Here is a 144,179-nt window from a genome sequence, read left to right as displayed (position 1 = left end):
ATAATTGCCTTTGTTTTTGAATATTCCATCTTGCTGCATCTGTTGCAGAAGGAATTCATTAAAAAGGAACATGAAATTTAAAGAAGACTTTTGCTCACAGATAGCCTGAAGAATGCCACATTAACATTCAACAGTCTTTGTCAATTTATTCTTCCTCCCTTGTAATAAGCATGCAAACACTGTGTAAACAGGGGCTCTATCAGAATGAATGATGCAAAGCTTAACGTTTCCTTCCTCACATGCAACAGACACATTCTCACTCCATAAATTGTTCCATTTGTAAATTATCCAGTAGGTTAATAGATTTTAGAGCCTGAAGGGACTTCTGGCATCATCTAGCCTCTGTTACTTCTTGTATAACCACTGCACATGTAAGCTGGACAATTTTATCCAGTGATTCCTGGCAAAGAAGAAAATATTCTCCCTAACATTGTGCTGGAAGATCTTTGAGGGGATCACTATAAATGAAATCAAGACTCTTTTGCCCTTAAAATTACTTTTAAAGGGAGTTTTTATAAGTATATAATTCACTAGTTGTTGAAGACAGATTACATTTATAATAAATGATAGATGTTATCAAAGTGATTTCAGGCTTCACTCCACAAAGGCACTTAGGAGTGAATTGCCTTAAACTTGTGAATTGTCTGATAGGTTTCCATGGGACCACTCCGGGGCTTCCAACGGAGCTTGTGTGTAAGAACTTTGCTAGCTTAACCATTGCAAAAGCTCACTGAATACATTTATAAAACAGCATCAGATGAACTTCAGTGTGAACTAAGGCTGTAGACCAGTGATAGCTGCACTGCAGCAAAATGGCTTCAAGGCAGGTCTGGAAACATTGCAGTGTCTATAGGTAACACCAACCTCATTTCAACTTGCCTGTGAGTATGGTGATCACTCTCTTTAAAAAAAACCCCACCTTCGTACATGACACTCACACTTGAAAATCTTCAATGTTGCTATCACTAACCACAAAATAACACTAATTTCTTAAGCATAGGACAAGAAATAGTTGGTGTCAGTGGTACACATTAAGCAAAGACTGATTTTTAGGTGGTGACTACAGCAGCTGTAGATGTTTGCTTAGCTGAAGCCACCTTCATTTATCTTCCCTTGAAGCTGACAGCATTGTCATAACAGCTGTGTCATGTCATAAACTCAACTCCAAAACAACATTAATTGGAATCCATGGAAAACACCTGATACTTTCAGGAAAACACAAAATTATGTCAAAGCACATCAAAGAAAAGTAAGTTACACAACAAGAAAATGACAAAATAATATCAATATAGACAAGAAGATGAAAAATGAAAAGCAATAAATGATATTGCCAGCTTTTGGAAGTAACTGCAGAGTATCCAAGTGACTGCAAAATTAATTGGGACACTGGGAAAAGAACAAATTAGCCCATTGGCAAGTTAGGTATGAGCTAGGAACCTAATTAAAAATAGCAAGACTGAATGATATGGCTTCAAGGTGAAATCTGTAAACTTTATATAGCCTATAGAACAGTTAGTTGATTTCAGTATATCTTCAGGTAGATGATTATCTAGCCTCAACTTTGAAGAATAGACTTCATTTTCTTGATTTGTTCCATGGGCTTGTTCCTATCCCTGATGCTAAAGATTCATTTATCACAAGGTCTGAATCTATTAATCAAGCCTCTGAAGAGCACCAATAAGATTCTGATTAATCTTCCTCTCAGTGCAGAGTTAAGCCTGAAAAAAACGCAGTACTTTAGCAGTACTAGTGACAAAGCTCCTACCAAAAAGTAGTGATATTTTTATTTCCTCCTCTCCTAAGGTGGTAGTGAATGGGATACATGCAGTAAAAATTGTGGATAAGACTTCTCAGTTAAGACTTTGTCAATTAAGGTATTTCCCTAAACCTCTGGTTTCGCAGTTGTAACTTGAAAGGAAATTATATTCCAGACTTCTAGGAAGGTTTGTTACTGGCTGTGCAGGTGATAAAGTGATGCTTACATGTGGCATAATGAGGAGCAAAAGGAATGGATTTGTACAGCCAAACACCTACGTTCAACCTACGCACCGCACTACAGGCATCCCGTGAGCAGCAGTGGTGCATTCGAAGGGAGACCAATCTGTGCACTCCAAGACCAATTTCTGATGGGATTCAAAGCATGCTAAGGGGACAATTGCTCCCAAAGCAAACTCCTGCTCTGAACTAAAGCACCACTGGTACGTTGCCTGCAGGCACCAGTCTGCTCTGCTGGGTTCAGAAACAGAGCAGCAAGTTAGTGCTTCTGGCAGGACTTTAAAACAGGGTCACTAGCACTCTTAGGGATCTGTACTATAAGTTCAACACCTTGTTACCAGAGGGAAAGATCAGACCTTCAGATGTTTCCCTATGGCGAGCTGCTGTTGTGTTCTGAGTGACAAGGTAGTCACAGAAGACTTCAGCGCCATGTAATGGAACTGGAAAGAGAAATCAATCCCCCTCAAGCTTCGTACAGAGTCTGAAAGTTTAATCATCTGAGGTGAAAAGTTGCAAAAAACTGGGATGGAGACTAGAGTTCAAGATGATTGAAGATAATGGGCATACCCAAAAAATCAGGAAAACTGAGAAAATCACTGCAAGCGCTCACTTGCTCACTGTACTACTTGTTCTTAGCATTCAGCAAAACATAGAAGACTGAAATCTTTGGCTGAAGAATGGAAACTCAGTGATGGCTGAAGCAGGGAACAGCTGAGTGACCTCTGACATTTGAATCCCAAAAAAGAGATCAGCAATACAGAATACGCTTCTCCAGTAACAGTAGGCCCTATTTACAGGAGACTCCATTCTCCCCTGTCCACATCTGTTTCCTGTTCTCCTGCTGTAAGTTTCTACTTTGGCACTAAAACATGTCCACTGCCCAAGCAATTGTTTAGTGCATCCACAGTCTAGACACAAAAAGGGCTTTAAACTTTTGGGTTTTATCATATGGTTGCTTCTACAGAAGTTTTTGCTGGGCGTAGTAAAGACTAATCCATGGCCAAACTGAATGTGTGTAGACTAAAAAAGACAGAGCAAATTAGTTAAACATATGCTGTGCTCAGTGCAGACTAGTGACTCCAGACAGACCAGTATCCCAGCAGTCACATATCACTCACCTCACTCAGAATTTACAGCCAGAAATTCTCCATTCCTTCCAGTTATCTGAGGTGCTGCTCCCACAGTCCTCTTGCAGTGAGTGGTGGAGGGAGCTGAGCAGCAGGGATGGCCCCAGAGCCCGTGGGGTTTATTGCTCCCTCATTCCCGCTCCTTCCCGGGGGTTGGCCATTCCCACCTTCCTGAGCACAGGAAAGCTGTGTTCAGCTGCTGCCTTGCACAGCCTGCCCTGAAACGGCTTATGTCCCCCTTGTCTGTATTGTCCCTAGTTCCCTGTACCAGAACAGACACCACACACGCTCCCCATGTAGCTCATTAAAGGGGGATCCAAACAGTAAATTCATAAAATGAGTTTCTAGCTGCAGTTGTCTGAGAAATTGTGTTTTCAGGGCATGTTTTTGGATACATATATCACTCTCCTACCCTGGCTGTTGGCAACCTTGAATGTATCTTAGCAACACAACCAAAAATGAGAAGCCTGGGGCACACAGACAAGTTACCCTGGGGTGACAAGTTGCTGTGTGTCAGCTACTTTGCAATCACTGTCTGCACCGATGTTGTTAAATGTCTGCAATGAAGAGCTTGTGAATCGGTGATTTGCTTTTGCCACAGACTATGCACACAACCACTGTGCATCAGCTGGTAGGAGGTCATTTCTTTTCCACTTTCATCCTGCCTGGTACTGTAGTATTTTGCTGGTTGATTTGACAGGCCCTGTGCAGACACAGCCTGTGGATGGCTGGAAGCTTGTTTCTATAATTTCTCGCTTCCCCCTGTCTGAAGGACAGCCCGGCAGTGTGGATGCAGATGGGGGACTGGCAGGCGCTGGCTGGCAGAGGGCCCAGGGAAGCACCCATGGAGTGGGAAGGAAATATTGGCTGGGATTTGGTGGTGAGGAGAAGTGGGAAAGATGGGGTTACAGGGAGAAAAAACATGCAGATCTTCTCAGTGCAGTGGGGACAAGGAGAGTTGACAGAGGCTGGAAGATAATAGCTGATGGTGTGATTGCAGTTCTGAGAGCACCGACTCAACACAAGGGAAGAAGATGTTAAGTCAAACAGGACTCTCAGCTCACTCCCAATAAAAGCATAAAGATACTGGGGAGGGAGAGGTAAAAAAACCCTTTTCATTTTTTGTTTTATTTTTTTTCTATTTTTTTTTTTAATTCTCTCAAGGCTGGTACAGTAAAAGAAATTTAGAAGCACACTAAAAAGAAATTTCAATAAAGTGTCTTCACTGAGAACAAACTGTGAATTAACTTCAAGACTAAAGTTCAAAATTATTTTACAGCTACACCTCTTTCTACATCAAAGGCTTTCTACAACTGCTCAGTGTTTCAAATCAGCTTATTTCAAAGCTTACAGTATTACGTAGATACAGTTCCCATATATTCAGAGTCCGTGCACCATATATATCTAGTTAATGCTTCTAGTAATATGGAAATAAATTGTTTCAGCAAGAAAATAACTATTGCAGATATTTGCTCGCATTATGAGTAGAAACAGAGAAATCCAAATAAAAACAAAGGCATAAACAGAAATATGCGTTACATCTGTCTTTATCCTAGTAATCAGTATGAGAGTTGAACAAATCTGCATTGAATGGCATCCAGTTCAAGGTCTAGCATTTTGCATTTATTATTTAGCTGTTTGGATGAAAATATTGGATTTTTTTCATTGTGATGTTTGAAGTGATTTGGACATGCCTTAAACTGTCCTGCTTTCTTAAAAATGCTGGACCTTGCTGGCTGGCAAGGATTTCAACAGAAATGCCAGAACTGTCTTATTCAAGTTGAATGCATACAACAGCAGAGATTAAATCAAGCAAAGCCCCATGAGAACAATAGGTGGGGAAAGACACACACTCCAGAATTTGCTGGATTATTTATAAAATGCGATCACTTTAAATAGGCTGTTTGTGTAGCAGCTCACAGATCTTCTGTATCGCTGAGATTTAGGTTGGTTTTATTTATTTATTTATTTTTTATTTTTGTCTCCTGGTTTTGTCACAGTATAAGCTGGAGTCCTCTGTTTGTTTGCCTTCCTTACCCTAACATCAACAACATTTCTGGAATTGGCATTGTCACTATGGATGCCTAAAGAAGCAATTTTACAAATTGAGTCATGCACAACTTAACTTCTCTTGGGGTCTTAATAATCACAATATCTTTCAAACAAAAGGTACAAAGCTTCCTTTCAAAAAGAAAAGTTCAATTTTCACACGTCTGCCTTATTCTCCTGCTAAAGTGAAGGTCTTGAATTCTCAAAGCAACAAAGGCAGAGGCAGCTACTTAGTTATGTGAATTTGTATATAATCACTGTTTATTATTTATATCCCAGTGTCATTGCATTATACACTGTGCAATATAGATGAAGACAGTCCTCTCTGCATCATATAGCTTACAGTATAACTATAGTTAATAAGAAAAAGGAAGGCGAGGATGGTCTTGATCTCTGCCTCAGTTCATCACCTTTAAAATAATGCTATTTGAGCTCAGAATCCTTGGTCGTGTATCTGTCTCTCACGGAAAATAGTGTTAATTAGAGATGTTTAGAGACTTCACCAGAGATGTACTTTCAGCTTCACTGCTATATGTGGAAGCCCGAGCAAGTAAGTTACAAACATGGACTGCATGTTCCTGTGAATCTTAATGGATCAAAGACGGAGGGCAAATAAGACAATCCAAATTTGTTACTGAATAAAACAAACAAAATCCGACCTTGTATCATGCAGGCTGTTCTCATGAGTTTTAGGCGTGTAAGTCGTGGTTTCAGACATTTGGGGATGCAGACTTTGCCCCTGCATTTTGCTAGTTCTGCCTCTGAGTGGGGCAGCAGTCGCATCACTGGCAGCCTTCTTTATGTTATTCTGCAACGAGTCAAGAACTGCATCGCTAAAAGCTGTACATTTAGAAGTATGAATCGGCAAAATTCTCACCACTTTCTTTTACTGTTAGAGAATGGCTAAACAAACTACCAATGTAACCTGAAAAAATAGATGATAAACACTCAAGGAACATTTAACTGGTTGATTTCTGGTTTACAGGCTCCTGCATTGGGCTCCCACCAGCAGGAGGACCAGATATGCCAAGCATCTTTAAAAATGTTATTTGCAAATATAATCCAGAGTTCGTTTATTGTGGGAATTCTTTGCTTCTTAGCCCTCAGTAATTTTCACTTGGTTGGCTCTTTTTAGAAGAACATTTCTTCATTTTAGGACTTGGATATAGAAAAAGGATTCTACTGTATTTTTTTTCATAATCTCCTTGTTCTGCTCACATTTGCCTTTTTACCATTTCTACTTTACACTGGCTTGTGAGCTGCTATTTAGTTAAGAGGAGACAGGTGCACTTTGCTCCAGAACACACCATTACTAGGAAAAAGCCACATAAGCACTAATTGTGGGGGAATAAACGATGGGAAAAAAAAAAGGAACTCCAACGTAGAGTCAAGCTGTGTAATAAATCTCCATTTGACATATCTATAGAATTAATAAAACATGAAAACAGAAGACTGAAATCCAACAGCTGAGTCATCAAGTAACAAAAGATGCAAGAGGCCAATAGTGAGTGAGGGTAATCTACCAGATCACCTAAACCAGAGGTTATGCCTTCACTGCCTCCTTGCTACCTAATACACCTCAATAATTCACGCAGCGAAGTCTGCCTGAAAGCTTTATTCTCCCTCCTGGCAGAACTTTCTCAGATTCTGCCCCTCATATGTGTCATAAGTCCTCCCTTACCAAGCTACTACAGCATTAAATTCCTCAAGACTGAGCTCTGTTATGTAGTCTAGCTAAGCATACCTAGGATACAGCTACATGTGACCAATTAATGAACAGATTTATAAAAACCTGCTGCACTCTCACCTCATCTCTCCTCACACACACCACCTGTTTGCTGGCTCATCTGTTCTGGGGTTCCCCTGTCACCCCATCCATCTGTTATGACCTCCACTGTCTTCACTAGTAAGCTCTGTGCTACATCTTTGTGTAGTAACTGACACAAAATGACACGTGCCAGCAGTGAGATATTAATGAAGTTAGCAGTAGGGTGATAACAGGACCCTGGCCCAGTACAATTTTCACCTGAATCAGCTGAATTCACTTACCTAAAGGAAACAAATGCTCCTACTCCAGCCTTCTACATACTCAGGATTTTTATTCACGGCACAATTAAGCATTTCTACCACTACAGACAGTGCTGAATGGTTTTATTTACAGAGCAGCACATCTTTCCTGCACTAATCAGTAAAGCGCTGACCTCTCGGTAGGTAACAACAATTGGGCTTGCTTTTGCTCTGTAGTGGTGGCAGCTCCCTTCAATGCTGTAATAAGCATGCTGTGACAACCAGCCATGACAGTAGCCAGAAGACAACCTGAAAACACTGCAGTAACGTTGAAGCAAGCAAAATATTTGACCCTGTAATGTCTATATGGAGAACACAGCATTGAACCACATCCAGCTGCTTGCCATGAGCAGGACCCCACAGAGCCGCATGGGGCTGGGCTGGGCTGGGACCGTGCCCATTTTGGATGCTCAGAACATGGCAGGAAGGGAACTGCGTGTGAAGAATGGAGCTTCTGGTTCCTTCTCAAGCAAACAGAAGAGTGTCTTTTGTTCGCATGATGGTATATCTACACAGTTATATATTTAAATATGTCCATGCAGGTATAAAGCATAAAGTAACTGGGGAACCACCTGCCTGTGCTGCACCTCTCCTAGACAAGTGTGCATCATATGGCCAAGGTGCCAAGTAAGTAAGCAGAATATTTGTAACCCTCTCCTTTTATCTAAAGGGACTCAAGTCATTAGTATTTCATTTCTTTTATAATTCATGTTACATTTTCAGAAAGGAATTTCTCCGTCCCTGTGTCTGAAAGTTTTTGATCTATGGCGGAAGTAACCATGTCTCTTAAATTTGACCTCAGTTCTAAAGCAAACTGTTTGGACAGGGGCTGAAAAAAAACATTGATGAAAACACAGTAGCTTTCTAGAACCTGTGTCCATCCAAGTGTTTCACACAGCATTGGCTGCTGGCACAGTCAAGTAAATCCCAGTTACTCCATTACAATCTCAAGAATGTATCCTACAAAAGCTGCATAATCAGGGAAACAACCACATCTGCTATGCTTAATCTCCCCATCTTGTATATGCCCATCCAAGGCACTGAATTCCAACAACCTTAAAAATAAAAAAATCCTCATTGGTTGATGGGTTTGATTTCTAGGGCAGCACTTCACAGGGGATCAGCTCAAAACAGAATAAAAAGAGGGGATGAAACAAAGTGGTTCCAGACTCCAAGGACAGGGTGAACTTTCCCTTACAGCAATGTTGTGATACTTGTTTACATTTTTCATACAGAGCTATTGGCACTTTTTGAAGTTCAGTTTACATCTTGACAGCTCCAGGTCAGTGCCACAGAACAAGAGAAACTGCATGCCTCAGGGGCCTCTCTCAAAGTTCTGGTTGGTTCAGCATTTTTTTTTGTAGCTAGTTATAAAGAAATGGGGTGCTCCCTTCATGAAATGTTGCAGTACAGGCCATTTCCTTTTGATTATTGAGGGCCTACAGCCTTTTAATACCTTCCTTCTCATTCATTCCATCCTGTTCATATCAGATTTCCACTACTTTTCTTATGAACCATGGTTCTAACTTGAGTTTTTCAGAACTTCTTTCATTCTCATCATAAAGAGAAAAGAGCAGATTGCTCCTTAACAAAACATACAAAATAAAATGCATTTTTGCGGAGTCACACAGCTTGTTCCATGGAAAAGTAGCTAATTTCTTCTGGCATTGCAATAGGTGCCTAATGGAGAACACAAATGAGAAGTAACCCACTCTACAAACTGCTGGCACAGACAAAAGTATTACCCTGTGCAGGTATCCAAAATGCAACACTATGGTCAAATCCACATTTACCTGCAGCTTTGCTAAAGGTACAACAGGAATGCTCTTGTCTCCTCTGCTTTCTTCAATTAGTGTCACATCCACTACTGAGCTGCAGAAATAGTGACATTCCAGGAAACAATGTCTGACTCCCGCTAATCACAAAAAAGCTGTAAACTTTGCGAGCAGAGATTGGGTTTAATTTGTGCCTATGGGATTCTGATACTGAAATACTGGCCTTAATACCTGCTCTGTGAACTACTGCTGCACATTAATGCTAAACTTAACAGTTGTTGAGCTGCAATAAGACAAAAAAAAGCAAGGCGTGACATAATCCTAAATGACATAGCACCAGGAATGCCACAGCATACGCAGAAGTGCAGTCACCAGTGAAGCACGCTACACCAATATTCATCCCCCACACACAGCCTGTTCCATTCACTTTGAGGAAGAACCAGCCTCAGACATCCCAGCTGTACCACAGATCCATTCCCACGTACACAAAGTTATATGGAACAGCAACACAGCCCATTACGGAGACTCATGAGGTTACTGTCAGTTTTGCCACTTCATGCTTTATTTTCCTTGGCTATGATGATTCATATGGAGACATTTGATTGAGTCATCTTCCATGCAGTCTCCTATCAAAAAAAAAAAAAAAATCAGATCAGAAAAACTAATTATTTTTTTCTGAAGCACCTCCCCTCAGCTTAACACACTTTTTAATTATGCAGCTTCCTATCTTTGTTGCAAGGTGACATGAGGTCATCACGATTCATTCAAGCTGCCCGTGTTTTACTACATTCACCTACTGCTGGAAGTGGCACTCCAGAACACAGATACCTTTGGAAGTCCTCAGTAAAGAACACAACAGACATACTGTATTTAGCAAGTCTCAAAATCCTCTTTGCTGTGGCCTCTCATACTGGGACTTTTCACAAGATGACTGTAAAATGGATTGCTTAATAATTTTTTAAGGTGCAGTAACACATTTTAAGGGCCTTTGCTTTCTTTAAAAGATTTGGTAAAATACATACCATTGCATTTCATTTTGTAAATAATCCTGTAAAAAATCTTTGCTATACCAATATGTAAAAATGGATATTTCCTTTATTCTATATCTAAAAATCTTTCTAATACCAGATTGTACCAAACACATCTTTGGTAAAATACAAAAGTACAGGCAAGTCTCAAATGGACAGAGACAGAAGCTCTCCTTTTCCCATAGGAAAAATCTTTATATTCATATAACTCCTATTATAATTCCTGAATATCTCATCATTATTAACATCCTTGTGGCAGCTTCCCAAGGCACAGTGATGCTGCTGTGTCCATTTTAGAGAGGAGGACCTGAAACATTGATAGACTGTCATTCACCTCACTGGACTTTGTCACTTTGTCTAAAACGGTAACTTGTGCTCCCTCCATCATGAAGAGAAAGAGAAGTAAGCACTTTCAAAGGGTGGTTGGTCCTTCCTAGGAGAAGTAAATTGAAATTATTTTCAGGGATTATCTAACTCTAAACTAGATAGAGAGAGAAAGTGAGAGGCTGGAGAATACAAGACACTAACTATAATATGTTGATTCCCACACATGGGGACTGACTTAGATTACAAAGTAAGTATGCAGTAAAACATGAGTTTGTCCTTATACTTACCAAAAGCTGAGCCCACATTTTAACTACCAAGTAACACAAAACAGTGGACCAGACACTAAAAAAAGCATTTGCTAAAAATCTCCTTTTATGGATTTGATATAACAAGGAAATTATGAAATGAGATTAATCTATCACTAATTCTATGACACAGTTATTACAGATGCAGCTTGTTTGAGAGTGCTTGTTAGGTACAGTGATGTATGAGAAAATTATTACATATAAAGATGGTAAAACTAGTGACAAGGCTGAATACTACAAACAACTTTTCAAAAATGCATGCAGCAATCATCAAATATTTAGATAGATCATGCAACTGGTTTTTCTTTGGAATCCACTAGAACAGAAAATGAAAAAAGTAAAAAAATAGCCTGGATTTTTGGACAAGAATGTACCAATCAATCAACATTAGATATTTAAGAAACCATCTGGTTCATTTGTTAAACGTGGTTTTACTTGTTTTCCTTTGCTTTGTTTCTATTTTCTTAAAATATTCCCCTATCAAAAATCTTTCCTAGGGCTTCTGTCTGAAGTGTGGCAGCTTTCAAGTAACACAAGGGCAGGAGAAAGTGAGCTAGTATCCAAAGAGAAAGGAGAGAATGAAGCCACGAGAACACAGTTGGGTTACAGTTGGGTTTTAAGTGTCTTACAGCCATCCTATAAAATTCCCATCAATTTGGTGAGTTACACTGTAGTTTTTCCATAACATTTCTTTTTCCAGAAGAAATGAAGTGTGATACTGTGGATTGTGTTCAAAATCAACGGTTATCACTGATTTCAGTGGAGTCATTTGGAGTGTAAAGCTAGTACAGAATTTTGGTCTGTCTTGTACAGCTAAATGAAAACAGGTGTTTAGAACAGACAGAAATGGGGTGGCCAAACCATAGGTCTACTCAAACTAGTATTAAATGTATTCCACATTTTGGAAAGTAAGTTGCAGCCAAAGTGTTTTGGGTTTGATATAGTGAGTAATTTTATTTATTTCACTTTTGCAATGGTTTGACAATATCCAAGGCAATCAGTCATGAATTCCAGATAAAGTTCTGGTTTCTTTCTGCCGGGCTTGTTTTTGTATGCTGTGGTGCAGCTGAGAAATGTGTGAGAAAGATTATTCTCTCCTCGTCTCTCTTCTCTGTTTTTCAACATTTGCATTCATTCTGAAATCAATTCAGTTAGATTCACTTCTAATGAGCCCACTCATCTATCTACTAAATTAAAGAGGAAATTATTTAAAATAATTATATTCCAAGCATTGTTTAACTCTGGCAACCATAGTTTACATACTGCAGAGGCCATGAAATGTCAAAGAATGGGAAAAAAAAGACCAAAGAAGCCAGGGTGTGGAATCAATACACAATTACACCACAGCAGCTACAGAGAGAGAAAAAAAAAAAGGTAATAATGGAGTGCTCCTATGGTTTAGACAAGTAGTTCCAGGCAGCTTGTCAATACACTAGCCGTACAATCTCTTACACTTGTTTTTGCAAGTTGGGAAACCATACAAGAGTATTTAGGTCAAATAAATAATACGTATCTCATGAATAGTACAAGTCAGTGGGTATATCCTTGGCGGTTTCTCTTTGGTGGACATTTGTTTCCTGAAAATGGATGCAAGTCTGTTTTTTATATCAAGAGTATCAATGGTTTATATCACGTTCCTGTTCTTTCAGATACATACCCAGAAGGATGCACTTAGCAAAACAAAACAACCGATCAAACAAAAACATTGGAAAAATAAAAATCAACAAAACACATTGCAGGCATAAATGAAAATATACTGAGTCAGTTGCTGTTTGTTAGATCTCTTTCTTTTGTAAGCAGTGCTCTTCCCAACACTTGTCTGTCTACTGAGTGGTCCAAAATTTTCTTCTTTCACTAGCCACAGATCCAAGTTCATCCTGAAACAAAGACTAAACTTAAGAACAGATTCATCACCTACAGAAGAATACTCAGAAAGCATGGCAAGTTAGGAATCAAAATGCAGACAGAGAGGTGGAACTGTACAGCACCCTGAGTCCAACAACTGCACATTCCAGCTCCTATTGTACATATATTTATTGCTTCTTTACATCATACCATACATGTTCCTTTTCATTATCAGCCACCTACTATCAGGGATGACCATGTCCTCTCTAGCTCACTGCGTTGCTTAATACTGCACTTACCTTCTCGTCTCACCACACTTGTCACATTTCCAAGCACCCATTTCAAGCAGCTATTTGCAGTCATAACTGGGTTGCCTTTCAGTCCAGCATACATGCCTCATGTTTGCCAGATGGTGGACCCAGAACCCCCTGTCTTGTGCGTACTCAGAAAACAGATAAAACCACAGTCTAACCATTTTTTAAAACCATTCTGGATCAACATTGCATCAGTATGTCACTGAGAACTGGCTTAGCCTACATCAAGAGAAGCTAATTCTGATCAACCTATTTTATCCCAAATTTCCCCAAAAGCTTCTCTGATTCCAAAAGACTTCAGATAAAACATTACAAAGATCATAACCCTCAAGAAATGTATTCTTCTGCAACATGCCTATCTGAGTGCTATGAGTGCAAGCAGTGGCAATAACAACTTCAAGGTCCTGACGCTAAATTCACCACTCAGGATAGACGCAGATCTAACCCATGTCTGCAGCTCAGAGCTTTCCCAGCTTCTGTATTCACAACTTGTCCTGCTTAGCACACAAAGTAATAATGGAAAAGCAGGCTGGTCTCAAGCAGACAATGAATATCCATAGAATTACTCAAAAACATCTGAGAAGGAATAATACTTAAGTTAGAAAGGCTACAGTTCGTAGCTTGGAGCATTTCTGCTACAGGAACGTTACAGTTGCAAGCACATAAGTAAAGGCACGTTTACCTTTTTCATACAATAAACACCACACAGGAATTCAGAAACTTCTCATGTTGCAATTGATCAGCATTGCACTCATTCATCTGGCCACTTGGCTATCTTCTGTCCTGTTTCACCTGCTAGAAACCATCACTCTGCCACAGAGGTTTAGAAAGGAAAAGATGGAAAGAAGAAATGTGTCAGTCATTGCACCCATAAATGAGGACAGAGGATTATTATAGCTTCTGTTCAGGCCATTTCTGTGGTGGTTATTGGCACGTATAGCATTTGTCATGAGATCAGCTGAAACCCAGTGGGTTATAGCTGCCTTTGTAGCAGGATTGTTAAAAACAGAGCTAACAAAGTGACAAAGATATCAAAAGCAAGGCTGGATTCTGCAGTGCTGTGAGTGAATGAGTTTGTTACAGAGTGTTGAGCTATTGGTATGGACTAATTTTACACAAAGGCACTGGAACAGCATTACTCTAGATTCAGAAGTGGTGCTTTCCCTAGGGAAGGCTCCCAGGAGAACCACTTCCGAATGCTTTTGTCCCACACCCCTCCTTCTCAACCCTGGGAAGCAGTGCTGTATTTCAACTCCTGCCAGAGAGAGAAAAATGAGAGAAAAATCATTCTTCCAGGCTTGAAATCCCCAAATGCTTTTAGTGGTTGTGATTTCCCCAGTGAGCAATTTTTAACAGAATGAGCAGATAAAATTACACCGCAAACTATCAGACTGAAGGATAGAGTCTTCATCACAATCAAGCATCATTCTCGCAACTGTTTCATCTCAGGAATTCCTTGAATATTCATTCCTCTTAAAGGCAAGTGACAGATCTCTGAAGGGCCCTAAATACCACAGGCAAGAACTCTGTCTATGCTTTAGTGTAATAGGGTGCCAATTTTGGCTGGGCTAGAGTTAATTTTTTCCGTAGTAGCTCCTATGGGGCTTTATTTTGGATTTGTGCTGAAAACACCCCTGATAATTCAGGGATGTTTTAATTATTGCTGAGCAGCCTTACATAGAGTCAAGGCCTTTTTTTCTCCTCACCCCACACCACCAGCAAGTGGGCTGGGTGTGCACAAGCAGTTAAGAGGGGACACAGCTGGACAACTGACTCCAACTGACCAAAGGGATATTCCATACCATGTGACATTATGCTCAGCATCTAAAGACAGGGGAAAAAGAAGCAAGGGGGACATTCAAAGTGATGGTGATTGTCTTCCCAAGTAACCATTATGCACAGTGGAGCCCCACTGTCCTGGAGATGGCTGGAGAGCTGCCTGCCCATGGGAAGCAGTGAATGAATCCCTTGTTTTGCTTTGCTTGTGTGCATGGCTTCTGCTTTCACTATTAAACTGTTTCTATCTCAAACCATGAGTCTTCTCTATTTTACTCTCCAGTTCTGTCTCTCATCCCTCCAGAGCTGTGTGGGGCTTAGTTGCTGGCTGGGGTTAAACCATGATAAATAGAAACACTGTCTGTATTTACTGGGCACCTATGTACTGTTCCATTAGGATAAACCAAGGCAGGCCAGTGTTCTCAGCTACGTGATGCACAGGTGTCCATGATACACAGCTGTACATGTATACAGCAGCTGTACAGTTGTGCTTCTTACACTGTTGCTGTATCAGCCTCAAGTTCCCTACCAGAACTGTGTGATAATTAAATACCAGTCAGGCACTGAACACAAATACATAGAAGTGGCATCAAGCAGTTATAGATTTACAGTTGTGTAAATGAAATCATGATGAACCACCAGCTCTGCTCATCACACTTTTCCTCCTGATCCTGAATCCTTCTTTCTAGTGCTAGTTTTTATTCATATGACTTGTTGTGAATAATCACTGCTCTTATAAATCTTCACAGGTTCAGATACTTAATCACACACCTCATACGTCTACGACCAGGGTAGCTGCCCTACAGACCCGACTTTTTAAGGCCAGCTTTCAATTATCAGTTCTATGGTCACATATTTTACCATTCATCTTTCCTTCACAGTTTCTAAATGTCAGATGTATAAAGCATTTGACATTTAGGGAAACACCAGGATTATAACAACTCCCCCAAGTTATCACCATGCACTAATTTTTAGACAACACATGCTAATAAGCATGTAATTTTCAAACCTTAATTTCAACCCTAATATACATCGTTTAAAATCACCAACTTAAAGCATTTTAAAATTTAAATGAGAACTGCTGCTAGTATTAAAAAAATGAATTATAAGCATGATCACTGAACCAAAAATATAAGTGAGCATATAATTAGCATGTGTGCATATAAATTACACAGTAAAAACTGACACTGGTTACAAATAATTGATTTGTGACTAGATGTCTTCTCTGTGAACTTCAGAAACCTGTAACTCAAAATCATTCCCTTTACAGAGACTGGTCATCTTAGCTGAAAATATTTCTATGGATGAATAAGCCATGAAAATTAATCACTTTTACAGCCACAGAAAGAGGTTGTTCTGGGTCAGCAGCCAGATAGTAAAATATCAGAAGCCTGTGATTTAGTTTATGATTCATCATAGGCTATAGTTAGCCCTACAAATATTAAAAATCTCTTTTTTGCTCCTCCTGAAACAGAAATTGCTCTAGAGACCTCTGCAGCTCATAGAGTTTAAATGCCAAGTCCAATAAATTTATTAATATTTGTCTGTAGATTAGAAAATTTTTGAAGAAATTGTTTATTAGTATTTGAGATGGGAATCTCAAAAGAAAATGCATCAACAAATCTAGCTCTTAAAATTTCAGTATTTCTGCAATCACAATTAAATCCATCATTATCATTATCAGTATAACTAACAGTACAATTATTCTAAAATACTTGAGCCCAGCAGTGTATTCCATGGGTTCTTCAGCAAACATCAGTGGATGTTTTGATAGTGCAGGAAGACCAAAGTTAATGTCTAAAAGAGGGAGGCAGAAATCAGCATATAAGCCAAAATCAAACCATATGACTGTTAACAAATGTGCCTGTAACTGTTTTGCTCCCAGAGACATGAAAAGAAAAATTAATGTCAAGTAATATATCCAGCCATTTTCTCATATAAATTAAAATTTCAGTCATGTTTAACACAAAAAATATGTAACTAGTCAGATAAAATTTTACTGTCTTTACTTCTAATGTACATGACACACACTAACCAAACTTCATTATGAATACATCCCGTATCATTGCATTCTTAAGCATGTGTTAAAGGTATTACTGTGAAGACTTTTTCATTATTTTAAACAAAAAATAAAGTACTTCCTTCTCAACTGCAAAAAGTTACTAGCAGCATCTTACACTTTTTTACCAGTTGTAACAATAACAAAGAATATTTTCAAGCACTAAAAAAACTTAGCATCATTCGTTTCTCTACCATGTTAAAAAGCAATATAATATTGCCCACTATAAATTCTCATTTATTTTTATAACATTTTTCCAATATTTAACTTCAGTAAAATTCCAATTCATACATTTGTTGATCAGAGGGCCAGTGGAATCTCCAGCTCTGCAGATACTCAAATCGGACATGGCCCAGGGTGACTAGGCGTTATAACTGGACCTGCTTTGAGCTGGGGTTTGGTGTAGAGACCTCCACAGGGCCATTTTTGCCAATCTGATTCTGTGACTGATCCCTAGGTTTCCAGCCTCTTAGGTTCTCTGAGAAATTATTACTATTAACAAGTCACCAAGTGCCCATGTCTTGGGCCATGAGAAATACCAGATGATGCCATTTAATTACTTTTTTATCGTAGGCTAATTTAAATCACATAACTTCTCAACTGGGTCTGAAAACAGGGATATGGGCAGTTAGTGCATCTCAGCTAGCGAACAGTAGCTTGATAAACTACTGTCACTGTGTCCTGGTTGTGTCAAGCCTGGGGCTCTCCTCTCATGGGCTGTTGAGAACAAGGACAACAGCACAAAAGAAACACCAGTTGTGAAAAAGCAAACAAACAATTTCATATGTAGTATTTTAAAAGAGAAAATAAGTTAGGGATTCAAACAGGAGGGAGTTATGGTCAGAGAATCAATGAAAAGTACATTAGTAACTTTATTCTTTCACATTTTTTATTAACAGAAAAGTGGAAATGAATGTAAGATCAGTCAATAGGAAATGCAGCTTTTCCTTATTACAGCACCTCTGCCTCTGAAAGGGAATCCTGGAAGTAGTTGAAAAGTTAAAATACCATGTGATGATGTTCAATTATTTATCACTGGGATCATGCTCCACTGTCTAATGTGTAGCACCATCAATAACAGTTTTGTCTGGGTATTAATTTGCTCTGTACTAACCAAATGGGAAGATGCTGCATAGACAGGTAGTAAAGGCAGTCAGAGGAGAGGGAGGACTCTGAAGAGGTTATTTCATGAGATTTCACATCACTTATGTGAGAAATACAGAAAAGCTTCATAAAATACCTTTGTTTTATAGAAAATAATAACACTTTCAGAAGCATAATGCAGTGAAATAAAACATAACAAGTGTATCCAGCTACTTACATAGCAGGTATGGAAAAAATAGCACTCATAGTATAAACATCAAATAAAACTCAGAAATCTTGGAGATTCACAGCATTTAGGGGCAAAAGGTACCTTTGGATCAACAAGTCTGACCTCTGTAAGACTTCATCCAATAATTCTTACATCTGAATAAATCAGTCAACAGCATTAACAGCTTATTTGAAAGGAGATAATGAGGTGTTGGCATAGACATTTTATGGGAGGTGTTTGCTGAGTGCCAAGGGGATCACAGGAGACTATATGGCTCCAGAAGTTCATCAGAGCTGATGAACACTTCTCAATACTAAATGTAATGTTTTCTGAAGGATTCTAGAAGAGAAAATGAGCCTCTCATATCTAAAGTTTGAGAAGCAAGAGTCAGTGGTGGGTTTTTAAGAGAGGATTAAAATGGTCAAGGCACCACTCTAGGAGAGTGACCTCTGCAAGCAGAATTGTGGATGGATACCAGCTGGAGAAGGCTGCTTTTGTCGAGTTTGGACAGAATCATGCTTTACTGATGAGAGCCTAGGCAAGAGCTATCACCATGCAGGTGGCCAAGAAAGGCAATATCATAATAGATTAAGTCTGAATGCAAGGAGACCAACAGGTCTTAGTTGGAGAATGATCTCTGGAAAATCAGGATGGTGACCAGTGACCAAGACAAGGAAGAAACGGGGAAAGTCATGTAAGGATGGGAGACTAACAGCATCAGTCTAGGTTAGTTTTATATCATTTCTAAATGTGCTCCCTTTGAAGTGGGCTGAAAAGCTTCTGCTCTTTTCCAGAATTATTTCCTTCACTCATGCAGTCCCTAATGAATACATACACATATATATGTATTTGCTCTTTTCAAGATGACTGGGCGAAATAAAGCACAAATCTTAAATTGTCTTTGTTGTGATGTCTTGACAGAAAACTTAAAAGCAGTTCTGCTACTGCTGCTGTATAAACATGGTTAGATATGGCACCCATTGCTGGTATCGTGGCAAAATTATTAATATTTAAGATCTGAGAGGTCTGGCTAAAAAGTTTATCCTAATTAAAACAACATTCCTTTCAAGTAAAAGCCAACAGTGATTGTTTCCAGCTCCCCACTTCCCCACATCATTAACTACAATCATAGTTAATAAAGCTTCTCTCTGACCTGTCCTAAATTGTGCTTAGGTTATTATGTATGTGGAGTCCCCAGATCTCGAACACGGGTGTTAGTAAATAAGCAATTCAGAAAGGTTCTGACATTCAGAGTGTATCTGAGAGTGTAACTGCAAACTTTTCCTTTCTAGTGGACTTGTCCTGGAATAAATTTGAGCTTTCATTTGATCACATGGATTAAAGTAGATCATAACTTTCATAGAAGTGATAATCCTGTGAAAGACTTGTTGGATCCATGAAGAATTTCTAAGATAGTTTCCTCTTTGATACAAAAGCGGAAGTTGAACTCTTCCATTCAACAGATTCTGCCACCAGTCAAGCTCACAGATAATGCCTTTACACTGAACATGAAATGCAATACAAAGCAGTCATCAGACAATAAAGCTAATGTTTCTGCATGAGGAGTGCATCTTGTTGGACAAACCTTCCATCCAACCTCCTCACACAGCTAATATTTCCCATGACATGCACTGCGATACAATTCACTTGGATAATTTTTTTAATTACATTTGCAAATTTACAAAGTCTCAGGGGTATCATGCTCAGATCATAAATATGTGTAGCTCCCATTTCTTTCTTTTGCAGTCTGATCATGATAGGGGCTACATCATTTGCTAAGACACCATGACAGCATTGCCTACAACAGTTGCCAGTTCCTACATTTAAATGTGGTAACACATCTTTAGGCATTGTTACCACAATTTCCACCAAGGTGCAAGTGTGAACATTCAAATCATCACTTATATGTCACAGCAAAACAGTCACTCGCCCTTCTGTCAGAAAAGCTGGTTGTCTCATCTATTATAACAGAACACACTTTTCAGAAATGTTCTCAGAAATACTCCCCATGCTTTTAAGGGCCATGATGCCATTATCTCATTCAAAATAACTAGAATTATCAATGTGCCTCAAATCATTTTCAACTGTGGGATATTACTTCACCAGCAAACAGAGAAACCAAATATAGCTGCAAGCCAGCCTTTCCACTTAATGATGGTCAATACAATATTTTATAGTACAAACTTTTCCCAGGATATCATACACCTTTTAGTATTTTTATTACGGTTGTCTCGTTTTCTCTTCTAAGATCCCTGAGAAGAGAGTGCACTGCTGATGTCCTCTGTGGTCTTTTGAAGAACTTCAGGTACTTTGTGGTGGCCACAAGAAGCTCAGTGCCTCTCATACTCATCTCATGCTTTATTCCCAATCAGTAAATGAAGACTGGCATGAAAGCACTTTTTGTAAATGTTATAAAAAATAGCCAAAAGCTGCACAAAAGTAAAAACAAAGTGTACTGTCCTCAGTTCCAGAATAATCCAGCCAGGATAAATCATCCAAAAAAAAAAAAAAAGAGAAAAAGAGTTCTCTAAACTACATATACAGAAATAAAAGAAGATGAGTATGTTTTGTTAAAGGAAGCAGGAAAGAGATACAGTAGCTATCAATAAAAAGCATGAGAAGTGTATGCAGGAAACACCTCCCCAGGACCCTGAATACTGAGCCATTTATCAGACAGGAAAGAAAGGAGCCCACTGGCAGAGGACAGCTCCTCAGAACAGCCTCGGCTACTGAGAATGTTTGGCACCCAAGGGAAAAGGGTTTGTTTCAAACATCTAAGACCATCAGAGTACCATGTTCTTTTACCCGAAGAGAATGAACTGCAATTATTTTCCTTGCTATAATAACCTCTGAAAAGGAAAAAATGCAATTGCTACTACTTTCGGGTAAGGTTTTTATTCTAGCTTATGCCTATGTCGAACTTGTATTTGATAAGGGCATCTTTCAAAAAAAGGTATTAAAAGGAAATGGAACCATTACTTGCCCTGGATGTGTTGTTCCAGTGCTTAATTATCTTGCTATTAAATGTTTGAGCTTAATTTTAATCTGAACTTCAGCTTCCAGACATTACACTCTTTTCTGTTAGATTCAAGAGCTGCACAAAAACATGGTGAAGGTATGCTGTTCCTCACTACGAGACATTTTCTCAGGTCTTCAATATAACTTCTGAGACTCTTTCCTGCGTTCTCTCTCATTTCTCAGTACCTTTTTAAAACAAGTTGGCCTGAAGTGCATCCAGCTTTCAAATATTGATATCATCAGTCCACTATCCAGAAGCAATATTACTTCCTTTTTCTGTTCATGATTCTCCTTGTATCACAGCAGCCCTGTTTGTTACATCTCTGCACAGGGAACTCATACAACCAACTACTTCTGCTGCACAGTCAGTGCTTGCCAGTACTCAGTGTCCCATGACATAGGTACAACTACATCATCTTTTCTTAGAAATAGTTACACATTTAGCTGCATGTATTAAAACCCAAGTTGTCTGAACAAGCTGTATGACCAAAAGCCTCCCTTCGCAGTGGGGAGGCTTTACTCTTCATTTACCATCACATCCATCCCGGCAACACACTCATTTTTTGCCAGTGGTCCTGTGGGCTGTTGAATGCTGCAAGTTTGGTACAGGTGCTGTTGGAAGCCAGTGTTTTAAGAGGTTGTAGCAAATCAGGTATGAATCCCCTTTACATGTATTTTAATAAAAACTGGTACCTGAGTCAAAATGACACATAATAAGACAAGTGCCTTTCAAAAATCTGTTGCATCTCTAGAGGAACAAAATGTATCTTTCCATTGTAATAACATCACGTCTGTGTGACAAGACTTACTTTCTGTTAAATTGATATAGATTGGCAAGTATTCTTTTATCCTCTGTTTTCTTCCTTTACTTCAGAAATAGACAAAGGACTGATTTGGGATAAGGGAATAACCAACCCCAAAGCATTCTCTATATAACTTTTACATTAGCTATGCTCCTAATTGTTTTCAGCTTACCTAGAAATTGAGAAAAAATGAATGAAGACTTCAACACTTGGTTCACCAATGGGAGAGGGAAAAAAAAAAAGGTAAAATGGGCTGTGCAGTGCCCAGGGTATTGAGCTCCAAGATTCTGAAAGGTCAGTAATAAATGCACAGTTCTGTGCATGGGCAGAGTTTGGCTCATTACATGGTCTGAGTGTCTAAATGACACTCATGTATCACTGAAGATTAAATCAACGTGAAGCTAGCTCCCTGTTAAAATTAAAAAACACTGGCAAAGGAGAAGGAATTAAAAAGAAGTGACAAACACATTTACAGAACCTCAAGTTACTTCTCACTTTGCAGGCAAGAATCCTTGAAGTAATTAAAGACAGGCCCAAGCTAGGCAGATAGAATTCATAGAGAATACAGATGCACATGTGAAAGGAAAACTTACCCATATTTTTATTACTATCTGAAATATTTAATCCTCAGAGATAGAGAAAGTATAGAGAAAAGTTCAGGAACAAGGCAACTGGGCTGTAAGTACTTTAACACTATGTATAACTGTCTCACTGTGATAAAAGAAAATATTATAATAACTTTTATACACTTGCATACAGAATTCTATCTATATGTTACTTTGCTGCTTTACTGGTCTTTGTGGAAGCAGATGTGACAGTCAGGACATTGCTGAGGCACGGACCTGGAGAAGCAGTAGCCATGTATTGCCAGTCACAGCTACTTGAAGGAAAGAAGTACCTGTGCCTGAACTCATCCAGACCTCCTGGACATGGCAGGGCAGAGACTGCCTGAAGAGTAACCTCCAAACCATGCCCGGGGGTAGGTAACAGCACCAGACTTCAAACGTCATCCTGATGCCTCAGGATATGCCGATATTATGCAAAGTTATTTTGTATTACCTGATATGTGCCAGAGTATCTTGGTATATCACCATGGCAGTCACAGCGTCAGACAGGGATCCTAGCTCAGGTCCAAAGCCAGCACAGCCTGACCTCTGCCTGCTGCTCCAGCACTAGGCTGTTCTGTGCCAGCCTGAGGGCCAGCAGACATCACCTGTATCAGCATGCTCAGGAGAAAGAGACAGAAATCTGCAGCAGCACAGTGGTAGAAGAGCTCTTTAACTATGACCCATCACTAATTTTTGCATGTTAATTTTCACGATGCCTAAAAAGAGATTTTCCTCTAAATTACAACTGTTCCGTAGTGCTACAGCATGAAATCCATGCCAATGCCATCTGCCCTAATGACCACGACAGTACACCATCTCACTAAAATGTGACAAACCGGCAATACAGGATACAAACATTAGCTTGTTCATAACGTGTTGTAATTGGAATGGAAATCTCACATATTAACTAAGTGAATAAACACAGCTCTCCAAAGTCCTAAATTAAAATATTTAATTGAAAGGCTAGTCTTCCCCACTTGTGAAACAAATGTTAAAACAGGATGAAGAAAAACTTTTGCATTTTTTAACGCAATTGTTTTAAATGTAGGAGTGACAGATGCTAGAACATGCCAAACATACTCAGTCCAGATCACAGGAAAGTATTTGTTACATTGTCACACAAGAAATCAGTGGATAGATGGATCAGTAGCAAGGTGATACTAATTTTTAATCCTTGTTATAAAGCAGGATGGTCACCAGAAATAAATCATCTTGAATCAACCAGCAAAGTTTCACAAGGCTTAGCACAATGACTAAGGTAGAACTGAATGAGGGACGGCACTATGTGTGCTTGCTGAGCGCATTACTCAACAAGGGAGAAGGAATTCTTCTCTCCAGATTCCAGCTGTCCCCTTATGGCCAGATTTTCCAAAGTACTTTAGGTATATAGTGGTGCAAATGATGACAAAGCATGTTTTCTTAAAATGGCCCAGGTCTTCTAAAGACCAACTCATCCCACTATTTTGACATACCCTGAAGGACACACTTCTCTCCACTGACAACAGAGGGGACCTTGGGAAACAAACATCTCCATCTGGTGTAGAAAGCTTCTATGTCAGTTCAGTTTCTAACTCACTGGCCTGCCTGCACTGTCCGACACGTCACAGCTTTGCACATCAGGCCACGTGTCCCTAATGTCACCCTCTGCAGATGGCAGGCAGCCCTATGCCCAGGCTTCCCCAGCAGGCTCTCTGCATGCTGTCAGGTTCTACCTGCTCCAGACCTGATACTGTGCATCGCTCCTCTGTATCTTTTATACAATGTTTTTATTTCCACACAGTTATACACCACAGAATCACAAAATGGCTGAGGCTTTGTGGTGTCTCTGTAGACAGTCTGGTCCAGCCTCACAGCCCAAAGTAGGGTCAGTTACAGTAGGTCCCTCAGGACCATGTTCACCATGTTTTGAGTATCTCCAGGGATGGAGACCCCACAACCACTTTGAGCATCCCACACCAGCACTCGAGCACCCTCACAGTACAGACAATTTTGACTTAACTCATTTTTAGGAAGTTCTGCTGCGATTGACAGGCCAGTTGACCACTGTAAAATTTGGGTTGGAAGGGACCTTCAAAGTTCATCCAGTCCAACACCCCTGCAATGAGCAGGGACATCTTCAACTAGATCAGGTTGCTCAGAGCCCCGTCCAGCCTGGCCTTGAATGTCTCCAGGGATGGGGCATCTACCACCTCTCTGAGCAACCTGTGCCAGTGTTTCATCACCCCATTTGTAAAAAATTCTTCATGATGTCTAGTCTGAATCTCCCCTCCTTTAGTTTAATCCATTATCCCTTGTCCTATCATAACCAAGAGTCAGGAGCGCTAGTCCGAGCCGAGCTCTTTAATTCACCGTTTTCTCACCAGCACCCACTTTGCCCGGTGCTGTCCCCAACCCCCCATCGCCCCCTCTCAGAACCCCAAACCCAGGGCACGTCCACCCCGAAAGCGCCTCCGCGGGTAGACGGTCGGACGCCCCCTGCTCCTCCCCACCCCCTCCCCTCCCTCGCGCGCGCGAGCTCGCTCGCGGCGGGAGGCACCTGCGCAGGCGCGCGCGCACGAGGCGAGCCGTTTCCCCGCGTCCGCACGCGCACACCCCGCGCGCGCGCGCGCACCTGCCTCGCGCCCTCGGCCGCGCGCCGCGCCGTGAGGGCGGCCGGTCCCGCTGTCGCCTTGAAAGGAGCGCGGCGAACCCTCTGTTCCTCCTCCTTCCTCCGACTCGCCGGGGGAAAAGCCCAGGTGACCGCCGCCGGGGGCGCGTGGGGGTGCGTGGTGGTACGTGTGTGGTGTCCGCGTTGAGTTTGTAAGTTCTCAGAGGATCTCGTCCCCCCGACACACACACACCCCGGGCGGGGTTTCCTCACAGGGGGTCGGTGAGGGTTTCCCTCCGCCCCCATCCTGGCTGCTCCCTCTGTGACCAAAACAATCCCCCTTTGAAATAGTGGCTGCTGGATAGGGGGGTTTGCACCACCCCACCGCCGGCCCCCACCCCGAATTGCAGCGCTTGGGGCGGGGGTGGGGGGACGTGTTCGCTGTTCTAAGGGCTCCCTCCCCTGCCTGTGCCCTCTCCCCTGTACAGGTGGAGGGAATTGCCTTAGGATCGCTCAGCCTCCGTGTGCCTGTCCCTTGGCAGATAGCCTCAGGCAGTTTTAATTTTTTCCCCGTCTGTTTTTTTTGTTTTGTTTTGTTTTTTTTTTTTTTTTTATTGTCACATTTATGTAACAAGCGCTTGCCTGCACATTAAATTGGTATTGCCGTCTAGGGTGTTGCATGCTCTGGGGGTGCTGTATCCAGTGCTGTGTCTGAACATTAAAAAAAATGTCTTTCTGTTGAAGAAGACGGGTTAAAATGAATGAAGATCTGAAGGTTAATTTGAGCTGGCTGCCTCAGGATCATGTAGAAGCCAGCTCTACCGAGAATGCCTCAGCCACAGGCTCCTCCCTGGTTCCTGTCGTAGACCCAGAGCCACAGCTTTTGGTAAACCCCTGGGACATTGTCTTGTGTACTTCAGGGACCCTTATCTCCTGCGAAAATGCCGTTGTGGTTCTTATCATTTTCCATAATCCCAGTCTTCGTGCCCCCATGTTCCTCCTGATAGGCAGCCTGGCACTGGCAGATCTATTAGCGGGCATTGGATTGATCATCAATTTTGTTTTTGCATACCTTCTGCAGTCAGAAGCTACGAAACTGGTTACGATTGGACTGATTGTTGCCTCTTTCTCAGCATCTGTCGGCAGCTTGCTGGCTATTACTGTTGATCGTTACCTCTCCCTGTATTATGCTTTGACTTACAATTCAGAGAGGACTGTCACTTTTACCTATGTCATGCTTATATTGCTCTGGGGAGCATCTATCTGTATTGGACTGCTACCTGTAATGGGCTGGAACTGCCTCAGAGATGAATCCACCTGCAGTGTTATCAGACCACTCACTAAAAATAATGCAGCTGTCCTTTCAGTCTCTTTCTTGCTTATGTTCGCCCTCATGCTGCAGCTCTACATTCAAATCTGTAAAATCGTGATGCGCCATGCCCATCAGATTGCCTTGCAACACCATTTCCTGGCCACTTCCCACTATGTGACTACCCGAAAAGGAGTGTCTACTTTGGCCATTATTTTGGGGACTTTTGCTGCTTGCTGGATGCCTTTTACGCTCTATTCATTAATAGCAGATTACACCTATCCTTCTATATACACCTATGCCACCCTCCTGCCAGCTACCTACAATTCCATCATCAATCCTGTAATATATGCTTTTAGAAACCAGGAGATACAGAAAGCACTTTGGCTCATATGTTGTGGCTGTATTCCTTCTAACCTGTCTCAGAGAGCAAGATCACCCAGTGATGTTTGATTGGCAGCTAGGAGGACATTCCTTAACATGTTACTTTCCAGACATTCTTGCGACACTGTCTTTGGTTTAGATGCATTCATTAAATGGTGTGTGATGGCTTCATATAAAAACCACAGGATGCACTGACCTTGTTGTAAACGGAAAACCCCAGTGACCAAAATGAATCGAGTGGTTTAAGGGAGATTTCCAGAATCAAACTAATCGCTGTTACAGATTGATAATGTTGCTCAGGGTCTTTTTGTTATATTACCCAGACTTTGCCATGATTTTACATCAAGTTTGGTCATTAAAATTAGATTGAAACACCACAGCCCCTTTGAAATTGTTTATGTGATTGAGTTCAGTCATGCTGCATGTTATAGTCTGTTGTCAGGATGGATATTTTTTCCCCTCTATAATTGTTTTTTAAAACAGGAAAAAAAAAACACCTCATGTCCTGTTAGCCCATTTGTATATCATCAGAATACTCTTCAAAATAATGGCCAATTGTGCTGATCTTTATGGTGTTTATTGTCATAATCCCAGTGCAGCAAATTTGCTCGAAGAGAAGTAGTACTTTTCTAGCTTTTTATTTTACATCTCAGAATGAATTAGCTTGATAATTGTTTTAAAGGGTTACCTGTTCTCTCCTGAGTTCTGGCATAATGTTAAAACAGAAAATATACTTTGGTTTGCTTTTCAAAAGTCAGCCGTATGTTTTCACTTAGATATGGAACACCAGAGCTCATTATACTATTAATTTTTAAAAAATCAGTGGGGAGTTTTGGAGTTGATGAAACAATATGGCTTCTTTTGGCTATGCATTTATAATAAATGCAACACTATGTTTCTCAGACAAGTTTATCTTTTCAGAAGTGTATAAGAAAATACCAAATAAATTAACCTACAAATTACTTGCAACACACATTTAGTGTTTACATGAAATGGCTCCCTTAAGTTTGTTATCAAATCAAAAGTATTACCACTTGTTTTTATTGTTCTGCCATATAATTTAAAATACTGAAGTTCATAAATTCTCAGAACATATCTGGTTCATAATTGTATGCAACCAGAACTGCAACATGAAACAATATTTTCTCCTTTTTTAGCAGTTTCATCCTTTAGGGATTGTGATTCTTCACACTACACCTGTCAGTTCACTTCATTACAGAATGACAGTTCTGGTCTAAAAAGCAGAGCTTCCTCTCATGAATGGTTACATTCCAGACTGCTTCTAACCTTTTACTGAAGACACATTAGAATGCACTAGAAATAAAACATTATCTTTTAATTTGAAGACTTGACTGTCAGAGTTAAAATCCTCCTGGCAGGTGTCTTTGGTAAAACTTAAGGTGTACCTCAATGTCCATGCATGGGAGTTTATAGTATCGCTTCTGTTAATGCTGATGGGAGCTCAATGTGTTAGTGCCATGTCACCAGTAGGAGGTTATATTCCTTTGAACATCAAAGTTAGCATACTGTATTGTTGCTTCAGTATCTTCCATTACAGTTCAAAAAACCCCAACAAACTCAAGTGTAAAAATAGCAATATTTACAGTTCAATGAAAAAAATATACCTGTATAGTATAGATAGTAGAGACAACTGTGTTGCTGATCTGGATTTTTCCAAATGGAATCTGTCCTTTTCACATGGATGTTTGGGTGACTGTAGCTTTTTGTGGCAAAGTTTCTGTGACGTTAAGAATCATACGCTATACACAAAGCTGAATCTCAAATGTGAATGAGTTGTCTGTAAACAAGGCTCTGTAGAGATTATTTTTTTTTTAATAAGCAGTAATTAATTTTAGCTGCGATGCTGGATTCGAATTCTATGATTTACTTGATTCGGCCTTCACAATATTAGGCTCTTTGTGATCTGGTTAAATAATTGCATGGCATGGTCCAGCAGAGCTGTGAACTTGCAGCTCACTTGGCTTCACTGTGGTTTACAGGTGCTGAGCACAGTGACACTATGGCCCCTGCTCCGTGTAGGATGTTGGTGTTATTTATCTACTTCTGAATGCTGATGAAACTCTAGTCATTGCATTTTGTTAAAAATTTTTGTATAAGAAATAATCACTTCATAAATATCTATGCTATGTATGCGTGCAGTTTTGCAAGTATGCAAAGTACTGGGAATAAAAGGCAGTAAAAATCATGAACTGTATAATGAAGAAAGACTGACTAATGTAGAATGGCACTTTTTTTAAAACAACAAATGAGATAGTTAAAGTCAGGCAAAGTTTGCCCCCTCACACTTTTTTTTTCCTCCAATTGTTCTTCTGTATCAAATAGCTAAAAAAGTATGGTAAGGATGAGCAGTTACAACTGTGACCAGAATTCAGTCCTGAGGGCAACTGTTGTTTTGCTTATGCAGACCTGTTCTCATCCTCTTGGATAATGTCACAGGCACTAGTGCTTTTCTCTCCACAACACCTGGGTGGTAGGGAAGCCAGAAAAAGCACAGAGGGAGATAATGTCGTCTGCTCTTCTCGTTCTGGTTCACCTAACGTCCTTGTCATCTTCCTTGCTCCACAGGCTGCTCAAATCCACAGAGGCTCTGCAGTGTGCCGACCTTTTCCTTGTGCCAGAGCAGAGAGATTTGTAACTGGAAGCTCCTCTCCCAAGGAGCAGTGCGAGTCAAATGGAGCAAAGAAGGATTAATTATAGAAGTTCCACAAAGGTAGCTCACAGGGATGTGATTTGCCCTGGTTTGAGTAGTACATGATTACCTTTCACCAAAAACAGATGAGAAATGTGATTATACCTCCAACCTACTGTTGTGACATCCAGTGAGGATGTTGACTCTTCCAGAAATATATTCTTAAATTGAGACTGTGCAGCCTAGGCCAGAAAATCCTTCTGGAAGTTGTTGACATAGGTTTGCTCGCAGCTGTCAGGCCAAACTTTAGCATGGTTTCCAGTACTAGATAGATGCTGTATAACACACTGTGAATGAACTCTTGGAGGATCGGCAGAGCTGTGGCTACAAAGCTGCCTACCTCACTTGCCCAAAAGAAATGCTTGACAGACAGCCTCTTTTCAGGCTCTGCAGAATTAAGCAATTCTCTGCTATGACCTCAAAGTTACAGTGTAGGCTCCGGTCTGTATGGTGAGGTGCCAGTATCCATCCACGATCACTCTGACACTGGCAAAAATACAGCCAGCTTGTAGGGTTCTGTCATTTTGGCATCCCATTAAACAACACCTATGTGTAAGACCAGTAGTGTTAGAGTCACCATTCTATGTACAGTGAAGTATCTTTCATATCTCCATTATAATGTCTAAAGTATTTTTTCTTAATCTGTAATTTAATTTAAAGAATTAAAATTCATTTTATTTATTAACATGCTTGACCCAAAGTTATTAACATGTTGCATCTTAATGTGCAAAATTTAATGTATTCAGTTTTTTCATATATTCATCCCTAACGCTTGGGAGAGGATTTTTTTTAATAGTTTGGGTTTTTTTTTTAACCGTTTCTCCTAACAGTAAGACTTCAGCAGTATGGGGAAATGCGTTTTTACCACAAGAGCAATAAAATCCTTCATGTTGTGGGTACTATAAACTACTGAGTAAGCTCAGAGCAATAGCGAGGAAGCAATATATTCTTTAGACAAAAAATAATAACTTGCATAAGGACTTTTAAATGTAGAAGTCTTCCTTTGTTAACCAGTTTCTACCAGGCTGGTGTGGGACATTATTTCTGCTTGATTTGTCACAGTTATTGAGTTCCTGAATAGAATTGTTCAGCAATAACCTTTTACCTTAGTTCTTGGATCCTGAATTCATACTATTTGCAAGAGAGAATTATGTACTACAGTGGGGATTTTTATTCTTTTCATTGTTTGGCATTTAGTTGTATAGCATTGCATGGAGAAATTAATTTCTTTCAGGGTTTCCAATTTTAACTTGATACTAAGAATACTCTTCACCAAACACAAACTGAGAACAAGTGAATTTGTCATGCCCATCTAGATGGATATCATAAATGGTGCTAGCCCATCCAGAAGACACTTAGGCTTTTAAAAGAACATGATTATGGTATCATGGAAGAAAACCCCTACCAATACCCAGGGTATAGCTGCTGTGTCACGCAGTGACATAAGCAGCTGCACCTGTCCTTCATGTTTGAGGGCCAGCCTTGAGGCATCTCGCAGTCACTAAAACCCCTCCATGAGAGAGTTTGGCTTAGGACAGGAGCTGTGGATTCATTTCTCAAAAGTGATGAGCAACTTACCAGTGTGACTGGAAGGTGGAATAAAATAGCATTTCTACAAACCAGGCTCCTGAAACACAACTATACACAAAAAATGGCTTCTCTTAACATTCAGAACCATATTTTCAAAATGTTGACCCTGACTTTTATGGAGAAAAAGTATGTATGGTCTGGTTTTGTATGTACAGCAAAGAAAGAAAGGTAGATAAGAATTGGACAGAGTCACTATGTAAAAACAACCCACCAGCTGTTCTGTCGTTTTATCTGAGATGCTGAATGGTTCTTAGTCCTTGAAACAGAAACCAACTTTCTAGAAAATCCTCAATACCAATAAGTCAGTGTAAGAGCTTTGTAGAAGAAGTAGGAGGACTAGCATGATTGCCAGCACAAAATAATTTGATGTAGCAGCTGTGTTATGAGAATAAAAACAATATACCTGCACACCAGCTGTAGACAGATCAACTCCTGACTGTATAAGAATAGCACCAGAAAAAGGTGAACAGCATTACTTTAAATCATGCTGCTTCAAGAAGACAATATCAGTTCAACTCTCACTGGATATGGATCCTACATTGTAAGAAATAAAGGATATTTTAAAGTGCTACTGACCAGCTATTCAGGGAAAGATATCATGGAGTTGTATTCTTTTGAGGGGGATCAAGAACCCAGCTAGATCTATGAAGGAAGTAATTAAGGATGGTGTTAAATATCTACATGTAGACTCATCACATCTCTTTGAGAGAAGTTCTGAGAATCACTTTAAGGTGTTACTTGGCTACATTTTGGAGAATCCAATTCTAGAACAAGAGGCTGCTCCTGTACATACATTAAATGCAATGAAGAATATGTCCTCCTTTGTGTATTTATCAAAAGGAACAAATAGCTCTTTGCAGTCAGAATTGTTTGCCAACTAGACATTGTTTTAAATAATACCACAGGAAGCCACTTTACAAAAACAGTTTGATAACTTCAGTTTTAAACTTAGAAAAACAAAATTTTCAGATGTTTAGTGTATTGCACACTTGGCATGTTGCATGATAGCGAGAGATTGGTATTAGGCAGCAGGGCTACTCAAATTTGGTGCTTAATCAAAAAAAGGCCAGTGCAGATAACAGTGCATCACTGTACTCGGGAAACACAATTTTATATAATATTTTGATTTTCTGATTTTTTTTTCCGATTTTTGAAGGCCATCATTATATAAAGTGGTTGTTTACCCTCCCTTACAGTGCCGCATTTAATTTAGCTTAGTGGTAGTCTAGAGATGTGCAATGGAGAAAATGTAAGATCTCTCAATCTCTGTTTATAGAGAGGGGACTAAAAGGAAAGGGTGTGGTTTGTATGTCACAAATAAGCAATAGAACAGGAAAGATAAATTAGGTATGCTTATTTCCCCTGTCAGTAAAAGAATGATGGGACTTGCAGTAAATTTGAAAGGTAGCATATCTGGAAATACTTTTTTGGTACAAAAGGAGGTGACCCCATGAAACTACGTGCTAATGGCTTCTTCAAGCCAAGAATTTACATTTCATAGAATCAGAGAAGGCTTGGGTTGGAAGGAACCTTTGAAGGTCATCTAGTCCAACCCGACTGCAATGAATTCCTTTTAATGGATCGGAAATCTGGATGAACTGCGAGGATATTTGCTTTCATATCAGGTGAATGATGAAAGATGAGAGGATGGAAGTCTTTATGGCTTGGTGAATCAACCATGAGGGTGGTGAGGCACTGGAACAGGCTCCTTGGAGGAGTTGTGGATGTTCCAGCCCTGGAAGTGTTCAAGGCCAGGCTGGGTGGGGCTTTGAGCAACCTGGTCTAGTGGAAGGAAAGGTGTCCCTGTCCATGACAGCGGGGTTGGAACAGAGGTTAAGGTCCCTTCCAACCCGCATCATTCTATGATTAATTCAATGTAATTGAAAGGATAAAGGGACGTTTTCCAGTGGAGGTTTTTTGCAAATGGGTTGAGAGAGTAAAACTCATTTTAAAGCAAGGTCAGTCAAACTTGAATCACAAACCCCTTGAATTGCCTTTTGAAGAAATTGTTCTCTCCTCCCCAAAAATTTGTTTTGCATTCTACATACACCAAGGTAATTTTTACAAACTCTTGCTGACATGCTAAATATTTAACCAAACAAAATAGTATTATGGGTTTCCCCCTACCAGGTGGAGGGAAGACCTTTTATGTCTCAGAACTAGTGAACTGATTTATTTAGCTGGCATCTCTAAGTAAACCAGACATTTCTAAAAAGCATGGAGTACTTACAAACATTCACTGCACATTTAGGGGCTTCATTAAATTACTAAATTACTCTTTCAGCTGATGACCATAGAATTACCTGGAGGAGGAGGGGTGGGTGGTCGATCATGTCCTTTTCTGATTGTTTCGTTGGTGGTGGTGGTTTTGGGTTTTTTTGGTTGTTGTTGTTTGTTTTGTGTTTGTTTTTGTTTTGTTTTGTTTTGTTTGGTTTTTTTTTAACCCCTGTAGTAAGATCTCTCATACAGTCCTTTCTATTTAAAGATAAATGCTGGTTTATGGTTGGACACAAAGGTCTTTTCCAACCTAAATGATTCTATGATTCTAAGAGCCTGCCTATCGTAAGTACAGTGCTGCATTCTTAGGAAAAAAGCTTATTTACAGAGGTTTTAATAGTTTGTTAAAACCCTTTCAGATGCATCAGCAGCACTTTTTCATTGAACAACTTTGGTGAGCATTTGCCCAAACTGGAAATTTGGTTTTTAAAAATAGATTTTTTTTTTTTTTATGTATAAATTAATTCTTAAAAGGAAACACCTATATCCAAATTTAACTTAAGGAACTTAAGTACTAGCTATATTACATGCAGACTGGAGAGAGAAACAGTTTCTTAGAGTATTTTGGTATGCTGTTGACTTAATTAAATATTATGAGCTATCATACTTAAACACTTAAATAGCCTAATTACGTACTTAAATATATATACATAATTATTATAATATTTATTTTACTTTTTATATGTATGATATGCTAGATATTGTGCTCTATACCTTCAGTGTTGTAATGGTCCAGGTGTAACCTGTTCACTGAGGCAGTTTCATATGATTAAAAAAAAACATTGCCAAACTTGTGTGAATGTTGCAAACTGAAAGATTCAGTGGTAAGTGATCAATATTTCAACAGAGACAATCCAGAGATTTTGGAAGGGAGGTGAATTCTCATGTCTTTAATTTGGACAAATCCCGCTGCTGGCTTTGGGATTACAGGAATGGGACACATGCAGGACAGAATACAAAGAGGATATTTATCACCAACATGAGCCTGTGTAGCAGTTTTATGTTCCTTTGCATACTGTTCCCTGTTCTCTCTGTCTCTTGTAGGTGCTTTGGTAACAGGACTGCACAGATCAAAGAGCAGTCCACACAGTCGTCTGACACTGCACTTTTTGCACTGGCTGATGCTAACCCGGGCAATATTACAGTATCTAAAACATTGTATACATTTATTTTTAAAGGGCACATGAAATATGCATATGCTTCTGGGGCATTCTAGGAAAAGGGACTAGGACCTATAAGATTTGGGGCCAAGGCATGGAGCTCTTAATGCATTGCTTACTTATGTGACTCATAGAATTTTCCTCTTACTTCAGTGTTTGCTAAGATGTAACTCAGCAAAATCACCAGGAATTCAGCTTCCACTGGTTTCAGGAAAGAAGTATTTTATAGTATGCAAATGAAAGCAGCATGACTTGGCCTTTTGAAAACTGAGATACCCACATACACATACACATGGGTGGTGAGTCTGGTAGTGTTGTGTTCACGGTTGGACTGAATGATCTTAAAGGTCTTTTTCAACCTAAATGATTCTATGATTCTGTCCTGAAAGGGACCTACTGTTGCATCCTCATGGAGCTCAGGAAGCTGTGCCCCATCCATGGGTTTTTGTTCTACTGCTCTTTCCTTGCCCTCTGACAACATGCGCTCTCAATACAGGAGCAACATGCCGTCCACCTTGTAGTGCCTCTGCCCCAGAGGGCTCATGAGGAAAGAGCAGGGAGGTGAGGCTTTTCTGCAGCGTTGATCACAGGGTCAAAGCACGCTGGGTTCGGAAGGGAGCTCTGCTTCCAGCAGAGAGCTTTCTGAAGATGTGGTAGAAAATAGGGAGCCTTCACATTCCAACCAAATTTCAGCTCCTTTCTTTTGTATTTCCCTTTAACTGTAAGTAGAGGCATCTGTTAGTCTGGGAGGAGGGGAATATGGCATAACTGGGAGTTAGCGTGCTCCAGCATGCAGCTTTTTACACGGCAGCTCTTCCAGAGCAGAGCAGCTGAATGCACAGTACTCTGCTTCTGAACTCAGGCTGGTCCCACAGCTTAAAATGTGTAAGGGCAAAATGAAGTTTTCCAGAATGTGGAAACAGCATCTGTGATTTGTGCCAGAAGTGTGCGATGGGTATTGCAGCTGGAAAGGCAGGTAAATTGCCTAGATTACATACACAGCAAAATATTCAGGCAATCTCTAGGGTTACTTACCTGTGCCCAAATTTTCTGTTGAACCTGATAGCAGTCCCATCTATATATGGAGGAGGAGAAGAACATGGACTTTTCTGTTGGGCCTCAGCCAGAGCCCAAGGAAATGGACATTCTTATTTTTATCATTATTTCTAGAAAGAGCCACATTAGACCTCTATCCATTTTGTATGTCTACACCTTTTTACTCTTTGGGGCCAAAATCTACAGTTGTGTTGTGTTTTGTTTGGTCTCAGCTTTACTGTCACAGCCAAGCCTACAAAAGTTGATTGTAAATGTGTTTACAAATAAAAAGAAATTTCATAGGGTAAAATGTTATAACTGTGCCTCTGAAATAAAGCTGTAAAATTCTGTGTTTAACTTCAGTCCCAGGCCATGAAATTTGGAATACCCTGGACTAGTAGAACCACTCATAATTTTCTAGACTTACTAACCAAGCCCCTACTTTCTTTTTATTGCCAAATGCAACTAAAAATAACCTGTGGTTTACCACGCTCATCTCATGAAATTCTCAGAGAGAGCTTTTCCTAGGAAACATAGTACAATTCATGTAAACTCCTGATACTACTGACTGCAGTGTGGTTCCGTGCTGAATTCTAAAAGCTTTAGCAAAAGCAGCTGCATGGGGGTAGTTCTCACACTACACATCTCATTAGGAGCCAGATGACTTTAAACCAGTAATTTAAATTCTGCATGTTGTGCTTTTCATATGAGAACCGATTTCTGGTTTAGTACATAAAGGCCTGTGGTTATTTCTTATACTAACTTAGGGTTGTTTTTTTCATTTAACTGTGGTTGAAGTTTGAACCATAGCTTGCCAGTATATGAAGTAATTTTAAAAGGGAGTGAAACATCTTTGCCTCAGTTTCCCTTAAGATAAAAGCTTTGGATTGCAACTACAGAGCTTCTTGTTGTATACAAGATAGTAATTTAATGCACTTTATTTGAAAAAGGCACAAATTATTTTGTTTATAAAATGTTACAATTGCACTATGCTGTAAGAATCAGTTACTAAATATAAACTGTACAGTTTTGTAGTCAACATTGTGTTTAGTCATAAATGATTGAAACAATTACATGTTTCAGTTAAATGTTAATTTTATATGTGGTAAATGTAAGTACAAATAAATTTTCATTTCTTAAAAAAAAAATTGTCCATTTCATTTCATTGAATTTCACATTCCATTTCAAATAACAAAACACTATTATTTCTAAAAATATAAAATAAAATATGATCCAGTGCAAAGAGATGGCAGATGACACTAACTAAACTTGGGTGTTAAATTCAGATGTGCAAACTTCAGTTGAGCTTTGGTAGATCCTCTGTATCCACGAATGCCACAGTTTTGTACAGACAGTCTGAAAGAAGAGCTAACAGGAATTCTTGAATGTAGAGTTGTAAATGAAAGCCAGAGTGCTGTTCCAAGTCTACGTATCTTATCCAAGTTAATTTACTTCTTATGCACTTCTGACATACTGCTGTTTATTATCATTGTATACGCTTAGTTTTGGGGAACAAAATTCAGTATGGATGTACAAGAGAGTCTGCATTGGATCTTGCTAAATGGATGTAAATACTTAATATTTGAGTTAGTTGTCATTAATGCGGAGAGCTACAACTTGAAAGAAACTATGTTAACTTAGTTATTTGGTTTTTGGTTGTTGTGGGTGGTTTTTTTGTTGTGTGTTTTTTTTTTTTTTTTTCCCCAGAGTTTTGCCCTGATCCTCCAGTTAAGTAACTGTAAAATCAAATGCATGATCGGAGTTCTGTTTCTCCAATTTGACTGTTACAAACAGGCTAAAAGAAAATAGTGGACTGTCTCATTTCCCATTTTTTTTTAATGTATATTTTAATGCTTCTGTATGGTTTTCTTGAATATCCAGTTTATTTTCCAGGCACATAAACTGATGGAACGAGCTACATCTCTAACTGTAAAACTGACTATTGTGTACCATAGCTGGTGAACATGTAACTTCTGAAATAAGTTGGACAGTGACTGACAGATATCCAGGTAAGTAATGGAGAGTGAGGCTGCTTTCTTTCTACTATGCAGGACTGCAGTCCTGCAGCTCAGGTGTATCCCAGAGGAGATCTCAGTGATGTTTACTTAAACTGGACACACCTCTCGCCTTTCACACCAGACTTTCAGGCACCAGCTACTTTATCTAGAGAAAGAGAAATTGGTGTCATCGTGCAAGCGTAGACTCCCAGTTTGTGTCTCTGCAGTTAAACTATTGCCAAAAGGACTACAGCAGAATGGTGATCAGGGTGTATTTGTTAAATGTTCTTTACTTAACTAAACATGAACTGCAGTTACACAATATAGATCCTTTAGATCTATCAGCCATCCAGTCTACTAAACTGGATAATTAATAAAAAATAAAGAGGAAAAAAAAAAAAGAGGGAGGGGAAATAAATGTTTCACCTAACACAGAAGCCAGTATTGAAGTCGTGTGGCCAGGGCTGTTCGGGGATCTTTTTGATCTTAATCACTGGAACCTAAAGTAGGACAATAAACTGAACCTGTTCTGACGCTACAGTGGATGTTTAACCTGCATCTGTAGTCAGGAGAAGCAGGAACGAGCAGGGAGCAGCAGGGGCAGATGACTCGAGCTTTTTGGCGTTGCTGTGTTGGTGCCCCTTCCACACCTAACAGCGTCAGTGTAGCAGCATCCTGGCAGTCGCTGATAGAAATATGATTAGGAGGGCAAAATGGCTGACAAAACCAATAAATAGAATAGTAAAAACTGCCAAAACTTAATGGTACTCAGCCAGAACTGTAAAGGAATTCCTATTAAAATTGTGGAGGATTAATGGCACTACAGGACTGCTAGGCATCTTGGTTGTGGTTTTGTTCAGTGCAGATAGCATCCTTCTGCTCACAAAGCAAAACAGCACTGTTACTAAAGCAGTGTTTTGGATTAGCTGGGAACTTCAGGCATTGGCAATGCTTAGACCACCCAGTAACAACTACTTTGTGCCTCCTGCCAAACATACAGTGCTTTATGCACTATGTTTGGGTTTCAGATACTTTTGTTAACTATGTCGGGAACTAAGCAGAAGGAAAGAGCAGAATTTTTAATAATGGATATGCAACAGAAAACTTCTGTGGGCATTAATAAATGGTCAGTGTATTTACAAGGATAAAATAATGGAAAGCTGTCGGGACGTCAAATGACTTCTATGCTGCAGTAAGCAAAATTAAGTTTTTTTTATATGAGGCCTACAAGTGGAAATCTAAAGACTGTTGTCCAGTGCTATCCTTTGGCTCAAGGAGGCTCAGCTGCAGCATTCCAGGTGCACATGCCTGTTTTTACATGCTCCAAAGCGTCTGTGGGTCACGTCAGAGATGAGCTGCTGGGTTAGGTGGCCATTTGGACAAAGTGTGGCTTATTTTATCTTCTTAGTAAATTCTTATGGATCATCTTATTTATAGTAGGATATCAAAGATTGTCTACAACCTCACCACGGTCCTGTAGCATGAATCTTTGATGTCTACACGAAGTGCAAGGCCCATGCAGTTAATGGATATTTTACACTCATCACTGAAAACTGTGTAGGAAATCCATCAATCTGGTATATATGACAAAGACAATTCCATTTGCAGGTACTCAGCCTTTTAAAAAATTCCAAATCATATATATCTTTTAAAGTTATTTTAAATTATCTAGGATCATATGGATCTAAGTATTTTTTTCTAGAATAGCTTTTAAAGCTAGCAACTCAAACCTTATTATTTTTCTTTTTTTTTTATTTTTAAAAATTATTTATTTTATTTTATTGAAATGGCATCCATATAACAGAAATGCTCCCTGGGGTTGTTACTCTTTGCATTCCTCTGATTTGGGTGCGAGCTGAGTAAACCCAGCACTGTACGGCATGTAACAACCAACACTTGGTTACTACATGCAAATCAGCTCTTACTTGAGCATATTCTGCTTGCAGATTCTATTAAATTTTTTTATTCTTTCATATCTGCCAAAGTGCTTCATCCCCTTATTTTGTGCTAATTTTAAAGATGGTGGCCTTTCAATGCAGGGCATTCTTTTTCTGACAACAAAAGGTATTTTAATGTACCAGGACACTGTCTTCCCATCAGTGGCCTAGAAGAGCTAGTTTCACCTTCATTTTTTATCATGATGTATGGAGTTTAAATGATGCTTGACAGTGAGCCTATATAAATTTGGTTTTAAGATGCATTGAGTTTGCCATCATCGTCATTTTGAGCTGTCAGGCTCAAAAGCATCCTCTCACAATTTCCAGGACAAGGATCATCCCACTCCAAATCATTCAGCTCGCATGGGGAATGCAGAGGATGTGGCAAGCTGGGATGGGAGAGAGCCCTTGCAACCCCAATCTTGAGCAGGAGAGGATTTCAAAATTTCAAGCTAACCTAAGGATTCCCTTCACCCCCCTGGATATTCTGACTCTTTAACCTTCGCAAGAGAGGAGTGACAGAGAGGGGGCTGGTGTGAATTCAGAAAGTCTTCAGATTCCCCTCTTCTCACTCAGATGCCATCCATCCATCCATCCATCCATCCATCCATCCATCCATCCATCCGTCACTGCTGCCTCCAGTGCCTGTTGAGTTTTCTCCAAGAGCTGGGCTTTCTTGGTGGTGCTGCTGGCAGTGCCATGTAAAGACATCCGTGGAAACCACCACTAGCCAAACTGTGCATCTCCAAGGGCATACAGGCAGAGGGAAGCTTTTGCTATTTGCCAGTTCAACCCAACAAAAATATTTCCTTCCTGACATCCAAGCAAGCAGTGGGACAGACCCACTGCTCTTGAGAGGGAAGCAAGGGCAAGCATTGGCTTTGCTCACACCAAAGAAGAGGCAGGGAAGACAGAGGAGGGGCTGGTCACTGCACAGGCTGCAGGCCTCCCTTGGCTCTATTACTTAGCAGATACGGTTGAGTTCACTGCCTGTAGCGTATGCTGCGCTGAGCCAGGGCCGTGCAGCAACAGCTCATCTCTCCCTTGATGCTTTGGCTCCTGCAGCCTAGTTTCTTGTTGAAATGAGCTCCAGGATTTATTGTCAGTGCTCGATTCCCAATCCCTTCAGACTGCTTTTTGTGAGAACTAATAAAGCAGATCTGGGGTTTTCTTATTGCTGTTTTTTTAATTATAATGAGCAGCCTATTTTTCAGTCCCTGGGATTCTCTGTGTTGTGGTTGGTTTGGGGTGGGGATTTTTGATTTTGGTTGTTGTGTTTTGTTGTTTTTTTTTTTTTTACCTTCCAGGAGGAAGTCATGGAAAAGTATTATGACTCCTTAATGCTTGGTCCGTTTCATTCATCATACTGCTTCTGAGCAGCGTTTGTTTGCCTTCAGTCCAGGCACAGCTTGTGCACAGCCTTTACAGAAACACAGTCAGCCTTGCCAATAGATGTGTCTGGTCTTAGATCTGCAAACCCTGTGTCTGCCTTCACAGGGTACTTCAGGCTGGCCCCATTTCAGCAGCTGCATGTCAGCTTTGGGACTGCTCGCTCAAGCTGCCCGCTTCCTCAGAAAAGGCAGGAGCCATTCTCAGATGGTGGCAGTGACCTGCCTCTGCACCCCGCAGAGCATTTGCTAAAATTGGCCAGTTATGCTAGCAGAAGGGAGGGCCAAGAGAGCGTCCCCAGGGTGCTTGTTGCTGCTGCTGAGGTCACCACATCCCTTGGGCCTGGGCAGAGCAGGATGCGAGGGGCAGACAGCAACAGACACCGGTCAGGGAGGCTGATTGTCCTTCCCTTGTGATACCTAAAGCAGATGCAGGAATAGACATTTACCTGTCCAGAATGTGTTTGCTGCTCAGACATCCATGGTACATCTCCTTGAGGGAAGAGCCACCAGGCTAGATGGGTATGTGGTGTAAGCCAGTCTTGTTCCATGGCCATGCAGCTGGGCTGTACTGGTAGGAGTATGTACGTAGCAGACACACAGCTGCTTTTTGGTTTGCACCTCGTATCAATTCAGTGTTTTCTTTGCATTTACGTTTAATTTGTCTTACTGGGGACTGTTGTGTTTTTCTTCAGAGATGAGATAAAGCATTCATCAGAACCCAGTAGGTACCCCTATTCTCTTTAGCTTTCTTTCTTCTATTATACTTGATTCTATTAGAGGCTGTTTTAATGAGCACTCATTACATACACGCGTCTCTCTCTCTCTCTCCAGAGATCTAAGCAGTGGAATCTCCTACAGAATGATGCAGTGCTTTGTTTTAGTTCGGTTAAAAACAGAACAAAATGCTTCCCTGTGTTCCTCTAAATCGTCTCACCTTCAGCAGTCATTTGCAAAAAGACTCTTGCTTTTTCTTCTGCTTAGAAGTTTTTTTTTTACACCATTTAAATGCAGCTTAATCATATGATAAAAGACCTTCCCAAGCACAGGTCTTTCCCATGTGTCAAAATACCAGTGAATTCCCTATTTAACATCAGACGCAAGTGCGCTGCAGCTGTAGGTAAAGTTTCCCCTGTGAATAGCCTGCATGATATATCATTGAAGAGAGCATTTTCTTTTGGAAAACCGTTCTGAGACAGAAGTCAGCAGGGCTCTGACACCCACAGTGGAAATCAGCAGAAAAATCCTGAACAGCAGCTAAGTGCCTGTAAAGATGTTGGTATACATGGAAAGGTAATGCCATATCTAGAATAACTTAGGCCATTTATGATACAGTATTGTTTTCAAAGATACAGAAGCCGTGGCAAACACATGTGAAGTGCTTCACAGCAGATGGCAATGTGAGCAGAAAGAGGTCACATCAAGCATGCAGCAAACACAAGTATCATCTGCTGTTCTTCCTTCTTGCTTCCCTAAGTGCTCACCATAAGAACGTGGCAGATGAGACTAGTGCTCCCTGCCACTGTGCAGGGAGTACTAAAAGAAATTATCTACTTTAAAGTTTTGAACTATTTCTACTCCTGAAAAAAGCCGGAGTCCATCACATTACCTGTGTGGCTCTCTGTCAGTAGCTCACGTTGTCTGGAAGAGCACACCCCCACATATCCATATTAAAGTTTAACATAAAACTACCACATTGTCAAGCTTGCAGTGTAAAACAGGCTGCCATCAGCTTTCCGGTGATGCAGAAGCAAATAGCAGTGTTAAGAAAGAGCTGGTAACTTGAAAGGCTTACAGTAACGGGTAGAGGAAAGGTACAGATTCTGTGTGCCACCTCCCCTTGCGCACTGTAGACACGTCTCCAGTGAAAATGTCTCCTGCGAAAATCTAAGTGGAGATGCAGTGACTGAGAGTTAATGGTCAGTGAGTCAGGCTAAAGGCCATAAGAAGCCTAAGGTTTACTTGGCCTATTAAAAGTTACAAAAAGCCTCATCTCCAATAAGGTTTTGCCAGATGCTTGCTAATGCAGCTGAAGAATGGCTTAATTTTTCCCAGTGAAGATAGAGCCCAAAATGTTCTTTGCAACCAGCATCAATTAGTTCACCAGCAGCAGAGCTACCATTTCCTGCAGAAAGGTCACAGGCTGTTTGCAACTTTCTGAGTCAAAAACAATGCTTAAAACTCCAGCTGAAAACCACATAGCAGCTGTATACAGCACTGTAATTGCCCCCAGGTTGCAGCAACTGACTACAAGAACCAGAACTAGAAACAAAACCCTGCCCAGGTGAGAATACAGGTTTTTGTTCCTGATAGTAAAATCAGAGCAAATATGTAAGTAGAAGAGCAGGACTGTACTTTGTGTGTACAGCGTGACGGCTAGGATATGGTGTTTCAGAAATAAATGGGGTAATGAGCTGGTGTGTGCATTATGTGAGAGCCCATCCTCTCTACAGTAAACATTGTGTAAGAATTCAGGAAGCAACACGGAAACCTCTTGATAGCCCTGCTTCCTCTGTGGTTCACCATCAGCACAGAGGTCTGGGTTGCTGGAGAGGGATGCAGATGACTGTGAGGTGACAAGCTGGGAGGCCAGGCAGGCAGCTGAGAGGGACCCTGCTTAGCCCAGCCTGGAGAAAAGGGTTTTAACCTTGATGCCAGAGCTTTGAGCTGGAGGGAGGGCAGACAGGTGGTGAGAGCTGGCACAGTCCTGGAAGTGCTGGTAGCCCAAGACAACATCCCATCAGTGTATAAAATCAAATTTAGCAGATTAGATTAATAGAGAGGAGCTGATGGGAAACTTTGACTCTTATATAACATGTATCGACATACATGCTCTATTCTACAAAGGCTTTGTAATACCCAAATTGTCATCGAGATAACTGAGATCAGACTGATCAACAACTCAACATCACTTTTTACTGTATTTTAATGTTAAAGGGATTAGTTGTGCAAACACACACCTATGTGGGAAAGTAACAGTGCAGGTAAGTCATAGGTGGTTCCACAACAGCTTGTGAGGAAAAACTGAAGGAGCTTGGCTCATTCAGCCTGGAAAAGCAATGGCTTCATGGGGACCTAACAGTGCGTACCAGGACATTATCAGGACAACAGATCAAGATCTTCACAGTGGTGCACGGTGAGAGGAGGAGAGACAACAGGCATAAGCGAAACAGGTGAGGTTGAGACTGGGTATGAGGAGGAACTACTTCCCATCAAGATAGTCAGGCAGAGGCACAGGTTGGCCAGCAGGGTTGTGCAGTCTCTCCTTGGAGGTTTTCCAGACCTCACTGGATAAATCCTGAGCAAATTGATCTGGCCCTGCTTTAAGCCAGAGATTGGACTTAGAGACCTCCTGAGGTCATTTCAACCTGAATTATCATGTGGTCCTCATGGAAAATGAAACACCCCAGTGGGTATCCAACCATCTTACCTGTCAGTCCATGAAAGGCAGACTGAGGTATCAAACAAGAGGGGGGTTTGGTTTGGTTTGGTTTTTTTTTTCCCCAGGTTTGATCCAAGATGTTCTACAGTGCCCTAGTTATGAGTCAGAGCCCCATACCTTGGTCCAGAAGGCTTAGACCTTGGCAGAGCAGTGGTTCTAAAAAGGCAGAGAACAAACTGTATCCAAGTGCCAACCTCAAAAAACACTGCTTACAGCAGCACAACGTAACTGGGATTGTGTGCAGCACTTCACACAGAGCTCCAGGTGCATTTTCAGACCTGCTAAGTGATGGAGAACAACCACTGCTGGCTGTGCTCTTGCTGACACCGCCTTCTGTGTTGTATCACTGCAATGGGGCTCTGCTGCCTCACCTTCAAACTTCTGCCCACCAGGACCTTTTCAGCCTGGACTGATGTATGGGCTTATTTCACCACAGATATAAGAATTTGCACTTATCTTCAGTGAACTTTGTGAGGTTCCTGGCATCCCGTTCCTCCAGCTTACCAGCATCCCTGTGAATGACAGCCCTGACCTCCAGTTTGCCCTCCTCCCAATTTTGTGCCATCCATGAGCTACGGAAATAAAATTAATTAAAATTAGACCAAGGTCTTCTTTGGCCCACAATGTGTTTGTGTCATATCAGAGGCAGAAATTGTATTTAAAAGAAAAAGTTCACACTTACGTGTCGATCTCCTCCATAGATAGATCGGAACAGCAGAAAGAGCAGAATTACGGCATGAGGCACCATTGGCACTTGGATTCTGAGTGGGAAAAAATCACCCAACACCATTGAAAGTGGATCCTTTGTGAAACCCACCAGCTCACAGACACTCAGCTCCAGCCCAAGCTGTGGGCACATTCCACGTCCTCAGGGCCAGTTCATCCAGAGGAGTAAAATCAGGACTTTGTGTCTGCAGAGGCACCTGGCACAACATACCCTGGTCCTCTGCTGTGAATTGTAGATAACCTATGCTTAATACAAATAAAAACATATAAAGAACAATCACAATTATCAGTTCACCATGATTTATTTCTGTACTTGAAATAATTTAAGGGTATCAGTCTAGTTGGTAGTGACTGATCCATAATTGTTCTGACATTTGACTCTTTATTCACAGTGCCAGACCGGAAGAAAAAAAAAAGAGCATGTAAAGACATCCTGTCCTCCCTAGGTCTGAGGCACACAGAGAAGATTGCATGATTCCTGGATGGAGTGAGCCTTCCAGTCTCCAGGACTATGCTAAAAAATACTGAAGTCCCAGGAAAAATAAAGGAGGAAAAAAAATCTTGTCACTGCCAGCATTACTGATCAAGTACTAATGGTTATGAAATGAGAATTTTCTATGGCAGCTGGTGTTTTGCTAAACTTACATACATTTCCTTAATAGTGTTTTCCATGTTATCGCTGGCACTGTCACTCTAAATGTAATATAATTTTGTTGCAATAATAAAATACTACACATGCACAGTTTTTAGAACTTCCTTTTCCCTACCCTAGCTTGACAATAGCTCAAACTGCCTGAGAAAGTGAAGTAACAGCTCGTTCGTCACTGTCCCAGGACTCTAGGAGTCCTGGTCAAACTGCTTTTGTCCTGTTGAAAAGTTTCTTTGAAAGCGTTGTAAGTCAGGAACGATTTCTTGTAGCAGATTCATGACACAGATTTTTAAAAACTTTCATGCTCAGAAATATCTGATGGAAATTCCCACACAAGCTGCCTGGACTGATGACAGCAAGCCCACCACCATCCTGCCCAGCCAAAACCTGCTCACCTGGCAGCTTCTGTCTCCACCAGACTGGGAGAAAAACGTTTTCCCAGTTCATTTGCGGTCGGCCACTGGAAACCCTGAGTACTGATTCCTGAGTGACGTGTCAGCCCACCCTGAAACACAAGTGTCCCTACAGCAAACTCTCAGCAGCTTGCCTGTGGAGAGGTGTGAGGCTGCTGGTGGGGTTCATCACTGAGCCTGAGAATGAGGGTGAATGTGGGAAGGCTTGTCCTACGGTGTTAAACTGTGCCAAGTTTTACCTTAAAAACTTTCTTTCCTAACTTTTCATGTAGAAAAAGAAAAAGCACACACACAAAAACGTAAAAAATATCCCTCCCAGCCATTGAAACCTGGGTCTCTGACCTGGTCTGCTTTGCTGGCCACCCCCTTCTGCTTTGGGTAGGAGGGGAATCCCTGGGAGGATGCAGAAAGTGAGACTTGGAGGGGAGGTCCTCATATCGCCCCCTGAATACTTGTGGAAACAAAGGTGTGTGGAGACTCCCATCCCTGTAGAGTGTATTTCCACAGTGGAGACTAACAGCAGAGACAATGTGAAGATCCAGGTGCACCAGGACTAGCAGCACACACATATTTACACCCACCCATACAGTGAAGCCCATCTGCCAGCACTCCAATCCCTGGCAGGACATGGAGTGGACAAACAAGCAAGGAGCAGCCACTGAGGAGAAGCTCCTGGGGGACCCCACTTAGCATCGCTGCTTCCACAAATGCTGTCTATCCAACAAAATGCCATATAGCTTATATAGGCCCAGCAGAGCTGTACACACACCAGCTGGGGGGAGTGTACCTGTCCCCTACTTCTGATACAGCGTGAAATCCCTGTGGAGCTAATTCATCCTGCCAGGAAGCTGACCTTAGGATGCACCACAGCATATTCTCACTCGGAAGACAAGGAAACTGAAATAAACTGAAGATTTGTCTTTATGAATACAACTCCCAGGGCAGCAGGGCTTTCCCTCAGCTCTACAGCAGCAATAAAAAAAGAATTACAAAAACTCCATTATCTTAGATGTATGCATATTCCTGCAAGAATTAGGAAAATATTAAAACCAGAGCAGCTACTGTCAGTGCTATTTCATCAGAAAGATTTGCCTACTGATGAGAGACAGGTACTATCCATGTGCCCCTCTGGAGCAGCCAAGCTCCAGGGGCTGCAGGACCCCAGGCTGCTGCCAGCCCGTGTTTGGGGGAGCTGGATGCAGAGTGCCCCTGCCGAGCTGGGGGTCTGTGCAGGACAAGCAGTGCTGCCACCTCCCTTTTTGTCCTGGTTTGCTCTTCTTTCCCCATTCTGGCAGGTCTCCTCCCTTCCTCTCTACCTCCTGCCAGCACAGTTCAAGAATTAGCAGGGGATGCTTTTTGGCCTCTTTGTCATTACATTTAATTAGACGACACTCTCGTTTACTTTGCTTTCACTCTCCTGCCTAGCAGAGTAATTTGCATTTCACAGGCAATTCTCTGGCCTTGTTGAACGTCTTCTACCTGAAGTGAGCAGCACAGAGAATCACGCTGCAGCAGCAGCTGTGGCACAGCCAGAGCTGACAGCTGAAGGAACACCTGGGAAGTCTACAGGGTAGCTAAAAATTAACAAAAAAAACCCGAAAAATACTGAACATGAGGTCGGCCTGGGCTGTCAAAGGTCACTGCAGACACAGAGCATCATGACAAGGTTGCACACAGAGAGCAAATCAAAGCCCTGAACCTCTCTCCAGTGTAGAGCAATGAGAAACAAGTTTTCACATGCATCCAGCCTTAAACTGATGCTGAATTATTAAAATTAGTGGGCCAGGAACAATTAATACATCCCTATGGATGTGTCAAATTGTGGTGGGGCACCCTGTTCATCCGGTGCCCGGTGCAGAACAACCTCTCATTGGGGACAGTGGATCCTCACTAGAAGCAAATGAAAATGCAGCAAATCACATACTCATCAAATCCTAAAAATGATTCATTGTTGGGAACGTAATTGAGGAACAGAATGATGAAAAGAAGCCCGTCTGCTGTATTTTTCACCACTTATTCACATGAGGGTTTTTGGTCTAGTTCACTTCAAGCAACTGCAGTCATCTGGCAGAGCTGAAATGCAAATTAAAATGTCAGCCCTGGAATTTGTTTTGGCCAGAGATCTACGGAGATAGGAAGGTACAATAATTGTTCAATTCGCAGACTCTAGGCACTTCAGTAGATTTATCTGTGGATAAAATTAAGTAAATTGCCTTGAAAGGAATAATTTATTGATATAATTAATTAAATGGGCTGCATTTTTTTAAAGTAGTATCAGAATCTGCTCTGTTTTCTATAAAACTTCAGTGAGTTTAGTGGCATTTGCAATTATCTAAAGCTTTCTTCTGCATTTTATTTGCCCAGATGGGGCACAACCAAAGAAATCAAATGACTTGCCGATGACAGCATGAGAATTAAGGAATGTAAAGTAGATATAGGGCTTAAATGCTGCAGTAGAGACACAGTTTTACAGAAGGAAAAGCAGGTCTATACGTGTATCTGCTGTGCACACAGAAGCTGCATTACAGAAGATTATTAACCAAGCTGGCTCAACACTTCAATTTCTATTCTCAAAAAGATTCTTAAAAAACCTTAATCTAGGAAAGTCATGATTTTGCGTAATTCACTTGGAGAGCACCATATGTACTCACAAAAAGGTAATTTTTCAAGCTATTGAAACAGCCTGCCTGAAAAGCCTTCCAAAAATCTCACCATACACCCAGCACTACCATCCCAAGGGTGACCCCAGCTGCAACCTCGACATTCTTTACATGAGCTGATGGCCAATGCGCAGCAACCTGTGGCCACCTTCAGTTCAAGCGAGACACAGAGAAACAGGCTCTGCTCTGGTTCCCAAGGCCTTTCCCAGCAGAAGTGCTCCAGGTCCCACTTCAAGGCACAGTGATGGTTTGTCTAGGAGGCTCAGACACCCCCGCCCATTTCCCTCACACACTTTGCCTACCGTCTCCAAACCACACTTGCCCCACTTGCCTCGTGTTCTTTAGTTGACCTTTTGTACCAGGTTTCTCAGTTTTCAGTAGCAGAAATCCCAGTTGCACCCTTTCAGGCTCCCCAGACCCCTCCATCCCCAGCTGCAACAGCTGTTCCCCATCCCTTCTTCTGCACCCAACCCTACTTTCCCTATCATATCATGCACCTATTCTCCTGCCCCTCCTTCCATCTTCTTGCACCTGCTGGTTCTTCTTGCACCCCTGTAAGTTAAAGTATAGTAGATTTAAGACAGACCTAACTTGGTTGTGCAATGCTGATTAAAACCAGAGGAGGAAAAAGTGATGTAGAGAGTCTGAATAAATTTAATCTTGGACTAATGACTGGATTCATCATGCAGAAGAAGAGAGATCATTGGGGGCAGGAGAAAGAGTGCTGCATTTGGACTTGCAGAAGCTGCAGGGATCCAGCCAGGGAGCGTCAATACTCTGGCACATCATGTTCGCTGTGCTCTGCTACTGTGAATCACCATAAACTGCACAGCATAAGGTTTTATGTACCAACCGTGGGCGTGCAGTCGATTTTAATTGTACTTCATGTTGTGACAAGCCTTCGGAAAGAGACATTGTTCTGATGGAAATGTTTTCTTTCATTGTCACCTTTCCCATCTATTCAAGATCAAAGCAAATTGTAGAAAAATGGAACCTGTAGAACAGAGCGGTTGAAGCAGATCGTTATACGGCTCCTGTCAGCTCAAAGGGAAGAACAGCAAAAGCAAGCGGCAGCGATGCCTTCCCACAACACGGTGCAGACAGACGCTGCAGTTACTCTCTGGGCAGAAGTGAGCTGGAGTCACGGTGTGTGCTGCAGGAACGCACTGGCAACGTGGCCTTGGCTGAGACGGCTGGTTTTACCCTGCATCCACTCCCTGCTGGAGGTCATTACAGCTCTGAGTACAGTTTGGTCTGTGGCAAATCTCCCTGCTCATGGGTGGGCTTTGAACTAAGAAACAGTCAAGGCTCCTCTTCAGGTAATGTAGGTGTCCACCAGCTACCCCTCACATTCAGGTTAGACTGCAGGGATCACCTTTTACCTTTTCTTTCTATGTTTACACACCATCTGGCATTGCAAGCTTCCCACCCTAACCTCAATCACTAATAAAATGGCAACGCAGTACGTTTCTTGTTCTGAAAGAACAAAAACCCCATCTGGAAACTGCAGATATATCAAATTTATTAAGAAGCGAAAAACTGATCCTTTCTATGCTATTAATACTATTGGCTTGTAATCTCTTGATGCAGTTTAGATATTATGGAGTTTCAGATTTAATATTCTGCCCAGCGGATGATATAAAAGCCACTATTGATTTCCACTCCCTGTAAGCAGGCTTCATCTCTATGTAAATTAAAGATTCTCTAATATATTTCACAATATAGATTAGTTGTCACTCAAGCGTTGATCTATTCTCATACCAGCAGGCTGACTTATTGGGAAGTTCCAGACAATAACACACCTAATGAAAACTGGTTAGACCTTTGCGTATTGACACCTGCATCAACACCATTAAACATGCTAAGGAAAATTTGGGATGGATCTCTTCTGTGAGAAGGAGTGGCGTACACAGTGACACCGCAAAAAGCATCACTTGCCTTCATTGTCCCAGGGGAAGAATCATCCCCTTTCTTTTCACCAGAGGGGGACAGCAGAAGACACCCATCTCTTCCATCTATCATCTGTTCAAATATTTGGAAGGGTTCCAGGAAAGCAAAAGTGAGAAGGCAAAGCAGCTGAGATCTGAACACCCCAACTGGCTTCTCCTCCAGCAGCATGCCTGGGGCAGTGGGGAGCATCAGCGCTGCCACCTCTTCCTTGGGGACCAGGAAACATTTGGTTTTTCCTCTTCAGAGCAATGGTGGATGCAGCAGTGGGACCGGCATCAGCAGTCACTGCCCTTTGGGGATGAAAGCTTAACCCCATCTTGAAGATCCTTGTCACACACTGAAAAAAATAACTCTTACCAGAGGCAGCAGGGACTGGATGAAGTCCTGCACAGTTTGGTCTCACCTCCAAGCTGACCCTGCTGCGAGCAGAATAGGATTGTCCTGTAGTCCTATGTGAAAAAGCAGAGGAAAGGCTTTCTGCTAAGACTCATTCCCACTACATGGAGGAGTAACGGGAGTCCAAGGAAACAGCACGAGCTCTGTGTTCCTCATTACCTCTCCATCCAAATCTATGCTTTATCACAGAAGGGGAAAACCTGAGGCTCGCCAACACCTCGCTCTGCCCCTCCCATCCTTTTCTAAACAGCAACCAACACGCCCTCTCCTCCTCAAAAAACACCCTTGTCAAGCCCAACAGAGACCTCAGGTTATTTCTCATTAGGCTGCTGCTGGGCATTAGAAAATCTCTCAGCATGGTGAAACTCGAAGCACATCTCCCAGGCAAGCCTGGACAGGAACAACCAAGTTTTTCCGATTTCTTCTTAGTCAGCTACAGCCATCAGAAATCCAATGATGAAACCTGCTGTGCAAACTCAGCCTTAACAACCAATTTTTTTTTTTAATTTAGTGATTTTTACTACTGCATAACTATGCAGCGGAACAGCACATCCATTGCCAACCATACACACTCCCCACTGTAGAAAGAAGGACTCTTACCATGTTTAATTCAAGCATTGTGTTTAAAACACCACAGCTGGTGAGCAGAGATGCTCAGCTTCCCCGGGGCTTCAAGCACACAACAGAAGGCAAGGGACATGCAATGGGCACAAACTGGCACACAGGAGGTTCCCTCTGAACATCAGAAAATGCTTTTTCATAGTGAGGGTGACTGAGTGCTGGCACAGGTTGCACAGAGAGTTGGCGGAGTCTCCATTCATGGAGATACTCAAAAGCTGTCTGGACATGGTCCTGGGTAACCAGCTGTAGGTGGCCCTGCTTGAACCAGAGGGGCTGGAGCAGAGAAGCTCCAGAGGTGCCTTCCCACCTCAACCCCTCTGTGAGTCTGAATGAAAACCTTAGAACATCCAACACCCAGCTGCTGCAATTCACCCACCGCTCCCAGTGCCCCTGGAGGCCTCCGCTTGGTTTGTGCAAAGTCACCTCACAACTAGGGCAGCCTCAGAGGACCCATGGGGACACTCACAGGCAGGAGCTCAGCAGAGGTGCTGTCACATCTTGTCACTTCAGTGCTCTTAGCTTCACAGCAGCTCTGCCTCGTTCCAGCTTTGTCAAGGACTGGTGGACCCGGCCTCCAGCGCACTGAGGTTTCTCTGTACACCTGCTTGGGCCACAGCACCACTCAGTTGCCCAGAGAGGAGCAACCGGTTGGAAGATCCACAGAGGACGGTTCCCAGAGTCTCTGTTCTGCAGCTATCGCACTCATAGAGCAAAGCTCACATTAGATCACACCTCCACAGAAAACATGTTCCTTGGGGGAAAGAAGTTGAAGAGAGAATCAGTGATGTTAAAGACACTGAAATTTCACATAGGAATATTTGCTCTGTGGTTGTATAGAAATATAAAGGCTTTAAGAGTTTGGGGAAGAGTGAAGTGAGGGAATCTCCATATCTTCAACTTCTGCATCTCCTTTCTAGGTTCGTATGCAGGTAAATTTTAATTAGAATGAACTCTTATGATTGCCCCATTTGTCCACTGGAGGTCAGTATCTTTCTACAGAAAGGCAGTCCCTCTAACCCGGTGTGTTTGCGGGGGACACAAACCCCGCAGCAGCACCGTGTTCTCCTGCCATGGGATTTTAAGGCTTCGGGTACCAGAAGACAGAGGCCTAGTACAGGTCCATCGCTGACAAAGGAAGACCTCTGCTCACACATCCCTTCTTAATCAAGCTAAGGTTCTAATAGTGTCACACAAATAGTTGAAGGAACCTCAAATGTATTGTTTTCCCAGCTACTAAAGCAGGTCTGAGCAGGGCAAAAGCTTCCAGGGCTCCCTGCAGCTCTCCTGCCAGCCCTGCAGTATTGTAGGAGCCAAGGCCAAGCGCCCCTCTGGGTAAAACAGCAGGGAATTCCTAGCTGAATAAACATTTTCAAACACGTTCAAGCTTCCTGCATTATCTGGCCTTGTATTTTGATCCAATACTGAAGCATAGTTGCCAGCTGATAGATTTTTACTGTCTAGCTGACCCCAGCTGGCTTGCTTGCCAGGATGAGCTGCCGCACGGGTGGTGCAGGAGATGTGCTGCTCCACGCTGCCTCCAGAACCGCTGCCCCCAGAACCACTCCATCAGCAACTCCGCTCCAGCAGCTCCCAACGCTTCGCCAGATGTTCAGTACATCAAAGATACGCGTGTTTGCCTCGCCCAAGCTGAGCAATACACGATGCTGAAGGATGGCAGCAGATGTGGACATGAGGGAGCGAGCACAGCGGGGAAGGGTAAACAGCCATGAAAACAGAGCTGTTTAGCAGTCACACCTAGATCATGGTCACCCTTTAGGCACTGTCCATTTGGGTATTTTAGTTTGGATCAGAAGCTCTTTGGAGGCAGATCTGCATGCTCCCACTTGCCACGCTTGATCCCCACCATGGAGCACCATGTGGATTTGATTCCTCCCAGACACACCACGTGTCAGAGCAGCTCTCGCTGCAGCAGTGGGCACTTCACTCGTGTGAAGCAGAATCCCTGAAGCACAGCCAGTGCTGAGCAGCACCTCTGCTCTCTGGCTTATACTCAAACCCTTCAAGGTCTGCTTCTGACTAGCACAGACACGGTCTGACCAGCGAGTGGACATCATGGCTGTTTAGGCTGCAGCCTCACCTGTATCCAGTAGACAACTTGTCCTCTGTAAATCTCAAGGTGATTCCAGTGGAAGGGCAATCACGTTATCGGGGACTCTCCTTGCCTTCGTCTCTCCAGTTTGGGCATCAAATGGAAAAACTGAGGCACGAAGTCTGATGAGGTGAGGCAGTCCCCATGCCAGGTCTCCAAAGACCTGGAACTTTCAAATCCTACATTATTTTCTTTCGCTTCTGTGCCAACAAATTAATGGTGCCTTCAATAACTTCAGTTCTGTCCTGCCACGATGATGATGTTTTCAGGAGTAAACTTTGCTCTTACCATCCCACTACCTCCATTTCTATTCCACATACGCTTCTTGAGCCAACAAGTTTATCTACATATTTTCTACAGCATTGGGATCCCTGCTAGCATTCAAACAGATGGCTGAGAATAAATCCTTGCTGCCTGAAACCCAGAGAGAAGCAATACCTGCAGCAGGCTGGTAATTATAGCAATTGTGCAAAGCTCACACCTGGAAGCCTTAAAATAGAGCTGTGGCTTAGAATTATGCTTTACCCACATATTCCTTAAATACCCTACCCACCCTGAACATCTGTGCTTTGCTTTCTTGGCAGAAAACATTCCCAGTTCACTAGACTTTTTAATAATTCTTGTATTCATGAATTTTAAATAAGACTTATTTTACTATTTAAATGTCAAGTCTATTTATCCTAATCAGGTATCCAGGCCGGCAGCACTGCCAGTGCCGTTTGTACTCCCGTGTCTCCTCTGATCAGAGAAGGAAATAAAAGCTGAGGCCGGCAGATGGCTGGGTGGAAGAGAAAGGTCGTTACACACTGCAACAGATAAGGTGAGGAGGATAAAACACATAAGGTCATCTTCAGGGAGAAGGTTAAAATTTAGCCTCAGCATTCAGAGGGTGTTTCTGTATAGAGATAAAACAAAAACAAAGAGAAGTATCATCAGTTACTCACCAAAGTATCTTCTCCTATTGTTTAGCACAGGAGAAATCCTGGCCTTTCTCTTCTTCCCCATCTGTCCTAAAAAAGATCTTATTTTCCAACCTCACATTTAAGAGACAGAAGAAAGCCACAGATCTGTGGAGTTATTCTCCCTAAGCGAGGCATCCTGTGCTTAAATGCTTTTTCTTTGGTAACACAGTAAGTAAGAAGCAACATTACAGCTGGACAACCCCTGTAATCTCTTATGTCAAGTCATTCTAGTTTTTACCAGCTGCTTCACAATTTGATATACTTTAACTAGGTCTGAAAATCCCTAAAGTGAGGATTTATTATCTCTTTTGGCAAAGTATAAAGTCTATCATGCCATATAAATCATTCATATAAATTCCAGAAACATAGCAAGGAATATAGGTCAGGAGGGGCGCCAGAGGAGAGGGATGGAGCATCCTTTACTCGAAGCATGTGGTAGACCTAATTCAGTTTCCTAGACAGAACAACTTGAAGAATGAAGATGGCTCTTAAATAATTTAAAAAGCAAAGGATGGCTTGACAGTCACTGGGGGTTTTGAAGAGAATACAGAGGATGAACAAAAATGAGAACTTTTTTTCAGATAAGAACCTGTCTGATAGTTGCCTTGTACCCAACTGATTTCTATCTTGCGTATTTTTGGTACAGATTTGTGAAATGTCACAATGGTGGTTTTCAGCAGTTATGGCAAATCAGTGACTGGTCACTAGGAAGAGCAATGAGCCAGCAGGATCCGCCAGTTTAAGTAAACTCCATGTGCTCCTGGGAGTCATTGACATTTATAATCAAGATCCAAGCCTATGTCAGTATTTCAATGTATATATTGCAACAGCGCTGCACAAATTACATACCTTAATGTTCTCTTGTCACAGTCAGATGAAACATTTTTATGACCCTATATGAGAGTTCTCCACAGCAATCAAAAAAGTTTGTTAACTGCTGTAAGCAAAATGTCTAAACTTCCCTTAAAGGGAAGCATGCCATAAGCAGAAATCACATAGAAAGAAATTTATGAGGAAGCTTTTAGTCTTTAGTCTAGAAAGCGTTACCGTGGTAGTCACTCTGACGATATGAAAGGAAACGAAATCCTTCTTCCTCAAATACAGAAATAACATTTTAAAAAAGAATTTGAGGAAGTGTGCTGAATTTGGAAGGAAACCCAAACCGAACACGCAAACGAACTAACCCAGGTGTAGCTGAAAACACCACAATAGCAGACCAGAGAAAATGAACATACACAAATCTAAAAGAATGTCCCAAGCGAAGTTAAGGTGAGGTATCACATGGCTGGGATGAGCAGTAATTTTGCAAATATTCAAGTGTTATCGCTACAATGAGTCATTGATAAACAATCCTGCTGCTCCCACCATCCTCTGTGGAGGAAGGCGCCATACCTGGAAGCAGCACCTCTGGCAACATCCACTGTTACCAGCACAGGCACAGAACAAGCATCTATTCAAGGAAAAGAAACCATGGTCAACCAACCAACCTCAAAGTCCTGCTGACACAGCAAATGGGAAAATCCTTGGCTGGTAACATGCAAACTACCTACTAAAAACCAGGGGACCCAAGAGAGGAGGATGCAGAGGGACAGGCTGCAGGTGAAAATCAGCACTAGGCTGCTGACTTCAGATTAATAAAGGCATTTTTATGCGTCCAGTTTGTAAAGGCTGACACGCAACGGGCACAGGCCACAGAATCACAGAATGTCAGGGATTGGAAGGGACCTCAAAGGATCATCCAGTCCAATCCTCCTGCCGGAGCAGGAACACCCAGATGAGGTTACACAGGAAGGTGTCCAGGCAGGTCTTGAATGACTCCAGAGTAGGAGACTGCACAACCCCCCTGGGCAGCCTGTTCCAGCGCTCTGTCACCCTCACTGCGAAGAAGTTTCTTCTCAAATTTAAGTGGAACCACTTGCCATTCAGCAAGTCAGAGACAGGTAACTGATAAGGGACTAGAAAATTAAATTTGCTAGAGAAATAGAACATTAACAACAGGGTTACTCAGAAAATTGAACAGGAATGCATCAGCCTGATTTTAAAGAAAAACAGAAAAAAAGAGATGAGTCCTGCCATCTCCTTTGGTACAGGTGGTAGAACTCCTGTTTTGGCCTCCTCTGACAGGCAGGTGGGACATACTGCCCCATATTAACTGGCATTAGGGTAACTTCATCAGATTTCCAGCCCTTTTTTCCTTCCTCTAACCCACGCTGCTTTGGCAATGAGTGATGGCTCAGCAGGTCAGATAGTTTTCACATGATACGACAGCGTGTTAGTGATTGAAAACGTTGAGTGGCTCAGAAAGGCAACATATCTAAGACAAGCTGTTGAGACACCTCAGAAAGAGCTGCCCTCAGCGCTCATCTCCAAAGCGCTCTGCATGTGACCCCACCAAGAGAAAAGCGCTGAGGTTCTCCCTGCTCCAGCTAATCAGATCAGAACTTCTCTATCGGCAGCGGTAAGAGTTAATCTCTAAAGAGACTACTATGTTTAGCTAAGAATCTCTTAAGGGCTACTTATCTTCTTATCCAGCTGAAAAAAGGCCCAGTCCAGCACAGACTGCTTTCCAGGTGTAAGAATGCCCACCTTGGTCAGCCACAGATCAAAACACATTTCTCCAGAGAAACCTACAGATACTTGACAGCACACAAGAAAACACTTTTCCTCCATCTATTACTACAGAAAGCAAAATATTAAATACCTTCTCCCCGTTTTGTACTGAAAGGACTTTTCGCAGTGTTCCTATTCTTTCTATCAACCTCTAATGACAGACAATGGCTGATTGGAAACCCACAGCCCTTCCAGGAGTTCCCCCATGCAAGGGAACTGGGAAGGTTGTTCAGTGACAAGCTCGAGTCACTCCCAAATGCTTTGTGACAGATGCCGGGCCCTGAGGGATCCTAGCAGGGTTCATCATTTACTTTCATTCCCCACACAGCACTGAGCACACTGACAATGTTTGAATGCATGAATACAAAGCTGCCTCAAGATGCTGAAAATCCTTGGGTTTCTGTGTGTGCACACGTATGTACATCCTGGTATCAGGAACACCTCAAACTCAGAATTAACAGGGCAAGAAACTTTCCCCAAAGTGAACTACAGCAGGTTGCTTTTGGTAAAGGAAAAGGGGTATTGTCACTTGGAAGAAAAAAAGAAGAAAAAAAAATAAATTAAAAAAAAAAACACTATCAAAGCTATCTTTGGATAAGCTGTTCCAATATGTCTCTTACCCTGCTGCTAGGAAATAGTACCTCAATCTTGACTTTGCACAACCTCAGCTTCCAGCCACAAGATTCTAATGAAATTTTCATCACCAGGTTTATACTCAGTTCAGTTTATAGTGAGATTTTAAAGATTTCAGAAGTTACACACCTGCTATATCCTTAGGTGTGTTGTTTCAAGCAGAAGGGAACACCTTTTTACTATTAAAACAATGCCTGGCACATGAGAGATAACATACCTGCAAAATACAACCACAAGAATTGATTTCCCAGGGAGTCATTTCTCTTCCTCCCAACCCTATTTGCATTCTGCAAACAAACTCCATTTTGAGCTTGTTCTGCACAGCATGCACCTCTTACAATAAAAAAATTTCTTTTTCTTCATGCAGTTTGTCTTAGTACAGAGAAATCTGAAATACCTAAAAACCCAGCTGATGTCAATTTCGTCACACAGAAATATTTAACATTCGGAAGACAACTGGAAGAGCTGTCAATGAAATACACGACGCCATCACCAGCCCTAACTCCAGCCCCAACTGATAAATGAGCAGCTATAAATGCTTTAATGAGCCAGCCTTTGAACCAAAACTGCAAGCTCATATATTTAGTTTCTATGTAGAATTGGTGTCTTTGTTCTAAATTAGCTGAATTACGTTCAAGTCATAGATGAAAAATTTCAGTGAAATATGAACCAAGTGCCACAGGGACTGGAATTTTCAGCTGAGCAGATTAAAGATTAATTTCTTTTCCCAGGGAACAACCAAGTCTAAGATACATAAACAAGTCTGTTTATTTATCATGTCATACTGGGAAGAACTACATAAACCAATTGTGTAATATAGTAGTAAATTAAACAGATCTGTTTGCATTAGGCAGACATGGGTTTGCATTTTACAACATAGCGCTTGGTGTCATTAACCTACAAAGACTCTCCCGTATTAAAAAAGTGGGAGAGGGGCCTTGCTAATAAACTCACTCGTTCTGCACTGTTCTTTCTGGGAGCGAAGCTGTTAATGCATTTTCCTGAGGAGAAAATTAAAGCTACCTGTAGGGAAATTAATGTCTATTTACACTACGCAAGAACTTCAATGTGGAGCTTGAATCAAGGTGCAAAAGAACAATTAAGTATGTAGGTCAGGAGAAGCAACGGTACCTTAAAGGGGTCTGGTTTTGTGGAGCTCGGTCTCCATCCCAGTAAAACCATTGTTCCTGGGATCACAGCCAGCATTTGGAAGACTTAGGTTTTCACTTCCATTATTCACTGATAAGGGATAAAGATTAATAGCAAAATCTGATTAATCTCAGGAAAGAAAGACAGGCTCAAAAGTGAGATTTTATTCATATTTGTTACTTATTCACAATCCAAAGTATGATAAAACTGATAAAAACATCCTGGAATTATGTTAGTTTACATCACTAAATTCAACTCACATTTTATTAATAAAATACTGAAAGGAAAATGACAACATCGCAGGTTCAGAAAAACAAGCTGGCTACTATGACTGAAAAATCTACACTATCTTAATCGGTCACAACTGCTTGTTTAACGTTTATTATTTAAAATTAACATAAATTTCAAAATTTCAGACACACCCAACTTCTGTGCTCACAAAATATATCTTCTCTCATATGAAATTTCAGTAGCTTGGAAAGAATTTTCTGCCGAGATATTCCACGTCAGCATGCATTAAAAGAACACCACTGGTTCCCTCCCCACCGACACGGGGCGGTAACGCTGCGTCCCGCTTGCGCTTTTAGCCTCCCCGTCCAAAAAATCATTTTGCAAGCGCACCGTGATGATCTGAACAAACCGCCTCTCATAGATGGATGAAAACCACAATCAGGCCGTGGGCTACACGCTGTGCTCTGCGGTGGACACTTGGACTGCAGGACACCAAACAAAGCAGCCTCCAGCTCTGTATTTTAAGGCAAAGACAAAACCAGCTCCGGCTGGAAGGGAGGGGAGCACCTTCTGCTGGCACCAACTAATGGGAGCCGTAGTTGTTCACTATTATGCAGAGATCGGTCTTACTTTACGTGGTAAATTTTAACACCAACGTTGAGGCAGCGTGTTACCACCCTACCAAAGACACCCGCCACAGATTGGAAAAGTCATATGCAGATTAAACAGCAGTGAAGTAGTCAATAGTCTGCATGCAAACGTCATGTTAGACTGTTACATTCTCAGGACTAAAACTGTTAATCGTGTAAACACAAGTTAGATAATTGTCTCCCATTTCTCTTTTTATTTTACACACTATTTTTTTTTTTAAGAACAGACAGGGCCTCACAGAACAAAGGAGCTTTACCCAGTGTTACAGAGACTTCAGTTACAAAGATTAAAACTGTGATCTGGTAAGGAAATAATTCTTCCCCCACCATGAATATATTTTTTTAAAACCTCATTAGGCAAAGCAGCAGCCTGACTAAGTCCAGAAGAAAGAAGGAAAATAATAAAATAAAATAAAATAAACTCAAACATTTTAATACTGTACTGTGAAAAGAAAACAGAGCATGGTAGAAACTGTTCCTAGGGAAGGAGAAAACAGATGTATATATATGGCATAGTACTTGAACAGCCATTAAAACTGTTTTAACTGCCCATGTTTTATCAACAGATGAAATGGAAAAGAAATACATTCAAAGTAATAGTAGTTTTGAGTAAACATGCTACAGGGAACAGAAAATCTGTCATGACTATAGGTGTACAAATCAACAACAACAAAACTTATTTACAAACATTTATACCTACAGGCATAAAGACCAAGTTTAATACTTGTGAAATGTATCCAGATTTGAACTGATAGAAGTTCCCATCTTTAGTAATAACAGAGGAACATTTACACACTGCAATAACCATACAGCTTCTATCAGGTCTACCCTGAAGTCTTTGCATCCTATTGATCTGTATCATGAAACTAAAAAGCTCTACAGGTATTTTAACTTTCATTTGTAACATGGACATGTGTCCACTACCCACTCGAGACCCCCAGCACGCTTCCCAACAAGCAGCCAGCAACCTGCTGCTGGACTCTTACAAACTTATCTGGTCTGCTCACAAAACGGTCATTTTGGATCATGTAGATTCACGCTTCAAAGCATACATTTCATCATCTGCTACATTGTCAAGATAAAAAGAATTATTATATAAAATCAGTTCTGTAGGCAAAAAAACACTAAGCCCAAGAGTGATGCGAAGAATAGACTACAGCGGGCATAATTAGTAACTAAAAAAAAAAAGCTAGAAGTCTTATTTATGGAACTCAACTCTTCCCTCAGTCATATAGTTAAACTGCCCTCAAAGACTAACAACCAGGCCAATTCACAAGTATCTAAGTTGCTTACATAATTAAAAGATGTAAAGTCAAAAAAATATATTTTATCCGTTCAAGATTGGAATGTAAAATGCTGGTTCTGTAACAGTGCAACAACTGCAGCATGTTTTGCATGCAGCACATGATTTGCTACATTTAGTGGCACTTAAGTATTATGCTGTAAATACTGAAAGTAAGACAAGTTTCTGATCTGCATAAGCGTAATCACATCATTATTACCAGAGTTGCTAAGCTACAGCATTCTGAATAATACCGATTCAATTTCAGCACTTCGATCACTAGCCTTAACACATGTTAATGCCCTGCTTTACGTCTTGCTAAGAAAGCAATCACTGAAGCCAAGTATTTCATGAACTTGCTACTGGGCTTGGACCAGGTTCAATCTGACCAGTCGTTCTCATCAAACTCTGAATCATCATCAGAATCGCTGTATTCCACGGCAATGCGTCTTGAAAGGATGGTTGCCACATCATTTCCAACAGGCTCTCGCTTTGCTTCTTGCTCACGCTGCTCCTGAACCTTTTTCAGCTGAATTCCTGTAGAGACAATTACTCTCAGACAAAGTTTTCTGCACAAGAGATTTTAAATTTCATATTGTTACTGGCAAGTTTTTTGTATTCTAACAATATATCCAGGAAACAGAAAGCAGAAAAAAAAAAAGAAACCATTGTGTTAGAGCCTCCCTGAGCAAGGGAGAAAAACAAAAAAAGGCAGATTGGAATCCATTGCCAGAGATGAAATACTTCTAGAACTGCCAACAGTATGGCAAAACTAAAAGTTCATGACCGTAGAGGTCCTTTTGATCTGAATATGAAAGTTTTCGTAAGTGTATTTGGAAATACCATTAGACCTACAGCTCCATATTGTAAGCAAAGCCAGGAACAGCCATTAGTCACTGGTTAAAACCCAGTGGACTGAAGCCTGGTGTTGGATAACTCAGTTCAGAACAAGCAAAATCCATGCACATCTATTGGCTATTTTACATAATAATCAAATGAAAAAACAGCACTTGTGTGTTACATCCAATCAAACACTAGAACACATTAGATAAAGCTGAACATCTCTAGGCACTAGAAACAAAAAAAAAAATCCCAGGTCAAGGCTGATGAATGTTAGACTGGCACCTGTGGTTAACTAGGCTCTAAAATTACATTCTGCCCAGCTGGGAACAGAAGCCATGGGCTCAGATCACTTGGAAACACGGAGCTTTCATTTTAAAAATAAAAAAGTAAAATAAATAAATAAAGCTAAGACTCAGCCTCCTCTTACCCATGCGAATGGCAGCAAGCAGGTCGCTCCGAGCATCGCTCACGGGCGGCTGCGCAGGCTCATGGCGCTTGGCCTCGGCTGGAGGAGCGTGCATTGGGGAGGGGGAGAGGGAGGGACCCGCGGCTGGGGGGCCTGGCGGGGGAGGAGGGGGGCCGGGCGGAGGGGGAGCAGTGACAACAAGCCCACTAGAAGGAGGGGGATGAGCGGCAGCGTATGGAGAACCGGTCACCAGTCCAGAATGGGAAGGTGGCACAGGAAGCTGAAGAGGACTGACAAATGCAGTTTGTGCTGAAGGAATCATAGGGGGAGGAGGAGGAGGGGGAGGACCTGCAGGATTGTAATAATCCACCACCTGAGCCGGAAGCATCCTAAGTAAAACAGAACAAAAGTGTTTAATGCAATGAAAGTTAGTACTTAAAGAATCATCACCCCTTAAACTGCTCTCATCCAACCTCAGCTAAAACAAAAATCAAAGAGCATTTAAACTGATGAGTTAAATAGACAAGTGATTATAAACATTCATTTTCAAATATTGACAATGCACTGAGATTTAAGGCAGATGATGAAGTCAAAGGCAGTGTCCTTCTCGCCTCCATAGAGTAAGATTTTAGCTTAATACTCCTACTTAGTTAAATATAAAGCTATATTTGTTACTAAACATCTACTCTGTGAGAATACAAAGTACAATGCCTATGATGAAGAAGGGACCAAGAAAACTACAGACCACACATACCACTTCTAAAGAAGACCAAGTGTTAGAACAAATACTAAGAGATAAGAGATGGGCATGGAGGACAATGGAAAGTATGAAGGGAAAGATTTACCCAAAGGTATATCATGCATCTCATGTGCTTCTTTAGTCAAGTTTATCAATTTAAGTATTATTTAGTTAAACTGATACATTTGATTGATACTTTAGAGGCAAGGAAGAGGGAAGAGCTAATTTCTTTGTTAAACTGTCACAAAGAATTCTTAAGGAGAAAAAATGGGAATTAATAGGAGTCACAAAGTAGGTAAAGAACTAGATATAGGGGACAAGAGTTGAAGGAAAGTTACTGATGGTGTTCAGTGATACACAGTGTACGACAACTCTGATACACTGACACCCGCCATGCACTTGGGGATTAAGTGCAAGTATTTGTTATGAACTGGAAATAAGGGAAAACGTACATTGGAGCAATCAATCACGTAACTCGGTCATCTACAGGATGACACAGTCCTGAATCAGGGAAATGCCATCCCAGGATACAAGAAGTGAGGCTGCAAAACCTTGGCTTGCTTCATTTAAAACAACACAAGCAAGAACGATTAGAACTTTCCTGGGGTTACAACTTGAAAGTTTAAGCTATTTACACTAAAGAACAAACAGGCACAGATTGGGTAGAAAACAGATGTTTTCTTGCTATTGGAGAGCCAGTAACCTGGAGCAAGCCTGCCTTCAGAAGGCATTCAGGGACAATAACTACACAGGAGTTTGATATGGTCCTATACTGAATTATGGAGTTGTCTGTGGCAGCAGGGAACTTGATTCTGTGTTTGAGGAGATCCTTTCCAACGCTGTCCTAAGTTCCTTTAAAAAGTCATTTTGAGGCTGCACCACAGACTGCCATGTTAATCACATTCAGTGATACAATTTGAGGAAAGGTGCAGAAAAAGTAACTATTTTCCACTTTACAGGAAAATTATCTCCTTTTTAATATTCTAATAGGAACCCTTGATATTTTACAAGCATATTGATTGCACCACAGTCAATACACAGTTCCTTATTTCCGCCTTCACCATTTCTTGACTTAAATTCAGTTCATACAGAGAAACTACACCATTTTTTTTCTGTCCTCCCCAGGGAGATAAGTAATGTATTTTGGGGTCTTTTTGCGTGTGTGCATTACGTGTTATGATGGTTATGGAAAACATGCATCCCTCTAGCTTTGTCAAGAATCCACGGGAATAAATGAGGAGTTTTACCCATATTCTGCTGGTACCACAGGTACTGAGCTATGCTGGCCATCTGAAGGCTGGGGTGGTGGTGGAGGTGGTTGCTGAGGTCTGTTTAAGGTAGCGTGACGTACAGTGGTGGAAGGTGGTCTGTATTCATGCTCATGGCTTTGGGATGCTGCCATGTACTGTGCACCATCTCCTGCTCCATAGGAAGGCATTGCTATCTGCTGATGGAGGGAATGATTCGGAGTGGCAGGATAAGAATAATCTGTAACATCAGATGCATGGGACCTAAAATTAAAGTAAATGGATACAGAAGAACAGATTACGTGAGCGTAACACGGTATTATCTAAATAGCTCACAAGAAAAGCTAAAGAGAATGCAATCAGAATTATTTTTCTTGCAACAGGATCCCCTGATTATCAAGCACTGCTCCCTTTTGAGTTCACAGAAAGCACAAAAACAAATGCAACACAAAATCATAATTCAGCTTAACATGACTTGAAAATAAATTAGTCTAACAAGGCAGAATAAAAGGACTGAAATTGAACGTTTTCAGTATTTCAGCATACTAGCTGCATGCAGAATGTCCTCCTATAGGCAGACTTTAAAAAAAGCAAAAAAAATTTAGAGTTTTCTCCAGGTTTTGCAGTTCTTTTGTAGCTGTAAGGAGGGATATTGTTTTCATCAACGTTTTTGACAGCCCATTGTTTGAAAGGATAACACTTATCAGGTCTGCTTTAAGTTAACAATGGCAGAAGAAAAGGGAAAGCAATACTGCAAGCAGTTACAATTATGCAGAAGAATACTTTTCACCAAGGCAGAGAAAACCAATTTCAAAAGTTAGAAAACGCTTTTTGTTTGCACAATTAATTTCATTGAAAAGGCTTAGAGAAACTGGGAAATGCAAATATTAGTTGAGCAGAGAGTTCATAAAGATACAAAGTCTAGGATGCTCTGTCAAATAAGCCCAAGAGAGGGAGCAAAAGGATCTTCTCATCCCATTACCACAAATAGTTGTTTTAGTAATGAACAATCGTGCAGCGTGGCTTTTAGTGAACACAGTAAACTGATGCACTTATTTGCAAGACGGGAAGCAAGGTAAGCAACAAAAAGCCAGGGCTTTGAGGAAAACAAAACGACAAACCCTTTGGGCATTTTGTCCTCTTTCATGCTTCCTGCCTGTTCCATTTTCTTTGCGTCACTCATGAACTCAATGCCCATTTTCCTTCTCTCCCACTCTTCTTTTCTTGTTCTTACTTTTCTCACATTAATTTGCTGGTTTCTGTTTGGATTCAGCTTGTGTTTCTCCCTCTGAAGTACAATAAGTATAACAAATACATTGTAAATCGCCACAGTCTGGACACTTGGATGTCAATGTTTAATGCATGGGTCTTACAATTGGCAAACAAGAAGAAACATGAGCTGTTGGGGTTTTTTGTGGTTGTTTTTTTATTTGTTTGATTGTTTTTTTTTCACTTTAGCATTAAAAAAGAATCACACTATAGCCAAATACACTGCTTTGGGACCTTACTGATAAAACCCTGCATGTAGCTGTCAGCATAAAAGTATCTCTGAAACCAGTACTTATTTCTATATGTATAAGGTTTTTAATAGCTTAGTTCCTACAGCTGAGACTACCTCAGGATAAAAAAAATAGAAAACCTTCTCTCCATCTCTCTACTACCCACCAAGCCTTTCATGCATGTAGAACACAGATTTCAGGATTCAATCACTGGTACTTGATTCGCTGAAATTTAAAGTTTGCCATACATCATTAAATTTGACAGGCTTACGTAAGTACAAGGTATCTGCCATACCACATCTATAGCAACATAATGATGCATTCTACAATTTCTGCTTAAAAAAATCCTACTAAATTCATGTATTATGGATATCTGCAAATAGGCAAATGCATGTTGACATTGTTGCGAGATAAGAAACAAACCACTTCAGTACGACTAAACTCAGGAGTCTTGGAAAGCAATATGTTAAGGCCAGAAAAAGACTCAAAATATTCAAAAGGCAGAACTTCGAGATGATGAAAAAATTCCACATCTTGCACTTGACAGCTGAACACCAATGTCATTTTACCAGATCAACCTATGGAAAGCACAGTCAAACAGTACAGACTGACAAACCAGAGACAAGGTTTTGCATTAGAAACTGTAAAAAAAAAAAGAAAAAAAATGTTGGTGTTTAAAAGATTTTAGAGAGAAGGGGTCTTAATACATTATTGAAACCGCAGTAGCAAATTTCTTCACCTTTTTTGTTTCAATTGCAAGATGATTACTGTTCACAAAGACCAAAACATTATGAAGCTCTCAGTAGATTGTTTCTTTTTTAATTAATCTCCACTGGACAGTAGACTGCAGGTGTCAGTCCAACCTTCCACAGCGGTGGCTGCTTCCTCAACCCAGCCGTTCAACAATTTGAACCCTAAATTGTCATGCACTTTTTCCAGTAGATTCTATTTATTCCGAGCATTACTGTTAGCAATTAACCATGACAGACAAAATAAGAGGGAAAAACCCTCTGGGGAGACCAGCCTAGTGAACCAACTCAGACTTCGTGCATGCCAGAAGAAAGTAACTCCCACTGAGCTCAAAGGGAATCTCAGACAACGACGGTGAATTCTGCTGCATGACTCTAAACAGAGATTTCTGCTATTTTAAGCAATAATGTTGCACCTGGTTTTGTAGCTTGCTTTTTAGACAAATGTAACATTAATCAAGCCGACCATTTCCCCCATTAAAGCATTCTGTTAGAGGCAAAAGTATGCCTGAGCTGATTACAGAAAAATATTTATTAAGCTATCAGCAGCATAACATACAAACTAGACATGAAAGGAGAGGTACTGATATTATCTAGTGGAGACAGATTAAAATGCTTTTGCAGCTACAACTACAAGATCAACTATAAAGTAGACAGCAAACACTTATTTCACTACAGTGCATAGCATTATGATGACAAAACGCTCATCTGAAGCTGAGGAAGAAAAAGTCATTAATTGCAGAATTTGTAACGTTATTCATGCTTTAAAGTAATTTTGAGAAGAACTTGAAAACATGCATCGTAGGTTTGGTCCATTCTAACTATTCCCAGGCTGTGAAAACACCTAATTCTACTCAGTATTTCTGAAAATACAACTGTGGTATAACAAACAGCTTTGCTGTAAACAGACCTAGTATCTGGGGACAGTGATCCCTCGGAAGATGCTCCATGGTACACACTCTGAGACAACCTGTTGTCAGGTCTAAGCTCTTTGTCATATGCCATCATATTCCACTCCTGGCGTCTGTTCCTGGCTTTTCTAACCTTTTTCACCTCACGGGTGGTGCCATCTATACGCTTTTGCTCCTAATGTTCAAACAAAAGAAATAAAGCATGCAAAGAGAGAAAAAAAAAAAAAGCAAAGGAAAAAAGCCAGTTAAAATGCAGTTAGAGTGCATGAAAATAAGACCAGATTTACAGATGAAGCCAAGTCTTCATAAAATTTCTCTGCACTGAAAATGAGAATATCTCCTTAAGCTACAAACCTCATTAGGAGTAAGACTCTGCTTTGCCCTTCTGCAGGACGGACAGGCCAGTGTGATACCGACCTACTGGCCTTCCCAATACAGACAGAAATGTAGCTGATTTTTAAAGTTTAACTTTTTCTGACATCATTTGTCATTTATTTAGACCATCCTGAAGAATTTGCCATTTCCTCCTCCCATAAATCAATCTTATGAGAATGTGTTAAAAATGTTCAAGGTTATTTTGGTTATTTGTTAGGGTCAAACTTGCCTGAGACTGTGGGGAAGTATGGAAGAATTGGAAGAAACACTTTGCTATTTCACAGTCTATGTAAAATGATTTTTTTTGTTTTAACTTCCTCTCCCTTCTTAGATCTGATTAATTACTGAACTTCCTCCTAGTTTTTCCTCGTAATTGTTTCCCATTATCTCACGTAAAAATGAATGACAATTATTCTCTCTGCAATGCGTCAGTAATATTCAGGCCAGTTGTGTATTACAGCTTGGTAGCTTCACGACAGATCAGTCTGTTTAACTTTGGAAAAAAAAAAACCACCTTTCTATACAATTTCAGGCCAAATCAATGTCAGTGTTAATCTATCAGCAAGATCTCCTAACAGCGGGACTCAATGCTTTCACACCTCCGAAATGTCATCCTCACCTACCTCAGTGTGACCATAAAAACCATAGTGGTGCTTCAGTAGAGAAACAAGTTTATTCAAAAACTGAGGAGGATATTTTCTCCTTTTCTCAACATTTATGAAGTAGTTAGATTATTTTTTTTTTTAAAACCATCTCTAGACCCCACATCTTACATTACTAATTCATACACAGGTTAAACATGTTGGTATTAGGCTTTTGGCTGCAAGCAAAATAGTTTCTCAGTAACAAATTCTATTGATATTCTGCAAATGGAGACACATTCAACTGTATTTAGAGAATAGTTTGGTAAAATGCTGATACGCAAGCATTTTATTGTGCAATCTCTCCCTTTGAAGTAAGGGATAATAGCTGGAAAGCCAGTCTCACCAAAAAGAAAAAAGGCACATCACGGAGAAACACAGGTATTTTACTGCAACTGTCAAACAGCACCAAGTAAATAATTCTAAAATCATGTACTTGGCAGCATACAACTAAAAATCTATCAAATGCCTTGCTTGTCCTTGTTTTGGATCTCTTGCTTGTTCATGCTTGTCGATATGAGGGACCTGATGATCAACATCTGCTAACACTGAGAATGAAAACAAGTATTTTTGAAGTTCAACATCCAAATGTTCTGACAACATTCACGCAATCCTGGCCCCTGCAGTGAGTATATTTTTATCTGACTCGTGTTAGGTAAAGATTATCACCTTGGTTCTTAATTACTTCCTATAAAAATCTGTTTCCTCCCAGAACTTTTTAGAATCACATCCTTTTTCATCCAGGTTATGCAAAGCTTTACTTTTTCCTTCACATCAAAATTACCCACTACAGGAACTGGATCAGAATCAGGCTACATTTGAGAGGAAAGTACAAGTTAGCCTTTTGGTTCACCGAAAATACACTTTATCTTCTCACAGAATAGTAACTCCATCCTGTATAGGTCACAACTACGTATTTCTTGCAAGTTTCTACATAAGGTAAACATCCAACTTTTTACCAATGTATGATGCTGCTCAGAAGTCAATCATTTTGGTACAAATCTTGTACAATCAGGAGTGCTTACATAATAGCTTATATATACTCACTTATTTAAAAATTTGGTTTTAAAGAGATTACTATATTTTCTGAAAAATGTAAATACATAAGCATGTATAAATAAACAACATAAAATAAACACTAAATTAGTTTGGTTTTGTTGGATCAGATTTCAGTTGCATAGATTGTTCCAGACCAGCACTGTAAGTGTCCTAATGAATAAAGATGCTGGAACACTTTTTTACACAAACAGTTAGCCCTACTGGTATTGATTTTTGCATTAAATATTATATCAATACGTCCATTTATTCCAAAATGGTGGGGCAGGCCAGTTACTAGCAGCTGCCAAAATTACATACACCTCTAATAGAGTGGATTTAAGTTGTTCCAGTAACACTTTCGCTACTTCAACAAACAGAGGTAGCTCTAGTTTCAGTACCCAGAGCAATAAGTTCTAGGGGAGCTGAAGCCTTTTGAAGTTACTACAGTTAGAAATATTCCTTTGGAAAGTTAAGCACCATTAAGAAGAGTCACCTCCTTTAACAGAAGCTGTGGCAGACAAGTGGGTGTTGTAGGTTAAGCCAGGAAACAGGTTATTATATACATTATTATGCATCAGTCAGCGGCAGGCAGGAAGGGACTTCAGCAAACACAAACACATCATGGAGTTAATTTTAAGTTGGACATTTGCATCAAAAGTTAGCAGATGATATTTCAAGTGTCTCAATGAAGAATTAGAGCCAGTAACAGAAAGTAGCTTCAGCAAGTATTTGCAATACTTTCAAAAAACTGGAAGTATGAGCATAGAGTATTTTCCTGACTTCACAAATTTACAAGCTCCTATCAATCACAAGTCATCAAGAATGATTTTTGAAAACACAAGCCCTCCAAATTTCAAGATTCCTACTTATTTAAATAACTAAGCATTACTCAGAAGAAACAGGGAACAACAATCAAAGCAGAACAACTTTCCTTTGGTTAACCAACTGGTTTACTATGGTCATTCAATTCAGAAAATTACTGATATATGCAAAAGTCAAAACTAACACCATTGAACTCCTAGGCAACAATCTACTGAAAGCCTGACAGTAAAAAATTTATTAAAAAATCCACTAGAAAACACCAAACAGAGACTAAACCACAGATTTTAAAATTAGATAATTAAAATGAGTTTTCTTCAGAGAAAAACTTCACCTGAAAGAGTCAAATTAGAGAAAGCCTGCATTAGATTTCTTCAGTTAAACTGAATACAGAAACAGTAAGTGTGATATTTGAAGGAAGGAAAATGAAACTCCTCACAAGCCTTCTGCTGTAACAGCTCAAGCATTTCAGGGAAATTATCAAAATAATACTGGAAAAACCTATTCTCTGGTGCAAGGAATACTCTCAGGCTTCACTGAACACTTGAAAAATTGAGGTTAAAAACCAGCTGTACTTGGTCAGCTGAGCAGGGCTGCATTTGGATGCCTAGTTCATAATTTGCTAAACAATATACATCTATTTCACCTGCACAGTTTCTCAATTTTGTGCTTCTGTAAAGTACAAATTGCTGAAGGAATTTTCACTTAGTAAATTCAAAATACAACTTCAGCCACAAAGTTGCTAATAGATTTTCTGGATTCATTCCTGGTCACCGCTAACGTAAGGACAAGAACAAAAGAAAACAGGGTGTTAAGCACTTTGTGGAACGAATGGTGCCTGTGAAACATCCCACCCAAACCCCTCAGCTCTCAAAAGGTTCCAGATGATAGAAAACTCATTTGCACACCAGCTTGAAATGACACCTACTCATGCAATCTCAAATCTATGTTTCTTTCTTCTCAGTTGGTCTTGTTATATATTTTATCAAATCAAATAGCACTTCAGGTAGAATTGATTAAGATGTATTACTGTGATGTATGACCATAATCCTACATGACTGGAATTGAGCATACTTTATATCTGCTTTGTAGACTGTAGTAAGAAAATTAAAATCTACAAAAAAACTGGGGATGCAAATGAGAAGTGATGCCTAAAATACAGTCTAAAAGCAAGTTTACATGTAAAGTGGCTTTGTAAAAATCTCTAAGCTATCAAAGATTTTTCAAGCAATATTCTGTTACAATGTTTTTAAAAAGCTTCTGTATTTTTTCCTTCTTTTTGTTTTTAATATTAAATCAGAATGAAAAACGTAACAGTTGGTAGTTTCTTTTTATCCTTGTCTCTAGTGAAAAAGATCTAAATTTGAATCAAAATACGTGGGAGGAAAAAAAACTCAAAGGGTGTAATTAACCCTAATATTTTTTCATAAAGAAATATTGAATGACATTTTTTTAAAAATAGAGAATGAAAGCTGCTTTAATTATTTCCAGTCTTTTAACCAGCTCTGTGACTCATCATACTGAGAATATAGTGGGATTAATAGCCTTGCATATACATCTGTATACACCTATACAAATAAATAAGTGAATATTTTTCAATACTTTGCTTCAGGCTGTAACTTCTACTGGAGTTATTTACTCAGCTTTTTTTACTCTATTTAATATTTCAATACTGAGATGCCTATCAAAATAGAAAACATTGACGCCTACTCCTAACTGAAGATCTGCTTTGCTTCTTACAAAACTTTTAAAACCATGAACTCACAAAACATTTCAGTTAAACCAAGTAGTCTTCACGTTTTGTTTAAAAATGCTGCAGTCAGAAAGCTTTGTCTGGCAACAGGAACAAAGAATCAACAGAATTTTATAAAAAACAGAGTAGTAAAGCTTCCCAGTCACACCCTACAATTTGATTTCTAAGCAGGTACCATATATATTAGCATATATACGCACATGTATTACACACATTATGTATATACACAAATATACATTAGCGTGTATATTCACTTATTAGACACTAGGTATATGCACATGTATAATACATGTATATATATGCTGATATTACGAGACATGCTCACGTTACACATGTATAGGTATGCAAATACACATGTGTAGGTGTACAAACACATGTATGTGTATATATGTGTGTATGTGCACTGAAAACTAAGCAGTTTCCTTCTATTTCCTCCGAGCAGTCTGTGCACCTTGTTTGGATTCCTTTTATTTTAAATCCCTTCTCTCTCACTGATCCCATCAAAAAGGGCACCTTCTATTAGACAAGACAGGCAGTCATTGCTTCAACACTTTGGGTTTTCTTCAGAATTATCTTCACAAATCTGAAAGCCCTCAGATTTGATGAAAAAATTGACAACAAAAAAAGTTGCAGAAGTAGCAACTAATGTCTTCATTCAAAACTAAAGTCCATTAAAAAAAAAAATCTTGACTGCATCAGAATACACATCTTGGATCAAACTGCTGAGGATATTCCAGAGGGACTGAAGCCTTCTTGTTTTTTTGTTTTAAACTTAAATGAAACAAAGACTCTTACTCCTACAATTAATCCTCTCCTGTTGCCAAACCACAGAACAACTCTTCTGTGTATTAACACCTTACTAACTTGTAGCAGGTGTAGAAGAGTGAAGACTTACTATCAAGGAACTAGAAAACCCAACAATGTTTTGTTTTCTAGATAAGCTCATGTTTGGCTACAGGAGTTGATGTTGCTGTATTAAGAAAAAAAATAGTAAAACACTGTGAAAATAAGGAAAACATAATGTAAACTCCTTTTTTGCCCACTTAATCAGTGTGTTTTTCTGAAGCACAACAGAGCTAGTTTGCTGTGTACTAATAAGCAGATACTGGCAAAGGATTAAAGCAGGAATCTTGGAAGATAACTACAGTACTCCTAAAATTCAATTTTAAAATTCAATTTACAACTTCTTAAAATAGAGAGTACAGAGCTACAGAAACTGAACCATGTATAAAGAATAGTCTTTCCATGCACACAAACTATGACCTAGCAATTTGTATGCCTGAATAACCGTACAGAAAATTGTAACACATACATTTTCTGTTATGTTTCTGCTTTTACCTTTTGTCTCCTCTTTTCTTTTCGCTTATCTTCAGTATCTTGTAACATTTTTTCTTTCCAAAGATCAAAAAAATAGGAAGGATCAGTATAGAACTTCAATCCATCTTTCTTATCATCCCTGGAAATACAGCAGAAGAAAAGCTAAGAAAATGTAAACTTTTATTTTTTTAAAGCAACAAAACTCACCTTTAACATCATTCAAGCTTTGTATCTTCAGCATTACAGGGTGACAGTGTGCCAAGTGCATTAAATGCCACCACTCTTGGTAGTTACAGCTCACAACTGACTTGATTCTTTCCAAGAACTTCAAGGGGAAGGGGTAGTCCTAATTTCTTCCTGGGTAAATTTTGATGGCAGCTGAATACTGATTTCTACCAGGAAGATCAAAAGCGATGACGATCCAGCACACAGAATTCTTAAAACTGCTGGAGCAGGGTACAGAGAGCAGATCTTGCACACTGCCTGGTCATACAATTGCCAAACCCTTATTTAACGTGTGCCTCATCTCCTCGCTACAAACACCTAACCCGCTGAAGGGGCTACTGGGGCAATTCTTCCATCCCTACAGCTCTGGTCAGACTTCAAGCTGAAGTTTGCTTAAGCTTTGTCTGAGGCAAATACAAATAATTTCAATTCACCAGATGTAAAAGACTTACCAAGGAAAAAGTGGAAGTAAATTTCATTCAAGTATCCTTAATAAAACAGATGTAACAATAAAGGTCACTGACACAGTCATCCACAGACAATGTAGGACATAACTGTGCAGAACTGCTGACTGATAACAACTCTTCCTAACTGGACACCTATGGACAATCACACAAACACCTTTACCTGGAGCAGTGGCATAAAAACGTTTCCCCCAGCTATAAAACTAACACTTCTACTCTTAAAAATAAAATATGCTGCAAATGCTGTGCTATGTCATTCCTAAAAAAAAAAAAAAAAAAGAATTTACTGATTGAGTGCCTGCTTTGCACAGATACCTCACAATCTAGGTCCTCTCAAAAGCTGAAGGATGCAGTAAAAACATGTTGTCCACAAGCCTTCAAACAGGCAAATTATACTCATTTCATAAACAACAAGCCTAAAGGAAAACACGAAACAAAGTCCTGCTTGCTGCTCTTTTATTCACCAGCAAGTAACCAGGAAAAGGTAAAGATTGTGCGTGTGCACGTGTGCATATGTTGAGGGGAAGAGGAGCAATAGAGGGACAGCAAAAGCAATAAATCCAACTTTCTGGATAAGTGAACCAAAGAAAGCAGTTTAGCATATTATTAGTTTCCTTTTTATTTTTTACATAATCAACAGCCCTTGCGCTCTGATCCTGTGCTGCTATGTAACATGCTGAAATATGCTGATTTTTGCTAGGTACAACTTACGATTTTAAGCGTGGTAATAGCAATTTTTGTTTCCATGAACAGAGAAGTCCCCAAAAACACAAATCTCAGTAATCAACACATCTTTTTCCCTTCTGCTGTAATTATCCTCTGCATACAACTAGGCAATAAAGGGCAAAGTACAAGAACATAAACAATGAATATTTCCATACCTATAAGGTGAAAGAATATTCAGAGGTGGTGGTTTATCACTCTGATTATAAATATCAGCCACTGGGTTAGGAATGCTGTTCTTTGAAACTACCTGCTGATCTTGAATTGTCGAGCTCTTGAATGCTTTTTTCATGTTGATATCCTGTAATGATACTGTTAGAAGAAGAAATACATTTATCAGAGGCAAAATAAACATAAGTGGATAAACAAAGTCTATTTTATGCTAGCTATTTACGATATTTTCAACAAAATGTATAACAGAATGAAAACGGAAAGATTTTTCTTCAGTGGATAATCAAGACATTTAAGCACAAAGGCATATAAGAATTACCGTAATAAATCAGATTTAAGTCCCATTTTGTCCAGAGGCTCACTTAAAATAATGAAACCATGGACTGTGTCTTAGAAGATCATGCAAGAGTCTTGTCCCATGCAGATGTTCCATGATCTCTTCTTTTTGAGGTTTAACCTGGACTTCTAACAGCAGAAAGACTGGCTTCAAGCCTGAAATGCAAGGTCTGGTATTCCTCTGGCACAGCATGTTTTATAACTACATGCGGTGTCCATACACATTCAACCCCATTCTAAGTTTAACTAAAGTACAGCCTCCACAACCTCCTCCGGGAGAGATTTCCACATCTTTTACCATCTTTCAACTCAAAAAGCTTTCCATGTAACCGAACATACCTTGATCTTAAGTTTTCGTCATCTCTCTATAGAGTGAAATACTTACCTGCTTTATACAGTCCATACTTGCATTTTATCTTTTCACATACACAATTCTGGGGAAAAAATACCAGCCTTTTCATTCTTTCTTTTCAAATGTAAGATTTAAGTTGGTTTTTATTGTTCCTATCACTTTTCACAAGACTTCCATTCTAAATATAAATTTTCTTGAAATGGAGTGAACATTGCTAAAAGGATCCAGGTAATTCCAACCACAATTTAAAAGTGGCAGTCAGGTCTCCACATTTTCTTCCACTCTCAGGCAACCTGAAATACAGGTTTTTGACTGCAGGTGAACAGAGCACTGAAGTCTTCACTGGCTTGTCTACAGTGACACTTACCATGTCTTGAATTCATACCACTGCTTTACAACAGTGTGAGCTGTAGGAGTAGAGCAAACAAATGCCCTGGCTTGTTTTCTTTTTATTGCCATTGCCATTTCATCTAATATTTCTTGCCCATTCATTTAATTTATCAAGTCTTGAGAACAAACTGCGAGAATTTCACATGGTAACTGAATAGGACTGGGCAAAAATTTAATATATTGGTGACCTTCAAAACCAGAAAGGCATGAAGTTCGATACAGACCCTGTGAAGTACATCATTACCCTTTGGCACAATGGAAACCACATCCCACTCAGACTTCTCTACCCAACTATTTTTGATAACTGTGCTGAGGTTTCACCTCTTATTCCAAGACAGCTTAGATTCTTCCACAGCTTTCAAAAGAGCAAAAAATGAGAAATGGAATATTTAATTCCAAATTGTTGTTCTCCCATTCACATAATCTGAAGTATCAAAACATCATTTTTGAGAAACTACTTTCTATTCAAGCCTGCTTATCAGTAAAGCAGTAAGGTATTTCAGGGTGGTTTTTTTCAAATGTATAAATATAAATGGTTACACTCTTGTTTGAAGGAAGACATTCAAAAGAGCACAAATCCCATTTTTCTGGGCCTTTTTAGTGTAAGTTATTTATATGCTTTTGAAAACAACCACAATTATTTTCAAATGTTTTGTTTGGTTTTGTATTGTTTTTCCAACTGTAGTATTAGTTACATATACAATATTTTTATACGTACACAATATATTGGTTATACTTAAGAATGTAAGTAATCACCAATGCAATTAAATCTAGAGGGTGTTTTTTAAAATCAACCTAGCAATTGACATTTTATTTAAATGCCTAAAGTACCCAGAAATATATCTACTATTAGTGACAGTACAATGAATTACTATAAAGCAGGGGCATCAAACTCATTTTCACGGGGGGCCACATCAGCCTCGCGGTTGCCTTCAGAGGGCCGAATGTAATTTTAGGACTGTATAAAATTAGGAGTAGTTACATTTATACAGTCCTAAAATTACATTCGGCCCTCTGAAGGCAACCGCGAGGCTGATGTGGCCCCCCGTGAAAATGAGTTTGATGCCCCTGCTAGAGGGACTTCAACTTCTACAGTGAAATAGCTAATAAAATTTCCTAGTAGCACTAAAGCAACAGCAGTTTATATATACATATATACGTATATATATAATCTATGTGAAAGACTATTAGCAACACAAGAGTAATAACTGCTGTCAATTTTAAATAAAAACTGATTAAATTCTCAGTCTGTACATTAGTTTCCCCTTCCAAGAGGATGCTTTTAATCACTCTCCAAACTCTGGAAACCAGCCAGGAGGTATTGCATAATACCAATGAGACTTTAAAAAAAGAAACTGGACTGCATTTCCAAAAATGTTGGACTTGAAAGTCGTGAAGACTGACATCATCCACCTCAGCACGGAGCAAGTCCAGTGTACAAACATCACCTAGTTTGTTCATATGACCACCACAACATGCCTCAAAAACTAGGCTGAACAGTGACCCCCTAAAAGCTTTGTTTATGTTCCTATATAGCTCTTGACCTCCAAAGACAGCAAAAGAAAGGTGCTGGTATCAACTGTGATACCCTACCAGTTGATATGTTCCAACACCAGAAAAAAAAAACATGTCATAATTTTCAGACAGTAACAAGCTAAAAATGGATGGCCAAATATCCCACTATTAAATATAGACAGTAACATTTAATATTGGCCTTAACAGTAGCATTAAATATAACACAAACTATAAAAATGTAAATATTCAATGTAATACATAAACCATGTAAACAGTACTATTAAATAAATAAATCACAAGTAGCATTACCACTAAGCATTACACTATTGTCCTGACGTAATAAGCTTTTATATTTTACTAAATGTCAGGAATTATCTAAATAGGGAGTACATGCAGTAGCTGGCTCAGACACATAATTGCACCCATAAGCAAACACATACGTTAAAGCTTTTAGAGCGAGACAGAGGAACATGTTTTACTTACCCATATAGGTGCTTCCAAATAACATAATGATGTTACTTAAATCTTTTGTTTTCACTGTGTATTTATGAAGTGAATGACCAAAGACATAAGCAAGTGAGGATATAACATCATGTTAAAGGAAATACTGTTTCTAGTGACTAGAACCTTCTAGAGAATTTCACCTAGTTGATGCAAACATGCAGTGCCTCATTTAGGTGAAGAGTACTAGAAGATCTTACAAGACTGCACAACAGACTCTACTAACATAGTTTGTGACTATCCTACTCTGAAATAAGTAGATCTACTGTCTCAAACATCCTCCAATATTCTGATTTATTTATATAAGGTCTAGATTTATTCACTTCTGATTTATTACACTCACAAACCAGAATTTTTCCCAGTGAAAAATGGCTCCATTACTACAGGGGCTTCTTGAGGTAACACTAAGTCAAAAATGAAGACAGTTATACAACTCCAGAATATTTTTTCTCACTTTCCTAACATGATTTTTCCCGGCTTGCTTTACTGTGAAAACAAGATGAAATATTGGTTCAGGATTACTTTGAAAAGACAGAGATTGTTGTGTAATTAAATACTGTGGTCTTGTCAACATCACTTCTGGCTCAATGCTTTCATGCAATTACCTACCCTCCTCTACTGTTGAATCCAGCTGGGTAACTTTGACAGCAAGGCGATCAATTCTGTCTTGAAGAGAATTTGCTCTGATGTAGAAGCTGTTGGCCTCATTAAACAATTCACCAAATATGTCTTCAGCATGTTTGCCTGTGTAAGAAAACAGACAGGGAAATACCTTTGCTAAAGGCTTACAAAACACAAGACAAATGGTTTAAATATCATGAAGTTATTAATAAAACATAGTAGCTACAGGATTATAGCAGCACAGTTTGTCACAGAGCAAAATTTTGGGTAACAGATTTGTAAGAAAATCTCAAAATACCATAAATGCTGCCTTAAGTCTGTTCTCCTGGACATCCTGGTTAGTCTTCTACTTAAACAGGGAGACTTTCAAATTTTAATCCTTATGGAGCTCAACTACTGCCAGCTGACACATAACTGATCACTAAAACCTTCCTCTGTGATGAAAACAAAGGCCCAAAGTTATCGCTGTCCATAAAAGCTTCTGAAGTAAATTTTTAGATCTAAACTCTTGCAGTGAGTAGTCATTAAGATTTAATTTTAAGTACAAGCACAAGCCAACATCAAAGTGAAACAGACAAAAACCAGGATCCTCATGCAAGCTTGCCCATTTACCTCTGCAAATGCTCTCTGGGTACATGTTCTGTCACTGAAATCATCTGAGAGGGCCAGCACTGACCCCATCTATCCACGGACAGTGTGAACTTGGTACAGCATGGAAGAGAAGCCTACAATTTTCCCAGCCTCCCTTTCAGCTGCTCTATTTTTCTCAGTCACCATGAGCGGCTAAATCCGGGTCAGATTAGCAGCTCAGGCCCTACCCTAGAGGTGCTGCCATGGACAGGAGTGCCACATGATAAACCCAACACCCTCTCGGCCCACAGAGCCCTGCGCATGCCCATTCCCTTCCCTTCCCCAAAGTACTATGCACCCTCACCCACAGTCTGACTCTTTTTGCCCCAGCCTGAACCTCTCAACCACTCCAGATCAGAATCCCAAATTTAACACTTTTCCTGCCCAAGAACTTCCCCTAGAAATGTCAGATTCCCAAATTCACTGCTCCTGCTCACTCAGCTGACAGTACCGCACCTTCTCGAGTCTCAGTGTCTCCTACCCAGCTACTGCTGCTCCATTGAAGATTTTCCTCTCCACAACTTCTGCAGCCAAGACATCCACAAACCATCAGTTCTCCATGCTTCTTAAACAAAAATGAATTTTAAAACCCTACTTCTGAGTTAAACTCATCTTGTTATGACCTGTATAAAGACAAGTCTGAAGAGCTGAAATGAAGGGGAGTGGGTGAAATGAAACTTTGTCTAGTAGCTGGAACAATATGGAATATGCATTAACCACCTAAATGAGAGTCACTTCCAAAAGAACAGCAATTGTTGACATTTTAAGTTGGGTCCTATAACCAACCTTAATATTTTACAAAAACACAGCAAAAACACACACACAACAAAAACACACACACATAACAGACCTGACAAAAATTCAGACAAGATCTCATCCTGTGAACATCTGGAGATCATAATTCAAAGCAAAAAAATAGACACATCTTAGGAAGTCAACAGCATCTGCCCCTTTCTTGGGTCATTTACCTGGGGAGAACACCACCACTAAAACAGTATCTGAAAGTACTGTTTGTGAATTACAAATTAAAAAAAACCAAAACAACTGATTGCCTTGCTTTGAGTGGAAGACTTTACCAGTAACAGATTTCTTCACTAAACATAAGAACAGCCAATAACTAACCCAAAGTGCTGGGTACTTTGGCGTATCCAAGCTCTGCCTCATCCATATGTGGCAGGTGGAAATGCAAGGTGAGCTGCCTACCTGCTCCTAATCCCCAAGCCTCCAAAGCAGAAGTCGCACAACCACACAACAGGTGAGGGTGAAAATCACCTATTCCATCTTCCTGCTCAAGGCACAGTCAGGTGGAGCAGGTTCCCCACGACTCCGTCCAGCTGGGTTTAGAATACATGCAAGGATGGAGGCTCCACAACTCCTCCAGGCAACCTGTGCCAGTGTCCAATCACCTGCACACTAAAAGTGTTCCTAAGTGCTTCCCAGCAGCCAGGTGAGATTCAATTATAATCCCCATTTGATTTAGTTGCTGTAAATGAAGAGGTTATTCCAAGCTATAGAACAAATAAGCTTTTCAACTCTGCAGCTAAATAAAGCAGGTTATTACATTCTTCAGCCACCAGTACTCAGAGCTCAAAACATCAATAAAGTTTAATGGACATTAGTCAAGGTAAGGAGCTCAGCCTGCTGAGGGAGAACCGCCACATTCTAGGATCAAACAACACTCCTAGAGAAGTCAAGCAGACAAGTGCTTGCCAGTTATCTTTCAGGAGGCAAAATTAAGTCACAGTTGATTTATGGGAACATATTTATTTTAATATTGAATTCAATTTTTGTTTTTAAACACTTGCTACTTTAAAACAAGTGAAAGACAGGTTGTCAGTCTCCTGTCAGCAAATACAGTGACATGGTAAAGCAATATTGGAACATGCTACTCTGATTAATGTGATGCATTAGGTTGTAAAAATAAAGTAATACTTCTGTAGTGTTTTCTATATTACCATTTTTAATTAGATTTTTAACAATAATAGAGAAAGAAGCAGAAAAAAAAATCTCTGAAGTTACAAGCACGTAGCTTTCAACTTAAGAGCTGATTTCATTGCTTTAAGACAGCCATTTAAAAACATGAGGTGCTTCCCAACATACAGGCAAACCATAATAGTCATTTTAAAAACAAACAAATAAACAAACAACAACAAACACAAAGGAATTCTGCAAGTCTGTCTTTCTAAGGCTCCCTCCAACCACAGAAGTAGCTGATGGGAAATTCACTCATGAGGCTGCTTCACCAAATCCCCACAGGTTTTTATGCCAATTAACAGAAGTGCCTCTTTCTAGCATTTCCCCAAGTCATCTTCACAGAGCAGAGTATTTGCTCACAAAATAAATTTCCAAGCATTCCAAGACACTTCTGCAGACTGGTGGTTCACCAATCATTGAAATCATAATACCTCTGCCCAGGTTCTGCAAGTAATTACATGAAACACCATCTTGCCACATCAGCTTATAACACCTCTAGCAGAGAGCAGACACCACCTCAATTAATCACACTCGATTTTTCACATACCACACAAAAAAGTGTGCATTAACACATTAAATATGTTGTCCCAAAGGTATCCTTTGTCAGCAGTCAAAACGCTCAGTGCTGTAACAGAAGAGGAATCCAACAATGACACTAGCTTGTCTGAGGACCAGAAAGCCGGCAGTGTTCATTGCTTTGGCTAGCTTCCTTTCACATATTCGAGCCTAAAAAGTACAACTTCCCTTTGCATTCCTTGTTCCACAGCACAAGTACATGGAAGAACATGTTCAAGTTAATAGAAAGATGTGCAGTGCATTAAAAGGCTAAGAATTTTCCAGACCATGAATGTGCATTACCAAAGAGAAAAGGTAAAGAATGACATAATCCAGCATTCGGGTGTCAGTTCTAAAAACACAAGGAAAAAGGATTACACTAGGGTCGCCCCAAAGGGAGTCAGTGCTGCACCTCGGGGTCCTGGGTAAGGAGTGAAACATCCCACAGAACAAGCTGGTGTTTTGTAAGTTGGAATTTACCCAGGACATGATCATTTTATCACAGCATGGAGCAGAAAACAGTGATTCCATCCACCCATTTGTAATTGGATTAATTAACATTATAATCATGCTTCCCTCCTCCCCCAACCTTTTTTTAATAAGCAAAAGCAGTAGCTGTTACTGACCAGCTCTTCATTCTTATCTGCCTCCTCATAGCACTTCCACACTATATACTCAATGCCAAAAATGTTAACTTCCTAACTCAACCTGATTTAGCAGTGGTAAGAGCAGAGCCGCACAAAGCTGGATGCCATGTGCCTGTGTGCAAACCAGGGAACCTCCTAGGCAATTTATCCAAGAAAATACTAGGAGACAAGTGGGTGGACATTGCTCTCTGAGGGAAAGAAAAGGTATTCCAAGTCCTGCTCTTTCCAGGTCCCTTCAGAAGTGGGGACACTTCCTCTATTTTATGTTGCACAACAAAAAACCTTCAGTATCACTTGCACATGGGTCAAAGAAACTAGCTCTGTAGTCACGTACAGATGGTTTATACACATATAGAAACAAGATTTCAGCCTGACAGGCAGTATCTGAATGAACAGAAAAGCCAAAGACAAAAAAAATAAAAAATACTTAAAGACTCACAGAAAGGAAAGAAGTTGAAAAGCAGTAATGTAACTTGAAACACTAAGTATCATAGTTTGCAGACTGAAATTTAATTAAGAAAAGCTACATAAAGGAGTATATATACAATTTAATAAAATAGTCTTCAAGAACAATTCTCTGTAATTCATTATTTCTTCCCCATAGATAAACACATGCAAAACTCAGGAACAAAACCATGGTATAACAGATCCTGCTGCAGAGAGCAGCTTTTTTCTCTGGCTGGAATTCTGCAGCCATCACACCAAGCTCCACTGCCAAAAGTAAGGGAATCTTTTGTGGAAGCTTTCTTCAAAGCCTCTGCTCCACGACTGTGTTTACTATGTGAAGCAGCACCGTACTTACAGGTACGGGCTGTAAATGCTCCCAGTCCTCCCCTGGTAGATTCTCTCCTTCCAAGAGGAGGCAAATCCCCTAGTCAAGCCTAATATAAAAGTGCACAGTTTCATAGAGAACGCTGCTCATTCTGCCTGTGCTCCAAGCCAGCTGGCTGCAAACCCACATCTGAAGACATAATAGAAAAAAAGCTCCACTCAGAGCACATTCCTTTTGGATAGGAACTTGTCCATGTGTCCCGAAAAGAGCAGAGGCAGAAGGAAGCCAAATTTGTACGCAACAGCACAAATCTGCCGGTTTTTAAAACCCACACTGAACTCGCAGTGCAACATTAAAAACTAGACCTGTACCTGCTCTCTCCATGCCTCAAGCTGTGGGAACACCAAGCAGCTCTGATGCTGTCAGCAGGACATGCTGCATTAGCTCCAGCACAACATTTCTCTGTGATCAATTCCTTGCTCCCAGTTGGTTTGAAACACAGGCAAAACAAATGCTGTCTGAGGAAAAAGCCCTTTGCAAACATGATGGATTTTAGACTGTGGACAAGTGTGGTGGCAGAACTCACTCATTAAACACTATGTGTTCATCTGTTAAAACAAAGGACACATCATTTATTTGCATAATCTTTAACTTGACACTAATACAGTACTGTAGGGATGTCTACAGAGACATCTGATGACCCGAGAAATCCTGCAAGGGAAAACTGCATGATATGGAATGTGTAAGTAGCCAGTTCGTCAGCAACAATCATAAGAGGATCTGAATACACAGCGTAACAGGCCGATTAGCCCCAAGATCAAATCCAGAGAAATGAAAGCTGGACATTCCTAGCAAGTCAGACAAATGAAGAGCGTATTATCCACACTTTGGCAACCATTCTACAATAGCAAAATGAGGTCTCATCAGATATCCTTGAATGTAATTAGGAGACATTAGCCAATCTTCTCAATTTTTTGAAACTTAAGGATGTCAATACTGAGTAACTGCCTGATAAAACAGTAAATGAATGTCAATGACAATGCAAATATAAATCCAGTGTAAATAACACTAGACACTAAATTGGCAGCCTTTGCTCAAGAAAGATCAGAGAATCACTTGGAAACTTATTTGAAAATATTAGTAGCAATCAAAATTTTACAAAATTCTTTGGGGATTTAATGATAGAACAGAAAAAGTCTGTTTTGACTATGGTCTGAAGTCCTCAACGCTCCAAGAAGATGCCATGATACTCTACCTTATATATCCAAAGCAGAAATAATGATGATCAGAAATGCAAAATTGTTTCTAACAAAAAAAGAATACTAACAGATCAGCAAGCTGCAACCTGGAAAAGCTAGCACTAGAAGAACATAATAAAGATTTAATAACATCACAGATGATTATGGAAACACATGAGATGGAATCGCCTTTCATTTTTTCACTGCAACATAAGAACCAGAAGGTATCAAAAGGAAGAAACAGATCAACTTCTATTGCAGGACATTCTGCCACAGCTCATTAGGCAAGAAAAAAGCGCAATCCCTATCTGAATACATCTAAGCAATTCCACAGGTGACAGGTTTATAAATACTCATTACATAGGATGATTCAGTGGACCTCCAGCTCGGAAAATCCCTATATCACTGACTACTTGAAAGGGGAACATGCTGTGTTTCTTGCATTCTTTCCCTAATCATAGGCTATTTCCTGTCATCACAAATTGAATGTCGGACTTAGTGGGACCCATCATCTGAACTCCATACAGACTTTCTTACATTCTTAAACCATTTCCATTTACAAAGTGAAGAAACTGATGAAGCGATGATTTCTTTTCTAGGACCAGAGTTATCAGCACAAACAACAGCTGCTGATTGTTAAACACTCTCTGAAGAAATTTATTTTCTTACTCATTAAGAAATATTATTCTCCTTGGAAGTACTCCAGGCACACTTGTAGAATTGCTAGTTGTGGTGTCAACTGACAGGTGTCCTGCGTAGGCCTCAACAGTAGCCCACAGGTTTGTTAGTGAATGTCATTTTTTGGATGTATGTGCTTGATTTCATTCATATGAATTGATGACACACATATACAAGGAAGAGGCTTAAGAAACATTAGCACTTCAAGACAAATTGTAATTTCAGTCAAATGTATCATTCGATTCCACAAAGCAGAAGAGTTTGCTGGCTTCAAACTTGTACAACTGAAGGCCAACAACAGCTCAAGCACTAGTCTTGTTTATTACACCAGTTTCTCTCACCTTACAAAAACTCCTGATTATCTATGCCATCATTTTTTTGTTAGTAGTTGTTGTTTGGGGTTCGCTTGGTGGTTGTTTTGATTGGGGTTTGGGTGGTGGTTGCTGTTGCTCTGGTTTGGGGTTGGGCGGGGGGAGGAGGGTGTTTGTTTTACACTTGTAAGTCTTAGAGAGGCTCTGCTTGTATAAACTTCAAAATAAAGAAGAGCATAAAAGCAATAAACTAGCACACCCTGGCAGCCGAGAGGGCTAACCCTGGGGTGCATCAAACACTGTACTGCCAGCCCGTCAAGGGAGGTCACTGTCCTGCTCCACTCTGCACACTGTGAACTTGGAGGTCGTCCTATGCAGGGACACGAGGTGAACTCAATCTCGTGGGTCCCTTCCAACTCAGGACATTCTATGATTACATTCTTATAGTAGGTAAGTGGCAACATTCTGTATTGTAATTTTGCTATTTAGAACGAACCACCTTAAAGCTTTTAATTTATTCAGTTTTTCATTGTGAATCAAGTACTTGCAGGAAGTTACAGATACTTACTTAAGCTGCTTAGCTGGCGTATGATGGCAGCAAGGGTACTATTCGTTACACATTCCAGTTCACTCGTAATTCCCTCTGGCAGGGCTCCTCGGCAGAGATGCCGTGGTTCAATGTTTCTCTTCACCAAAGGCATGGCTCACCACCTGGAATTTACAGAAAAGTGTGTGTTATACTTACAATGAAAATTAGACTGTGTAGCACACATTCAAGTTTCTCCTACAAAAATACACATCACCTTTCTTCTTTTAAAGCACTTGCTGCCTTCCTGCCATAAGATACTGTACAACTCCTATCAATGCACGGGAGCCATGCTCTCAAGCCAGAACACAAGAGCACTGCAGATAAGCATAGAGAATACAGACCATGTAGATAATGTACATCAAATCCAGGTAAAAAGTGTAATATTTCCTGTCTGCCCAGCCCCATGCTCCAGCACCAGAATCACTGGACTTTAGTGCACATGTGCACTTATACAAAACCTGGCAGTCCCCACGGGAGAGGCAGGAGCAATCGCTGTCTGGGGCGAGCTGCCCACCGATGCACTGCCCGTGAATTACGTCGGACACTGACCTACCCTGGCTTCCACGGGTTTGCAGCTGAAATGATAAACTCATCGGACAAATGAGGGCAAGGGCCTCACAGAAATGGGCTGGTGAGAATGAGGAAGAAGCTGCAATGTGAGGAAGAAGGCGTTTTTCCACAGGTGGTGCTGAATGACAATCTCAAAGAGGCTAAGAGCACGTATTGAACAGCTTTTGGGAGTATGCCAGATGCAGGAAGACATTTATCCGAGAAAACAAAGGCTGTCAGAACTGCTTATCTTGGAAAAATAGAAGAAAGTAGGATGGGGAAAACAAATACAAAAAGAAGTCTCAAAGCATCACAAAAAGGCCCAATGGCACAGAAAACACGGTCCTGGAGGGAGCAGCTTTGAAAGCGAGGATGCCCAAGTGGAACAGAGTTCCCCAAAAAAGGAAATGAGAGCATATAACATAAAAAGTTTTACACAGTTTTCTTTAAAATGTCATTAATACAATTACAAGTCAATTCGATCAGCTTCTGTGAACACTGACAATTCAATGTCCATGCTTTGTTTATGAATATTCCATTTAAAGAAAATGTGGCAGCAAAATTTTCTGGAATGTGAAGTTACAGTGTTATCAAGGGCACAGGTTCATTTGGAAAAAGACTTAAAAGGAAAATTTCTTTTTCTATGTTACTAAAGCAATTTAAGTAACCTTCCATTTCTCTAATTAAAATCACATTAGTCAATTAAGAAGATCTTCTTGCTTTTCAAATGTTGCATAGTAATTTTTGTAATGACTTCCCCTCAAGGTTTAAAATATTTCCATCTCAATAACATTTCTAAAAAATTAACAACTTCAGTAATTAGCAAAAAGCAAGTTATTTAACTGTGAAGGGATTTCAGAACAGGCCAGGAAAAAAGAGGCTCATGACAGAATTGTAAGTAGTAGTCTTGAATCACATTTTAGATCTATCTTAATATGAGGCAGTTTATTTGAATACATCAGAATTTAAGGCCAGTCGATTTTGCTAAATTTTAAACAATTGAGAGGTAAGAAAGGAACAATCTTTATTTTATACTAGACCAAAAAGCTGCTTGTTTCAGTTCTAGGCTTTTGTATTCCTCAACAGATGCATTTCAAAATATTACTTAAAATTCAGTGCAGTCAGCTTTCCGAACTAGATAAAAAATAAGTAAAAACCGGAAATTAGTCATTATTAAAGAGCATTCTAGCAACACCACACTGTAAACAAGCTAACACACTGCAACTATGAAAGAAAAGTCATTATGAGGAATTATTTCACTGCGTAGTAAAATGTTCATTAACATAATTAATAATAAGTAAATTAATAGGAGCCTAAATCAGCCAATTCCAAATCTTAGTAGAATTCCAATACTCACCCTACAATTTTTGTGTTTCTCTGTAACATTAACAACACTGTCATACAAACTAAAGGCATAAGGACTCCCTACAAACGTGACAATACAAACAATTCCTGAAATATTGGTGGGTGATTAGACACCTCAGAAAAACTTCTTTTATGGGAACTAGTTTTTTTATGAGCAATTCATCAGTAATACACTCTGGTGAACAAAGCAATCATTCTACTGGGTTTGGGGTTGGTTTGTTTTTTTGATAGCATCACTGAGAATATATTTTGCTACAACACATTTATACTCTGAATTTAATTTTTTTTCAACCCATCTTACTTAAATTCTTACATGAAAAGCCCAGAAGATCGAAAGAATGAAGCTTGGTTTCCCAGGGCTTTCTGTCTAGCATTCTAAGAGGTGGCCCCTCTCTCACTTTTTGCAGTTCACCCAACTTTTCCCCACACAACGTGCTGGGGCCGGTTGGAAGGTGCCTGTACACTGCCCAGCCCACTACCCGCTACCCTTCAAACACTAACCACATCGAGCATTAGCAAAATGCCTTTCACCAGGAGCACTAATTTAAGTCCCTTCTCCACATCATGTTCTTCCTTGCCTATAAAAGTTAATTTGAAGAAAACACACAACTGCAGTTTGAGTTTTTCGTCTTCTCATCAATTCTTTATGAAATGGTCCAATGTACTCAAGAGCTAGCAGGGGAGAGACAGAGCGACCCAAGAGATCCCATTTCTTTATTGAGCAAGCTAAAACACACACAGCAGCACTGAGGGTGAGGGGGAAAAAACAAGTTTAAATTTTAAATGCATTATTTAAATTATGTATCCACGTCATTTCAATGTGAAGTTTAATTTCAAAAGGTAAACTGAACACTGGTGAGTAAATATGCAACAGATTAAGCAATGCATTAACTGCTCTTGATCAGCGAAATAAAAGGCCTGCAACTGTAATTATAGGTTTATTATAATTTAAAACCTTCAACTATCTGAATCAAACACTTACAGACGTATTCAGCTACTAGCCATTAGCAACTAAAAAAGCTCTTACTATGTGTCCTTGCCACTGAAGCACTACCACCCTTTTCCTCACCACACACAACTCAACAGTTAGACAAACTGAACCTTCCCTAAAGAAAATTCATGAGAAGTAAGGCTAAAATCTTTTCAAAATAAATGTAGCAGGAGGTTAAACAAGAAAGCAAGACAAAATAAGCCTCTGAATTACAATGACTTTATCAGGCTCAGCCAGGCTGGGGGGTAGTGTGTTACCAGCTGCAGCAAAATAGTTGGCCATGGCCATTCCACTGCCTTCCACTTTTGTCTTCCACACTTCAGTCCCAGCTTATTACCAGACGAGATATTGTGATACTCTGCCACTGTGCTAAATGCATCAGCATTTGGTAACTCATACTCAGTTTTACAACACATAGGTTAAGTAACAACTACTTATTGCTCCAGTTCCCAAATAAATGGAACACATAAGGCAAATACGTTGTTACTATTTTCAAAAGTTGTATCAGTTCAGAATATTAGGACCAATCATAGTCAATCACCTTCTCACATATATTCCACTGCACTCTGCACTGGTGGGGCACCACCTCGAATCCTGTGTTCAGTTTTGGGTCCCTTATCATAAGAAGGACATTGAAATACTAGAGAGGGTGCAGAGGAGGGTGATGAAGCTGGTGAGGGGTCTGGAGCACAAGTCTGATGAGGAGCAGCTGAGGGAACTGGGGCTGTTCAGCCTGGAGAAAAGGAGGCTGAGGGGAGACCTAATCGCTGTCTACAAGTGCCTGAAAGGAGGTTGTAGCATGGAGGGTGCTGGTCTCTTCTCCCAAATAAGAAGTGATAGGACGAGAGGAAATGGCCTCAAGTTGCACCAGGGGAGGTTTAGACTGGATATTAGGAAAAATTTATTCACAGAAAGGGTTGTCAGGCATTGGAACAGGCTGCCCAGAGAAGTGATGGAGTCACCATCCCTGGAGGTGTTAAAAGGTGTTTGGACGAGGTTCTTAGGCACATGGTTTAGTGCTAGAGTTAGGTTAGGTAATGGTTGGACTCAGTGATCCTGAAGGTCTCTTCCAACCGAAATGATTCTATGATTCTATATTTCACCCCAGTTCAGTAAGCAATATGGCCACAGACTCACAACTAGAATAAGCAGGTCCAACACCACTCCCTGCATGGAGCCACCTACGCCTGGTACAGCTGGCTTGAAAGCACCAGCTGCATCCACAAGGATATGAAGGATCCAGAACACTGCTACACTGCCTGTGTATAACCAACTGCACCAGAAATGCATGAAACATTAGCATCAGACCAGAAAAATGGAAGCAGGAGTCAAAGGGAGACAGGAAATGAAGAGGGTGAGATGTGGCTCACTATCTCATTAAATCTACACATGTGCTGGACACAGACCAGACACAACCCCTGGCTGGACCGAGCTCTGACCAGAGCACAGACCCTGCTCTCCAAACCCGACAGGCATCAACAACAGTACCCCTAACTTGATTTCCACACACGTTCTGAAGGGATGGGACATCAAAGGCGTAAATTAGCTTAGATCAGTCCATTAAAATTCACATTAGGTGTGCTCTCTCTGTGCTTTCGCTGCCGTTTTTCTTCTCTTTTTGCTCTCATAACAACTTCCATGACCACCTTATGTTTTAAAATTAGAAGGCACTTATCTAGCAGTTATCACTGTAGAGGTAAGCAGGGCACAGAAACAGAGAGAAGCATTTCTGCTTTTCTTTCTACACTTTCTCTGTGGTTGTGGCAGTTTTGCTCCAGGTCAGCTCAGACCACCTTCCCCTGGATAACAGCCATTCAACCGCATGTAAGAAGCTGGACATTGCCTTGGCAGGTCAGATTTATTTAAAAACAAAAAAAAAATCAAGTAGAAAGCAGATGTACAGTCACAAACATGAAAGATGACAAACACAATGTACAATCTTTCCTAACAACATCAGAACATGGCTATTATAAGTGGCAAGCTGAGTTTTCAAGTATTTGAGCAACTGGCAAAACCTCAAAGCAACAGCTGTTCCCCAAACCTGCCTTTTGCCCTTTCACATCCCCAAAAAGGCACTGTAATTACACCAGCGCTAAAAATATGCAGCTGAATTTCATGGTTCTTACAATACTGAAGTTCTTTATATACTGATACCACAAAATGAATGCCAATACAGCCTCTCTTACTTGTCAATGCTTATTACATTTTCTCAAAAACATTGTTGTATTTTACTAGAGGATATAAGAAGAAAGCTCTTAAGAGTTTAAAAATAAGCATTGAACCAAGTTCAAGATTTTTACCATGAAAAAGAGCTTTCCACACACGCATCCTAAATTCTCCCTGAATATATCCTATTATTTTCAGGGAGCTTTAGAGCTTCTCATTGACGAATCTCACAGACTTATATAAAAAGAGGCAACTACCATAATTCTCCTTCTATGGAGAAGAAAAACAAGAGATTGATTGAATATGCAGCTTGTCATAAGTGATGTACCAGATGAGATTCCATGCAAAATTAAGTACCTGAATTTGTATGACTACGTGTACATGAGCTCAGTGTCTGTGTCCCTCTCAAGAGCCCAGCAAGCAAGTAGATCATCGCACCTATTGATAGATAGACCTAAGAATGATAAATACTTAATGTGTAAACTCTGTATACAACCACCTATATTTTGATGTCTGAACCTAGACCTGAATTTCACCTCACCAAAACTAGAGAAATATTGCCAATTTTCTACAACAAGGTTACCCTGCCTCCTGATCACGCTCTCTCTCTGCCTAGGGCATTTCAATATTTAAAATCTTTGCGGACAGTTAGGTTTTCAATAACTAATGCCCTAACACTCAATTCAACAGCTAAATTTCCACTTCTGAATAGCACCCAGTGTGGCTGGGTGCCATTGTCCATTTTCCTATTCAAGTTTGTATCTCTAGGGAGCCCGCAACTGCCCCAACTTCAAAATGTACGTATGCACTAAATAGGAAGAGAAGGGAGAAGATATCACAGACCTTCCTGGTCCTCCAAAGGCCACTCATCCTTCACTACCAGACACAGAGAAAGGGCTCTGTGGATGGCAGACAGCACTATCCTCTTACCTGCAGAGAAGGAAAGGAATACAGGTGCCTTTCGTGCACATCCCTTTCTGTGTTTTCTTTGTCCTAAATGACTGGGAGCCCAATGTTTGTGAACCTTTCCTATTTATCATCTGTGAATGTCATTTAGCTCTCCATCAGTAATGACAACTTAAAAACAAAAAAACTGGAACTAGCATATCATCTGGAAAACATTATTTTAAGTTCACGATTTGTCTGCCATTCAGCTATACTTTTAAAAGTTTGTTTTTAAATTGGCTTAATTTTAACCAGAGTTTGAATCAACATTTTGCATACTGCAAAAGAATATACAATACTCAGCCAGCAGTTACTGTATTACACTGCTCCAATGCCCCAGAATTATTTTATATTTATCAAAGAACATCTAACAAGACTTATTTTCAATACTGTCTTCTAGTTATTCTAGTTCTATCAAGTTCCTTTCAGCCACATAACTACAGAACAAATACCAAAACAAAATACACTTCTACTAAACATCACAATTATGCTTTCCAAGTACTCTTATCAGAGCTATCCCAATCTAAGGGACAAACCAGGTATTTATTAGTTAATACACAGTTTTTACATATTTCCCCAAATTTTTAACGCAACTCTTGATGTTGATACTGAGTTTGCTGAAGTAAGGACAGCCTTTTGTTAGAAGTATGCACAAAGCCTAATAGAATTCTGTCCCTTAAGGATAACTAAAAATCAAGAATAATTTTCTTTATCTGCAAACCACATCTTTCAACAAGACAATACGCAAAATGAAATGCCTAGAAAAAGCTCAGCTCAAAAGAACAGCTGAAGTTTAGGATATAGTCAACTCTATCAAAGTCATTTCCACAGCTTTTCCTCCTGACTGCCAGACCCACATGAAAGCCACAACAGACAGGGTAAGGATGAAAACAGGTTTCTTCTTTTTAGCACCAGACCACCACTTCTGATCTTCCTCTCACGTCACACCAATAAGTATTAGTGATGATGAAATGGGCACAGAAATCCCTAAATCAATTTTTGTTTCTTTAATACAGCTCTTATTCTAATGTCTGTTGCAATGAGCTATTTTTGAAGGCTCACCTTCAAAAGGACTGCTTTTCTTGTTTGGTTGGTTTTTATTTTATTATTATTTGGCTGGGGTTTTGTCTATGCTGAGTTCTTCAGGGCAGATTTTATGGTCCAGTGATATTATGAAAGAAATCAAGACATGAAGCAATGACAAGAGAAAGGACAACAGGGGAGGGGATAGTGTTTGGTTTTGTTTATTTACAGCCTAAGTATATTTTATGTACTTGAGTCTCCCTAGGCAACCCTCCACATCTCCAAAAACTCCATAAGAAGTAGAACAAAAATCATGAGTTGGTAGTTACTTCTGCTAACACTGTGGGCCTGCAACACAAAAAGTTTACAGAACCACGGAAGGGTGAACATATTAATTCCGAAATTTCCTCTCATTAAAGAGCTGGGAGAGAAAAAAAGCGAATTGTTCTCCACAGCACTGAACATTTACATTTACAATCACATTGAATTTATTTATCAGAATTTCAGACTAACATTAACTCTAAACAAGCATTCACAAGATGACATTCACTAATGCGGGAAAAAAAAACAGTCCTGAGAACAATTTAACCTGAAATTAAGTAGCCATTCTTTCCATGGAAGTCTAGACTGTAATGCAGAAAATATTTTAAAATACTATCAACAACTGTGAAGACACATTAGAAATTTGTCTTATTTTCTCTAAAGCTTGCTGGATGACTTTTTTTTTTTGCCTTTGTTCTGTAACTCCATCTTTGCATTACCTGTTTGCATTACTGTGGTTCAAGAAGGTATTTGTGCATCTGCAATGCTGTAACAGTGCCAAAGGTCTCATCACTTTCCACTTAAGCACTGTGTTCACCACCTGGTAAATGTGCTACAATGGACAAGACTGAGGGACCTCTAAGTTTTTGCTTTAATTTTTTTCTTCCCAGTAGAAATTAAACACTCCAAAACTACAATCCCAGCACTAACTTTTCTCCATCACAATATTTTCTTCTGCAGTTTTTAAGAAAATAAAAATCTTATCAGTACAGCCAGATCATGATGTTTCATCTTCTGCTCCAAAATACAGGATCACTTACATGTCATCCAATTAAATGGTTTCACCATTGTTAAAAGAAGAAACATGGATATTTCTTGCTCTCTGCTAATGAAGCAAGTGTACAATCTGTAGCCTGAGGCTACTGCATTGTTTTGTCTCCATTTCTGGGTATGTAACTACAGTTATTTTCAGGCTCAACTAAAACACATCCATGGAATACAGAGCATATCTATAGGAATATTGTATTTCCCTGTATTAAGTTCTCATCATCCAAATTAATGGATTTTGCAATTTATACTCAGAGCATTTTGTCACACTGCCCAATATGCAAATAACTTTGTCAGTAAATTAGCTTGGATTTTTTTTATCCCTCTGTCACCTAATTATTTATACTTTACAAAAATGCCTTGTGATTTTTATAAAAACACAGGAAAACACAGACATACTATATTTTTCATACTCAAGTACTTGGAAAAAAAAAATATTTACTTAATTTCATCACACTGTTTCTTCACAGCATATACCTTCCCCTGAACATCTGTGAATATTCCTCAGCTAGTTTTAATCTCTCTTTTTTATGCTTATCTTCCCTCTGAAAGCCAAAATCTTTGTTTGGTTGTGTTACTGTCTTCTAATTCAGCTTCTCACTTAGACTAGCTGCCTGCTCTACAGTAATAGTAGTTTCAGGGATCTTATTTTCAAACAGCCTTCTTGAATCTAATGTCAGATTCCCATTCCTTAAAATACTTCTAATTGAAATAAACACAAAATAATAGGAGAAAAGCACTGTGGCCCCACTGAAGCTATTTGTTAAGCCTTTAAATAAGATTTCTCCTGCACTAACACACTTATTGTTACTAAGGTATCTATTTGAGAACAGATTTACCTACCCGAAATCTAATACAGGTTCACAGATTGCACAATACAATAGCTCGTTGTACTGAATCAAACCACTCTGCCAGCATCAGATCCACCCACCCGTTTCTGCGCATCCTGTACCAGAATACAGATGATCCAGGACACCTTCACACTTGACTGGAGTCCCCCGTTTCTAGATAAGCTGTCCTTTCTCTAGCCAGAGCTCTGTTCATTAAACAAAAGCACTAATCACACTTTCAAAAGAAATAAGGCTAAAGAGTACTAAAGAAATCCAACTCTTTAAACTGCAAGACATCCACATGTGGTATACTTGTTGCTGTAAAAAAAAAAAATAATAATAATTAGGACTAAAAAATAAAAAGGTTTGAAATGGGTTGAAAAACATATACAGAAGATTTTATCCAAATGTGTAAATTTAAATCTGATTTAACAGAACAATATTACTCAACACTGTGTTTAAGGGTAAAAGGTGGCTAGTCACATCAACATAGCATTCTGAACAGGAAAAATAAAAGTCGATTTATGCCTGTATGGGTCCAAGTCCACATTGACCACCATTAAATTAACTGTTCTACATAAATCATTGTCTTTTCTGTCTTCTTTCCGTATCCGTGGGGATAATGTAACCACACACGCGATGACAACTCGCATTGTTGCTTTCCGCTGAATGAACAGTGACCAGTTTAAAGTATCAACAAAAGATGCCGACACGTTAATCTTGTTCTTAGCGCGATGGCTGCTCATCCAGCTCCCCGGCCCTTCCAGATGGCGCGGTGTGAAAGGGATGGTGGGACGGGGAAGAAGGAATATTCCACACTGTTCTGAACAGCTGCTCCACTGCGTATATACATTATAATAAAACAACAAAAACCTTACTGACACTATTAATTCTACTGTTTCAACCTAATACTACTCGGTTAACACCAAATGTAGCGTAAATGTTATGTGTGTACGGGAGAAAACAAAAATGTCTTTTCAAGTCACATAAGAGCATTTGTTCAGTTTTTGCTATCTTAAGAATGGACTTGTTTCAATAAGGAAGTACTTAAGCTGCATTCAAAACACATTTTTCTTTCGTATGACCTTTCTCAAAAGCTGCATTATACTCCCAGAATTTATTATCATCCCTTCTCCTATTCAAGCAAACAGAACTGAACTGAGCCGCCATTTGTTTCCCCTTACTTTTGCTTGTTTACTGAAAAGATAGACACTACACAATTTGTTGAAGCTTGTTTTAATTCTATTGGAACTGTTTTGCACAGCACCTCAAAAATATTTTACTTGTGCGTGTACAGAAATAGCGGCAGCTTTTCTGTTTTTAAGCAGAGCAGAAAGAAAGATTAATATCTTAGTACAGTATACAGTCTACCTCTCAAATAACATTTACCTTTTAAAAATACCATCTCTTGAAAAGAAGCACTCATCCAGAACAGGGAGAAGGAACTCGGCAGGGAGTTCAAAGGAAGAAGCAGCGCTTTGTCCCACAGCACAGGAAGAAGATTGATCATCCCCCCTTTTGTATCATCTTGACATGAGTGAACCATATGGCTGCTGAATTATTCAGCTCTTTCTACTTTGAATAACCAATGTTGACATGTATAAAAATTTAGAAGTACCGCAACACTAATCGAAAAAGTGGCATCTTATAGAATCTAATTTTGTTTTAGCCTTTAGGACCTAAATGGTAACACTGAGCAAGGATTATAAACTGGATGAGGTCGAGAGGAACAAAATCACGAAGCAGCAGAGAGATGGTTATAACACCAAGCTAATTAGCTCAGGAACAGTCCTCCACTAGCAAGTCAAAATGTTTCTAGATATCATCAGGCTTGGATCTTACCAGACTTTAGAGTTGGTTGTGTAAGCAGAGCCACGCAGTTCCCACCCTCCATATCCAAACTCTGCAGAGCCCAGGTTTCTGAGAAAATGTCTACAGGCCACTCTTTGAACAAGCAAATGTATTCCCATGAACAGATTAATCCAGCCTTACCATAAATCATGGTTCAAACATCTTGCTGTGCACTTCAAGACTAGTGATTCCCACCTATTTAGTAACTCTTAATTTTTCCAGCATAATAATACCACAGGGCAATGAAATTAAAAAATGGCAAAAGCAAGAGAACAGCTATTTAATAAATAGCATTACTTGACAACCAACCACACCAGGGCATTTCCCACCTAAAGGAAGTTTCTTTCTTGATCACCACCTGCCTGTTCCAGGATCTTTTTGGACTACAGTCCAAAAAGCATCATTGCAAACACAAATTCCTTTTTCATCCATCTGACAACTAAAATAAGAGGGCAAAGAGTGGCTTCTCATTTCCCAATTTACTATAAACTACTGAGAGATTATTTCAAGTGCAATTCTTCCAATGCAGTCTCTTAAATGATGGCCTTAGAGTGCTTACTTTAAATCCATTTGGGATATCTAATAGACATTCTTCTAATAGTTCAGAGTTATGAAAAGTCTTTTATCTACATACACAAAAATGGAATAATACTGTAATAAAAGAACCATTACCATGTGACGTGTTACATTACTTAAGACAATTTAATGCTGGAACAATTTGAAATAGAACATTACAAGTCTGCAATCGTAGTCAAGCTTTTTCTTAACATTTAGGCTACAATAATGCTCTTGGAGACTATTTCCAGCCTTCCTCCTTTACAAACACTAAGTGTTAGCAGCAGCGCCTTGATTATTTAAAGAAAACATAAGTTACAGCGAGGCCTTGCCGGCTCGCACTGATCCCATTTAACAGAGCCTTACTGGATTTGAAGTGCTTGAAATACCCGTCTGGGTCACAGTCTCAGCCTGAGCGACAGCGGCTGCCTGGGGAGGCCTCAGGAGCCGCCTGCCAGGAGAACCTGCTGCTCAGGTCCTCAAATGACCTCCAGTTAAACCAGGAGTAAACTCTGTAATTCGCTTCTCAGAACTCCAGCTGGAAGGAAAAGTACAAAAAGGGATGGAGGATCCAGTTCATGTGCAACAACATCCATTTTATAGCAATACACAGTGTTCCCTGCTTCCTTTAACTACTATTTACCATTAAAATCCTTTCAGAACAACATTTTTCAAAAGAAAAAAATTGTTCTTAAACTCTTTTTCCCCACAGCAGTTGATCTAAAATATGAAATGTCACAGGGAAGTGTTAAGTTCTCATAGTCAGTTAACCCAAAATCTAAAATGTCATAGGGAAGTATTAAGTTTTCTTATAGTTCTTTTCCACACCAAAAAAACCTAGGAAAATCATATATGCATATATACACGAGTACACAGTTTGCATACATATATATTGGTTATATACACATACACACAAATATACACATTTTTTTACACCTATGACACTCCGCGATGATTGAAGAGAGCAATAACATAGGTCAAACTGCAAAAGAAAAAACACTTTGTACCATGACAATTCAGCATTAATCTTTGTCTGCCTCGACTCCTAATGTGCCTCCTCCACTCCCAGTTCTCACCAGGCAGGAGAGACTTTCCTGGTGAGAAACAACTGAAATGATGCTTTATCAGGCTACCATGACCCTTAATACCTTGCAGCCAAGCAACTTCAGTGTCCACCTGAACAATAAGGTTCTTGGAGACAGCAGCAATGATTTCCTGGCATGTTTCAGGAAACACACAGACAGCCCATGAAGATTTAAATTAATACAAAACAAACCAACATCCCTGAAATCCCTCAAGGTGGAGATTCCCAGCCCTGTCATGGAGTTTCAGCAGGAAACTCAGGATTTCCCTAATTGTTCTGCTTATGAAGCTACAACCAACACTTCACTTGCCCTATATATCAGAAACCTGGAAGTGGCTGCCAGCCTATGTAAGGAAAAAACAGATTTATTTTAGGAGCATCTTAAGGAAAAACTGAGGAAAATATGTTGTGTTTGAATCCAACAGCTGAGTCTAAGTGAATCAACACAAAAATTCCCAACCACTTTCATCCTGAGCCAAGCACGCCATCTGTTCCTATGAAGTCCATCTTTTGGTGGCTACTGCACGACACCATATCACAAAGTGCCAGGTGATCGTGGACTGGTGCATAAATCAAGGAAGAGACTACGAGTGATACAGTGCAACATTCAAGCCAGTAGCCGAAAAAAATTATCCACAACCACACCAAACCCTACCACCCAAAAACCATACCACAAGGCACAAATAGCCTTATTAAGGGCCAGCATTAATGCAGCCAGGAATTCTGCAGCTTTGTGTGTTGTGGTTATTTCACTCTGGAGCCCCAGGAGGGCTGAGCTCTGATTAGAGGTTTTCCCAGAGTGGGGATGCTTTTCATGTCTTTCCCACTGCCAGAGTTTGGTAACCCGAGGACTAATGGCGCAATTTCTCTCTAGCAGGTAAACTTCTTCCCTCTCTTCCACGTGGTTACCATCTTCAAGTTAATCACAGAATCTACTCATGTGTGATGCACAAGAAATTAGCAATACATAATTTCTCAGTTCATAAAATAAAGTAGTAATAGTTATAGATGGCACTGCAGAACATCCAGTTATCACAAGTACAGGAGCTCCATATTATACCCCTGCAATTGAATCACAAGCAAGTAACACAGGGCCCAGCAGAAATGAGGATGGATCAGAGTCCTTTTCCTGGTCTTACTGATACTGATGACATTTTTAAAAATTTAGGTGCATGGACAGATCTCCATTTACACTTTCAGCAGGAACAGAATACTAAGAGAAATAAGACTGCAGTTAAAACAAAAAACAAAAAAAAAAAAAACAAAAAAAAAAGCTGAATACACATACTATATCTAACACTAATATATGAAGCACATCAAGACTGAAAGCAGCTACACCTCCCCAAATACAAAACATTACTTTCCCTTGGTGTTTCTGTCTCTTTTGTGACAAGTCTTCCCCTTTTACTGGCATCTCAAAATCACATAGCGAAGTTCTGCCTACCATTAACTTCCTAATAACTCAACGCATAATCCTTGTTTCAGATTTTTCATTTGATTTGGTGGGGGTTTTGTTTGGTTTTGGTTTGGGTTGGGGTTTTTTGTGCGTTGTCTTTCTCAGGTTTGGGGGATTTTTGGTTGTGTTTTTGTTGTTTTGGGTTCTTTTCATTTTCTGTTGCTGTTTTGAGGTGGGGTTTTTTGTTTGTTCTGGGCAGATTGCTGTTTTTTTGTTTGTTTTTTAAATAAAGCCTAAAATGACTGTCAGGCATTAGTAAAAGTAACATGTTTTGATGCAGTGATGTTGGCTTACAAAACCTTATTTGCAACACTAAAGAGATTTCCTTGTTATACCATACAGTAACTCCCATTATGAGACAAATAAGCTACTATAAAACCATAGTGAGCCTCAGACTAAATACAGCAGTTACTCTTCTCTAAAAATCCCCTTTCAACACTTGAAGGTTGAAAAGCTGTGTTCCATGAAATCTGGCATTGCATCAACAGATCTCCATGGAGCTGGCTGGGTAGAAGTGCTCCAGAAACCAGCTTCAAGGGGGAAGAGGCGGGGGGGGGGGGAGGGGTAAGCATTCTTACCACATATAATCAATCACTAAGAAGAGGCTTAAGCAACTTTTTTACCCACCTAAAATCATCAAATCTTAGCTGGGATTACTGGAGATGAAGAAGTTACCAATGACAATACTAAATATTTAAGTCTGCTTTCTCACAGCATTTCAAATCAGCTCATTTAAATATCATTTGCAGAACCTCTTGCTAACACAGGTCTTTCTGTCTTTCTTCAAGACATATCCATATATATTTCTTCAAAATGTAAATGCAGCTTTTTTAGAGTCTATGAAATTTCAGGATCTAGCACTGAATGTTTGGAAGTATCACACTGACTTACAACTATCTCTGCAATTCTCCTCTTTTAATCAATGCCAAGTGTGGGTGAATGCCAAGTGTGGGTGAGTTGGGAGGAAAAAATATAGTATAATAGTATTACATAGTATAAGAAAAGTAGTACTGAACAAAATACATTGAACCCACAAGAAAGCAGCACCATCCATCAGTGGTTTTCTACTTGTGAACCTCTGGGGATGTTCAAAGACTTCAAAAGGAATCAAGAAAACAGTAACTAAGGTTAAAGACTACACTAGCAAGTTGTGTGGTACAATAGGAACAGAGAGACCTGCAGACCAGAATAGTTGGTGCTGATGATCCTGCATCCATCTTATTTATGGTTTTTTTGGTAGGGAAGCAGGAGTATTTGTTCCAAACTAGCTCTCACCCAGTCTCATGGCCCATTAGATGCTGAACACCATCAGCAGCTTATAGAGGTTCAAAACCAACAGTTTTATTTTGTTTTAGTTTTAGGACAACATGGTAGAGAAAAAGAAGCATACACTGCTTGAAGAAAAGCAATCATCTTAAGGTTGAAAACCTGAGATAGTATTTTCTGATTATAGCTCCATCTAAGGACCCCATCTTCCCCACTAGCTGGCAGTCAACCTCATATCAAATTCCTGGCAATACAGCCAACTAAAGCCCACTGAAGAAGGAATGGACTGCCTAAATCTAGCAAGGTCACAACTGCAAAATAGTATCAGAAAGCCTATTACAGGAAGGTTGCACAACACCTGCATTATTAGAATATCTGTACACCTAGACATTAAATTTAGTCTCCAAATTTGAGAAAGGCAAGAAGCAGCATTGCAACTATAGTTGAGAGGCACAAAGCTACTTGATGATGCTGGGCAGCACAGGAGGCCCATAGAAGGATCAGAAATCGGACCTAGATCACACCAAAACTTAACAACAAATTCTTCAACCACAAGATGAGTTATGTTTCCTTATCAGAAGCAAAACCCAGTTATCGCCTTGGGATCCACTCCACTTAGAGTTGTTTAAGCCAGTCACTCCTTGATTTAATTAAATGGATTTTTTTCCCCACTCCCTGTTTCAACATTTCTGTTCTATAGCTGCTGCTCCTGGCTGAGCTGTTCTCAGGGCTGAAATCAGATTGGATGTGTGCAGAAACATAATCCAGAAGAAAGAAGACAAAGCAGTTTATGGAATTATTACCCTTATGGCTAAGTGACAGTGATAGCACTCACACTGCTTTAGTACAAAGAATGAAAAAAACAAAAAACAGTGACTTATTCTAACCTCCCATTTTATACTGAAACATTCCAAAAGACCAGTTAGAACAATTAGTTGTACAGCTGAGTAGCAAGCTAAACACAAATGATTACCTAAAATGTGGGAACTAGACCTGACAGATCAATAACTGCTTTCTACAAGAAATGGTGTCAATATTATCCTAGGAGGAGGATTTAAATCTCATCATAGAATCGTAGAATCATGGAATATCCTGAGTTGGAAGGGACCTCATGAGGATCATGCAGTCCAACTCTTGACTCCACACAGGGCAATCTAGAAGTTAAATCAGATACCCAAGAGCATTGTCTAAACACTTATTGAACTCTGACTGGCTTGGGGCCACAACCACTTCCCCAGGAAGCTTGTTCCAGTGCTTCACCCTCTCAGTGAGGAGTTTTTTCCTCGTATCTAATCTGAAGTTCTGATGCAACTTCAAGTCATTCCCTCATGTTCTGTCACCAGACACCAGAGAGACAAGATCAGCACCTCCCTTTCCGCTCCCCGTGATAAGGAAGTCGCAGACAGCGATGAGGTCACCCTCAGTCTCCTACAGGCTGAATAACCCCAGTATCTTCAGCTGTTCCTCCTAAGTCATGCCCTCTAGTCCTAGTCCATCTTAGTGGTAGCAATACAGGCCTATGACACTAAAGAGCTCAGGGCTGTTGCAATTTTCTGTCACCCTCTTCTGTCACACTTCTCAAAACCACATAGCCAACTGAGAAGGCCAACAAAAATCTTATTGAATAGAAGAAAGTAAACATTTCTTATCTATTTATTCCTCAGGCTTGCAGAGGCATCTGTCATCACAATGACTGTATTACATGACATCTCACATATGCATTACCAATTCTGTTTACCTTGTTAGCCACATAACTACTGTACGTCTGCATCACTTCCCATCTTTTTCTGAGGGCCACACACTAGAGAGATCAGGGATTTTAAAGTCAGCTGCTGCAGTGAGGACAGGTATGGATTAGCTACCGGAAACACCTTTGCACACCCGTTCATGTATGTGCACACCAGTGTGATGACTAAACACCTGAGAACACTAAGTAATATATATATATAAAGAGGAATAAATCTCATTCATTAAGCAATATGCTAGTCCAATAATCTAGTAGTGAAGTATATTTTCAGTCTTTGATATGTCCATTTGGTTGACCAAATTTCTTGCAGACTGTTTACTTTCCTTCACAGGCTTCTTCCATCTTTGAAATATACAGCCAGTTATCTTTTTTCCAAACAATTTCAGTATATTACAATCAAGTCCCTTTGCCTTTTAACAGGAACGGCAGGAGGGGCAGAAGAGGGAAAGAATGAGGTTTCTTTCATCCTTCTCCTTCGAAGGTTGTTGCCATACCTTCCACATTTCTGTGCGCATTATATTAATTCCTCATCCCTTCATCCCTCGCAGTAGTTTCTTACTTGACACTGAAAATGCACGCATACACAGTGGAGTTTTCCAAAACTCCTTTATTTGAGTTTTTTCCTAATTTAGAGTGTAATTTCTTCCACAAAATATATACTGATAAGCACACTGAATGTCATCACATATAATCAGAACTCAAAATTAAAATAAGCGTATGTGAATTTCAGTAGGGGGGACAAAGTGTGCCAAAAGATGACAGCCAGGGTTATAGCCAGGGTCAGCTTTAGGACACAGACAAAGTTAACAGCATCCTGAAGCCCTGCTGCACACTTTCCTTATTTCAGAGACCTTGAAGCAAGGCTGGTTGTAGTTTCTGCCAAAGGCAGCACCATGGTGTGCAATGCAGGAAGAGAGCCATGTCTCCTATGAGTACCTAATACTTCTTTAACATCCTCACCCTCTTAGAAGGAAGAACAACAAACCTGCTTTCCAGCTTCTTCCTGCTCAAAAGGTTTCTCCTTTCCACTGCAGAAGCAGACAAGCTGTAGTCCCCTAAAAAAACAAACAAACAAACAAACCTGCACTTAGATTCTAACAAAACTGTTTACTTTTGCAGTGTCCTTCATTAACATTGCCCAGTGTGTCCCACATCTTAAGTCACATAGTGAAGTACACCACAGTTTTCATACTTTTCCACCAACACAACAAATATTCCTTATCTAAAAGTGGGGTGCCCAAGTCACAGCTGAGACAGATTGGGAAGCAGGGGGATTCTCCCCCACAAAGCTAGTTAAATATCAGTAAATATAAATACTTTATTATCCTTTGCACTTCAAATCAGTCAAAGATTTAACTTCAGCAGATTTATTTTAAATCTCTAAGAAGACACATCAGCAAAGTACAGATTATACATGGTAAAAGTAATTAACAGATGCAAATGTATAAATGAAATCTCTCATGAACATCCATGAATAAAATAAATTTCTGTTTTCTACACAATAAGATTAGTGTTTAAATTGTACTAGTCTCCTGGGCTAGCAGTGCTTTTCACATTTGTTTCAGGGCTTAATACAGCCTAACAGCCCAACAACATAAACCTCCTTCCCCAACGCTAACTCAAAACCTTCCAGACAGTTTCACACACCATCACTGGTCTTCAGTTTAAGGACTTACCACAGTTTTTAAAACTATTCGTAATAAATTCACACAAAGTAAGTGACAAGGTATGTTCAGTAAGAGCTCCCTTGAACAGCTTACCATTTAAAAAAAGGAATAGCGAATATCCTTTCAGTCTACACGTTTGAGAAGACAGCTGTTCTGTAACTTGCTGGCACACTCAGGTGGCTTTACCTGCAACCAAAGACAAATTTCAACTTAGCTTTTCAGTAACAGAATAATTAAAGATACGCATTAAAAAAAATCGGGTTCAGTGATCGGTTAAAAAAGCTGACTAAAACACGCATAAGCAGAATCTAGACATACTTTCAACTGTTTTGAGCTAAACATTATTTCATGTTACAGCTTAGATTTTTTTCAAGGTAAAAAAATAGCTTTTTAACTGCAAATATCTGCAGACGAGGTAACTCTTACTCACATAAAAACTGTGGGGATGAAAAAAAAATCTAACATAATGGCCTACAGTAAAGCATAATAAAACACCAGGTTTGAGTCCTTCTGGGATACTGCACGGTAAATTAAATATTACTAAACACAAACCCGTTAAAACAAAACAAACACATTAAAATAGCAATGAAAATCTCTTGAAAAAAAGTATCCAGATGTTTCCATGGAAATATTACAGATCCTAGCATCAAGAGAATATTCTGACTTACAGATGAACATCTAGCCATACACTAATTTTTTATAAAATACATTTTTTGTGGTTAAGACATAGCTGGCCTTTCTGCAAGAACCGTACAAACATGATCTTTAACTAGATCATTCGATCATAACAGAATAATATAACAGTCTACATATGATGAGACTTCTTCACTCTGAGGGTGCCAGAGCACTGGAACAGGCTGCCCAGAGAGGTTGTGGAGTCTCCTTCTCTGGAGACATTCAGAACCCGCCTGGACACATTCCTGTGCGATCTGCTCTGGTGAACCTGCTTTAGCAGGTGGGTTGGACTGGATGATCTCCAGAGGTCCCTTCCAACCCCAACCATTCTGTGACTCTGATCACCACAGTGTCCATGGTGCTGCACTCCATACACAGGAGCACTGCATCCCATCCTTCGGTGGAAGAACTCTCCACTCAAGTCAGCAATGTGTGTGGCCTATACAGGCATTGAATAAGCAGAGAATCACTGTGTGAACCATGAGGATGAGACTCCTGCACACTTTGCACAGTGCAATGGAATATATGTCAGGATAGTTGGTCTCAGAGGTTAGTACAAACCCTTACATAGGTAAATAAGGGCATCAAGACATGGTCAATGTCAAGCAATTTTCTAGCTTTTTTAAAATCAGCATTCTCTGATTTTTTTTTAAAAAGTAAAATATCTTTTAGAAGACCAAGGATAAGCACTGGAAACTCACACTACATGTTCTACATTTAAGATGCACAGTTATGACCAAAAAAAAAAAAAAAAAGCAGATGCACGCAACATGAGATACAGAAAGATAATATATTTGAGTTCACCATTAGCAATCCAGCAATATCTGTTTACTGGCATAACTGAATATACACACTCCCTTTTGAATGGATTCTTCCCTGTAAAATCTTCAAGAGGAAAAAAATTCCAATTCTTACTAATTTCCAAGTACATCACTGACTCCTCTACAAAGTGCCCCATTTGACTCATGTTCACTGAGTAAATTGCAGAAAGTATGAACAGTTTCAACAGGACAAGACTTTAGAGATACAGAATGTATAATGCTGACTCTTGGTTAAAAGTGTATCTCCACCTGAATTTTATTTAAAAAAATCAATGCTTTATAACTTTCTATAACTCCTAGAAATGAGGAGATTGCGTGCAAGCAATTTGGAGAACAAGCTATATGGCACACAGAGGATTACTTCAGAAATCCACAGGAAAAAAAAAATAAAACCACAAAACACACCATAAAGGATTTAATGCAAGACATAACTTTTATACAGATTGAGGATTAAAAGTACCCAAACGGCAGGTCATCATCAAAATGGTGAATAAAGGATTTTATTCTGAAGTCTGCTTTCTGGGGAGGGGTTTTAAAACATGGTTTCATATATGGAGATCCAAAGCTTACTACTGTAGTTTGAATTACAAAGCAATTGTTCTATCAACGTGCACACACAAAAAAAGGAAGCAGTTAAAATCTTCAATACTGATTTGGCTTGTTAGCTTCCTGCATGTATTCCATCTTAAAAGCACAAAGCTAAAATCTTGGAAACTGACACTACAGCAGACATTTGGAAAATCCAGACAGTTTCTGGAGCCTTCAAAGAGAAGAACCACACATGAATTAGTGGGTAGGTCCCACTTGGTCTCAAGTACTTCCACAGTAGGATGGGTGGCTTTTCTGCAAGAGCCACACAATCAATTACACAGAGCCAAGGGGTCTCTGGGTGGCCCATCCTAAGCAGCTTTCATAAAACAACCAGAAAGTTCATCTTCAAATTAGGCTTGAACCAGATCCCAGCCTTCAACTTGGGCACATAAGAGAAGCAGCATAAAGGACAACACAGCAGCTCATGTTTTCCAAGTAGTCTTTAACTTAAGATTAAATTGTTATCTAGCCCAAACTCTGAGCCTCCACAGACATCCAGAAACACAGACTTAGTTAGGACACATGCTGTCCTTGGAACATAGAGAGCAACCTGCCCTCTGCCAAGCCCTCGAGGGACAATTTGCTACTCTGTAGCTTTCCAAAAACCACTTTGATGGTCAGACTTGGTCACAGCCCCCAGTGTGTCCTCTGCCACCAATTCCTTCCAAACAAGTTCAAGTACTTGCAGTTGCCCTTTAAAGCACAAGCAGATAAAGTAAAAATATCCAACCTGTTGTGGAGCACCTGGTATCTCTCTTATCGCTCCTTCACTCACTGGATTATGGTACAAATATTCACTGCATGACTGACTGTAGCAGTCCTGCAGTGTTGGCCAGAGGAGATCTATCTAAACTGGAGGCTGCCAAAACCCTAAACATCTTGTGGAATTTATCTGAGGTGAAACACTTGATCTTCAGAGATTTTGCAATCTACAAAACACAGTCTGTCAAGCCTGCGAGCCAGCCAGTAACAGCGCTGGTTTGTCAGACATTCCTGGCTGATAAGAAGCATACTAGCATCGATCAGTACCCCATATCTCACCTCTTCAGTACATCAACAGTAAGAGGCTTGCCCAGGACAACATTTTCTTTCTTAATGGTCAGCACTGCTTCTTTACTGCAAATGAAGCCCAGTGTAAAGATAAGGCTATACCACAAATGACTTGTGCCAACCACAACAGACAGGAAATTAGCCCTTTCACTTTCCCATCTTCAATCTCAAAAGGAAAGATTCTCCAACCACTGACAAAGAAATCTAATATCTCTGAGAAGGAACAAATTTCAACAGGATGTCAATACTGAAATGTTTTCAAACACCTGAAAATGCCTGCTGGCAGCATTTACCATCCCCAGATCTTCACAGATAACAATCCTGATCTCACAGTACAAGTATTGGGTACTAGAAGCCTGCCCTTTCTCCCAATATAGCCCAGCACTCTTCTCCAGAAGTTGGGTGAATACGTCTTTACAGAAAGGCAAAGAGCTTCCTCCTCGCTCCACTCCCAGCACCCAGAGATGTCCCCTAAGTGCTTTGCTTAAAGGAATGCTGCTAGCTTTGCAGCAAAGTGGAGACCCACTTGAGTAACAACACTTAAAATGTACCTTCCTGAGCAGACCGCAGCCGCTGCCATTTCAGTTGTTGCTCACCCACACATTATACAGCATAGTTTGACAGTTGATAACATTTCAGAACATGCTGCTTGAAATAAAGGCGTATCTTAAATTCTACTTTCTGGAGCATTCAACCTCATTTCTTGAGGTTAGTAGATAGCCCTACAAAGCGCAAACATCTAGACAGATGCTTTGTATAAAGAAGTACCCCAGACAGAAAGCAAGCCTGTGGGCTTGTTAAAGGGATTAGTCTAAGGCTAGATGAAAAAGACAGAGGTACAGGCTTTCAAGTTAAATGCTTCACTAAAAAAAGTGGATATGGTAACATGAGCAACACAAACATTGCCAGACAGCTAACAGTCAACATCCAAAGCAAATAGTGGACTTCACCCCAGCCTGAACAAAACCTAAGATTTTCTTTCGCTCAAACTTCTCCATAAGTAGCAGAGGGTCATGCAGCTTGTGTCCTACTGTTTCATAACACTAGAGAGAAATGCGTAAAGGAAACATGAAGCAGCACAAGACAAAAGCCCACTGAAAAACTGTTAGTCAAAAATATCACATGTACACCTAATACCACTAAAATGAGAACCTAATTACTAAGATTGATAAATGAAATGTAGTGGGCTTCAGAATGCCTAAAAAAAAAAAAAAACCAAACACACACACACACCAAACACATGATGCTATTTTTTTAAAAGGAAAAAATATCACATATATAAAGAAGTGCAACAGGGAAGGAGGCAACAAGGTCGTACTTAATGGTCTCTTACCCAGCACTGCCATAGCTGACAACCAGCTTCAACCCCGTGGAATCATAATTACGCAGATGGTCACAGGCTGGATCAGGAAAGCAGCTGCTCTCCCTACCACACCCCATCCCAGGGCAAGACATTTTTTCATCTGGAGCTAGCTGAAAGTAACCACTTGCATCACTCCATAGCTAATTCCCGTATAGAATGTATGTGAGAGCAAAATGGAAAAACAGAAGAGCACTCAGATTCAACGCTTCGAGACAAGACAGCACATCCTTCACCCTAGCAGACAGAAGGATGCTTTCTGGTATAGACCTGGGCTCATGGAAACCTCACCTTACCTGTAGTTACATTCTCCTCAGAGGCCAGATCCTTTATTTGAAAACCCATCACAGATATGAAGCTTGTTTCCTTTGCAAACTGCTCTGTGATTCCTTAAAAGGCTTTTTAAAGTACAATAATAGTAATGGAGTCTCAAGAAAACATTGGACCAATTTTTGTTGAAGATGGCCACCTGCCCAATATGGAGGAAGAAAAAGCTGAGGCATTCAATGTGTTTTTTTTTTCCTTGAGCTGCTCAATTCCCTGAGTCAGAGGACCACAAGTATGCAGTGACTTTCCATTTGTGGACACTGAAACTGTAGGGATCAGCTATATCAGCTGAATGTTCACAAGTCCATGGGCCCTGATGGGATTCACCCAAGAGTTCTGAAGGAACTAGTGGATGTTATGGTTGACCCCTCTCTACTATCTACCAAAGGTCTTGAGAGTTTGGGAGGTCCCTGCTGACTGGAAGCAGGGCAAGGTTATTCCAATCTACAAAAAGGGTGAGAGAGAAGACCCAGAGGACTACAGACCTGTTAGTCTAACCTCAATTCCTGAAAAAATATGGAGAAGATTTACTGGGTACTAGTGAAAGGCACTTGAATAGTGCAATCATCAGGCACAGTCAACATGGATCCCCAAAGGGAAAGTCCTATTTAACTAACTTGATATCCTTCTACAATAAGGTCACCTGCTCAGTGGACAAGGGGATGGTGGTGGATGTCATTTCTCTGGATTTTAGTAAAGCTTTTGTTATTGTCCCTCACAGCATCCTTCTGGACAAGTTGTCCAGTTGTGGGATGAGCAGGTTCACAGTGTGCTGGCTAAAGAACTGTCTGAAGGGCACAGCTCAAAAGATTGTAGCGAATAGATCTACATCTGGGTGTTCCTCAGGGTTCAATTTTAGGGCCAGTTCTGCTCAATATATTTATCAAGAATCTGGACACAGGAGTTGAATGCATCATTAGTAAGTTTGGTGATGATACTGAAGTGGGAGGTGCTGTTGACTCTTTTGAGGGACAGGAGGCCTTGCAGCAGGATCTAGACAGACTGGAGCACCGGGCAATGATTAATGGGATGAAATTTAATAAGTCAAAATGCTGGATTCTGCACCTAGGACAGAGTAACACCAGGCACAAGTATAAATTGGTAGAGAAGTGGCTGGAGAGCAGCCCTGCAGGAAGGGACTTGGGGTGCTGGTCGACAGCAGCTCAATAGGAGTCAGCAGCGTGTGCCCTGGCAGCCAAAAGGGCAAACCCCATCCTGGGGAGCATCAAACCCAGCATGAACAGACATCAGAAGAGGAGCTTGTCCTGCTGTATTCAGTGTTGGTGCGACCCCACCTTGAGCACTGGGTGCAGTTCTGGGCCCCACAGTTCAAGAAGGATGGGAAGGTCATTGAATGCATCCAGAGGAGGGCAACAAAGCTGGTGACAGGGCTGGAAGGAATGTCCTGTGCGGAGCAGCTGAGGACTTTGGGCTTGTCTAGTCTGGAGAACAGGAGGCTGAGGAGCCACCTCATTGCTCTCTACAGTGTCCTGAGAGGAGAAGGAGAGGGAGGTGCTGAGCTCTTCTCCCTGCAACCCAGTGACAGGACACATGAGAATGGCTCAAGGCTGCACTAGGAGAGTTTAGACAGGACGTTAGGAAGCATTTATTCACCAAGGGGGTGGTCAAACACTGGAACAGGCTTCCTAGAGGTGGTCAATCCCCCAAGCTTGTCAGTGTTTAAGAGGCATTTGGACAATGCCCTTAATAATATGCTTTAAATTTTGGTCAGCCCTGAAGTGGTGAGGCAGTTGGATTAGATGATCATTACAGGCCCCTTCCAGCTGAAACATTTTGGTCTTATAAACAGTTCTCTCTCACATGTACATGCGTAGGTATACATGTATTGCTGTTTAGTTTTCACTATTTATAAAGCCTTTCATATCTATAAATCTATCTCTAGATATAGCTATAGACACATATGTCTCTATATATACAAAACCTTTATGAAGGTTCAGTAGGACACAGACTGGAAGATATTTGTGAAAAGTGTGGGGTTTTCTCCCCAGCTTGAAAGTCTCAAAAAGCATTTAAATTGCTTTTAGACAGACATAGGTATCACAGAGATTAATCATTAAAGAGCCATCATTTATAAAATTAGAACTCAAAGGAATTAAACAGCTAGTGACTCCTTACAGTTGATCTATGAGGTTCAGTTAAGGACATTACTACATAAAGGGCGTGAGAAGGGAGGGAGAGAAATTAAAGCATTTTTAACAGGTGAAACTTACGTATTTAACTATTCCATTTTACACCCTAGCTCAAGAGCTATTCTTGAGAGAGATTAGCATACTCTAGTATTAACTACATGGTTCAAGTTTATCCTGATTTCTCAAGGGGTTTTCCCCCCCACCTCCTGTTTTTAAAGGGCCAGATGAGACAGGTAGTTTTGCTTATTTCTTTTGGGTCTTTTTTGTTATTAACATTTTTGCTTATAAGCCAGTTAAACTAAAACATTTTTGCATGGATCTGTGACCTCAAATCTTGTTCAATGCAGAGGAGCTTAGCAGTTTAGGAAGATCAAACAAATCACAGAAATCCAGAAGTATTTGAAATAAAGTCCACTTTTTCTTTCAAAAAGAAAGCTGCAGTGGCTTAAAGCCATCATGCCTGTTACCATGAGATTTTTCTGTTTTTAATTAAAGTCTGTTTTCATAAAAGGGAATTTTAAAACTCCTTCTGCTTCATGCTGTTTAGTACAGGTAATGAATGAACTTCATTATCTTAATTGCATAACCTGTACAGGTTATCCTACTGCTCTACCATGAGACAACAGCAAGCAGTTGATATTGACTCAAGATTTGCCTGTTCACACTAAATATTTTCGTAAATTCTCTTCTTCAGACAACTTCAATATCATTTTCACAGCCATGTTTCTTATTTCCCAACGGGGGAGAGGTGGAAAGCAGTCAGCTGCCACAAGTGCAGTATCTTACCATGAAGATATTTTGAAAAAAATATCCATTTCAACTACATCTACAGGTCCTGCTCCTTTTGCCTTCCTCTACTGAACATTTTAAAAACTACAAATAATGTAGATTGTTTTCAAGAATTAAACAGAGCTTTACATCATGTCAGATGAAAAAAAAAAGATAGCTGGAATCATACAGTTACATGGAATAAATCTCAAAACACCTTCTTCCCCATCAGACTCCTTGTATATGATCACTTCAGGTCAGTCTGTCTTTTTCTGTTTTTAATTAAAAAAAAGTACAATATCACAAAGTTTTGGACAACAGGTCAATAGTATTTTGGCTATCAGCAGAACTCTCTTGTCCCCTACCCACTTCTTGCTCTTAAAAAGATAAACTTGCCCAAAGGAGAGTTAGGACTTATTCTTGGGAAACTGGAACCCAAACCAGGCCCTTACACAGAATGACACTGCAATGGCAATGAGAACACACACAACCCCTATTCCCACAAATACAAGATCTCTCCTCCTCAGCACAATGCTCCATTCCCTCTAGAGGGATATGGCACTTTTTTTCTTAACCAAGACCAGTAAACTAAGATACAGCTAAGTAGGCCTAAAGTATGACTGAACTTTCCCAGTTCTTGTACAGTTACAATCTGGCTGATAAATATTTCTCTACTACATTCTACCTTTTTATTAAATAGTAAATAGACTTATGAGAAAAAAGTTTAACATTAAATCTTGTACCAGATGCAGCTCTGAAGAACTGAGAAGCAAAATAAAAGTGATTACCCAAAATTCACACAAAAGTAGAGGAGAATACATGAGAGGCGTGTTTTCAGATTTCACATCCCTTTGCACCTTAACATTCTTTGACATCTCTCTCTGCAGGACAGGGGAACACTGATTTAATGGCTGCAAGTGGTATTATGCCATCAACAGTAAATAACTTTCATCCCAAAGCACAAGCAATTCTAAAGCAATTTATCTGTGCATTAGGAACAAAAGGTATTAAAAATAAATAAAGCATAGGTGAAAACTATTATTGGATTAGTTGAGTGATTTATAAAGCCTCCTCTCGACTACCAAGAAGCTATCTGGCAGAGACTACTCATTAATGAGGAAGATAACTTTGCTTTCTCCAAAGCCATTAGAATAGCAATATCTGTTCCTGGGTACAACTGCTGTAAATCCCAATCTAACACAAAACAGTTAACTAACATTCTTTGTTTGAGCGGGAAGGGGAGGACAGGATACCTGCGAGTATTACATATTAAAAGGCCGGCTGTTCCACAGATCACATTCTCTTCTATTCAGAATAACTAAAAGTTGTTTCAAGCTTAAAGAAAAAAATGTTACTCAAGCTTCCCACTTTGGTCCAGTTTATTCTTTTAACACCCAATCAGAATCTTATTTAAATCAGCAAGTCCTGCATGCTCTGAACCAGCAAAGAGGATCAACACTTCATTATACACCTGCAGAAAATGGAAGGTGGGGGGGAAAGCACAGAAGGCATATTTTCTAGAACACTATCAATATCATGCAAATTAACTACTCCACCGTGAAATTAAGTTATTTCTACAGTCTTATCTTTTCTAAAGTTACATTTATTTCAGTATTTTGTTCAAAGTGGATTGAAAATACTCAAAAATACACTTCTGACAAAAGAACACTTGTCCTTCAAGCTTTGTATTGCAGACAAGCTTTTGTTTCAAAAGTTTCCTCCATATATTTTAGTTCTAAAATATCAGGTTGATAATCTTAAAGAGAATATAGTAACTTTCAATAACCCTCAATCAAATTCACTGGTTTTATGCCTCTAGATTCAACCCACACACTTCCTACCCTCACAGTTACATCTCCCTAATGTTTTCCAGTCAGCGCTATAGAATGCTATTTCTCTCCATTCCTTTGCTATCCCTATAATTAAATGAACCTGGACAAACTTCTTTGGGTATCTGGGACTGTTCTATGCTGTATTTATTGTTCTGTAATGAGGCAGAAAGAAAGTTATCTTTGACCAACAAATCAAAGCTGTTCACTGTTTAGACTGTCATCCCTTAGGTTCACAAACTTCAGTGTATTTTCTAATGCTTCATATTCTAAGGCACTAACAACCATAATTCTACCAATATGAACAAGAGTGGGGACACTCAAATTACAGATTTACAGCCATGGGTCTTACAATTAACATCACAATTACCATACGCATAAAATGAAGCCTTATTTATTTATATCTGAACATCAACATTTAAGTTTAGCTTTGAAAAACTTAAAAAAAAAAATAATTGCAGGCTGTTTGTTCTTCTCTGGAGCTCAGCAACTTGGCTGAGGAAAACTCTTGCTAAGCTAAGCTGCTAAATGCTAGTCATAAGGGCTAATGGTGCTTGTTGTTTCAACCTCGACAACCAACTGTAAGGACACACCATTAAGCTTACAAAACCATTTGACATTTGATTCTGCTGAAAATACAGTTTTACTAAATGTTTTGAAAATAAAATTCACTTCTTCCTCTTTTAGAAATCCATGATGATGCCAGACATATGCTTGTTTTCCAAACAACAACTGTTAAAAAGAAAGAATACTCCTTCTGATGTTCCTGCCAAAAATAACATTCTGTGGTTTAAAGAAATCTGATAGCAGGCAGTTCACTTAGTTGAGGGAAGAAGGGTTTACATTTGGCAAGGGTTTACATTTAATGTCTTGCATCTACTTCCTTCCATCTGAAGTTTCTTTGGAGATGAATGCAGCAGTGGAGAGGGTTTTTATTGTGGTTTGCTGGAGTTTGGGGTGGGTGTTTGTTTGGGGTTGTTTTTTTTTCCCCCCACATCTCCAAGCATTTCACTCTTTTTTTTTTTTGGAAAAAAAAAAAAAAAAAGCCATCTGTTGTTTTTACCAGAAATGACACAAAGAAGAATTTCATCACTATGCATTTCTTTCTTACAGGGAATACTAGGATATAAAGGACAGTTTGAAAGAGAAGTAGAAGACTTCAGAAGAAATGCGCAGGAGGGAGTTTGCAGCAGGAGGAAGCGGAACAGAAAGTCCAAATGGGGAAGTAGCACAGAACAAAGAACATCAACAGCTTCATCTTAAAACATAGGACAGGGAGAGGAGGAGATGGACTTGGGGTTTCAGCTGCTGTTGTCATAGGCAAAAAATAAAACCTGCCCGCTAAAAGTGGTTATTCCACTGCTTTTTCAATAGTCTCAGATGAAGAGATAGTAACAGAAACAGGTAAATTGGACTACGTACTGCATAAGACTGCTTACTATTTCTGTGCATGTCAAAAAGCCACAATTTTAAGACAAGGTTCAATCTGCTACAATATTTGACTTCATTCATTTTACTAGACATCAATTAATAACGCACAGAATTAGTAACTGGACCAGTTCACTAAGTGACGTAAAATATTCAGTCAACCTGAAGCAACCGAAACAACAGAAGTTCTGGAATTTTCTCCAATTGTGGAACTGTATTTCCCAGCAGTTTTCACAGAGTTATAAATTCCATTGAACAGAATTTTGTCACCACTGTCCAAGATACAGAAATTCCTGACTGCTGCTAAACCTGCTCCAACATCAAGCCAACTAGTCAGACACCACTTCAGACAGTAGAGTGACCAAGAATATAATCTCCCACATGACATCAAGCTGCAGCTTGGAGGTCCTCAGAATTGTTAGTATGGTAACCAGAATAACATTATTGCAAAGCATGTACCTTCTCCAGTAGAATAACAAATATTTTAGAAAAATAAGGTCAGAAACCCAACGATCTTACATTATTTCAGATGCAGCTATTTCAGGCTAATAGCCTTATGGTTAAAAACCCAATAGCTCATTAGTTCGTCAACATGGACACTTTTCCTGACATTAGCAGTGCAAATTCAGCAAAGAAATTCATTAAGTCTTTGCAGCATTATTAGCCTGAGGTATAACTAAGTGTTGCTCCTAATTTTATGTATGTGCTTGGGTAGAATTACCCACCCTGAATCAAAGGATGCTTGAAATTTCAAGACAGTCTACAAGAGTATGAGGAGTGTTTGATGACAGAAGCAAATGTTGTAAGAGTTAAATTTCATTTGAGGGATGAAAGACTATACACCTAAGTGCATTTTCACACACTCCTCTTGAAGGTATTTGTACCTCACCACTCCAACATTCAGGTATTCCATGCTTGCCATTCACAAGCTCTAGAACTCTTTATTTGCTGTAAATAAAGTGATTGCTACAGCAAAGATATACAAGACCTGTAAGATTTGAAGAATGGAGAGCTTCAAGAGAAGCAAGCTGACTGAGCTGAATAAGACAGGATCCCCTCCATCTAGAAAAAAAAAAAAAAAAAAAAAGAAGCTGCTGAGATGATAGTTCCTGGTTCTTTCTGCAAAAAGAAGGGTGGATAACACGTGGCTTGCACATCTGCTTATCTGGCGTAGGCTGGCAAATACCCTTTTCCTACTACATAGTTAGATAACCTAAAACTGTAACCAAACCACTTGTATAACTGTACCAAGACATCATATTTAAATACGACTTAGAGTTAACTGAAGCCCCACTCCAGCTCCAGAGCTGGCACAGAGGTTAGAAGGAACTTCAACATTCAGCCATATGCAAAAAAAAACCCAGCAATACATGTATAAGTCTTCAAATTCAGCATAAAAAAATCAAACATAGGCTTCATTTGAAGCCATGTGTTATCTCCTCCATATTTGCAGCTGTTTAAGCACTCAAAGCAGCAGCAGCCAAGCTTTAAAAACAGTACTTTCCCAGGAAATAACTCTACAATAAACCCACGCTGATACAAGTTCCAGAGAATTTCAACATTCCATATGAAACTCAGCAGCAAACTAACTGCTGAAGAAGAACTAAAAAGCCACATTTTCACTAAAGTCTCCTTTCTAATTCAGAAGTTCAAACTCTTCATTTTTCATTCACATGTAATGAGGCAGAAGAACTTCTCAAAGAAGTGTTTCAAAAGGCTGTCTGAAGTTTCAAAAAGCTTCCCGGGCCTTCTCTTGTAGCACACTGCTCCCCATAGCTGCCCGTTGCTCCGTCAGGACACAATCAAGCACACAGCACATGAATGGTTTTCCTCAGCATCATGGAATACTGACCTTTCCTACTACAGGATTTCAAAACAAACTTCAAGAAATCAATTCCAACATTTGCTGGAATAGTGTTAACATGTTTTGATATATTATGCCTGTCACCCATTACATACACAAGCTGTCCAAGTATTACTCATTACAAGCAAAACAGTTGCTACTATGAAGATCCACAAGAAACCTGGTATCCATCAGCTGAAGAACTGAAGTCTCCAGCTATGAGTCAAGTATGTGCCTTAACGCCATTTAATCTTCCAAGTCACAGGAATGCAGAAGAGAAACTTCACACCTTTATCAACCTTATTTTATCAAGTCAGTTAGGGTTTATACACTGCTGACTTGCTCTAACAGGCCTCTCCGCTCACATACACAACAGCAACCCAAACCCCACTGTCCTTACCTTACAGAAGTAAAAAACAGAAGAGACAGGTTAGCCCTTTCCAACCTTCAAAGGCAGGCATTGCAACAAGAACAGCAGTGCTGGGCTGCAAGAAAAAGCCACTGGAGAGGGAAGAGTGGGCAACAGCTGCATATATCAGCTATGACTGCACATATTCACTATAAACCCTCAAATAAGGGAATACTCACACTCAGGTGGCCATTACAGCCATCAGCACTGAAATACATTCACCCTCAAATTCAATCTGAATCCCAGGCCCTTCTAACAGCCCCGTCAACGGTATCATGCTCTGCAGCAACTGATAAGCAGACAACTGGTTAACCAGTACAGGGAAGTCTTTTTATATACACTTTATATAATGTTCTCCACCTATAAATACAGCAGATCTCCAGTAACTCGCAACTTATTGTCCTTTATATACAACCTTAACATTATGTTCTCTTCATGCCAGCAGCTAGACTCGAATTAAGCATTTTTATGCTATTATTCATGCTTCTCAGTCTTCACTGATGAGGTGCTTTGTTCACTTTCAGTTTCTATGAATATATCAACAATAAAAGGAAATATTTTTGCACGCGCTATCTTCTCAACAGCTGGTGAAACTCAGGTCCTCTAAGGACTCTAAAATACTACTAAATTATACCCCTGAGGATCACGCAATCCAACTTCTGACTCCACACAGGGCAATCTAAAAGTTAAATCAGATACCCAAGAGCATTGTCTATACACTTATTGAACTGACTGGCTTGGGGCCACAACCACTTCCCTGGGAAGCTTGTTCCAGGGCTTGACCACCCTCTCAGTGAGGAGCTTTTTCCTCATATCTTATCTGAACTACCCTGATGTAGCTTTAAGTTGTTCCCTCGTGCCACATCAACAGACACCAGGGAGGCAAGACCAACACCTCTGTTTCGCTCTCATGAGAGCTGCAGACAGCAATGAGGCCACCCTCAGTCTCCTCCAAGCAGAACAACCCCAGTACCTTCAGCTGCTCCTCCTGAGTCATGCCCTCATCTTTGTTGCCCTCCTTTGGACACACTTTAATATTCTGGTATCCATACACTGTAGAGTCCAAAACTGTTGGTATATTTTATTCCAACAACCTCTGCCTTCATAATCTACCAGCAAACACAAGGCTGATGGAGGACTTGAAAATCATCACATGTATCGATTCTAGTGCAAGTGCATGTTCAGATATCAAAAACCTGCCCCAAAACACACTAATGCAGAGTTGGAACAGCCAAATAAACCTTAACTATGCTTTCAGACCAGCACAGGAGGAAATATAACCTCTGCATAAGCCTCCAAGAAGTTTGTTTCATTTAATCTTAATGGTGATGTGTATTTTTCATCAATATAAACTTATCTGTACATACTGCTGTGTAAGTAAACAATGCTTGATAGAGTTTTACCGCTATAAACTATTCTATAGTTTCTGTATTGGGCAGATTTCCACAACAGGGATGCACAATAAAAGCTCATGCCAAAGCAACAGTGAAATAAAGTTTTAATTTATGAAACCAGAGAGAAAACAAGCCAGGCTGTAATTCTGTGCGCAACATTTAAAAGTCTTTTTTTTCTTGCCCTTAAGAAAAATACATTTAAGTCAACCTAAAATTCTGGTTTTGACAGATTAATGGAAGTTACGACCATCTTAGCATAGGCTACTTCTATTTATATCAATTATGATGACTGTAAAATATTAACTCCAAACAGATTCAAATTACCACTGATATCTATACATACTTTATTTATGTCACCAGCAGTTTAAAGTCGCATTATATTTGGAAGACTATTATAAAACCTAAGTGTCTATAGAATGCAAGATTAATTCAAAAACTAAAGCAAAAATATCTGCATGCCAGCCATGTCCAAGCCACGTGTTTTAGTTATGTTATTATGTTCACTAATGCTTAGCCAATTCCCTAACTCAGCACTCAACAGTGTGTGTCAGTTCTTCCCAGTCCTTCTTACCAAAACACTCCTGCAAGGAGGTTTGCAGTTATTAATGTTTAGAAGAAAACCTACACATTAGGTATAACCCCTTTGAAAGCACACAAATAACAGGGAAATATTTTCCTGTATTGTTTTTGGCTTAGGCTGACATCTGGATTTAAAAAACACAAACATCAATCAAGTCCAACCTGAATAATGCTCAATTTTTCTCCTTATAAGATGTATTTTTAAAATACAAAGTATTGTTAACTCTGAGTTGAAGCATGCCTTCTCACATGGCATGAGTATAATGAGTATTAAAAATATAATAGTAAATAAACTGGGCATAAAGATGTTCTACACTTAATAGCAACACATATTGTCCCTTATCACTGTATTTGGCTACCAAATCACTCTAAGAATACAGAGATGATATTTGTAACTAACAGGGAAGGAACTCCAAGAATCTTGAAAAGCTAAACAGAGAGATCCACCACAAAAAAAAAAATCCCAAACACATCCAGTGATCAATTCTAAACCCAGAAAACATCATTAGTTTAATGGCAGAACATTTCAGTATGTGAAAAAACTAACTCGCAATGTGTTGAAATTCAGAACACCTATAAATCCCTAACACCAATAAATTTGGATTTGTTTAATTAAAAAACACAAACAAGCAAATCCAACAAATGCTTACAATATTAACAAGCATTCAACAAAAACTCTCCAGCCATCTCAACTGCCAAAAATAAAGGAATCAAACAAGCTAAGCTCCTAGTTCACAGCCTAAATGAGCACAAAAACTTTCATTTTGATCTCCAGATGAGATGTTTCTACACACAAATGTCTTGATTTTTTTCCCCAATGTTTTGTTTCCCCTTTTGGCAGATGAAAAATAAATTGCATCTATGAGCAGCTGAAAGTATTTTAGTTATCCAAGTTTTCAAAAGAGGGGTGGAAAAACAACAGTGCTTTTCCAGTTAAAAAACACCCTAGTGCATCAGCTTTTACAACAGGTTGGCTTCTGAACAGTTAGATCTAAAGGACGGTAGGTGTGAAGGAGAGAACTCACAGGTTAAAGTTGAACAAATAAATCTGTTGGAACTTCAGGTTATTTTCATTATTATATCTAAAGGCAGGCTAAGTTCTCAGGAACACAAGTAGCAGTTCTGCTACAGAGCTAAGGCTCAAGATTCCTCCATTTGATTCTTAGTAGAGTCACTGTTGTTCTTACATTACAGGTATTCGGTATGTGAGTATTCCGTATGGAGAAGTTAATACTCACTCTCTACCTTTTTCTCTGCTCTTTTAAGAGAATAAGCAGTTACAATCTGTGACCCACAGAATTCCTTGTACAAGGAAGCTTCTGAAGGCAATGTACAGTTCTATATAACACTGGAAGACCTGCATTTATAATCTGATCCTATTAATGATCTTCATATACCAAACAGCTTTAAGATTAGAGAACTAAGAAATGAGCCTGATAAGAGTAACTTGTCCCCATCAGTAGTGTAAATTAATATCTTTCTGCTATTGAGGTCGTTCACAAAACTTAGTATCACAATCCACAGAACACACATAGCCTGGCTAGTAACTGATGCTAGTTGTGCAATTCACCCAAGGCACAACCTGTAGCTCAATATCCCATCCAAGCAAACACAAAATAAAAAGAAGTCACAGTAACGACCACAAGAAGTCCAAAAACTTTAATTGAAGTCCCACGTGAATGAGGAACACTACATCATATTTGAATTTAAAAGGCCAAAAAGTCCTGTATTATACAACCCATATCAGATTCAAGCATAGTTACGAGACCATATCAAGTACACACCAACTAAAGACAGACTCGCAAGAGCGGGCTGCAATTATTATAACTGCAACAACATTTCTTGCTCATTTCTCACTACAAGCAGGCAAGAGAGCACTGGAAGACCATGCTATGGGAGGGATTGAAAGAACGAAGACTTAACTGCATATATTTATCTTTTTACATCACGAGTCCACCATGAAGTCCTCTCAAGGCTCTTTCCCACTCCAGTTACTACAAATTACACCAAGATGTAACTGTTCATGCAGATGCAGTCATTCAAACACTCAGCTACCATCAGCTCTTCTGGAATGCTTCAAAGTATCTGCTTTAGTTTGGTTTGGTTTTTAGAAATCCTGTCCTGCTAATCACTGTATATAAGAAACTTCAAAATCATATTCCTCTCATCTGTCACAATATGGCTTTTCTTCCTCTTTCCTCCATACAGGACTATTGCCTGCAGACACTGTTATTCTTGTTTCAGAGAAATATATAGCACATAGCTTCTCACTGAAGAACAAAGTAAATAAACCTGAGCTAAAGTAGTCACACCAAGGAGCAGCTGGTCTCCAAGAAGTTTATGTTACTACTCCTAAAATCGTAACCCTTTGCAACATGTTGTGCAGACAAAGCATATACTGAAAAATAAAGCAGGTCTATGCTGCTATTAACTATAAAACGTCATGTGTGTTGTACCATATAAATCAAAGATAAAACCTCAATAACGTACCCCGCTATGAAAGACCCTTTATTTAAAGCACCAACAATCCTATTTCTGACATATAAAGTAATCTTTTATTACTTCCATGGACAAACAGGAAGATTAGGAAAGATGGTACAATTTCAGTAACATTGTGTATAATCAAGACTATTTCAGTATCTGGGGTGGGTTTTTTTCCTTTATTTGAAGAAAATAGCCATGGAAAAGACAAAAGTTCAATTATATATTATTTCAGTACAACAAAACATTGGTGTTCACACTGCCACTAGCAACACAAACACAAAACTAATCCTCCAGCAAACAATAAGAAAAGTTTGCTTTGCACAACTCATCCCCAAAATTCAGCTGGAAATAAATGGAGCTTCCACAGTGCTCAAAGGGAAAATGGTCTGGTCCTGGTCTCAATTGAAGAGCTGCAGATAAGACATCTTTCTTACAGGACTTACTGAAAGTCACCTTCTTTCTGAGTAAGAATGACCCAGGGCCTTTATTTCAGTGCAGGCAGATAACTGTTCTTGCATCTTAGTGCATCTTCTTCTGATGAGAACTTAAAGGCAAAAGTAAGCTGTAACTCAACACTCAAAGCGCAGTTCCACATCTCAAATATGGGATTTAATCTTGAATCTTTTAAGTTTACAAGCATTGTAACTTCAACAGGTTTCTAACCTGGGTATTAGTCTACATAATTATTCCATATCATATCACCCTCCCGATATTAAAGACCACACAACTTAGCATCTGAGCTACAGATGGCTGTAGCCTGGGAGAGCATGACAGAGATAAGAACTGCAGCCTTATTCAATGACTTCATTCTCTTCCTCAAGCACACACTATTAGCTACTACAAAAATACTGTACCAGGCAATTTCAAAACAACAGTGTCTCATATAAATGAATACTTTTTGATTCCCTAATTAAAGCTTGAAAGAAAAAAAAAAAAAAAAGGCCAGTCTTGCATGATACACAAGGCAAAACAACCTCCTTTTTCACCCTCAGATTTCAAGTCTCTCGAAGTTCCTGACTGCTTTCATAAATTGCCCCCATCTTTTTCCAATAGGAATACTCTCCCCTCATTCCCTGTAGTTCACAAAAGCAGCACAAAGAACCACAGCTAGACAGCTTTTTCCTATTCCTACACAAAAAGGGTACAAACTAAACCATTTGTGCTTTGAAGTATTTTCTATCAAGGAATCTCACAACTGCATCCAATAACCTGTCACTCAAGTACTGGTCCCACTTCACAGGCTGTTGCTCAGTCTAAAATTATCAGTCCTTCTCTTGTTAAGTTACAGAGATCACTGAACTGTATGAGAAACAAGACAAAAAAGACTAAGTATTTCTTAACTGCTTTTCAGATAGTGTTAGACATGCAGCAGTTGCAGTAAATCCCTGTCTCCAGATGCCTGCACTCACTCAGATTCCCCACTTCTCGTCAACACATTCACTTCAGAAATATGTGGAGAAAAAAACAATTAATCTGCAAAAAATCACGAGTAGAAAAAAAAAAAGGGGGGGGGGGGGAGGGGAAGTTTAAAAGTTCCTGAGCTGTCAAGTACTCACAGCACCCTTCAAAGCCAAAGACGATTATGTTTAAGTACTTAAAGACCGCTGGGCATCGGAAGAGACTTGCCAGTGTCACGCCGCGGTGCAGGTACGAGGTCACTCGTGGGGAAACACGAGTGGGGCAGAGGCCTCCGAACGTGTGGTTCTCGGGGCTAGGCGCCGTGTTACCCGCACCCGGTCGGCGCGGTCGCTGCGGGAACCGCAAGTTCCAGAGCCTGTTTCTCGACCCCACACCGCGGGAGCTCCGCAATCCGCGCCCGAGACCGAAAGGGGGACAGGGAACGCGCCCTCCGGCTCTGGGGACCGGCGAGGGGCCGAGGCCGGCAGAAGGGCTCGAAACAAGGCGTCCCCTTCTCGGCTGAAACGGGAGAGCCCCGGGACCGGCAGCACAGCCCGATCCGGAGAAGCCCCGAGCGACCCTCCGCTGCCCTCACCGCGGCTGTGGGGAAGAAAGGCGCCGCGGCCGTGCTGAGGGGGCTCCCACAGTGAGATTATCCCCGCGGGTAAGCGGCGAGAGACCGCTAAAAAGCGGCTGATCCCCCTCAGCGCTCCTCCCAGCAGCTGCCCGGCTCTCAGAAAAGAGAACGGACACCCTGAACGTCGCCGCCGACCCCCCACTGCCCCGCACCCACCTGGCACCGCACTCCGCCCCATCCCGCACGGCCGCCGCACGACCGCTCCAGCCGCCACCGACCGCCTTCGCGGGCTAAGCCTCCGCGCCCCCGCCGCCGCCCCGCCCCTTCAGCCTCTAGCCCCGCCCCCTCGCCTCCCTTTTTCCCCGTGCCAGGAGGGGCGGGGAAAGGCCCGCCAATGAGAGCCAGTGCTTCACCACACACATTGCTGATCGGCTTGAAAAGCACCCAATGACAATGCCAGGAGGACGGGGAGGGTTGTCAATCAGTGGCCACTACCTGGGGTTCGCAAGAGGCCGGGCGTGGGGGAGGGGGCTGTTTCTCGCTCACCAGCGCGGCTGCTCGTTGTTTTGCCTCCCCGCTGCTCTCCCGCCGCGATGTGGCCATAGAAGGGTCCAGGATGTGGAGGCTGCACTGGGGCTTCTGCCGCGGGGCTGGCTGTCCCCGAGATCTACGTGCCCCTCAGGAGCAGCCGCCTCTTCTCCCGGCCCCAGCGCCACGCCGACCCCGGCCCCGCTCCCAGCCCCGCCGCGGGGCCGCTCTCCCCCTGCTCCTCCTGACCCCGGTGCTGGCACCGAGCAGGGTCCCCCTTCCATCGGGGCAGCGCCTTCCCCGCACGCAGGGCAGGGAGCGGGCTGCTGTGTCCCGGTCACACCTCTCCCTTCCCCGCACTTCTCTGGCCGCCCCTTCCCCACCCAGCCTCTGGCTTCGGGCCACCCGTGCCCGGTCCCTCACCGCCATCGCGGCCATCCTGGGCCTCCCCCTTCTTCCTCGTTGTTCGTGGGGCCCGTGCTCTCATCCACCCACTGGCATGGCTACTTTTCCGCCTGCGAGACCCTAGATTCCCAACACCCACAGCATCACCGGCCCTCACGACCCAGTTCCCACTGAGTCCGACTTCAGGTCATCGAGGTCCCCAAGAAATTCACGTTCACACAGGCATGCACCACACCCTGATGGGCTCGGCGGTTCTGGGGTGGCTGCAGGGCCTGTGCCTTGTGAGGGCTGCAGCTGCTGACCCAGCCCCAGTAATGTGCCCTTTCCTGCTTCAGATTCATCCTTTGTGGTTATCCCTGGAACGAAGGCTTTTGTTGCTCACTGCAAAGCCTTTAGGAAAAAATAAATCGGACTTTATCATGTGAATGAGATTGTAGGGGGAGTGAGGGGATAGAACAATCACCAAATGAACTTCAGTGGCCCAGGGCACTTCAATAAATAATCACAGCTGAGAGCAGAGGTTATTGAACGCCATCTCGAGTCAATCATCTTCGGCAAATGAAAGTTCATTGAACTCAAACCCAGTTGTACCACTGGCCTCGGTTACCCACGCTTCATGTTTCCGGGGGAATAAAGCAAAGGTGTGGGCTCACAAACACCTCCTCAAAAAAAAAAAAAAATTACTACATAGTATTACTTGAAGTTTGAAAAAAAATATTTGTATTTAAGATACCAATATCGGTCATGGTAAGAAGCAGCAGCTGAGAACGATTGCTGTAATCACTCAAGGTTACATGGCAAACAGCAGCAAGCCAGCCGTGTGGCTTCCCTACGCTTTGAAGTGCAGATGGTGACAGTTTTATGATCACTAACAAAGCAAACAGAAAAGAAGTCTTTAAGTAGTATAACCCTAAAAGAAGGAAGCAGCAGTCTTTTTCCTCAGCATGATGGCTCACTAGGACAAAAATCCTAAGAGCAAAATAGACTACAGTTTTTGAGAAAAAGTCATTCTATTCAAAAGAAGAGTATTTTCCCTAAAACATGTATGCAGCAAGAAAGATTAAACTCTCAAAAATAAAACAGGAAAATAACCTGGTATTGTTAAAACATGTCTTAATTCATGCTCATTCAGTGATGCTTTTTCATTCTGAAAATGACATCTTGAGTTTTGAAAAATAACAATTTCAAACAGACCTAGCACTACCAGTAATTTTTTTCTGGTCCATCAATACAAGTAAGTAGCCTGTGTGATGCAAGGTATTAATGAACATTTATTTCATTCCAGCTGCGTTCCAGGCACTTGGATTCCTTCTCAGCTTTCATTTTTCTCCTCTGCATTCATGACATTTTTAATGCTATTTTTAATAATATCTACATCTTGTAGAAAAGGAACTCAGGCAGAGCTTTTGACCTTGCCTTAGAATTTGCAAATAAGGCAAATCTGCCAAAGAGTTTTCATTTAAGCTGTACTGAGTTTTCAGTAAGAGACAAAAAAAAAAAGGTTAAATTATCTGCAGGGAATAATTCGATGAGCTTTTGTCCTATCTATTATTATTTTTAAGTGAAATCATGCTTCAGAAAAGTCCTCTTAAGGCAGTAGATTCAGGTTTGGACTGACACACCATGAGATGTCCAGGACTGATCTTTCTTCTATTAATTTCACTTGAAGACAGAATCAGGCTTCAGACGGTAATGAAAAGGGAGGGTTATTGGAGACTGAAGCCAAGGTGAGTTACTGGAAATGAGCATGACATTTTTTTAATATCTGCTTATAAAATCACCTACTTAGGTCAAATTTACAAGGACCTCCTTTTCTTGAATAGCTAATTTCACAAAAAAGGTACAGCATAAGGAGAAACAATGTTTTAAAAGTCTGTTATACTGCTTGTCACTTCCTGCTGAAGAGCATTTTTCATTATATGGAAATCTTTTTGTCTATCAGGAAACACAAAATTGCTGAATAATGTTAAAATAAATAGTGTAACACAAATTATTTACATCTTCACCAGTAATCATTACAGCATCTCTCATTATTAATGGGACATTGATGGGCCCCTGAAGAATGTCTTGCTGAATCAGCTTTTGAAATAAATTGCTTTCCCTCCAGCCACAGCCGCACCCCAGAGAAAGGGGAACCATGTCTTGGTGGAGGTAATTGATTTAGGACAGCTAGCAGATATATGCAATGCACAGCGTAAGATGCTTTATGAATTACTATGTCTCTGTTAATGGAGTTTATTTCCCATTAACACGAAAGTATTAGCCTTGATAAGTCTGAGTGTGTATTTCTCATAGTCTTCTTATTTTCAATATTATTGGTATTTCCATACTATTCATATTTTTCAGAAATATCTTCCTGAGACTATAACTATTTTGCTTTTTGTTGTTTTATTTTTAATATCCCTGGATCACTGACAGACTAGCAAAGTATATGAAACCAAGATGCAAGTAGATCCTCAAAGGAAACATGCAATATGAGTTCAAAGAGGCACTGTGTAATCAATCTTGAGAAAAAAATGCAGGCAAACAAGAACAAAAGGAACCCTAATAACTTTTCAAGACAGCTACTTTCATCAACTCAACAAGAGTTGTAATTCTGCCAATTAATAGTAAGGTCCATTAACTGTAAGTCGTAAGAACTATTTGCTGTGCAAAGCACCCATTTTTCTTTGCAGGCTCTGACACTTTGGCTGGGCGGTATAGCAGGATGTCCTACAAAGCAGGGACTGGTGATCTGCAGTGGGTGTGGACATAGTCTCTTAATGGTTTTATGGCATCATCAGTTGAACAGGCTCCTGTTTCAAAAATAAACACATGAAAGACATGATTTCAAGCTCCTGGGGAGATTAAAAAATCATATTACAGAAAGCTGTAATTAGTAATAGACTGTTGATTTAGCAGCAGAACAATGCACGGCACAGCTAGGACTAATGGGATGAAGCTCAGAAACAAGAACCACGGGGTGAATTTCTAGCCTGAAAGAAGAGGGGGTCAGCTCACGAGTATAGTTGGGGTTCTACAAGGTGGACTGTATAAAATGTTTCCAAATGTGCTGTACCACTGTTCCATCAACTAAGGATAAGCTAAATTTTATTTCTCCTGTTTGGATTCACTATAGACATTTGCTTTTTACAGACCCAGTGGTCCTTTCCTAAACTTCTGTGCCTTGTATTATGACCACATTAAGGAGATAAAAGTAGGAGCGCACCAGAAGATAATTAAATGCATGAATATCATATCATTTGGGTGAGGTGAGACAGATTTTTATGGAGATAATTCTTCAAAAATATATGTAAATTAACTGCAAATAGAAAAGTTCACAGCAAAATTAAATAAAGAGACATCCCTTAATCCACTCTCCTGTGCCAAGGCTGGATAAATGGAAGATACACAAATATGGATTGATATATGTTTGATTATTTTAAGGTATTTAATCTAAAGCAGAGAATTCTGTAATTTTCTCTTGCATTCTTGCCTGGTGTTTGTTGTCAGAAAGTTTTTACTAGTGTCTAATACAACTCTTCCTTGATGTAATTTTACCACATTATTTCCTCGTGCTATCCACAATGGACATGAAGGCCTGATGACAACCTGTGATTATTTGAAAGCTTCTCATGTCTCTCCAGTCATTCATTCAATAAATTAAACCCCTAGCTCTTCCATTCTTGCCTCGGAGGAAATGTTTTCTAATTCTCTGGTCATTTTCCTTTCTTCCTTTTGGATTGCCTTCACATTTGCTGAAGTTCACTGGCACAGAACTAGACACACAGCACTCAATAACAAAGCCACATGTTTGCTTTTACTGTAATAGTATGACGTTGTTGATACATATTCCACTTCTGAGTCACTGTAACCTCAATGTCTTTTTCAGCAAAACTTCTGCCTAGTCAGCTGTTTCCCATTCTGTGTTAATGCACTTGATTTTTCCAGATTAAGTGCAGACCTTGCATTCTCCTTTTTGAAGTTCATCCTGGGTTTTTTTGGCCAGCTGTCCCATGTGTCAGGATCATTTTGATTGCTACTCCACCAGGTTTGTGACATCTGCAAATGTGCTAACTGCACTTTCTACTTCATCATGCAGGTCACTGAAATAAATATGAAACATTACTAAACTCAGGACATGTTCCTGGAGGATCTCAGCCAACAATTTTCCTTTGTAACAATGAACCTTCAAGAACTATTCTCTGGTTACTGCTTTTGAAACAGTCTACTCCAACTTCATAGAAGAGTGTAATTCAGACGCATCACATAGCAATGTAAGAAAAGAAATCTGTCTATACCAACATTTTCAAGGGACCTGAAGTTAAACATTTCCTCTAAATTCATGTTTATATTAAAGTTGATTACCTATATCCTGTATCTAGTATAGAACATTTATATTTGCACAAGAGACACAAAACGGTATTTCAGAATTGTCAGTGAAAGCCAGGCATTTTGGACACCAGGCAGGCAAAAGCTGGATTTTCACTCATATAAGGTCCTTAGATTTTGAGCATTGGTAAGTAATTTGTATTTGAGCGTTTGCTCACATGACTGAGGGTCAGCATTACATTTACACAGATTGGAAGGCCTCCTTCCCTCTCTGATGCTCCAAACTATCACTTCCCTATGCTTCCCCAGTATCCCTCAGTAACATATCTGGCAGTATGGCATTCATTGAAAATAACAGCCTGAAGTTGAGCAATGAGTTAGATGATACTACAAAATTTTGCCTAGACTTTGTCAAGAGTATGATGTTATCACTGTAAAAACTGTCCAGTGATACCTGGTGTGAGAGAGGGAGACTTTGTCTGTCTTCAAGGGGCTTCAATACCCATCCTACCCCCCAAACAACTGTATTGCTCTAAATATATTTTTCCACCATAATCCCTCCAAAAATTTCCTTCTTCGGCAGGTCCAGCCACTGTAGACTGAGCTCCTCTTTTGAGCAGCTCTCTGGTGAAAGATGCCCTGAATAAGGCAGAGCTGAACGAAGACCAAAATTAAAAGCAAATTTATTTTCTGCTTCAGAAGTAATAGTGATTGTGGCTTGATCAAAAAAGCCACTAGGTATTAATTTTGAAAAATAATCAGAGCAAAGGTTAGATCCTTATCAAAGTCTTAAAATAGTTGAAATGCTGTCAGTGTGAAAGACTAGCTTTCTAAAAATAAATACAAATGAGATGGGTATTTGAAAACCAACCAACTTTTTTACAAGGCAATGCTATATGCATAATTAATATGGCATTGGGGGATTTTTCTGCAAATAAATACAAAGCTAAACTGTTTAATTATCAAGATAATTTCAGCAACTTATTACTGCATCTCCTGGTAGGACAGACTTCCACAGTAGTCTAGAATGTTACTGAAATTATCTAAAACTGAGATCCAGCAGATAGTTTAAAATGTAAAGCTTGAAAATGTGGGGAGAGAAAGGCTAATTTTCATAGACACACTTTTAATCTTGAAAACTAAAATCTTTCTTTGTAATGAAGTTTGGAAGTGCTATCTTGATTGGATTTCTTTTGTGAAGTATATTCTTTAATTGTACTTAACAAGAGAGCTTCAGCCTATGAATTCTCTAGCTTTTATTCTTCTTTTCGGCTGAAGCTAATACAATTTAGCTATTTTACATTGGAAAGCAAGGCAAATCATGCTCTTCCTCAGAACACAATACACATTTCATTGTACAAAGTTGGAGAGCAATCACAGTGTTAGATTTCCATCTTGCACATTATATCCTAAGCCTCCCGTTGTCTCCAATTACACTTGTGTACCCACAAAGCATGAAAGATGAGTCTCTTCAGATATCAGTCATGAGTTCAGTCCAGCTGACTGCAAAGCTCCCTTGGCCTTGCATTATCATGGGACCTTTTGACTGAGCTATGTGGGGTTTGAATAATTCCACCTCTACTTTTTGGGTCAGTTCACTCCTTTATTTGCAGGATGAAACCTTATATTAAAAGAGCATGAAAAATATCATTTGTGGGGGTCTTAACTCTGTCCGAAAGCTGCATGGATGCCTACAGTCTCTGTTCTCATATACAATTTATACACAAGTGCCCCAATGCACAAGCAAATCTTATCAGTGTGCATGCAAACGGGAAGAGGCAAGAGGCATTGCGCTGCACTCTGAAAGCTCCCTGTGTCAAAAGGAACAGGAGTGCAGAGTCCCAACAGTAATTAAGCCTTGCTGGGAAAGCAAGCATATGTCATATAGAATAGACTATCTCTTCTATTTTCCTTTGCTCCATCCCCCCCTCAGCCTCATTTGGGATAGAAAGTAATCAAAATGAGAGGGATGTTTTAAATAAATCTTAACAGCAGCTTGTCAGTTGTAGGAAAATCTGTTGTTTGGGTAATAGTGTTAGATGAAGAATTCTTAACTGGTACAGGAGAGGAAGAAAAGCAACCTCAGGGAAACAGAACAAAAACCTGTCAGAATAAAAACATCTCAGTTAACCCACAGAAAGGGTGATTGGGAGATTCTATGAGAGAAAGAGAGTGACAGAGCCCATATGCGATGTAGGTGCTCAGGGAGGCGAGGCAGAAGGGAGAAATAGAGGCTATTTGCTCATTCAGCTTTAGCTGGAATCAGAGGTGGCTGTCTTTCCTACCATACATCAAACTGAGCTCCAGAACTCGGGAACAAAAACAGTTCAATACAGATGTCTGCAGCTATGTCTTTTTGATTCTCCTTTTTCAGCCAATGCCTCATAGGAAACCTCCTCCACCTCCCTGCAAGAAGAAAAAAAGTCAGTTTAGAAAAAACTGTCATTACATAGCATATTTTCCTCATTATAAGGCACTTAAAGAACAAGAAAAAGCCATCTGCTGTAACTTGGCTGCCCTTTCCATTTTAGGTTAATCCACATTTGTGTCTTTTTCATCATCATTCCTAATTAAATCCTTCTCCAAAACAAATTTAGATTGTTTTACAATTTTTATTTAAACCTCCTTATTCAATTCCAGTCCTTTTGGCAAGGTACCTGACAAGATCATCATATCTTATATGAAATATTTCTGCCTAAACTTTGTACACACAACTGATTTTCCATTTTTATACTGGTCTCTGGGGAAAAGGACTGCAAGCTCTCATGTGACTGCCTGCCCCAGCTTTCTGCTGGATGCTGAAGTACAATGGCATCATAGCATACCTCAAATTTTAAATACTTCCTTGTACAGAGTTCTTGTGTGGAGCTTTCTGTTCACTTCCACTTTACATTTCTGGGAGGCTACTAGAAGAAGCCATTGCATTGTGCTTTGTACAGTCAGAGCATTGCACCGTGTCCTGTCTCTTAGGGAGACGTTTGATTTTTGTGCTGCCAAGTTCTATCTATTGTGCCTTAATCTAATACAGAAGTATCTGTGTAGAGAGCAGAATGATGGGAAATGCTTGCCCTGGAGTTCTAATGCTGTCTCTCCTATTCCGGTCTTGTTAATGAACAGCAAAACAAAATAACAAGCCGACAAGTCTGAGCTTCTCTTAGATATCACAGCAGGCACATGGAATGGCTTCTCCAAGGCACACTGATCGCTTTTACCACATTTATAGCACTCTAATAAATGCTTCTTGGAGCTGCTCCAGGCAATTGTAATTAATTCTCAGTGGGATGCTCATAGTGGTCACCTCGGATCAGAAAGGTCAGGACTTTGTCTGTGCTTTTACAACATCAGTAAAAATTAAATACCCACTTTCCCCAAAGGTCATCACAGGCCAAATACATGAAACGATCCATCTCAATCAGTTTCCCATTCCCTGCTGTTTCTCATTATTTCTGCAGTTATCCTAAAAATTAAAAGTAAACACATAAACAAATTGAAACAGAAGCCATTTGCAGTGTTGGTCTAATCCTCTCTTCTGTGCAAGCAACTGATGAAGATGCAGACAGGAAAAGTGAGAGAGACCCCTGAATGCATGGAGAGCCCTTCACCTATAGGAACTCTGGCTTTAATTAATCTCCCTGCCTTCTTAGGATGGCTAAAAGAGGAAAATCCAGGCTGGCAAACATCTGTTGCTCAGCGAACGCAGCAGTAATCCAAGGTAAAGGCCTGCGGAACCTGAAGGAAAAGGCTTCCCCGGCTGCCGGCTCGGCTCGGCTCGGGCGCGGTGCGGGTCCGCTCAGCACCATGGACAGGGCGCGCCCCGCCACCCGCGGCCCGCGCCCTCCTCCGGGCACAGCGGCCCCGGCAGCCGGGGCCGGGGAGGGAGGGAGGGACGGGCAGCCAGAACCGCGGCCCCTCGGAGGCTGCGACCCCTCGGAGCCGCCTCCCCTGGCCTCGCAGGGCCCCCCGGGCCCAGCCGTCCGCTCCCAGCCCCGCTGGCGCAGGCCCGCCTGGCAGCCGGCCGGGAGAGACAACAGGCTTGGCGACACGTGTTGGTATTTACTGCCTGCGTTTTATAGCCAGGGCTCCGCTTCATTCTCCACAACTTGTCATGGCCTTTGAAAAGGGCAATGTGAAATTGGTTGTGGGTTTTCTTTCTGTTCCTTTGCTTTCCTTTTTTTTTTTTTTTAATGTGGCATATTGTGGAGCCTGGCTCTATTGCAAAGGAGACCTCAACACAAGCAAAGCACAAAAATAAGGAAGAGTAATAGAGCAGTGTGTGCCCAGCCAGGCGAGCAAGCATCAGCCAAAGTCATGAACAAAATAAAATGGGTTCTGGACTGTTCTAACCACTCAGTTACTCAATACTACAGTCTTTCTGCAGGGGTGAACATCAATCAAATTTTGCTCAGTGACACTGGTGTAAATCCAGGTGCTTCTTTCAATGTCATTGATTTCTCTTTCCAGTGCCAGAGAGGTCAAATTTGAGTGTGGTGATTCTAGTAAATAAATAAATAAATAATCTATTTTTTGCAGTAAAATTGTTCCTTCTTCTTCTATAGTATTGTTCCCTTATCTGACAAATATTAGTTTCTTTCACTGTCTTGGTGGAAATCCTGAACACAATATCACTTATTTCAGAAACCATTTAATTTTACTTGTAAATGGCAAGTCCCACTGCTCAGCATGGGAAGCGCCAGCCTCAGGGCCAAGGCAGCGGGGCTCGCTTGAACAAGTGCAAGAAAGAGTCTCCAAAGATTACCAGACACTGGGTGTCATTACACAGCTAATTTCCCTTAGGACAAACTCCATCTCTGCTCATAGGCTTCTCAAAAACCCCTCCAAATTCTTCATCTTAGCCTCACTCTCCTTACATGAACCTCTGCTTCCTTCTTCTTCACCCTGTCCTCACTTGTGTGCACCATTTCTCACTTTTTCTCTTTAGTCACTAAACCAGCCAAGGAACAGAAAATGTCCAAGCTTCACTGCTTTTTCCCCACTGTCCCACTTCCCTCAAAAAGCCAGGGAGCCAAACTAGGGGGGATACCAACCTGTTCTACATGATGGCTTCAGGAGTATGTCTCTTACATTTTACTTACCTTGAGTGCAACTCATTGGGCAATCAAACTCTGACCAGGACACTCTCAGTGGATATCTGGGTGCTGCTGAAGAACAAATGAGAATGAATTCCCTGTCTTCAATTTGTACACAGGACAATTCTGTTTTCCATAAAATAGTGGTCTCATAAGAGATGCAGACAGATGATGGACTCTGGCTGGTGTTTATTACATGAAGTGCAACAACTCTTACGATGAATCCCTCCCTCTCTGCTCTATCTATTGATTCCCATCACATAATTAAACTGTAAACTCTGAAAGGGAAAGCCATCCTTCATTTCAAGTACTGATCAGCATCTAGCCCACCAGGGCTCTGAGCCCTTATTAGATCCCTGGTAGTGCTGCAATGCAAATATAAAGGAATTGCATCTACCCACTCACTGGCCCCAAGACTCCATGCTTGCCTAATGCAGGGGATCTTATATTTCCAATAACACAATAGCCAGAGTAGCAGATCGTTATAGTGCCATTGTGCAAGAAGTGTTGTTATGAGTATAAAGGATTGAGCCGGTTATTAATCATCTCAAAGCATTTTACACAAGCACAACATAAATGACAGCACTCCATCCAGTTGGGCGATTACATTCTGCCACAATAAATTCCTTCTAAAATTTCTACCAATAATAGTATTTTTCACTTCCAGTCCTAAACTTTGTGCTTTGTTACTTTACACCACTATATAGCTGATGTATTTATCTTCTGAGGTGATCAGTTGCCTTCTAAGGAAATTCAGATGTGCACAGAGCTGCACTTTATTCTTTATGTAGCCATCAGAGATCTCTATAAAACACTTCGTATTAAATTATGTATAAATGCACAGTTTTCTTACTCTGAGGAAAATGCATTAATGATGTTTAGCAGAGCTCTGTTAAGAGGCAACCTTTTTGAATGCCAAAATAGCAAACATTGGCTCCTAAATCATATTTATCCCATGATGTCATCACATCCAAAAGCAACCAGGAAAGAGAGAAAATACTCTAATCTCCTCTTAATACACCTTTCAAAACCTCACACAATTTGGACAGTCCTGAATATAAAATAGCAAAGTCATTTGCAGCTGGCTATTTATTATTTAGTATACAGGGCTATATAGCTGTGCATTCCTCTATAATACATGAAGGGAGTTTTCAGTTAGTAAAGCAGGGAAGATGTGACCCTTTAGACAGCCACACTTGAGGACATTTGAAAAGCCTTGCTGAACCGCAGTTTCTGAAGGTTTGCGCTGCTATTCATAGCTATCACTCAGGATTTTTTGCTCAGAGAGAGCGATTTCCCCTGACCACAGTAAAGTGTTTGTGTCCAAATGAAAATGACATATTGGAGCATGCCGTGCTGGTGGTAGTGCAGGTCATTTCCTTTATTAAAAAACAACACTTGTCGGTTGTCTTACGTAAGCCCCAATGCACTCTTTAAATCAGCTTCCAAAGAGAGGATAAATGGACCATCTTTTCAAAACAATGTATTGAAATTATGTGTAACACCTGATATCATCAGTTTTGCAGTTATCTTTGGAAGCTTCTCTGGTGTCACAGGAAACTAAAGAGATAAGCAAACACATACTAGGATCTGCATCGTTGCTTGGAAACAATCAGTTTGGGAATGGCATAATCCTATTAGTCTAAGGAAAACGAAGATTTTAATAGACTTCATGCAATTCAGATGCAAACTCTCCTTCTTGAATCAAATTTTACTATACATATATAACAATTTCCTTCCTTCCTTCCTTCCTTCCTTCCTTCCTTCCTTCCTTCCTTCCTTCCTTCCTTCCTTCCTTCCTTCCTCCCTCCCTCCCTCCCTTCCTCCCTTCCTCCCTTCCTCCCTTCCTTCCTTCCTCCCTCCCTCCCTCCCTCCCTCCCTCTCTCCCTCCCTCCCTCCCTTCTTCCCTCCCTCCCTCCCTCCCTCCCTCCCTCCCTTCTTCCCTTCCTCCCTTCTTCCCTTCCTTCCTTCCTTCCTTCCTTCCTTCCTTCCTTCCTTCCTTCCTTCCTTCCTTCCTCCCTTCCTTCCTCCCTTCCTTCCTTCCTTCCTTCCTTCTCCCTACTGAAGGGCATACATAAATGCCTCATAGCATCCCAAAAATGAATAATGATGTGCTAAACCTTAATTGATTTGCTTGGCATTCTTATAGACACCCCACTCCCAGAACATATGTATTGAATTACACACTCATGTTTGCAATTTAAAAAATACATTATATTCAAAAGAGACGATTGAAGAGCTTAAAGGACTGCTAATGGAATGTAGAGGTCCAGATTATTCAAGCTGGGCTTAGCACAAGAGCACATCTGGGAGCACAGGAGGGATGTTCACACCACCATTTGAGGCAACTTGTTTAGTTAGCATGTCTGATTAGAGTCATAGAATCATATAATAGAATTATAGATCGTTTTGTTTAGAAAAGACCTTTAAGATCATCGAGTCCAGCCATTAACCTAACACTGTCAAGTCCGCCTCTAAACCACGTCCCTAAGAACCTCATCTATGTGTCTTTTAAACACTTCCAGGGATGGTGACTCCACCACTTCCCTGGGCAGCCTGTTCCAATGCCTGACAACCCTTTCTGTGAATTAACTTTACCTAATATCCAATCTAAACCTCCCCTGGTGCAACTTGAGGCCATTTCCTCTTGTCCTATCACTTGTTACTTGGGAGAAGAGACCAACACCCTCCATGCTACAACCTCCTCTTAGGTAGCTGTAGACAGCAATAAGGTCTTCCCTCAGCCTCCTTTTCTCCAGGCTGAACAGCCCCAGTTCCCTCAACCACTCCTCATCAGACTTGTGCTCCAGACCCCTCACCAGCTTTGTTGTCCTGCTATTGTGAAACACCAGCATCTCCTGTAACTGAGCCAGAGCAGGGGTCTAACTTACTGTTCTACTCTTTCTCTGTTGAGGACAGAAGGAGCTAAAAAGATCACTGAAGTTGAGCAGAGCAGCCTCAGGCCTACTCTGAGGTATTTTCAGATGTTTCAGGAGTCAGATTGACAGCCTGGGACTGCTGCAATGTGGGGGATCCCCGTGGTCATGCTGCAGTGCCAGCCTGGAGGGTGCTGGCACATGACTTCATTCCTCAGCTCCAAGATGTAGATAGTTCTAGTGGTGACTCATGAAGACAACTTTCCCGATTCGAAGCGGTGCAGAGCATCCAGAAAGAAACAGAGGATGAAGCTTTTAGTCTTCCACATCTAGAACTCCATTTTCAGAAGTACTGAACTATGCACTGAAATCCCTCTTTATTCAGAGGAGCTCTCATTTACACGCTGTGTGGAGCAGAAACTTGTGTGAAGTGTACTGTACCATACACACAAGTGCTTTCCCAGTGAGAATGGTTCTCGCCTTGTGGTCATGGCTGCTGGCTTCAACCCAGTCAGGAACACACCTTGCTGCATCAGTGTGAATTTCACTTATTGGCCGTGGGCAGCTCCTTCTGAACAGACATCAGGACCAGAGCCACTGTGACAACCAAGATTCATTCCATATCTAGTCAGCAGCAAGGCAAAGGCAAAGCCTTATGAACAGACCTGCGTTTTCACCCCAAGACAGTTATCTTCAAGGCAAGGTTGACACAGGTAGGGCAGGAATAATGCCGAAGTACCTACTGATGCTGCCTGGTCTGAACCCCATTCTCTCAGGCTGTCAAAAAAGCCTGCATTTTCAACAGGTATAGTGTTTTTATTAAAAGCATGAATTATAAAAGCACAAATGGGAGATGATTCTCAAAAGGCATTTTTGTAGCCAGCAGAAAGCTTCATGCCAATTGCTTAAAAAGGCTTTGAAAGTTTTCCAAGACAGCACAACACAGGCCCAGATGACTGCTACCAGTTTAGCTTCATAATTGCCTTCCCTTTCAATACTTATTTTTGTCTCCAGCCGAGTGTCTCACTCCCTGCTGCCCAAGTCCCTTCTCACTGCCAGCATCCTTCAGAAAGGGCTGAATAGAGCTTCCCTTCCCACCCCGCGGATGTGACCTGGCTGTGCCACAGGTCACCGTGGCCAGAAGCACAAGGTGCACTTACCCAGCTCTGCCCAAAAATATTTCCAACATTCCCAGCACGAAGTATTAGGGAGAAAGTTCGGTTCTCAGGTGCAGCATGGCTGACTGACATCTTTTGACACCTGGAGCGACCCCACAGAGTTTGGCAATTTCTGCTCTGCCAACACAACTCTTGCAAAGCTTAACCTATTGTGTCATCAAGAATTGCATGACCAGCTGAGAAGAGGAAACATTTGTGTTTCAGCCAACCCCTCTGAGTGTTGGGTTTTACTGAGACAGGTTTCCACAAGTAACTTAAATAAAAGGTGACACTCTGAGCTCTAACACAATCTCCCAGAGTTTCCCAGAAGCCTTTTTTCACCTCCATGTCTGTTCTCAGCCTGTGCTGAAGATCCCAGGATTTTTTAAATGCTGTATTTGGATCAGAATTTCCCTAAGCTCTTTTGTTGCCATTTCTGTACGTGTTGCAGAAGCACTAGTCTGACCTGGGATCTCGGAGACTGTCCTAGAGACTTTATTAACTGTTCTGCTGATGTCTAGACCTCCTGGGAGCTTCTGTTCCACTTTGAGATGTCCAGTGGTGCTGTCCTCACTCCTGCATCCAAGCAGTGAGAAATTTTTGAACTAGCTGCTTCAGAAATCCAAATCAGTGGGTGAGAAGATAACAACCTTTTCTCATTTGTGTTCCTTAAGTCCTTTTTGTTAGTAAAAAACCTGCTTTTTTTCCTTGTCTTTTCTACACCTTCAGCACTTGAATGATTAGTCTACTTCGCATTTCTTATCTATCACTAACAAATTTTTATCTTCACTGTCTAACCACAAGATTCTTCTTTATTAATAGGGTATTGTTAGCTGGCTGTTATTATCTGTATCTATGTGGGATACAGCTGTTTGTGCACCTGACTGGTCCTGATGGCCAGCTTTTGCTGGAGAGGTCAACACAGTGTGAGAGTGATGTTGTCAAAGTAGCTCAAGACTCATTTTTATTTTCTTTTCTGGCTTTTCATAGCCAAAATCTAAAAGGGCCTTTCTACTCTGAAGCTGTAGCCCCCAACTCAGTCACCATCCCATAGATCTGCAAGGACTAAGGGTGTGGTTTAACTCCACATGTGATCTGAGCTCTCTTCTTTGCTTGCCCCTACAAGGAGCCTGGATTTCAGATGGCTGTGGACACAGTTCACACAGAATGTCATGTAACTGAATTTCAAAGAATGTCCTGAGTTGGAAGGGACCCTAAGGATCATTGAGTCCAACTCCTGTACCTGCATATGACAACCCCACAGTTCACACCATGTGTCTGAGGGTGTTGTCCAGCCTATTGTTGAACACTGTCATGCTTGGGGCTGTGACACCTCCCTGGGGAGCCTGTTCCAGTGCTCCACCACCCTCTGGAGGAAGAACCTTTTCCTAATGCCCAACCTAAACCTCCCCTGGCACATCTTCCTGACATTCCCTCAGGTTCTGTCATTGGTCACCAGAGAGAAGAGTTCAGCACCTGCTCCTCCTCCTCCCCTTGTGAGGAAGCTGTAGCCACCATGAGGTCTCCCCTCAATCTCCTCCAGGCTGAACAAACCCAGTGACTTTAGCTGCTCCTCATACTCATGGTAATATCTGCAGTCATCACAGCACACATTCGGGGAATCCAGGGCCAAAACAGGGAGCAGAGGCTGATCTCAGCAAGGAGACACAGGTGAGCACCAGTGTGGAGCCCAGCTGGGTGGCAAGGGGAAGAGCCGAAGAAGCGAGCCTGATATTACTAAAGGAAAAATCGCCTTTCCAGTAAGGCTGGAGGCTGCAGATCGTGGCAGAAAGCGAGTGTCCACGTGCTGAGGAGTTAAGAGCTTGCCTGTTTGTCACAAAGCATGATGAAGTTGAGGATGAAGAATGAGACACAAGCACTAAGCTTTCCTGAGAGGCTTAAATATTTCAAGTACCAGCAACCATAGCCCTGTAGCCCTGTAACTACAGCGCTGCCACTGCTCACAACAGACCATTACATGTGGTGCTGAGTTTGCAAGGTCTTGGGACTGAGGTTCATCAGGCTTTTTTTTTGTCTGAACCTTCCTAGAGCTTTGTTTTAAGCTTGGTTAGCTGTATTTGCATTTTTTTCTAATGACCAGCAGTTATGCTTGATTTGCTTTCCTTTTGCTTATTTTTGCATGCTATAACCAGAATGTTTGCATTGACAGTAGGAACAAATAACTCTTCCATGCGGAACAAAACCTTCATGCCTCGCACAGCGGGGTGCTGGGGAGGAGGCAGGCTGGGCATGATAGCAGAGGCCTTGAACGTCGGGACACAGGACACAGCGTGCAGGCGCGGGGTGATAAGAGAAAGGGCAGAGGCTGGCATGGCAGAGCCCAGGGCTGTAAACAACTCATCAGTGGTCAATTAAATAAATTAAGATCTGAGAGCTGGACAAAGCATATTCCAGGGTAGCAAACAGAGCAAAGAACAAGTATCTAACGTAAGTAGAAGGTACCACATATGTAAATTTGGTTGCAATGCAGGGCAACAAATCCAGGTGTGAACCAAATCAGCAAATTTATAGAAATTATCCCAATTGGCTCCTTCAGGGAGGAGGAGAAACCATCAACCTGGCAAGGGATTCAGGAGTGCTGATGCCCCTGACACCCCCCGATCTGAAGCCATCAATTTGAGCACCCAGAAGGGCAGTGGAAGGGGTTGCAAAACACTGGAAAAAGAACCAAACCCTAGGGCTGGATATAACGATTTTAGTTGTGTTGTTATTCTTGAAACTTTTTCTATGGTCATATTCTTTGGTTTATTGGTTGGTTTTTTTCTTTCTTTTCCTATAATAATTAGATCTGGGTTAATAAGAGTTCTTTGATTAGATCATTTAGATTTCAATTATGCCAACAACAGATTCTTAGCTCTACATATGAAGTATTTCCTTTTAGTCCATAACAAGATTTTGAGCTTAACACATTCAATAAATCCCCAATGCTTTGGGGACTGAGGCAATGGCTGATTTCTCTCTTTTAACAGCTACGCACACCAGGCATCTGAAGGCACTAACATTCTCACCATTATCCCAGAGTAATGTGAGTAAGAGCTGGAATGAGTCGCTCAGCAATCACAGAGCTTCCATTACAGCCACTCAGCCGGAGCAGAAGCTTCATTGAGGCCCTACATAACCGCCCTGGTATAAAGGATTTCTAATTCGTGTAAGAAACATTACTCTTTCACATGACTCTGCAGTGCATGCAGGTAATTCCCACCAACTCCTAGCAGCTCTACACTATGTGTTTTAATGTGCTCTCCCTGCTTTTCTGAGTCTGATAGAATGAGGTCTTGAAATACACAAGATCATCCCCAGCATCTTCGTTTCTGCACTGTGACGAAGGGGCTGTAGCACTCTGTTGAGACTGTCTTCAGCCAAGCATCGCAGAGAGAAGAAAGCCCCAGCTGATATTGGACATGTAGGATCCATTAAACTGGATTCCTGCCCACAGACGCAGAGTCAGCTCTTAACTGTGCTGGTTTTATGGTCATTTTGCCTGAGGAGACCAATTTAAAGCAGGTGCAGCATCACCAAGAAATGAGCCCAGTGACCTGGAGTTTCAAAGGGATTTGAGCATCTCGATGGAAGTGCAGCCTTGCTGAAACTACCCCACACTCCTTGGAATACTCCTCTCTCTACTGCTGACTATTTGGAGTTGCTTTTCCCCTGGTTATTTCAGCACTTCCAACACTTGCTCAAGAATTTCCATATCTCTGATGAACTGGTTCAGTTTAGGAGACAAAATGCCAGCATTTCCTTCTATAATAATTGAGATAATCCACTGAATTACCAAAGCTGCCACCTGCAAGTCTCACTCAATATCAGGAGCTCCAGTGCCTCTGAAAGTCCAGCAAGGAAAAGAAAAACAAAAATAGAGGCTACAGGCACACGGGAGAGGATATTGGTAAATGAAATGGAAGAATAACTCTCTGAGAGATGTGGTACCCCCTGGAGAAGAGGAGGCCCAGTCTGGCTGCTCTACAGATTTTTAGGTTGCTTTTGAAAAAAAGTGTAGCTATGAATATGTAAAAAAAATACCATTTGCAGAATAAATTAATTAAAGAGGAGTTGGAGTGAAGAAAGGACAGTTGTTGGGGACAGGAGAGCAGCCCTGGGCAGTGTATGCCCTTGTGATATGGATGCATTTTCTGTGCATTGCCCAACTTTCTCCTTGCCCTCTAATTTAAGGTTGCATGTTCCAATAGTAAACATCTCACAGCTGCAGAAAGGAAGCCACAGACAGCCTGTAATTTACTGCCAAACATCACTCTGAAGGAGTTTGCAGTTTGTGATAATGGTATTGTTCCTTCAATTCTGTTCTTGTAGCTCATCCTTCATTACACACAAGGTTTTACAAAGCCTTCTGTGTTTAGCAGCATTAGCCCCTCAAGCAAGAGATTACAGTAAGAATATTTAAAATTTTATTACTGCAGCTATTTTTTAAGTCCCTAGTGGCGGTTAGTACAAGGTATGAGTGGGTAGTGCCAGAAAAAATCATTCTTGTTTGTATCAGGCAACAAATAAACCCCACGTGTCTAATACAATCTGACATCATAAACCCTCAGTGCAATTAGCTCTAGGATTAGTAATTTTATAACTTGGTTGTTCAGCAATGACTCAAACCTGTTGTATGCTATCTTTCAAGTAACAATATAAATAGCTTTAGCCAGCAAATCAGAGACCTGCAATTTATTGTTTCAGAATGCACTTTTCTGTTCCAAATCTCTGATCTTTTTCCTGGTAAAACTGTCTGAAGGTGGTTTGGACTAAATGGATGGGCTTTACCCAAAGCAGCCTGAGGCTCAGCTCTGAGTGTACAATGTGTGTCAGCCCTGAATGGACTGGGGACGTGTACCTTTCTCTGCTAAAGATCTGCATTTTACTGCTTTCCCAGGCAAGATATGCATCTTCTCTTACCTCTGAGGAGGGATGGGGGTGTGCACAGAGAACCACTGTGCAAAATCGCACGGGTAGGATTCAAAGCAGACGGATTTGCTGTTTCTTTAGGCTAAAGGCTGAGGTCTGCTTCTAATTACGATACTGGCCAAATCCACATAGGATTCAGATTTGTGAAATCCAGAGGTTTTGTTTGACTTTTATTTATTTGGATGTGTGATATTAGTCTTGTTGAGTTTTCCCATCAATGACTCCTTCCAGAAACATGACTTAGTGTTCCCAAGGGGCTCCTGAGGATGGGGAGCACTCAGCTCTGCTGCAGAGCTGGTGTTCACAGACCACCTGCAATTG

The 144,179-nt window shown here is 40.5% G+C and overlaps 2 protein-coding genes across 6 annotated transcripts; one reads left to right on the top strand and one right to left on the bottom strand.

Moving 5' to 3' along the window:
* The first annotated feature begins 25,024 nt into the window (after positions 1 to 25,024).
* On the top strand, positions 25,025 to 36,574 carry GPR12 (G protein-coupled receptor 12). Of its 3 annotated transcripts, none has more exons than XR_011737521.1 (2): positions 25,025 to 29,419; positions 34,310 to 36,574. XR_011737521.1 is itself a non-coding variant. In XM_065852630.2 (2 exons), the coding sequence occupies exon 2, from the start codon at positions 25,753 to 25,755 to the stop codon at positions 26,755 to 26,757; it is 1,005 nt and encodes a 334-aa protein (XP_065708702.1). In that variant the 5' UTR covers positions 25,025 to 25,143; positions 25,743 to 25,752; the 3' UTR covers positions 26,758 to 36,574. The 3 variants fall into 3 exon arrangements, 2 of the variants coding, with proteins under 2 accessions (XP_065708702.1, XP_065708694.1); XM_065852630.2 differs by having other exon boundaries at positions 25,025 to 25,143; positions 25,743 to 36,574; XM_065852622.2 differs by having other exon boundaries at positions 25,025 to 25,143; positions 25,740 to 36,574.
* Positions 36,575 to 59,246: 22,672 nt separating this feature from the next.
* On the bottom strand, positions 59,247 to 124,861 carry WASF3 (WASP family member 3). 3 transcript variants are annotated; one of them, XM_065830450.2, is made up of 11 exons: positions 124,779 to 124,861; positions 104,973 to 105,065; positions 104,198 to 104,267; positions 86,275 to 86,417; positions 78,890 to 79,024; positions 75,174 to 75,327; positions 73,625 to 73,742; positions 67,660 to 67,835; positions 64,502 to 64,765; positions 62,537 to 62,904; positions 59,247 to 61,803 (listed from the first exon to the last, which is right to left on the bottom strand). In XM_065830450.2, the coding sequence occupies exons 4-11, from the start codon at positions 86,405 to 86,407 to the stop codon at positions 61,646 to 61,648; spliced, it is 1,506 nt and encodes a 501-aa protein (XP_065686522.1). In that variant the 5' UTR covers positions 86,408 to 86,417; positions 104,198 to 104,267; positions 104,973 to 105,065; positions 124,779 to 124,861; the 3' UTR covers positions 59,247 to 61,645. The 3 variants fall into 3 exon arrangements, with proteins under 3 accessions (XP_065686522.1, XP_065686532.1, XP_071660558.1); XM_065830460.2 differs by lacking the exon at positions 67,660 to 67,835 and adding an exon at positions 65,623 to 65,789; XM_071804457.1 differs by lacking the exons at positions 104,198 to 104,267; positions 104,973 to 105,065; positions 124,779 to 124,861 and adding an exon at positions 95,355 to 95,446.
* Positions 124,862 to 144,179: the final 19,318 nt, after the last annotated feature.

The sequence above is a fragment of the Patagioenas fasciata genome, chromosome 1 (assembly GCF_037038585.1).
Source record: "Patagioenas fasciata isolate bPatFas1 chromosome 1, bPatFas1.hap1, whole genome shotgun sequence".
NCBI classification, from domain to species: domain Eukaryota; kingdom Metazoa; phylum Chordata; class Aves; order Columbiformes; family Columbidae; genus Patagioenas; species Patagioenas fasciata.
This window is presented reverse-complemented; position numbering and strand designations above follow the sequence as displayed.

What these genes read in the sequence shown, in the direction of transcription:
- GPR12 (XM_065852630.2), top strand. Translation starts at nt 25,753, where the DNA reads ATGAATGAAGATCTGAAGGTTAATTTGAGCTGGCTGCCTCAGGATCAT.
- WASF3 (XM_065830450.2), bottom strand. Translation starts at nt 86,407, where the DNA reads ATGCCTTTGGTGAAGAGAAACATTGAACCACGGCATCTCTGCCGAGGA. An exon ending in ACGCCAGCTAAGCAGCTTAA is followed by an intron (nt 79,025 to 86,274) that starts GTAAGTATCTGT and finishes TTTCTTACACAG; the next exon opens with GCAAACATGCTGAAGACATA. An exon ending in AAGAAAAGAGGAGACAAAAG is followed by an intron (nt 67,836 to 73,624) that starts GTAAAAGCAGAA and finishes TTTGAACATTAG; the next exon opens with GAGCAAAAGCGTATAGATGG.